Here is a 144,179-nt window from a genome sequence, read left to right as displayed (position 1 = left end):
AATGTGGTGTGTGTGTGTGTGTGTGTGTGTGGTTGGTTATGATGTGTGTGTGTACTAGGGTACTCTGTGGTATGGTGTGGTGTGGTGTGGTGTGGCTTCTCCTGTGGCCGCCTGCAGCATGTGGTGCTCACCCACCTGAACAGAACATCTGGAATACCTAACCTGATTGCTCTTCCTCCCATTCTCATTCTGAGTCTGAGTCTCTACTGATTCTGCAGTTTCTGGATCTCTGATGATTCTCCATTCTCCAGTCTCTGCTCCCTTACAGGACTGGAGTTATAGGCATTCATGGCCACATCCAGCTGCTTACATAGGATCTGGAGATTCAAGCTCTGGAAGTCATAGGCTTCCAGGCCCTTATGCTTGGGCAGTAAACACATTTAACTAGTGCTCCATCTCTTCCTCCATACACTATAACCTTTAAGGCAAGGTGTCTCACTTGAACCCATAGGTCACTGATTCCGCCAGACTACCTAGTTAGCAGGCCTCAGGTATCCTCTTCTCTCCACTTGGCCAGCTCTGGGATTACAGGTAGGTGCACCAACATGCTCAGGTTTTACCTGGGTGCTGGTGATCTGAATTTGGGTTATCAAGCACATGAAGCAAGCATTTTACCATCTGAGCATCTCCTCAGCTCTATAGTGCATTTTCTAAACTGGAAGTAAATCTTTTATGTTGGTAATGGACATTTCTGAGTCATTCTTATTGCTTTCTGAAGTGAAAGGATTTATTCATATATTTGATGCAAAAAATGCAGTGTATGTAGTAGAGTTACTACAAATATTTAAGAATGAATTGATTTATATTTACAAACTAATATAGAATGAGGAAATTTTAAGAAATATAAATAACACGACATGAAAATTAGGAATCAAAAATAGAAATATAAAGTTGTTGCTATATCCTAAAGTGAATAACTAAGAAACAGGACAGTGAACAGAAACAGACTGAACTGCTCACCATGTATCTGAGAATAAAAGACAATGTCCAGACGGGCTGTACACAGCAGAGACACCTCCTGCTGATGTTTAAATTAGACAAGCATTGCTTGCAATGCTTACTTATATAAGATATTCACCATCATCAGGGTTTACACTTTTGAATAATAACATTAACTAATTAATTAGATTACTAGTCATTTTTCTACACAAAAAGCAAGCTTGATTGGCAAGTTAAATTTTTGGAATAATTTGTTTTCCCTAAAGGCAAATTTCCTTCTGTGTTTCTAATAGTGCATTTGATCTCTGACTTACGCTGAGAATTGCAATCTTTTCATCATATTTCATTCAATAAGTGCTGCTTCATTCATTTATATGCTTCTTTGATATTTAACTTCTCCACTGTAATATGCTTCATATGTAAGACTCTAATATTTACCATGTTTGTTCGAAGAAATGAAAAAAGTCACTAATTAAAATACTTCCATATGATTTTTATCATGGCACTTTATACCAAATCAGAGGGAAGAAAGATTACAAGATTTTCAAGAAAAAAGTCAACATAAAAAAGATTTTACAGAAAACTCAAATATGTCCATCCAACATCCTGATGTTATAGAAGAAAATCCAGTTATGTATGAAAGTTTAAATAGTTTCAAATGTAGAATAGTAAAAACTAAATGCTACTAATAAATGAATTTTATCTTGCAACACCAGAAAAAAAGTAATTTCCCCCCCACAAAAAAATGTTAAAAACTCAAGGCCTTTATGCTTATTTTAACAATGCTCAAGTAAATCCAAATTTTTAAAGACTGTGACATGGTAACATTGATCATTTAAAGACATGAAGATTGATAACAACCCACAATATTTTAGCTATTATATTTTCAATAAAATTATAACAGAATAATTGATGTATTTATCAAAACTGTTAAGTATTTAAATGTATAAATTTTATGTTACCCAAATTCTTCTCTGTGTCTATGAGGTGTAAGCTATTCCTATACAGCATAAAAATAACACATGAGCTGGGTGTGGTGGCTCACGCCTTTAATCCCAGCACTCAGGAGGCAGAGGTAGGAGGATCACCGTGAGACTAGTAAATTCCAGGTCAGCCTGAGCTAGAATGAGACCCTACCTTGAAAAACCAAAGAAACAAAACAACAACAACAACAACAAAAAAAAAACTCATGATTCAAGTATTAGGAGGAAAAACACAAATTATGAAAACAACCAGCTGTAATATTCCTTTAAATATAATGTCACTTAAGCTATTGAATATTTTATCATAGTGCTCTCATGATTGAACAGATTTTTTTGTTATTTTATATATATACATATTAAGTATATACTTCATATGGACACATCATGTGTTGGTACAATCAGTTCCCTACTCCCTGGCTGCATTCAACTGAAGGCCCTACTCAGTGGGATTGCTGGTATTCACCATGAGGTTGTGGGGTTTGCATTGTGAGAGAAGCAGTCAGTCATTGGGGAGGTGGGCAATGCCCCTGGTTATACCCTCCCAACCTGCAGCTCTTAGCATCTTTCTGCCCCCTCTTCCACAAAATTCCCTCAGCTGTAGTGGGTGTACTTTAATTCTACTTCAGTGATGAGCTCTCAGGAGCATCGGGATCTCTGCTTTGGCATGTGATGAGTATGCCCAGCATCTGTCTCCTTCACCCTGGTGCTGCTTCCCAGGCTCACCATGGAAACAGCACTCTTGTTCATCTCACCAATTCCTCTGTGGTTTCACCTGGGTCTTGGCTGAAGTGTGAGGGGTGTTTTATCTCCTCACACAGAAGGTATGGACCAAAGTTAGGCAAACAGATGCTATTATAGGGACAATCTAAGTTACAAGAACCAAAAGAACTATAAGAATATTTGTACATATTATTAACTCATATAATGTTGAAGTTCACAATATTTAATCCAGCTTAAGATAACTGGTTATTTTAAGCTTCCATACTATCAATTGACAGAATTTATTTTTTTCTTAAAGGTCATATCTAAAGTATACAACAGTTAAGCATGTACTTTAATCAAGAAAAAGAAGATGGAACTCTCCGTGTTACGTGGACTATTACATTGTTACCTCATTCTTTCTGATTCTAATGGTGGAAGAGTGATTTTAGACTGTCTGAGAGGCTTAACTTGAAGTAGTTAGCTCTTGCACTAGAGAGTGAAGAAGACAACTGAAAAGAGGCCCCTGTCTTCACCTTGTTTTCTTCTGACCTTTGGAAGCCTGAGGAATGTGTGGTAAATCATCCATGTAGGAATATGGGAAGGAAAAAGAAGCGAATAACAAACTCAGGTACATAATTATACCGAAACCTGGAAATAGAAAGAAAGTACGATCTTTCTTCTCCATATCGTATAAACTACATCTGTATCCGTCCTCCCACCCATGGATCCAATAATTATCTTTGCTCTCAACAAGAAACCTAAGGAAATATGGCCGTGAAGTTCTGTAACATCAGGCTGAATTTCCTATTCATGGGAAGCCTCTTGGATTCATGGATAGAGGTGTTTTTATGATAAATTTGTATTACAAAGAATGTTAGTTTTTTAGGATACATCTAATTGCCTCTTTGGGGCTGAAGACATTGCTTAGTGGTTAAGGTACTCACCTGCAAAGCCTAATGACCTTGGTTCAGTTCCCCAGTAACCATATAAGGCCAAATGCAGAAAATAGCAGGTGCATCTTGAGTTCATTTGTGGTGGCTAGAGACCCTGGAGTTCTCTCTCTCTCTCTCTCTCTCTCTCTCTCTGCAAGTAAGTAAATTTTTAAAATATTTAGAAGAAATTACCTTGTCTTATACATAAATACAAAATATTTAGTGGCTCGAGAAGAGTGTTATTTTTTGTTGAATGCTATCATTTCGGGGCATTTTGTAGACAGTTAAAATATAGATAATAATCCCTTCCTATGAAGTAGTTGTTATTCTTAAAAGAGATTGCATGTGCAAAAATATCCAAGATTAGCAATCTGAAAGCCAGAAGAAGGTGGGTGTCTGATTGGAATGGACAAATGCCCTCAGTATGAATCAACATGTACTACTTATTAATTCTGTGGAAAACTTGCCGTATTCACTAAGCACCTCAAAACTTTCTCTCACAATATAATTGGAGTATCTGCCTATTTGATTCTTCAGTCAGCTGCGTAGGAGTCAGCAATGTTTATTAAACATCTGCTGTAGGTTAAGGTGTGGTAAAATAAAGATGAAAGGAAGCACATTGTTTCTGGACTTTTAAGTGACAGGCTTAGAGTTTATTTTAAGATATATACCTGGAGACATGGACAGACAGAAAAGAAAAACAGAGGACATGGGAAGTGAAAAGACAAGTTCTTTAGAACAGTATTGTATTTCATATGTGCGCAGGGAATTAATATTTGTAGATTGTTAAGAGAAATATAGGCAGTCATGGTGGTGCATGCCTTTAGTCCCAGCACTCCAGAAGAAGAGGTGGCAGGGTTGCTGTGAGTTCAAGGCCACCCTGAGACTACATAGTGAATTCCAGGTAAGGGTATGACCCTACCTAAAAGACAGAAAGAGAGAGAGAAATGTAAAATTTTACCAAATATATAGGGCATATTGATTTCTAAATATGCAAACTTGTTTGGGAGCACACTTTCTTCTCAGGTATATAGACGGGGTTATGTAAGTGTTTTTACAAGTCCCAAGAAGGAAAAATCTCTAACCATCTTAATTTTTAGCCTTTGCCTGAGCATTGAAAATGAACTGACAAATAAATTACCTAACTTTCACAAAATCCACCTAGTATTTTCAAATGTTCAGTTGTAATTATGTGGCAAAATATCCATCTTTTGATTTCAGAATTCTAATATATATACACAAAATGATTGCTTCTCTTTGCATGCATATACATATATAGGTACATACATTTACGTACAATTATGGTTATATAGATAAAATCATGAACTGGAAAAGGCATCCTCTAAAATTTCTGAGGAGAACTTACAGATTTCAATTATAAATCAAAAACCTGAAGGAAAGAGGGAGAGGGAGGGAGTTTCACTTGATCATGACTCTTGGTGGAATTATTTCCTAGGATATATGATCATATTAGTACAATTTATTTTACACATTATGTGACAGGAAGAAAGAGGATCAAGGATGAAGGATCAAGATGATGAAAATTCATGCTGTATGTGTGTAGTTAAGGAAATACTAGACATCAGTTGATGAGAATGCTAAAGCTGATGCGGCTGGGTAGGATGAAGTGAATGACAGGACCGTAGTCACTAATCAAGGACCCAGTCACTGTTCTTTGATTTACTTCTCTAATTTTAAAAGAGGAGGAAGATTCAAGAATTGGATCTAAATTGATTATAACTGAGCTTGAGAAATGGCATAGCAGCACTTACCTGCAAAGCTAAAGGACCCAGGTTTGATTCCCCAGATCCCACATAAGCCAGATGCACAAGGTGAAGCATGCATCTGGAGTTTGTTTATAGTGGCTGAAGGCCCTAGAACACCCATTCTCTCTCTCCATATATATATATATATGTATATACATACATATACATATATCTTTCTATCTCAGATAAATAAAGTAAACAACAATGAATAAAAAATAAATTGTTCATAACTATTTTTACTTCCAAACAGGAGGAATTTAGGGAAAAATCTTCACTAAACATTTGCCTTCTCATTTCTTACAAAGATTTGGAGGCTCATTAATTTAGATATGTCTTATAGTAATTTAAATAAATTTATTTCTCAAATGCCTCCTTCAACCTCTCTTTTATTTCATCATAGTAACGATATCAAATAATATGCAAAAATACCTTTCTGAGTTTGACATAGGTCTTAGTGTTCTAATTTGTATTGTTTTTCATATTGTACACTTCTACTTACCCTGAGAGTTGATGATATGTGATTCACACTTCTTTTCATTGTTTCATGGACAACACATCCATCTCTTTAAATAAATCATAAGCACCTGTTGTTCAGAGTTATATCTTAAACTCCTTTATCTACAATTGAATCTGGTAATGGTTTAAGATTCACCCAACATTTCTGTCTTGTACCATATCCTACAATTGTATAAGTATGGCTAAACTAAGTAGTGTTGTATTTCCCATAATAACTTCCTGTTGTTCAGCAAGTTACAAATGGCTCAATAATTAGTATTTGACATATTTTAATGAAATAAGCTTATATGTTTCGTCTGTTACTGTCTTATCAGATTTACACTTTGAAATTGTCTTACAGGATGCTGTTGAATTTTCTCATATATTTTTCATGCACAGATATTTTTCTTTGGTATTTTCTATGCCTATTTTTGTTTTTGTTAACTGTGCTTTGCAGGTCATATTTTAGAAACTGCCAAGATCAATGTCAAGAAGACTTCCTTCTATCTTTTCTCTTAAACAATTTTACTGTTTAAATTTTAGTATTTGTCTTTCCCTTTTTGAGTCAGTTCTTTTTTATGCATAATATGAGTATACGGGCCATTTTTTTTTTCTCACCTTTGCATATGACCAAGCAGTTTCCCCAATAGGATGTATTGGATTCCTCCATGGTGTGGTCTTGCTCTCTGTGTTAAATACAAGATAAAAATCTATGCATGGGTTTACTTGTGGGCTCTCAATTCTGTTCTACTGATCCAACACACATGCATTCACCCCCCACACATACACACACTACATACAAAATACACACACTACATACAAAATAATGTTTAACCAAGTTTTAATAGTACAAGATGAAAGTTATTCTCCAGAGATATAGCTTAGTTTGAAAAGTGTTTGCCTTGCATGTGTGAAGCCCTGGATTCAATTCTCAGTACTGAAAACAAACAAAAAAAAAAAAAAAAAAAAAAAAAAAAAAACAAACACAAGTAACCACATTGATTTATATATTGAAGATTATCCTGGTTAATTGGTCAATTATTTGGAAGGTAACAAAAGAAGACATCAAAGATTACTTCAGCCATTTTTTTTTGCATGTAACTTAATTTAATTTAAACATTATTGATTATCCATTCTATAGGCTTGGTAAAAAAGTAAGATCGAAAGTGATTTTGTTTGTCTCCTTTGGTGGAACATTAAACATAATGAAATAAAATGAACCCAGAACTCATAATTGTGTGCCTCTGCTTTGCTGGGAAGCAGTCAAGCTGTGTTATAGATAATACAGGGGATCTTCTTAATGACAAATGTACCTTTCTTTTTACTTTCTCCAGGTCAACACATGTCTCCAAAATGGTTAAATCCTATTTTCAAGATGATTTTCTGTGCCTTGCTTCTAACTTCCTCATCCTTGCCTCAGAGTGTTTCAAATGTTCCTAGTTTATTGATTTGATGAATATCTTTGCATGGCTAAAGTTTAATCAGTGATTGGTACTTAGTGAATGGAGCCCAGAGGTTAACTGGTCTTTTCAGGGGCAATCCATGTAAGTGGAGCTGATCTGAATGTCCTGTGAGAATCTGAACTTTGAAACAAAGTTTTCAGGGAGTATCATCCTTTAAAGAAAATAATTTACTGGCTTCACTTCTAGTCCCAGCATACACTTGCATGTTATATTGTGCTGGCCTGATGCAAAACTCTATCTCCTCTCTAGTCTTAACCAGAAGTAGTGACATCATTATTTCATGGCTTTTGACTTTGCACTGAAGCGCTGGGTTATCACATGAAGGACATAGTAACCCATAGACATTTTGTACTATTTAGGTGTGCTCAGAATTACATTACTCTTCTTTCAAGATCTATCTTGTGTTAAAAGTTGTTACAGCTAATACATATACTCAGTTCTGCTATCAAAGAGAAATTACATAGTATGCTGGGTAATAGGCTTTCAGGCAAATTATCCGGGGTGAACTCACAATGTGTCACTTACTTGCTGTGTAACTTTATACACAGATCACTTTCTTTCATGTTAGAGCCTTTAAAGCAACTACAATGGTTTTTGGAACTATTAAATAAGGTAATGCCATGTAGTGCTTATGATAGTGTGCTACTGAACAGTAAGCTCTATAAGTGCTTTTATTATTTTTATTAACAAAAAGACTTCTAAGTGTTTACAAGCTAGGGGTATAGATAGTGCTAGTTCACTTGCCTATCATATATGAGACCCTGCGTGCAACCCACAGCACCACAAAAATAAATATATGAAGTGTTTTAAGCCTACATATGTTCATAAGAGGAAAGCTTATTGAAGATGCTAAGAAAATAAATTTTATTGCAAACATTAAAAGCTAAACATACTTATTAAATAACCAGCTGACCCTTATTGGCTCATATATTAGGAAACATTTGTGAGTTGTATAGTTGTTGTAATTATGTTAGTGCTCTATGGTCTTCTAAACCTTCTGGTGTTTTTGTCTATTGTCCAAACTAGTTATACTTATCATGCTTCAGGTCATGTCTGTTCTTAAACAAAGAGTGTTTCATTTCTACATTGCAAACGTGATTTCAAAATTAAATGCATGTATATGAGCATATAAATAATATTAATTGATTGAAATTTAGAGGTATCATTAATGATATTAGCATGAAAGAAGAAACATATTTAAGTGAGACCATTTTCATAATAGATAAAATGTAAGAGTGGAGATTGAAGCAAAATATTTCTTGGATTACAACACAACTTCAATTTTATCATTTATTGTCTTGCTTACAGAATAGTGTTATAGTCATAGCTAATTGGTTGTTTCTCCTAGCTTATTTGCTAAGCCAAATCTCTAAAGTCAGGCATCATACTTCCTGGGACCCTGCTGCACATCATAATGTCTGTCTTTGATCATAGCAGCAATTTGGATTCTGCTGAGCACAGATTGCCCACCTTTCATCTTGGTAATAACTTTCTATTAAAAAATGAGGGCTGGGGCAGGAGGGTTGGCTTAGCAGTTATGACGTTTGTTTGCAAAGCCAAAGGACCCAGGTGTGATTCCCCAGGATCCATGTAAGCCAGATGTACAAGAGGGAAAACACGTCTGGAATTCATTTGCAGTGGCTGGAGCCCTGGCACACCCATTCTTTCTCTCTCTCCAGCCTCTGCAAATGAACTCCTTATTACATGTGCTAAGCTAACAGAAGGTGTTAGTTGTGTGTTCATGTGCACAGGAGAAGTTGCTAGTCATATGCCCAAGGTCACAAAAGCACAAAAGTTAAAAATCTGTGGCTTAAACTTGTAATAATTAGTTTCAGTTTTTTATTTGAAGATGAGATATTTTGGGGCTGGACAGACTACTGAGCAGTTAAGGGTGCTTATTTTGCAAGCCTGACAACCTGAAGTTGATACCCAGCACCCATTTAATAATCCTGAATTGGCATGCATGCCTATAACTCCAAAGCTAGGGGATTATAATGGTGGCTCCTTGGTGAGCCAGTCTAGCTGGAAAACTGTGAGCTCCAAGTTTGGTTAGAATTTCTGTCCTAAAGCGAATAAGGCAGAAAAGGAACTGTTTTCTTCTCCTAAGACTGTGCATATGCCCTTGAGGTGACAAATATGCAGAAATAAATGCATACCACACACACACACACACACACACACACACACACACACACACACACAATCATACACACATTTACTACACACATGGCAAAAACTATCACCAAAAAGATGTTTTTATTTATTTGTCCTTTGCTTATGGTTCTGAGAACAGATTATTTTATTCAGCGAATAATATCTTTATTGGATAGCATAGAGTATGAGTTGGTATCATTTTCGCATGTGTGCGTAATATAGACTGTGTATATGTGTGGCATGTATGCATGCATATGTGCAGATGTATTGCCTCAGGCGTGTGCCAGCAGATGCCAGTGGAGAACACTGGGTGTCCCCTTCATGGCTCAACCACCTGTCTTCCTTGAAATGGATGTTTCTCTCTAGTTCTGGAATCTGTCATTTTTCAGCAGCTCCAGTGATTCTCAAGTCTCTGCTCTCCACAATACTGCATTTACAAATTGCATATTTATGCCCAGCTGTTTATGTGGATGGGGCAAAAGCAAAAACACTCAGATGGCCTTGGTGCCTTGTCAGGCCCTCATGCTTATGCAATAAGTGCATTTAACTTCTGAACAATCAAGTTGCTTTTTTTTTATGGGGCATTTTGACATTTCTTTGATCCATCTTACAAAATGATGTTGATGATATCTTTGAATATATGAACCAATACAATTATATAACTATTCAAGAGAAGAAAGGGAATGTAAGAGTAGTAACATAAAAACTCACTGATAAAATTTTAAGTGGATGCATCTTTTCAGAAATATGTGTACAGCATTATTTTAGTTTTAAAAGAAAATCTGGGAAGGCCAGGCATGGTAGCACATGCCTTTAATCCCAACACTTGGGAGGCAGAAGTAGGAGATTGCTAAGAGTTTCCGGCCACTCTGAGACTACATAGTGGATTCCAGGACAGCCTGAGCTAGAGAGTGAGACTCTACCACAAAAAGGAGAGAAAGAAAAAAAAGAAAGAAAGAAAGAAGAAAAACTGAAAGAGAGAGAGAGGAAGGAAGGAAGGAAAGAAAGGAAGAGAGAGAGAAGCGGTTTCACATGAACACATGTGCTTTACTGTGTGTGCACACGTGTACTTAGAGCTGTGTGAATAAGAGTCAAATCGAACTTGTGGCAGTGAAAACCATCAAGTTGGAGTACCTGGGTAGAAGAAAGAGGAATTAGAAACTTTCCATTTTCAGTTTACATATTCCAGAGGTTTTGGAAATCCAGCAGTAATCAAGTATAATTCAATCATCAAGCAGACATAAAAACTCAAGGCCGTCAAGTGCCATACGCCTTGGGTAAAACACGGGGCTTGCAGTGTTGAACTGACTCTGGCTCACTTTTCACCCGGGAAAATCTGAGTAGTATAAGGTTATCAGAGGGATGAATACTGTGAATTACGGAAACAAATGCTGTATTTTACGTATAACAAAAACCTGTAAGTCATAGCATTTTGGAGATAATTCTGAATCTCAGCAGGCGCAGTCAACCAAAACCAGGTTCATTTCATTCTCAGAACTTCATCTACATTTGCCAGAGATCTTAAACTAAATAATGGACTGACTGTGTGTGAACACAACGCATGCATTTCTTTTATACTTTTGAAATTGCAATGCAGTCTGGAGACACCCTGTCGGGGGAGGCAGGGGAGTTGGTGGCAGCAAGGGAATGGAGGTTGTGTGAGATAGGGGCTTAATGAGATAAGGGAATATGTATTTTTGTGAGGGGAAAAACTTCATAACATTTTTCATATGAAACATACACAAGAATAATGGACTAGATTATATCTCATGAAATGTGGCCTACAGTAAGTTACTGTTGCATGTCTTCCTTCCATAGAAAATGAATGAATTGGAGTCATTCAGTTATAATGAAAATTGTCTGTACTTTCTCAATTGGGAGAGTTCATTGAGACTTCGTAGAATAGTTTTATTACATATTACATGAGAAAGAAGAAAACACGTTTCTTTTTGTTCAACTAACAACTTTTTATCAGGAATGACAATGCACCCTTTTCGGTAGGTGTAACAGAAAAGAGAGTGCTGTGGATTCATGTGGTCAATGTGGCATTTCTTAGCAAAACGTGGCTGTCAGCAAATGAAGAAGGGTCATAAATAGAGCGCTATTTCCTTTACTCATCTACCATAGATGGTTTTCTCAATGTTTTTGTTTCCATTTTTTCTTCATACAACTGTCCACAGAAAAGAAAAAAAAAAGTAGGGGGAATGTGAATATTACGCTATTAGTGGTCATGCTCTGGGGCTTTTGAAAAGGCAGCCATCAGCAGATGAATCGAGATATGACAAACACTGCATGGAAACCGGGTTTCTGTCCCACCAAGAAGTCTGGAAGCTCACATTTTAGTGCAACCTTTCATCTCACCCACATTTTGAGTGTGACTTCAAGCCTCCTCCTTAAAACATTCTCATTTTTTTTTTTTTTTTTTTTTTTTTTTTCTGCAGAGCTGCTGTAATCGGCTTTGTGTTGGGCTTGGGAATGGCCCTTCTCCTCCAGCAACACCAAACAAGCCTTTTGCAGTAAGGCACCACTTCAACGAGGCTAGTGAGGGTTCACTTGGCCAGAGGAGAAGGTCACTGCTACAGAACCTACAAATCCATCAGCCAAAAGAAACAAAAAGTTTTTTTTTTTTCCAGTAATATGTATTTAATGTCTTTTGTCTATCAAAGCAATGTGATAGTAAATTAATGTTTACTCTTCTTTTTACGTTCTACTTTTACACATTCACATCAATTTACATGACTTGAAATGTGTATATTTTCAAATGTTTTGTATTACAAAATCTATGTCCTAGTGTTGGAAGAAATTTGAGGCAAACACCGCTGAAATTCAATGTGTGTTGCATTAGTTCATTTTTTTTATTGTAATAAAATATTTCACTTTGGGGGTAGAGAGGTAGCTAAGTGACTATAGTGCTTGCTTGCAAAGTCTAATAACCTGGTTCCTCAGTATCCATGTAAAGCCAGACGTCTAGCGGTGCAAGCTTCTGGAGTTCTTTTGCAGCAAATGGAGGCCCTGGAATACTCATTCTTTCTGTCTTCCTCTCCCATCGCCCCCCCCCCTTCTGTGTTTCTATCTCTGTCTGCTTGCAAACAAATACATGAAAACTAAAAGGAAACATTTCACTTTATAAATATTATATTTTATTCATCTCCCTTGTATATAGTTATTCTTTTTTCATGATGTTTATCTCTATGAAATATTAAAATATTAGGGGCCGGAGAGATGGTTTAGCTGTTCAGTGCTTGCCTGTGAAGCCTAAGGACCCCAGTTCAAGGCTCGATTCCCCAGGACCCACCTTAGCCAGATGCACAAGGGGGCGCATGCATCTGAAGTTCATTTGCAGTGGCTGGAAACCCTGGCGCACCCATTTTCTCTGTCTACCTGCCTATTTCTGTATCTCTCTTTCTCTCTCTTTCTCTCTCTCTCAAATAAATAAATAAAATAAAATAAAATATTCAAAAATATTAACACCTTTTTATAATGTGTACAAGAGATATCCTTGGAATGTATGAATGTATGGAATTCTCAGGCTATAATATGAACTTTTAGAAAGTATTTTCAATTTTTTCCAAAGGAATCACACACATTTTATACATATTTACTGTATTTAATTCAGCATAAGTTACTATTAGAAATTTTTGTTCACTTTTTAGATTTTATTTATTTATTCGAGCAGAGAAAGAGAGAGAAGAGAGATGGGGCAAATAGACAATGGGCACACCAGGGCCTGTAGCCACCACAGATGAGCTCCAGATGCGTGTACCACCTTGTACATCTGGCTCATGTGGGTATGGAGAAATTGAACCTGGGTCCTTAGGCTACACAAGCAAGTGCCTTAACTGCTGAGCCATCTCTGCAGCACCTTTATGCTTCTTTTCTTGCTTCACATGTTACTACATTCTAATACATTGTGATCCTGATGTGCATTTCTTACATCACTGCTAATTCAAATACATTTTTCCAATTTTGTTGTCAATATGTGTTGTAATCTCCTGTAGATGCATATTTATTCCTCCTCACACTCATTACTGGGGTGTTTGTATGCTACTTAATGCACTTAAATGTGCTCATGTTGTCTTAATGTCATTCTCCTATCTGTTGCATTTACTGTAAGTATTTCTTCTGCAGTCCCTCCCTTTCTCCGTCCACTTTTTCTTCTCCCACTTCCTAAGACTCGTCTTTGTTTTCTTCTTTTGTGAGATAAAGTCTCTCTCATGAGGTAACCCAAGCAGGCATCAAGCTTAGCATATGACTGCCTTTCCCTTGTGGGAGCTGAAATTACAGGGTCTTCTGAATTTTAGCATGTATTTTAGTTTATTATTTAATGATAAACAGTTCTTAATTTATGACAAGAAAACTTATCAAACTATTGTGTTTTTTTTTTAATCTTTATAATAATGAGGAGTGAACTTGGGGCCTTTCACCCAGTAGGCAAAGCTTTGCCACTGAACAGCATCTCAACACTTTCCTTTCTATAACCCAATTTTTGTTTTGTGTGGCATGTCTCCAATTCAAGGTAAAAATATGCAACTATATTTTCTTCACAAAGATTTTCATGTTTAGAATATGCATTTAAACTTTTATAAGTCTGAAGGTGATTTTTAACATGCAATCCTGTGAGATACTGGGTTTCTTGTCAAACTTGAACTTTTAGAAACCCTCAATGTGACCCAGCCTAGATTTCTCCAGACTTCTCCCTATATGAAAAAAAAAAAAAAAATCACAAAGTTTGTCTCAGCTACAACTTGAGATCACAGAAGTTGTTCTTGTCTCATTTAATCATGTCATTCTTGATGGGATCTTCTGGCGCTAGAGAGAAAGAACCTGTTGTCTGGAGACAACTGAGCACTCAGTGCCAACTCCTGAACGTGTGACTGCAGCCTCAGTTCTCTCTTCTTTTGTGAGAACCCTCTACTGACTAGATTCTGCAGTGGAAGAAGCCTGGCACAAACAAATCATATTCATGTCTTAGTGTAATTTAAGTCTGCGCCTATTGTCTAAAAGAAAACAAAACAAATATGTACTTTTATAGAGTCAAGACAATTTCTGTAGTTCTCTTTTCTTAATTAGAAGACTGGTCGTTCACAATACATCTTGTACTTTTGCAAATATTTTTCTTTATCTCTAAAAGTTATCTCTTTTTTTCTAGTTTTAAAATCTCTGAAGAATATCAATGTTAAATTTCACTGCATTCTAGTTTCATGTGTCTCATGTGTCTTATGTAAGGGGCTATGGTGACTTCATCACCCCCTTTTTTATTAACTTGACCTGGTAAACATAGAATTTCTACTTTTTACTTTCCATTCAGTGTTTCCCTCTGCCTGTGTATAAAAAAAAACAAAAAAAAAAAAAAAAAAAAAAAGCATGTATCAGCACTAATTGGTTAGCCTTTTTCTGGTAAGCTAAATTAGAAAAATCAAGTCTTTAGTTCAGACACTTTTTTTTTTTACTAAAGAAATAATTATAATTTTTACTCCTATTTCACTTTATGTAACATAGAGACCTCTTCCTCTACTATTTCTCTCTTCTCAAAATCTATCTCTTGTTCTCTCTGTGCTTGTGTGTAGGAAAGATTCATTTTATGTCACTGAATTGACATTCTTGTGTGTGTGTGTTTTCATGTGTGTGAATGTGGATGTGCATAAGCCACACATATATGTGCAGGTCAGAGGACAAACTGGGTATTGACTTTCCACTTCATCTGGGGCCTGAGCTCCTAAGCATGTTCCAGGCTAGCTGTTTTGTCCACTTCCAGGGATTCACCTGTCTCTGTCTCCCACCTCATCACAGTCGTGTGTGGAAGATTACAGATGTGTGCCACCACACAGGCCCAGGCTTCATGTGCCTCCCGGGCACCCACACGCAGGCCCTCACACTTGTGCAGCATGTGCTTTGCCCTCTGATCCACATCCCCATTCCTGAACTTTTAAACTTATTTTGGCATCTATACATTGTACAGACATGTTTTGTTTAGCACATGGTCAAAGTATATGAATATGAATAGTCACAAGTTATGTATTTACTTACTTATGGTGCATTTCATGGATTTATTTCTCTTTGATCAAAGTTTCCATCTGACTTTCACTCTCCAGTTGGTTCTTCCAGCTGAGCTGGCTTCCCAAAGCTCTTAAGTTATCTCCCCTTGCCTCATCACTATTGTCACTTCCCTCATCGCCTGCATAAGTCTGGATGTTTATATTTCTCCGGAAGTGGAGCATCAAGTGGTAGAAAGTACAACAATTTTGATCTCTGCGGAGTAATGAGGAAACCAACAAAGCATCTTTTGTCTGGGTATAATACAGAGGTGAAGGCTTTCAGTTCCTAGTTTTCACTGGATGGGTTGCTTGACTTCCTCTTCTGAGTGAAAGAAGGATTGTTCAGTTCTCTGGTGTAGACCCATTACGGTTGTGCTGTGAGCACAGTCATCTTAATGCCACCCCGGGATAAGTGAAGAGACGAGATCCTCCCTTAAAGGGACTAGAGCCTACGGACACTTCTCAGTTCCTGGATAGAGAAGCCACTTGCTGGTATGTGTGAACTCTGGCAGTGGGCAGGTGAAAAGATTGTGTTGCTGCTAAGGTAATGGAAGCAATGAAAGTAGGCTCGCATGACCCACAGGAAGACAGAGCTTCCCTCTCATGTAAACATATTTCCAGTTCCATCTCTAAGGCATTCTACATTTGGCTTCCTACTGAAAACTCTCTATTTTAAGGCCAAGGACTTTTATCTCTGGCTGTTGTATACAAAGATTCATGGTAGAGATAGAGTCAACTAGTGGCTTTATAACATGGTCACTATCATTGTAAGGGTAGGTTAACAATTTAAATATGTAAGAAACAGAATATTCTATCATGCTGAGAAAAAGAAGTCTATCTATGCTATCTTAAATGTTACATTCTTTAAAAATGTATCAAGGATATATAGAATTTTTCAAGAACATACCTAAGTTTGTTAATTGGAAAGATCAATCAAATTCAGCATTTAAAATATTTTTTAAAGATGTTCCATTATTAGATTCCTTTAGAATGAATTCTCCCAGGACATATTTAAACATATTGCTTCTAGTTCAGCCTCCAGAGAATTCTCCACCTTTTTAATTTAATAGACTGAGGGACTTCCCACCAACAACACTACTGAGAGTCTATGATCATGTTTCAATTGACACTATTTTATAGAAATATTTGATGAAATTAAAATAAATCATGATTTAATCCTAGCGACCTTATAATTAGAAATTACAAACTGCAGCAATATTACACTACTAAGGAAAAAAAAAAAAAACATGTACCAACCACAACCATGAGATGCTACTAATGTTAAAATATCCCCTTCTTTCTGGGATTTTGAGCTGTGACAGTATATCCAGGAGATAAAATGTGAAGCATTTTCTTACTTGGAAGAGTAGGGCAGAAAATTTTTATTTTCTCTGTAGCCTATCAAGCTATCGATAAGCTTGATGTCTTCTTCTTTCCTAACTGCCACAGCATGAAACAGTTTCCTTTCCCACCTACTTGTAGCATCCTGGTAAATTGATTTAGAGAGCACTCTATCCTGAGATTCTAAGTCCTCACACAAATAGCATGTGGGACTGTAGTACTGTGTTTTTTCTTGAATTTCTCTACTTAGTTTGCTTTCTCATTTGATTTGCCAGTTTTGATCTGGACTTGAATATGGCATCTGGTTTAATCAGAGATCTGGAATGTTATGTGCCTGTGTTTATTTTAGCCCATGTTGAAGTTTGGAAGACTCTTATTGCCCACATACTGTCTATGCTGCTCTTAAGAGAACCATGCATTGCCTTGGTGCTCCTGAGGACCATTCTCCCCTCTTCCTCCTCAGACGTCAGTACTTTCTATGACCAAAGATGGGGTCCATCTGGTGCTTCAGTTCCTACGCTGATCACCTCCAAGATCAACTTTGCTCAAGACTATTACTGAAATCTTGCAGCACTTCCTAAAATGCCGTCGATATTCACTTCTTTTTTTTTTAATTTTTTTGAGTTTTTTGAGGTAGGGTCTCACTCTAGCCCAGGCTGACCTGGAACTCACTATGTAGTCTCTGGCTGGCCCCAAACTCATGGCGATCCTCCTACCTCTGCCTCCCGAGTTCTGGGATTAAAGACGAGTGCCACCATGCCCGGCAATATTCACTTCCTATCCTGTCACTGAATGTAATGGCTGATGGGAAAATTACTTGCACTGCTGGGCTCAGAGGCTTTCACTCCAGTAATACAGGAAATGCACGCACTGCCAGGTTCTCCTTCCGGGTCAGTAGAAGCTTGGAGCTGCGGCTTCTCTCACAACAGCAGGTCAAATGGAGGTGGAGTCAAGAACTGGAAGTAGGCCACACCTTCAAAGACCCATCATGAGACTACCACCAGCGAGACCCTACTTCCCTAAGACTCCTCAACTTCTCAAATGATTTACCAGATGGGGAATATCCAAATATCCAAACACTTGATCTTGTTGGGCATTGCAGAAATGGTAACATGAGACTACATTTTCTAGATTCTAAACCACTCAGTTTTTATTTATTTATTTAATTTTTTATTTATAATTTTTTTTAGGGAGAGAGAGAATTGGCATGCCAGGGCCTCAGCCACTGTAATCGAACTCTAGATGCTTGTGCCACCTAGTGTGCATAGGCAACCTTATGCTTGCTTCACTTTTGTGCATCTGGCTAATGTGGGATGTGGAGAGTCAAACATGGGTCCTTAGACTTTGCAGGCAAGCATGCATTAACCAGTAAACCATCTCTTCAGCCTGCCAGTTAGTTTTGAAGAACACCCATCACTATGATCTATGCAACCAGAATAATGCTTTTTCTACTTCTCGTGACATGGCCTATGACTAGAGCACAAACTTCAGTATAAATATGATAAAATTATAATTATATAATTATTATAAAATATAATTATTAATAATAAATATGATAATAATTATCCTTCCTATATGCATTCTGACATATGTGTAAGTTTCCTTTTGTTAATATTTTCATGTTTTATGTTTCATGTAGATTCAAAACCTGACTGCCACTATCACAGTAGTTGGGATTGGTTTGGCAACAAAGATCCTTGGGGAGCACTTCCCTGGCACTGTGGTGGCTCATCGCTCTTTCTCTGCTCTGACCTATGAGCTTTTGTCACATGGCCACTGCTTCTCCTTTAACCTCAGGGTGGAAAGGGAGAAAAAGAGGATGGAGGCAGAGCTACTATGGCAATTGTTACTTTCGTCCACAGACCAGCTTCCATAGAACAGGAAATAGTGTGAATTTTGTTTAAAGGATATCCATCACTCTATTTCAAGTTCATATAATATATAGGGAACAACTCATTAGTCATAAACACATCTACAGGTTTGAAGCTGACAACTGATAGCTATGCCACTTTAGACAAATATTCTCATCTTTCTTAGACCCCACTTACCCCCAATGAGAAATAGAATATGTGCTCTTTGCAAATGAATTTAGCACAAGAAGGGGTTAAAATTAAAAGTGCATAATAAATAGGAAAGAACTTTATAGAATCTGAGACTCCATACATGTGAAAATGGAAAAAGGATTCAACAACGTAATGAATACTGCACGGCCGCATGCTGTCCCATGCTGATCCTTTGTTCTTTCTATCCTAGTTATGACACCCTGAGAAACTCTCGGTCTTTGGGGTGTACAGACCTTGCCCATGGGTGAACATACATGGATGCATCCAAGATGCTTTGACAGGCAATTGTCTCTAAAGATCTGGCTTTGTGTTAGAAATATGCAAAGATGACTGAGTGCAGAATGCAGACTTTAAGCTTCTGTGTGCTGCATCAAGAGGAGATTGAAGGCTGTGTTGCCCATCCTGCTATCTCCCCACCACACCTCTGAAATGCACTTCAATCCCAAGACTCTCTGCCACATGAATAATGCAATCATGCTGTTTGGGTACGCAGTATTTTTTTTTTTTTATATCTAGCAAGCAGGTCCTTTGGACATTTTATTCACATTTTTCTCACAAGATCTTCTGAGTGTTGGAAATGCCAAATTTCAATACTGTCCCATGGTATGATCTTTAAGTATTGGTCAATCCTGCTTGTGCTACATGTACAGAAATCCTGAGTTTCCACACCAAACAAGAGAATCTGTTGTTGAGCTTAGAAATCTGTTTAAGTTTATACAGATTTTATATTTCCTTTTAAATGCCAGACTGAACTCTCCTTTTGCAAATCTTGAGAAATGAAGAAACCCTTATTTCTAACAAGCTTGTACACACAGTGCATCTGTCTGTCACCAAAGGCAAACAGAATCTTTCAGATGTAATGGGAGTATGAGTCATCAACTCCAAATCTGATCTGGTTCTAATTCAATTAAATCATTACATTCCTGTCTTTCACTGATTGTCTTGCCTACAGAATACCATGCAATGAATGTGTTAAATGTTCATGTTTAAATAGTGTGTTCATATAACAAGAAAGAAAGAAAAAAAAAAACACCATTTAATGCTAAAGAGGGAAATAAATTGCTGATCTTTTTTTTTTTTTAACAAATGGCTGGGAGGGTTATAATGTATTAGATTTTTTTTCCAGAGGTAATCTTAGATGTGGAGTGAATGAAGTGAAGTCTGTTATCAATCCATAACATCTGCCACAGTGTCAAGTGATGAAATGGGTGACTCCAGAGCCCAAGACAGCTGGGACGGCTTTCTTAATGCAGGAGGGTATTGTGCAAACAAACAGGCCCTGATACGGTCTATGGTTGTCACAATTATTCAGGCTGGTGATACATCTTCCCGTATTAGCTGCTTGAGCAGTCCTATTTCTTTTAAAAGTAAACTACTATATAACAACCACCATCCTGGCCTGCAAGTCAGTGAGCACAAATAGAAGAAGTATCCTGGGAACAGAAATAAATATAAATTAAAATTATCACCAGAGCAATAAACTGCAAAACAGATGCAAGATGAAACAAAACAAGACAAAACACCTAGAGCACTAGCCAGGCAGGGAGCAGGCAAACAGATCCAAAACCTCACTGAGAACAAAACAAACTCCAAATGAACCACAGTTCTCCTTCTGCTTCACACCTTAGGGATTCCGATCTGGTGTTCTTCCAGCTAAGGTGGTGCGAGTTCCCTTCAGCGCATCTGAGTTGAATCCCTGCTTCTGTTGTGATCAGCACCACCGACATTCTTATTAAAATAAATAAGTTTACAAACAAAGCACAAGCAATAATAATAAAATTATTATTTATGTGCGTAGGTATATAAAGAAGCTACTGACTTGAAAAATAAATGGAAAGTTTCATTTTTCAACCTACACCCATTTTCTGGTAGATGTAGAAATATTGTGATTCCTACTGGAGACCTAAACTCTGAGTTATAGTATGATACTGCCCATATGTAAATACATAGCCTAGTTTTGGAGTTGATACTCGACAGCCCAAAATGAACACATATCCTAGTTCACTGTGTGCTCTCCATTAAAATTCATTTTAATGAGACAGTTTTGAAACCGTCAACCTCATCAGGTCTCACTTAATAATTGTGAGTGTGTGAGCTAAATATATATATTTATGATAACAAGATAGGTAGTTTCTATTAAACAACAAGTAACATAACTTTGGCTAAGGCATACTGGTTCTTAAAAATAAGATAACAAATTCCAAATATTTATTTTTAAAGCTTTAAATTTTACTAGGTGTCTATTGGTATAGATTTGGTAATATTTACTATTTTCTTGGGTCTTTGTTCTTAAGTCAAGCCAATGTCCCATGAAGGCTTCAAAAATACACACCTTAATGCTTCTGTGAAAAAGGAATCATACCCTGTTCATCACTGCCTCCATCCCCAAACATCACACGATGCTTGACAAGCAGTAAACATTCATTAAATGCTCATTCAACATCCGGGAGTCAGGTCAGCATTAAAGAAGCCAGTGTAAGCTCAGTTAGGCTGGCAATCATGTGTAAATATAGTGCAACCCCTTTTCTACAATGGAAAGTCATGTCTTAGTCATTCATTCATTCATTTCACAAATATTGACTGAGCACATCCTTTGAATCTACTCGGTGACTAAATTAAGGTTAAAAGGGTGAATCGGGCAATAAGAAAGAAACAACTCCTGCCTTTACAAAGCTTACAGTTCCACAGAAGTCACTGATGGGGCACGTGCAAAGGCAAATTCTGATCCTGAACACAAAAGGGAGTTCCAGCTATGCTGGGTAACATACAAGAATGGATAGACAATGCTTCTAAGTGATCAGTCCTTATGTCACTCCAGCAGACAAAAGGGAGCCATGGACAGGAAGAGTTGAGGCACCTGCACCAAATGGCTGACAAAGAAAGGCATGGGTGCCTGTTAGGTGACGTCACCAACCCTGGAGGGCTGATCTACAGCCATTTGTCTAGAAAGAATCTAGGCTGAATCCCAGCACTCGGGAGGCAGAGGTGGGAGTGATCGCCCTGAGTTTGAGGCCACCCTGAGACTACATAGTGAATTACCGGTCAGCCTGAGCTAGAGTGAGACGCTACTTCAACAAAAATTAAAAATAAATTAATGCTGGGCTGGAGGGATGGTTTGACAGTTAAGGCATTTGCCTGCAAAGCCAAAGGACCCAGGTTTGATTCCCCAGGATCCACGTTAGCCAGATGAACAAGGGGATGCATGCATCTGGAGTTCGTTTGTAGTAGCAGGAGGTCCTGGCACGCCCATTCTCTCCCTCTCTCTCTCTGTCTCCCTCTTTTTCTGTCAAATAAATGAATGAATAAAAATAAAATATTAAAAATAGATAGATAGATAGATAGATAGATAGATAGATAGATAGATAGATAGATAGATGGATGGATTCCAACAAGGACGGAATCTTTGGTAGTCTGAACCACAAGAAAAATCTTTTGCCGGTGGTAATAGAAATTATAAATACATGTCCGGAAATGATAGCTTATGCTTGAAATTCCAGAACAGAAAGGCTGAGCAAGAGAGTTTCCATGAGCTCAAGGCCAGTTAGGCCTACAGAGCAACAAGGAAGTAATTGTTAAACAGCTTAGGTAACGCGCCTGTGTGTCTGCCGTTCATGAGCTAGTGACATTGGTTAGCAGGGCTTGCTACAGGAGTGGACCCCAGCTGAAGAAGGACGCCTGTTTTCTCTGAAGTCCTGCACTGGAAAGGACACAAAACTCTTGCCTGCTGATTCCACTGGCAAGAGCTCAATCACATCATGTAGTTAGAAAATCCAATGCAGGATACAAGCCTGGTTATTCAATGAAGGAAAAGCATAGGCTGGTGGGGAAATGTCCATGCCTCCTCCTTGCCTAGGGGCAAAGCTCTTCTGTTCTTCTATGAGGTGAGATTGATACCAAGGAATTTGTGAGGAAAAAAAAATCAAGGTCGAGCTGGAGAGATTGCTTAGTTGCTTAGTGGCTAAGGTGCCTGCTTGCAAAGCCTAAGGAACCAGGTTTGAGTCTTCAGTTCTCAAATAAGCCAGATACACAAGGTGGCATCTATGTCTGGAGTTTATTTGCAGTGGCTGGAGGCCCTGGTGCACCCATTCTCTCTCTATCTGCCTCTCTCTCTCTCTCTTTTTTTCTCTCTCTCTCTCAAACAAAATAAGATAAAATAAAATCAACTTATTTAAAAAAAATCAAAGTCTAACTTCACATTGCCAATACTGAAATAAAACAAAATGTATCATGTATCTATACTATTCCACTATAGAAAGGGCAAGATTATAAGAGTGTAGGATGCCAATATTTATCATATATGATATACTTTAAGAATAAGATGCGTTGAATGCATTTTTTTTACTAAAGTATCCAGCACAGGATAGCCTGTGCAATTTAATCAATTTAATTTTAACTGCTACATTTACTTTTCAGTAAGCTAATATCATTGTAATAATTAAATTTGTAAATGTGAAAATAGCATAAATACAATAAAAACTTAAAACCTAATTTCTTTTTTATTGCTTTGGTAACAAACCTTGGGTAAATTTTTCTTTCATCTGATGTACATTAGTATTTCAAATACACTTACTATTCTTATAGTTTACAAAGTTAAAGATTAAATCACTACATCTTAAAGGCTTTGAACAAGTATGTATCTTACCCACTGGGGTAGCAAAGGATTTTGCACTTGGATGAAAAAGGTCTTGCACTGAATTATATGTTTGTTATTTCCCAAATATTATTGTGATAGGCATGATTATTTGAGAAGTTTCTGAGGTTTTCATAACACCTCCACAATCACACAGCTCATACACGGCAGATACAAGATGTGAATCCAGGTAGGTCCAAATCCAAAATAAAGGAACATATAGTAAAAAGTCTTACAATTCATTGATTCGTTTATTCATAAACTGTATTTAGACACTTGTGCATAAATGTCAAAATGATGCAATAATAATTCCATGACCTTAAACACTTTTTTTCAATTTGCTTTATTAATTATGGACATACTTACAATGGAATCATCACATGTTGGTACCATCCTTTCCCTCATTCCTGCCCCTTTTCCAACTCCTCACTGGGGTCACAGGTTGTCCTCACGGGAAATAGAATTAAGCATTCAATGAAGTTTTATTGAATGAGTGAATAAGCAATTCTTGCTTATTGGTTAGATATCTATTGTATACAAAATACTGTCCTAGATCCTAATGTGTACAACCTTGTGAATGTTTTGTTTTTACTTCCTTGAGGCAAAAAGCCTTAGATATTGATAGGGAAAAAGCATTATATACACACAGTGCTCACTTCGGCAGCACATATACTAAAACTGGAAAGACACAGAGAAGATTATCATGACCCCTGTGCAAGGATGACACAGAAGTTCATGAAGCATTACAGACACTTATTGCCATGATAATTAACAAATAGTAGAAAAATCATAATGTTCATCAGTCCCCAAAGGGAAAGAGACACACTCCATCTGAGAAAATCACAACACTCTCCTCTGAGAACAGAAAGGTTAAATTTGAAGCTTAGAACTCGAGAGGAAATGTGTGGCTGAGAAACCCAAGAGATCCAAAAGGAGAAAGAAGAAATGGAGCAGATATATTCATGGACTAGAACACAGTCTTAAAGACCATGAATATTATCCAGCTTCATATCATCTTCCATGGCTTGAGTACCTTGTTTCATTTCTGTGTGGTGTAAAATAACATGGACGATCATTATGGTTTGAATATGAAGTGCTTCCCAAAGGGTCATATGTCAGAGCACTCAGTCCTCAACCATAGTGATGCTTTGGAGACTGTGAAACCTTTGGGACATGAGCCTTAATGGGTGGACATAAGTAACTAAATGATAAACCTTTGATGGGCACACTGCTCCTGGTTCTTGTCTCACTGCTCAACTACGTCGTTCACAACCCTGATATGATTAAGTGTTCGTGATGTACACTGCCATGGAGCTATGGGACCATGCCTTCCCTGCTATGGTGAACTGAGAGTGCCTGACACCACGAGACCAAATCAGCCTTCCATAAATTTGTTTCTGTCTGGTATTGTGAAGAAATAATTAACATAAAAATCGGACCTGAGGAGCCAGAAATATCTTCCAGGCAATCTTCACCCTTCATAGCCTTTATGGTAACATGATGAGGTTATAGGATTATAAAAATCAGAAGCATAATTAGTAGATGATTAAAAATATATATATAATGCTGAAGTGGGTTGTCTGTTGTTGCCCTGTAAGTATGGTTGAGTGGGATGTCAGGAACCATGATGCTTACTTGCTGTCTTTTCAAATAGTATATTTTCATTTTTCATTATATTTTTGAGTGAGGGTACATGTGTGGCAGTCAGAGGACAACCTCCAGTGTTAGTCCTTATGTTTCACTTTGTTTGGGATTGGGGATCTCTTTTTGGCCACCACTGTGCATGCCAGGCTGTCTCATAATGTTCTGGGGATTTTACTTTCTCTTTCTCCCACGTTGCCGAAGAAAAGCTGGGATTAGTGATGCTTGCTACTATGTCCAGCCTTAAGTGGACCTCTGAAGACACAAACTTGGGTCCTCATGCTTGTGCAGTAAGCACTTCTGCTGCCTGGTCCATGTTCCCAGCCCTTACGTGCTATGCAGCTAACCCCACCAAGTAATTGAATTGGTTGTTCAAGGTTTTAATTATGAATGTCCTCATTGATGATAAATAAATAAAATAGATATATTCATTTAATAAACTATTGATTAGTAGCCACTATATTAAAGGTTCAATGCTTAGTAATGATAATGCATAGGTAAATAAATGTAGTCCCTGGCCCAGAGAAGTCACAAATAGGGTGATCTTTCAAACACACTGATAATCCCATATAGAGGTGTCCATGCACACATCAATTTAGGAAAATCTTTCTTTCTAGAGTGACTTCATAAAAAGACTTTGAAATTATTAAGTTATGGACCAGTATGGTTACAAATAATTTTTATATAAGCTCTTAGAATAACTGATTTTGCAGAATTTGGAATTTCTTGTTTTTTTACACCAATTATTCTCTTTTTCTGAATTCAAATATAATTTTCCTCTTAAGAGAAGACGAATATTTTCTAAAACAGTATTTCAGGACCTAAATATTCAAAAAGTTCCTTTAGTATCCCAAATTCTTTTTTTTTTTTTTTCTTTTGGAGGTAGGCTCTCACTCTAGCTCAGGCCGACCTGGAATTCACTATGTATTCTCAGGGTAGCCTGGAACTCATGGTGATCCTCCTACCTATGCCTCCCAAGTGCTGGGATTAAAGGCATGTGCCATTACACTTGGCTAGCATCCCTAATTCTTCAATGGCACAATGACTTCCAAACCAATAATTTATTTACTTATATTACTTAGTTTAAAATACAGCACATTTAAAAATGCCCTGTTCAAGAAGGTGATGAAATCGTATTTGATATTTCTCCTTCTTTAAATGTTTTCCATGTCCCTAAATCCACCTTTCACTTTCCTAAATAAGAGATATACTCTTGCTTGCACTAGAAATACATTTAATTTTTCTTGACTCAAGAAAAGTAGAAAAGGCAAAACTGAACTGACATAACCGGGGATCTATTTTACTATAACTTGCTGCATCTTCAAAGGACCTTTGATGACATCTACATTGGTTGTCCTCCCAACCTGGTCATGGCCACACTTTTAAGTATCAATAACTGATGATTTATTGCATCCAAAATTCTCTTTACTTTCCCAAACTGTCTCAAACATGAAAGTCTTATATCTATAGGGAACAAAACCATTTATCACATTCATATTAATTTTCTGTCTTTTAAACTAGTTTTGGCTGCCAAGGAAAATTTGTATTAATCATATTCCTATTTGCTCTGAATCCATTTGTGGCATGAAATGAGTGATATCAATTTAAAAAGTTAATTCAAGGCAGTAAAGAGGCTTCTCCCTCTTTTTCTCAGTCTGACGAGTTGTCTTTGTGCTTCTTGGTGAGGCATAATTATTACATCATTTAGGTCTCCATACAATACCAACGTTGCTAAACTGTGATGGCAAACTGCTGATAAAGTCTTTTGATTAGTCACAGGCAGCTCATGTAGATGTCAGCTTGTACCCACTACTGGCATCTTTAAGTAATTCTGGTATTCAGCAACTTTGCATACTCCTTCAGTTAATTACAATTCATGTGACTCTGGGATAAGTTCCCCTGATGGACGTCAGTACCTTTCATGATAGTGAAGTAATGACTTCAGAATTCCTGATACGATGCTAGTAGACCAAATCCGCTGTCTAATTTATGTTTGAAGGTCAGCATAACTACATACCTCTTACATTGTTTGACGAGTGCCCGAATACCTGTACCAAAGTATTTGCTCATCACCAATTGAACTCATTCCCACTAGAAATTCTGTTAAAAATTTGGTACTGTAAGACAGGCTACATTTGTTTTTTCAGTTACCACCCAATATAAATGAAATAAAATCACTCAAGAAAAATATTAGGAACCTATAAAATATTAAGATGTTTGCTTTATGATTCAAAGTTGTAACTTTTGAGCAAGTAGAACATGCTTTTAGAGTAAGGATTTCTGCCCCAGTCTTTGATAGGTCAGTATTTAGCTTTGTCCCGGGTAGTCATCTTGGCCCTTTGCCACTCTGTGGGTAATATCCTATTTGTCATGTCCAACTTCCTCACAGGGACATTGTATAGACAAAAGAAATCACAACAGGTACAGAAAGTGTTACATGGTAACTGGAGCCAAAAAGCCTGAGTTTGAGTTCTATCACACGACTGGTGACTGTTCCACCAGCTTATTATCTTCTGTGTGTTCAGCCATGAGTCTAGTAAAGTGGAAAGAGTAATAGCATTTAAATGAGTGTAGGAGACTGGGAAGGATATTGGTGCATGCTTGGACATGGGAGATATTTCAGCAAAGCTGCTGATCATCGGTGTGGAGCTTTGGAAGATTAGTGTAAAAACTCACAGAGGCTTTAGGACAGCTTCACTTGCTTAGACCCGGCTCGAAGAAGAAACGACTCATTGATTTTTGTTTGTTTGTTTGTTTGTTTTTCTTTTCAAGGTAGAGTCTCTAGCTCAGGCTTACCTGGAATTCACTATGTAGTCTCAGGGTAGCCTCGAACTCACGGAGATCCTCCTACCTCTGCCTCTCAAGTACTGGGATTAACAGCATGCGCCACCACGCCCGGCTTGCATTGAAGTTTTAATAGAACAGATTTGAGGATAATGGTTTCAGGGACTGAGTTCAATTCCCATTGCTCACGTGAAAATGCCAGGTGTGGTGGCCTGCACTGGCATCACAAGCTCTGAGGCTCACTTACCAGCCAGTTTAGCTTAATTGATGAGTGCTAGCTTAATGAGAGACCATCTCAGAGGCTGTGGACAGCATTCCTGAGGAGACACGCATCTGCCCTCCACATGTGCATGCACGCACATGCAACATATATGCACACCAGCACACATCCAAGCATATACACATGCACACACATTTTTGCTCAAAATTAATAAATAGAAAAATGACCTGCAAGTCACAAAATAGTTTGGAAAAGAGAAAGCGGATTTGAAGCACAGTGGCCCTTCGAGCACATTGGCAGAGCCCGGGGAGGGTAGAGCTCACAGTGGTGCTCATGGCTGCCTCCAGTGCTAGGTCCTCCTTTCTCAAGTGAAGTTGATGGAGACCATATCAGGGCATACAAGAAATGATTTTAGAAATTAATAAAGATAAAAGTATACATTTTTCCATGTAAACATCTTTGATCAAAACTTAACTGAATAATAAATTTATAACAATATAATAGATAATCAGCAACTCATCCAGTTAATCCAATAGTGTTGGCTTTGTTCAAAATATACTTACAAATCTTTCAATCAAATTTGTTTCAGAATCCATTGGGAGCTACTCAAGGAAATCACTGATATGAAGCAATGAATATAAAATGATTTGTGGAAGAACTAAACTGTCTGTTTTTAAGCATTCATGGCAACATTATCCTCAATATCAAGGCCACGAAATTCATACAAATGTCCTACAATGAATGAATGGATAAAGAAGCTGTGGACTATATAAACACAATTGAATACTATTTGGACTTACATTGAAAGGAAAACCTAGTCATTTCTGGCAGCACAGAAAACCTCACGAACATCATGTTAAGTGAAATACACTGGTCCCAGAGAGGCAAATAGTGTGTGATCTCACATACATGTGGCATCTGATAATGTCTACTTCAAATGACCAAAGTATAGAGTGACGATTAGCAAGGACTATGAAGTGAGGATGCTGTGGGGATTTGGGCCAAAGGTGCAGTGTGGTGTCTCCATATGCAAAAAGAATGTACTGAAGCCCTAGTCCACATAATGGGTATTATAAGAACAATATGCTTTTAGTAGCTTACTGTTGAGTAGGCTTTTAGTATTGTTACCACAAAAAGTAAGGGAATATGTGTTTATGTTTCGACTTACCTTTTCAAAAATGTGTACATACACATGATCATCATAGTCTTTACTATAATTTGTGCCAGTTTAGTTGGCAATCATGTAGTATAAAATATACAATGTTAATTTATTTTTCATACTTATTTCACTTTTAGTTCATAAGTCAGTTTCCTTTTTAAATTTATTTACTCATTCATTTATGAGAGAAAGAGGCAGAGAGGGAGAGAGAGAGAGAGAGAGAGGGAGAGAGAAAGGGAATGAATGGGCACACCAGGACCTCTAGCCACTGGAAATGAACTCCAAGTACATGGGCCCATCATTTGTAACTGGCTTACATGGGTACAGGGGAATTGAGCCTGGGTCCTTAAGTTTTGCAGGCAAGTACCTTAACCACTAAGCCACCTGTCCAACCCTGAGTTTCTTTTTCTGATGGTTCTTGTATTAGGCTACCAAATCAGTACCTTTGACTTATGTGGAAACATGTTTACAGCCAGGTATAGTTGCCTATAACTGTAATCTCAGAACTTGGAACTCTGGAGCAGGAGGATCCTCAGTTTAAGGCCAGTAAGGAATATAAGTCTTATAGTAGAATCAGCTACATAGTGAGACCCTGACTCATAAACAAACATATCTGTCTTCTATTTTAAGCCATGGAAAAACTTCCCTGCACAAGTACAGATGAAAATATCTTTCAGGTTATACTGTTTTGTCAGAGTGATTAAATTCTGCTACTATATAATGAAAGCAGTGCAAGCCTGCAGATATGCTCAGAGCTAAGTTCATTCTAATAGAACTTTATTTATAAAAACACAGCATGGCACAGGTTTGGCCTATCAGCCAAGCTCTGATTTAGCCTCTCTAATATTGTGGAACGTAATCTATATACCTGTCATTCACAAGGAAGATTAAATGTGGCACCAGCACTCCTGAAATATGGTAAGCCCTGCAAGACACATGTTTCTTCCCTTCCCAATAAACATTGTGCAATGGAAAGTGCATGAGCTTGGACCTAGAAAACTGCTCAAGCTCAAAGAACTTCAGAAATGAAACCAACTGTCAAGATGAGCCCATAATTCTCACTTCACAGGTAGGGAAGTCAACACTCCCAGAGAGGAAGTGCCATGACCAAAGTTGCCCATCAGTTAGGGAAGCGTTCATGCTTGCACTATCCACATACACTCTCTGCACAGGATTTTCAAGTATGCATAGCATGTGAAGTCCCCTCATGGCTTTGGTTTTTGTGCTGAGGAAATCTTGAAGCATGTTCTGCCCTGTCCATCTGGTTGTAAAAGTTATAGCTAGCAAATGAAAACAAAACAACAACAACAATAACAAAAACACATGACTTCACCTGCTGGTATTACACTGAATTGTCTCTGGCCAACCACAGTAAAGGAAGCACAACCACGGAGGGTTTCCTGTTGCACCTGCAATATATCCAGTGAGGCTCTCAGAGGATAGCCTGGCTGACCTTCATCACCTAAGGTAGGGTTTCAGTGACATTACTGAATATGTGCACCTGCGTTCCATCGGCTCGTGCCCTGTAGGACTCAGGACACCCCCCACACTGCTCATCCCTGCTGAAATAACTTAGAAAATGTCACTGTGCGCAGCACAAGGCATATATGGCATTTTGCACACGCAGAACAATGGCTTGACATTTTGCTGTTGAAAGCAGAGCTACATGATGTCTACACTACACATATCTGAAATGACACCATTCACTCATGCTGCCCTCTCTTCTCCTTGGGGCTCTGCCTCTCAATTTTCCCTTTTACTCACCAAGTCCTTTACTTCATCTCCTACCAGGTTCAGCTTTACTTAAGCAGGAAATGTTCATAGTGTCATGGAATTTTTAGTGCACTTTCTTTTGCTTTGATTTATGTTATATTCAGTAATTTTTCACAGAAATAAATATCTAAGAATTTAAAAAAATCTTTAAAATAATTTCCTAGGCAATAAAACTATGTGGTTACTTAAAATTAGAGTAGCTATTATTTTGTTTGAACCAAAAAACATATAAGTGAATATTCATCAGTTATATATTATATTTTTGTTTTAAAAGTCTGCCCTACACTTTTGTCATTTATTGTACATGATAAAGACCATACTTAGAAGTAATATTTTAGAAGCATAGTTTTAAAAATGCCAAACCTGTTCATTTCTTTATTGAAAAGTTAAATTCATAGAATTTTTTTGCTCTACATTGATTGAAAAGTCTGATGCTCAAAGAAACTGTTTAAATGCAACTTTTGACATGTATATACTTTATATAACAATCTATCTTTCCTACTTCTTTATACTTGTTTACTCATTGGGATTAACATGCTCTGGAAATCATAATTCCAATAAAAATCAAATGCATAATCATTTATGTGTATAAGGAAAGCAATTAATTTACCTCATTTCCTCTTTTTCAAAGGGTCTGGTATGTTTTAAATGTTGATGACTGGTACATAGCTTAAGAGTCAGTAGAAACTTAAACTTTATATTGCCATATTTGTGTTTCTGTGTGTTTTTACAGATGCAAACTATCTTTCTGTTAATTCAGCGCTGGAAGGTACGTGGCTGGTGTTGGGTGACTCGCGGCATGGCCAAGCAGCCACTCCGTCACAAGCTCTCCTCCCAAGCCACGTTTTCCATTAGAATGTTTCCATCAGGATCAAGTTCCTCTTTAGGGATAAGAGCCAATCATCTTGTTTTTCATAAAGGCAGCTTGAGGAGGCCTGTAATCAGCACAGTTATCAGCAGCTGATTTTCTTCCCCTGAATTGTATTGGTGAAAGAAAGATCTGCAGGTCGTTTCAGTCTCTCACCTCGTACGATTCTGCCACAATAGCTTCTTCTGCCTCTCTCTATCCTCGCACATAATTTGTCTGAAATTGGGAAATGCACAACCTCATTAGAAGGTTTCATAGTTATATTCACACCACCTGGTTCTAAGCCGAGATGTTGACTCTGGGCAACAAAGTGAATGGATGGAGCTTATATTGGGATAAGACAATCGAATATATTTTAATTCAGCTTTAAATAATGAATAGGAACATCTCAGAGTTCAACTATGCCACATGTTTTCAATGAGTGTCTTTATTTGCAAACATGTTTTAAAAGAAAAGAAGGGTAAAATATAAGAATGATTACTTTTCAGAGGTCAACTCTTTATCATTTAGGGTATAAATTTTTTCCACACACCATCTTCATCCATATCTTAAACCTGTCTGTAAGCCAAACGGATATAACACCAGTGGTTCTTGTGTCAATATCCACATTTTAAAGTAGGTATAATAATTCAAGACACAAAATAGTCCTTCTAACAATTTTGGAAGTAATTTGTGTTCCATATTTCTACATCTTGAAACAATAAAGATTTTTATTTGGATGTTAATAATTTATTTTGTCAAAATATAATTTCAAATGAAAACCCATCCCATTGCCCCTTATCTAATGTTTAAAAAAGATAAGCTTACTATGCTAAATGTAATGGCATTTTTAAGGAGAAAGGACACATATTTGAAAACAAGACATTTTGCAAAATAAATTTTAGTAATTCACAAAAGCTCTCATCAGATACCATACATAAGAGAATAAAAGGCAAATGAAAATGATTACTATAAATCACAATTGTTCTCAGTCAGCATGTTGCAAAGAATCTTAACTTGTTTTCTGACTTATTAATAAAACAAAAGTTTCTAAACCTCATGTACTTAAAACGTGAATACTGTAAGAAACCAAAAGCAAAAGAATCATCTGAAAGCAAGTAGTTTTGTTTTAGAAAAAAAAAAAATCTAAAAACACCATAAAACACCTTTTCAAAGGTCTCATAATGTACAATATTTGAATACAAACAGTAACTAGTGTTACGACAGCTGCTCTCAGGTTTGCAACATATATCATAGTGCAGCATATTGGAATGAGGCCTGAGTTTCCATTTACTTATCTATCCAGACACATCAATTCTTTTTACTCCAGCCTGATAAAGTGGAACCGCCGCAGACAAATGAGCCAGCGGAGCTGACATAATGTGCTTGTCACAAAGCCGCTCTGGATAAGAACGCCTGACTTTGATCCTCAGCGAGGTTACTATTTTACAGTACCATGAATTTCATTCTAACGTGCTGCCTTAAGTCACCATTCTCTGCTTACTGGCCAAAGTTTATTCCATTTCACCCTGCATTCTTCATGCAAGTAAACTCCACCCCAAATAAAAATTGAAAAGAGGATGGAAATTTGCATGCAAAGGGCTGGATGATGACCTCTTTGTGGCATGGTAAAAACTCCCCTGAGTTGAGAACCAAAGGTAATTGAGGAGGTTGAGGATCACTTTTCACAAACCCAAGTAGAAGTCAGGTTATAATGGTGAAGGCTGCTTCAATTGTATTGAAACAACACAGGGCTGCTAGATAATTATTTATGTCTAATTATAAAATATACACTAAACAAATCAGATATGCCCCCCCCCCAAACTATGGTCTTTTCATAAGACACATATTTTTGAAAATAAAGGCTTTGGTTTTACTTCTCAATAACATAAAACATTTGTCTATTACATCACCGAGTTCTTTTATCCAAGTAAATGAATTCAATGGTCATTCTTTACCTCATGAGACAAATGAAAGTATCACAGGTGCAATGTGCCACTGGTAAACAGACATCAGGAAGACTAAAACAATGGGGGCTCCTGGATACAGATTCTTCAGGCCAATGCACAAACACTGCCTTGAACAATCACTCTAGGGAAGAAGAGCCTCTCTGACACCCAGTGATGTTCCTCAGAGGCTGCTTACCTTTATTTCTTCTTATTATCTGTGGACCATTATCCCAACAAATGAAGAAATGAATTGTAATGAATGGAAAAAGGTATTGTGAATCCAAATCAATAGATTAATTCTGGTCCTACCATAAAGCACATGTTAACATAATGGGATATATGTAAGGGGAGACATATTATCTCTGTCAATGATGGATATAAATTATAATATATCTCTTCAATCAGATGTCTGGCTAAAATAAATATACTGAAGAAGTTGTAATGCTGTCTTATTGAAAAGTTATGTCTATGTTCTGTACCGAGTTAATTGTTGCTCAGTAAAATAATTAAAATAGGATGGCAGCTGCTACTCTCTTAAATAACCTTTACTGTGTATAATTTGGATTCGGTATTAATGATGGAAAGCAACATTTGCAACATACATATCAACCCTGTTTCACAAGAGCTTGAATTGCCAACACACAGAGATGCATTCAGAAACCTCTATGGTTACTTTGTGAATAAAACTGTGCCCTCAGTTTCCTACTTACTGGAATTGCTTGGGTTGGTCGTAGTGGAGCCTGGATGCTGAAGTGAATGTGACCTTCCAGCAAGGGGAAATCGGAAGAGTCAGGTCAGCAATAATGCTGGAGAAGAAAGGTATGACATGCTGAGAAGCTTTGACCACCCAAGAATGTTTCATCCTAAGGACTGCCATGTCCCCACCTTTCCTTCATGTTCCGTCATTAAGATTAGGCTACTTAGTAATGTTTTTGAAGTTGAATTTGACCACCTCATCAATGAAGTAGAATAAAATTTATTTTGATCTAATTTCAGAAGCAAGTGTAGATAATCTAAAGAAATATATGATCTGAGAGATAGTGTTAATACTATCCTGTCCAATTTCCAGAGAACTTAGAAAGGTATAGAACTTGGTTTTCACTTCTTGAAGTATACAAAACAAGTGATGCCACTGTTTCCATCCGATACTACCTGTTTGCAGAGAGGCCCTGAAGACCATGATGAGCATAAACTCAGTCTGAGATAAGTCACTACATGGCCTTCAAGATGAGCATTGGCGATGGCATTTGTGCCTTCTGTTAGCCTGCTAACATGTTGTCTAAAGATTTTCTGATTGCTTGTAAGGTAGGGCACTGACATAGTGAAGCCAGTGTGTGCCAAGCAGTTCCACAGAAGACTCAGGGCCAACAGGGCAACAAGACATGCTCCAGAGCACTGTGCTGATGTCCAGCTTTCTTTCCAGTTGAGTGAGTTGTGCCTAGTGATAAATAGTGTCCAGCTTCTTGTACAGTTCTTTTACAGTCTCCTGTGGAGCAGCAATAAACATCCTCTTAGTAACAGCTAGTATTAGTTAGATTGAACATCTTTGGGCCAGATTTAGGAGTCTAGCTGATGAGAGAAAGAAATTTGCTGTTCTTAAAAATTTAATACAAATTTGCCAAGGTTTCCTCATGAGATACTTTATAGCTGGCTTTGCGACACTTCTATGAGCTATATCAATGCTGTTTTCATTTAATGCTATTGAGGATTGAGGCCAAGACTGAGGATACAACTTACATCATAGTCACTCAGCTGGTAAGCGTTTGAATAATTATTTGAACCGGAGCCCTTTGTTACTTACTTCTCCATTTCTGCAGATTTTCTAGCTTTCAGCCAAGACAAATTACTGGACATAGAATCGAAGAGCAGAGAGAACTTGAAAACAATGGGGAGATATAATTACTTACATAGTGATGTTCTGTGAACACAGCAGTAAGCAACTAACAAATTTACCAAGTAAAGGATATAGGGGTGGGGTCAACATGTTACTTTTATCCATTCTCTCCAAGGTAAAATTCCTAACATGAATAGGAAAGTCATCACAAAGAAATGAAGGAAGTATGTGGCATATCAAACAAGAAAACAACCTGTGTTCTTCTTTAACTTGTATATTCATTGAAAATATAATTAGACTCAGATGAAATTAATAGCCCTGTACACGAAGATGTAGAAATGATTTACCTATTACAAACTCCAAAACCAGGGAGGTGGGCGTTAATCAAAAATGACTGTTCTCACTTAACTGTTTAGCCTGTCATCTAGTGGCCTAATCAAATAGTACAGTTTTACTACAAAATGTAGATTTCTCATTTTATTATGTTGCAGTTGACAACTCTCCATGAATTATTAGAAAAAAAAATGCTTCCTAGAGTCTGATCAAAATAGGCAGAAACCATAGAGATTCATATGCAGTCTTTATTGGAGCAATCAGATGTTACTAATAATTATGGTTTGGGGGACGATCTTAATATATTCAGATACAAGTTGGAATCTGCTACTTATACATAAAATTTCATATAACAAATACATAATCACAAAGGGTTTCAATCTAGATATGTTTGATTCTGCTTACAGGAGTCTAAGGCCAGAGGGGAAATGTCAGCAAGCTGATCATAAAACAAATGGTTGAAGACAGTGACATCTGGTGGAGGCAGTGAGTTTTCATTTAACAGAACAATCCTACATGTGTGTTAAAGGGAATTATGCCAGACACATGTATTTGACGCACAGTGTTTGCATTTGTTTTATTACATTGTTTATGTGTGTTTGTTGGAGAGGATAGGAATTCATATCAGTGTGTCTGTGTGTGTGTGTGTGTGTATGTGTTTGCACACGTGCGCTTGTGAAGGTAAAAGAAAAACTTTAGGTGGTCATTTCTCTCAAAATTTTTCCACTTTTTTTATTTTAACAGGATCTCTCACTGGGCTGGAGCTTGCCATGTGGACTAGACTGGCTGGACAGGTAACTCCAGAGATCCACCTACCTCCACCCCCTCCCTAGTGCTGGGATTACAAATTCAGATTCCCACACCTGCCTTTATACTTAGGCTCTGAGGCAAACTCAGGCCCTCCTGTTTCTCAGGCAAGAAAATTCCAGAAAGGGCCACCTCTCCAGCCCACTGTTTACTTCTAAGTTGTTTTGGATTCAGAATATTGTTTGTACAAGAAAATTACTTTATATGTGGAGATTACTTTTCAAAAACTTATAAAGTTCTAACTTGCATGGAGGCTCTGAAGTATGGTTTACACTGAAGAGACACAATTACAATCTGACAGCTGGAGGGCATGCTATAGAATGACTCCAGCATAATCACTGTAGATGAGGAAACCAAAGTCCCAAGACTTTCAGTGAACTCACCACAGTCTACACGATGTTACTATAATGTGAGAATGAACAGCTTAGATTTACTTATTAGCATGTTAATGTGTGTTTAGTTGTAAATGCATGTAAGAACATGCATATGTGTGTGTAGACCAGAGGTCAACGTCAGATGTTTTCTTCAATTGCATTACACCTTATTTTTTGAGACAGGTTTTTTGTTAAATATAGAATGGATGGTTTTGGCTACAATAGCTAGCCAGCGAGGCCTAGGGCTCTCCACCCCACCCACGGCTCTGAGAGTACAAGCCTTACCACCAGACCCAGCACGGTGCTAACAGTCTGAACTCAGGTCCTCATGCTTGTCCAGCCGAAATGGCTCTTACTAAAATGAGACTCTTTTGGTCACATGCTAATATCTGAAAAATTGTACATTCTAGAATATTTGGCCTCCATATAGAGCTTATAGTCCAGAAAGTGTACTGCTTCTTGAAGAAAATTAAATCAAGCCTTCAAAATACAAAATATAAAGCTGAGAATGTCTTCTCAGTCTATTCTGGGAATAGAGCTAAAGTTGAGAATTCCAAGACCTTATACCACTTCTACGAAGGCTGATCTAAACTCTCATCTCTGGATCACAGGCATTGGACTCACACAAGAGCCCAAACTGACCCAGACTGGAGGGATTGAACAGACATAGTTGGAAATCTATGAGCTTGGCTTTGTTCTGCAGGTTTTTTAACTGCAACTCCAACTAGTGAAAGTACTCAGGTTGTTTTTGCTGCTCCATCCAGGCAGCAAAAGTGAAACACTCCCTGGAAGAATTGATCCATGGACAAATATTCACTCCATTAAGGCAGGTGTTACATGGTATATTTCTTCCTCTGTTCTGTGGAAAAATAGAAAATGCTGGTGGGTGTGGTGGCATACGCCTTTAATCCCAGCACTCAGGAGGCAGAGGGAGGAGGATCGTGGTGAGTTCGAGGCCACCTTGAGAATACATAGTGAATTCCAGGTCAGCCTAGGCTAGAGTAAGACCCTACCTTGAAAAACAAAACAAAAGAAAACAAAACAAAACAAAAGAAAGAGAAAAAGAAAAAGAAAATGCTTAACATTTAACAACTCCTTAACAACTCCTAGGTTGATAACAGGATCACCTTTGGTTCCTACACAATTCTTTTTTCTCCAAATTGCCATTGCATTGCTACCACATGCACCCCAGCTCTGGAGCCTGGGGATAGAGCGCAGTTACTTTTGTCTAAGCCTTTGATGTGTTCTGCTTATTCAATGTACTGATCCATCCTCTTGTAGTTAGTTCTGTGCTCCTCTTCAACAATGATGCCTTTTAATAAGTATCTCTAGGGCTAGAGAGATGGCTTGGTAGTTAAGGTACTTGCCTGCAAAACCTAAGGACCCAGGTTCGATTCCCCAGTACCCATATAGGCCAGATGCACATGGTGGTGCATGCGTCTGGAGTTCATGTGTAGTGGCTAGAGGCCCTAGTATGCCAATTCCCTCTGTATCTGCCTTTCTCTGTCTTTCTCTGTCTCTGTCTCTGTCTCTCTCTTTCTCTCTCTGTCTCTCCTCCCTCTAAAATAAATAAATAATAATAATAAAGGAGAGTGAGAAAGAAGTAACTCTGTGTTTTCTAAATTGGCATTCTCTTAGGGGTGTGGCTTTATTAAGCAGCTCACATACAGACTGGTTAGGAATGAATGTTGGAGGGTGAGGTAAAGTCCCACTTTTCCTGGCCATTTTCACCTGCTGCATGACAACACTAAAGTGTAGGCATCTTCACTTTCCAGCGATCTGCACTGTGTTAGCCACAGTGCTGTTGAATTTATCACTTCATTCAGTTTCTCCTTTGGCTGATCTGTTTCCTCACCCCCCCCTTGTGTGAAACATTTTGTAGAATATCCAGTCCATAATTAAGACAAAAAAATTTGGAAGAGTTTTTAAGGTGAAATTTTAATGTGGCCATGGTCTCTCTAAGTACTTATGCCTATACCCTTGGGACAACTGACTTACCTCCACCAATGTGGACTTTCCCATGTTCTAAATTCACCACTGTTACATTGGTGGGAAAGTAAGAAAATGTGGCTTTCAGGTGGCTCAGCTTCAGGCCATTGTGCGGGCAGCCAGGGATGCGCTGATCTCTTCACTCATCCAACCCTTGAGTGCTTGCTTTACTTTCTATATAAATCTTCAAGTCTTCACTGAGCACAGGTGGTATTTTAGCCCTACTGATTCATATACTAATAATACTGCATGGGTACACTGTAATACCCCTTGTATTGAAAGCTGCTGCCCTCTGTTTCTCATATTACTAATACCAGAGTTTCAGTTTGTATAGCTCCAGCATGAGATCTATACAAGGACAAACCTGGCAGCATGCATTTCTATAACAAACACTGGTTAATTCAATGTTATTCGTTTGGAACTTGGATTACCCATTGCCTTGATACAATGACTTCTTTGACCTAAGGATGCTCCCAGTGAGAGGCTGACTTCATACCCTCCAGTGCACCAAGACTAGCCTCCCTGTGCAACATTCACTATCAGACTACTTGGCCCCAGCCATCTGTGATGAGCTCTCCTTCCACGTTCTCCTCTCAAAGGGCTCACTTTTCTCTGGATGCACCTTCCTCCTCCAGCAGAGTCTGAAATCCTTTGGAAGATTTTTTTTTTCTTCACTTTTGCTTTCCTTTACTTTTATATCATTTACATAGAACATCAGAGACCCCTACTGGCCATTCAGGTTAATTTTCTAAAACAAGGAAGAAACAGTCTCTATTACTGGGTGGAGAAGAGATTGTAAACAGCATATAGCAAACACAAGCCTAGAATGAGATAAAATGTTAGTAAAAAGAGTCGAGGCTCTGAATGTCAAGGTGATGAAGAGAGTGTCCAGAACAAGTTCTGGAAATTAAAAGGGAGATGAAAGTTTAGAGATAGTTCATGCAGAACCAAGGAGCACTAGGATGGAGGGGGAGGGAGGGGAGGGCATCAAAGGGGTGGGAAACACTAATCCAGACCCAAACGGCAATGGTACCATAAAATTCTACTTCCTAAAAGGCAGACCAAATGGCTGAACCTTCACCAGGCCCTTACAGGAAATACCTGAACCACAAGACACTGGAGAGGGTAGGATCAAGTCTAACCTAAATCTTCTCATCTTCCCTCCCTCCCTCTCCACCACCCTCTCTCTCTCTTCCCTAACTCTTGTATATTAGTTATCTTTTTCCTCATTTTCTTAGTGGGCACTGACCTGTAACTCCCAGTACCAGCATGGGGCTATCATCCACAATGAGCTTTTGATCAGAGAAACCTACAAGGTTTCCTAAAAGAATGACAGATTCCTGTCAGAGTACTTGATGACCCACCAAAGGTCAGTGGTAAGACCCTATTGCTGAAGACTCCATACGCAGCTGACACGTAAAATGGAATGATATGGCTGGAAGCCAGGAGAGAGTCAGTCCCCAGACAGTCAGCGTGTCTAGTGCCAGAAGGTGCTACATGGGTGACTGGGGGAAATGACCAGTATCTGTCCAAGCAATTCATGGTTTAACCTACTTAGCAACAAATAACCTGCTGTGATGCCCACACAAGTGCTATAGTGGCACACAGCCATGGTGGTAAGCAACTACTCTTGATTGGGCTAACTGATCCCCTCAGTGGTGCAGGACCCATAGCTGGAGCTGGGAAACAAGTCAGAACCATATCCAAACATAAGCCCACTCTCCAATATCAAGTTACCATCAATCATGGGGCCTACACCTAGTAAACTCGCTAATAAAAAAGTAAGGGTTATCTCATTTGTCCTGGTGCTAACTTACTCTCCATTGGAGATTCTGCTTCTCTTTTTCAGATAGATGCAGGTCCTCAGGAGAGAGCCATCCCATCATACCTCTGAAACTAAGGAAAATTGGCAAAACAAGCAAAGGTGCTGTTTTCCTGATGAACCAGATACCAGCACAAGGGGGAAGGAGACCAACGCAGAGAAAAATCAACGCCTACCAAATCAGAGAGCCAGAGCCTCAGAGGCCCCCAACACCTCATCACTGATGCAGACCAAAAATGCACCCAACATAGCTCAGGGAAATTTTGCGGAAGAGGGGGCAGAAAGAATGTCAGAGCCACATGTTGGGTCATGATATGCAGAGACATTTATCATACCAATAACTGTGGACTAACTCCACAATGAACGACCCATATATATCAACAAGGAAGGACCATTGGGGAGGGGATAGGTCACGGATAGGCCTGATAATGGTACCAAAGTGCCTGTAGTTGCTGAATAGAAAACTAATTAAAAAATATTTTAAAATTCTCCTTTGCTTTGCTGTGAAAAAATCAAGCTACTTATGTAGTATAACATGATGTTATCACTTGTATTTAAGGTTTTTAAGTCACATGACAGCACATACAGGTTCTATAACCCACAGATGTCTACAAAGAAAAACAAATGGCTGAGGACTGATGGCACTCTGTATTTACCAATATCTGGGTAACTTTACTGAAGAGTGTACTTCTCTCAGAGTGTAACATGATTTCAAATTAGACTCAAAGAGAAATGACATGAAAAGTTACATTTTAAAGTATCAGTTCATTTATATTGCACATTAATAACAGTCCCTATTTCTATCTAACTATAGTATTTTAAAGTGCTTTCCTATGTGATAGAATATGCTATCTGTTGTAGACAGCTTCAATGTTGCTGGGATGAACATTCAAACCAGACACAGTGTATGGGTGGAAGGTGTGGTGGTTTGATTCAGGGGTCTCCCATAAGCTTAGGCTTCTGCATGCCATGTCCCCTGCGGATGCAGATTTGGGAATTAACACCTCCTGGAGGCAGTGTATTGTTAGGGCGGGCGTATGCCAGTGTTTGGCACACTCTTCTATTGCTGTTGTCCACTTGATGTTGATCAGAAGGTGATGTCCACCCTCTGCTCATGTCATCACTTTTTCCTGACATCATGGAAATTTCCTTCAAGTCTGTAAGCCAAAATAAACTCCCTCCACCCCCACAAGCTACTCTTGGTAAGATGATGTCTGGCAGCAGTGAGAGCCTGACTGATACAGAAGGGATTTAATTCAAGCTTACAGATAGGAGGGGCATGAGCTCCATCAGTGGTGAAGGAAGATAATTTTCATATATCCAAGCAGCAAGAAAACCTCCAGCAAGCAAAACCCCAGCAACAGCTCCAGCTCCAGCACCAAAAAGCATCACACACAAACTGGCAACAAGCAGGACTCCTGAGCTCAAGCCTTTCTGCCTAATTCTGGGCAGGAATTTGGATCCGCCCTTCTCCCCCCATACTTTAGGCTGGACCCCAGGATCTTCCCCCAGTGACATCTCCTCTAGCCAGGAGACTGAAGACCCAAGTTACAAGCTTTAATAACACACCTGAGTCTATGGGGGACGTCCATTCAAACTACTGCACTATCCATATAACAAGTCTGTGAATTAAGAAAGAAAATAATTACCCGCCTACCACATTAAAAGTCCTGGGACTAGGTCTTGGGTTTATTTCCTGTTTCAGTCTTTCCTTTGTATCATAGACACTCAGATTCTTACAAATATAGTGCTGTGGCCTCCTAAAGCAGTTTTCCCAGACAGCATTGGTTAAGGGCAGGGTCCTGTAGATAATACCATCTTGGTCTATTAACAAAAGCCTAATGACTCGTAGTTAAGCTGGCTTTTGTCACAGAGTGAAAACGCAGCATAGAAAGCTTTTTTTAAGTAGGAGGACACAGAACTGCAAACAGGAGGGAAAATAAAAAAAAAGAAGAAAGAAAGAAAAAGGAGTATACCAGTTTTCATGTTGACTGGAAATAGACTTGCTTTGACACTTTCCTGATCCTGTCAAGATGGGGATTTGCACTGGGCTCGGGATGGACTAGCCAAGGGATGATTTTCAGAGCCTCTATTTCCATCAGTAGATTATTTCTTAGTGTGCCAATATTTATTCTGCTGCTGGAGGAATTTCTTGTAACTGCTTGTCTCTGTTTGATGCTTATCAGGACGGATTTGGGCCAGCCTCGCATTTGTGAGGCTCAGGAGAGTAACTCTCATCTTTCTACTCACAGAGGAGCCATCACAGGGTGTTTCCGGGGCTGCGCATGGCATGGGTGTCTCTTATTATCCTGTCTCGTTTGTGGCAGTTCAGATACAACCTGCAAAGTAAACTCAAAGATTATTTGAAGACATCAGTGTTCTCTAATATTGAGGTGTTTATGGCTTAAGCTCACCATCCTGAGGAAAGAGATCGAAGTGTCCTGCCTTTGACATGTTTAACCCGTGTGAGGTTGGGTGAGAACATATTGAGAAAGTCTACATATTTCCCAATCAACCATGAACCTTGGATTATTAGAAGAAACTGTCATGAAGACCTCCAATGGGGGGAGGGGGTCCTCGGCTAATATAGAGTAAGGACGTAAACTGGTGAGAGGAAAAATGTTACTGCTCATGGGTTCCTAAATCCGCATTACTTGTTTATGTAGCAGTTGTTTAGGGTTGGCCTCACATTAGAGTTCAAGACTGTGCAAAATGAGCATGCTTTTGCTGTTTATTAAACAGCAGATTCCTGAAGCTTAGTTTAAAGTTCTACAACTGGGATGGAATGCTGTCATTATCCACCAAAGTAACTGTCCTCAGCAGTCCCACTTTGTGTTTAAGAAGAAAAGACTGAGCCACTGGGAGTATTTCAAGGCCCAGTTGTTGCTAAGAGGTTATGATGAGAGATACAAGTTCAGAAGCCGTCCTCACATACAAGTCAAAACGAGGGTATTAAGTAACATTATGTTTCAGAAAACATTTTCTTTCATTCAGTATATGTTGGTTATGCAGCTGTTCATGCAGATACTGAATGGATGCTAGATTCTATGAAAATGGATCACACTGAAGGATCCTTGGGCCTGAAAGCATAGCAGGGAAATGAGTAGCAGGCTGGAGAGAGAAATCTGTCAAACAGAGATTCCTCTGATGATTTCTATGCTGAAAGTAGTTTTATTTTATAATTTCATATATTTATTTGCAAGGAGAGAGAGAGAGAAAATGGGCATGTCAGGGCCTCTGGCCACTGTACAGCAACTCCAGATACATGAATGTTTTTTTTGACTCTGGCTTTATATAGGATCTGGGAAATCAAACCCAGGCTGTCAGGATTTGCCAGCCAGCACCTTAACCACTGAGCAATCTCTCCAGTCCTTGCAGTGTTCTTTGAAATCAACTGTGCATTTGAACCATGAGAGAAAGTTTCAAGTTTCCAAAGGTGTGGGCTATGCCTGCAAAGCAAGGATCAGAGCCATGTCCTATGGCTTTAGGTCACGCGAGACCATTTCAAAGTGCTTGTAAGGTTGAAAACCAACATTGTAGCTGAGTATCGTGTCTTCCACACAGGATGCACCTGGTAATAGAAATATTTCACAAAAGGTAGCTAGAACTAACTGTTCCCATCTATACGTATGCCATATGAGGTTAACGAATAAGCTGCTAATAAATGAGATGTACAGTGGAAAGTTATGAAAATCCTTAAATTACCATGTCCAGAGGTGGACAATTTTATCCTTATTTGCAAAGTACAATCTATGAGGTTTATTAAACTAATAATAATGCAGTCAGATTTTTTACAATCAATAAAGACGGATACAAATATCAAAAGATAAAAACGTAAAGTAAAATTTGTGAGGGCAGATTGTCATTGAAATAATATTGTTCCTTTTTCTAGTACACATGGGTAAATAAACGCAAGTCTAACAAAAGCACACGCACACATGCTGCACAACACAGAGAAAGGATGTACTTGTACATTGACAATGCAGCAGTGGTTAGGATGTTTTAAGATTAACAAAGAAGATGTCTTTTCTCTACTTAAGTTTCTAACCACTTATTTATTTATTTATTTTTGTTCATTTTTATTTATTTATTTGAGAGTGACAGAGAGAGAAAGAGAGAGAGAGAGAGAGAAAGAGAGAGAGAGAGAGAGAGAGAGAAAGAGAATGGGTGCACCAGGGCCTCCAGCCACTGCAAATGAACTCCAGACACATGTGCCCCCTTGTGCGTCTGGCTAACGTGGGTCCTGGGGAACTGAGCCTCGAACTGGGGTCCTTAGGCTTCACAGGCCAGAGCTTAACTGCTAAGCCATCTCTTCAGCCCATTTAACCACTTTTTAAGGACAAGAATTTTTGGCAAAATGACGGCAATAGATAATCCTTGTTACTGATTCGGTCACTGAAGAATATGGCTGACCTGGGTGAGAACGAGGGACTTCAGGCTCCTGTGCAGCAGTCATGGACGACAGGGACCCGGTGCTCGTGACCTGCCCACACTTCACTGCTTAGAACAAGAGACTTCAACTCTGATTCCTGAGAACAGGCTGAAAGTGGAGAGAAAAGAAAAAAAACAAATAAAAGGGAAATGAGTTAGATAATGCCAACTGCCTTGTCTACCCCTCTGATCAGATGACTGATTTCTTCCCAGAGAAAACTTATGAAGCCAGAGCTATTCGAGTGAATGTGACTCCCATACAGTATAAGCCTATGACAGAAAAAGGGAACAAAACCAATATATGAAAGAACAAAGGTGTAACTGAAAATGGGAAGGTGGCTTTTCTTCATTGCAGGAAGACAGAGGAATAGCACTAGATCATGGATTCACTATCGAAGCAGCTGCAAGAGCATTGTTGTTCATGTAGCTGAGTTTCTATTGCAGCCAAAAAATGTACTCTTGAATTACAAGCATCTAAATTAGAGAAGTTTATGCAACGCTTAATGTGACAAAATTCAAAACCAACAGATTGTGAAGATGGCTAAAAGTTAAAGGAAGAAACAATATATTTAGTAATTTATTTTTTAAGTTCTTTAGTAAAAACATGTCGTATTGACATACATTTTCTATGGATTTATTATTCAAAATTAATGAAATTGAAGTAATCATTCAATAATTGTGAAGACTATGGATAGATTTTAACTTGAAAGAGAATCTGAACAATTGACCTGTGACTACATGAGGCATGGTAATCTTAGCAGTTACATGAGTGCAAAGCAGATTTTCTGGCAACTGACACCAAGATTCTAACAAGATTTTTCTTTTCAAATATAAATGTTGCTAATTGTAATAAAATATACACTTACCATGAATGTGTGAATTGATCCATATAATATAGCACATGGAGGATTAGATAACAAATGAAAAAAAAAAAAAAAAATATATATATATATATATATATATATATATATATATATATATATATATGTAAACATACCAACTTGCTATTCCCTTTCAATTAACAAGACAACAATTTTACTTGAAACTTGAAAAACAATCTTGGCACAATTTTTCCCTTAATATACTTCCTATCATTTTTGACTGAGTCTACTGCATGCAACCAAGAGAATATTCTTGATTGAAAATGTGTCTAGCTTCCCTTTGTGACAAACTGTCAGAATTTGCATGTAAATCATTCAGTAGTACTAATGCAATCCTGCTGAAAGTCTTTTTATAACTATATCTTTCCTTACTTCTATGGAATAAAGAAAGTGATAAAATTCATATTCCAAGGAAACCGATGAGTTATTTTTCAAGCATCCATTCACTATTGAAAGGCTCTTTTGAGGGCAAACTTAATAATCATTCCTTTCTGTTCCTTTCCTTCCCTTCCATAGGAGTTTCTGCATTTGAATAGTTTGGCGTAGCAGAGGTTAAGCGAGATAGAAAGAAGCTGCTAGCGATAGCTCCGCTTCCTGCAACTGCACCTGGTCTCCTCTGTTAGAATCAAAACTATGTACAATCAGAAAAGCAGTTAGGGATTTGCAAGCTTTCATTTATACAAACTGGATACAATAATTCTTTACTGAGAATAAATAGTCCTTCCCATACTGGACCGTGGATGCATCTAAATGTTTAACCTATGTCACTTACTCTAAATTCAAGCTGTACATTTTATTGTATACAACATAGACCATATTAGTATTTATCCTTAAAAATATTATTGTTACACGGGGCTGAGCTGCGGTAGGGGTCGGGCAAGATGTTGCACCTGCAGATGAAGCTGCTGCGCAAGAAGATCGAGAAGCGGAACCTCAAGTTGCGGCAGCGGAACCTAAAGCTGCAGGGAGCATTGAATGTGAACCTGTCACAAACTCAAAATGGAGATGTGCCTAAAGATATAATACAAGTTAGAAAAGTTAAAAAGTCCCTAAATCACCCTGTGAAGGCAGACCCATCAGAAGCACAAAATGGAGATGTGCTGAAAGACATAGTGGAAGATGTAAACATGAAAAAATCACCCCAGAAATGTGCAGTATTAACCAATGGAGAAGCAGCCACAACACAGTCTCCTAATTCAGAACTGAAAAAGAAAAAGAAGAAGAAGAAGAAGAATAAAACGGTGAATGACTCTGGGCCTGATGCTAAAAAGACAAAAATCAAAAATGCCACCAGGGTTCCTAAAGAAACAGAAGAGAGTGTGGAGAAGCCAGACAATGAGGAAGATGACAGTGAGGTGCCCAGCCTGCCCCTAGGACTCACAGGGGCCTTTGAAGACACATCATTTGCTTCCCTGTCTAATCTTGTCAATGAAAACACTCTGAAGGCTATAAAAGAAATGGGCTTCAGAAACATGACTGAAATTCAACATAAAAGCATTAGACCACTTCTGGAAGGCAGGGATCCTCTGGCAGCAGCAAAAACAGGCAGTGGCAAAACGCTTGCTTTTCTCATCCCTGTGATTGAGCTCATCGTTAAGTTAAAGTTCATGCCCAGGAATGGAACAGGAGTGCTTATTCTCTCACCCACCAGAGAACTGGCCATGCAGACCTTTGGTGTGCTTAAAGAGCTGAGTTCACACTTACGGGCTGATCATGGGTGGCAGTAACAGGTCTGCTGAAGCTCAGAAGCTTGCTAACGGCATCAACATCATCGCTGCCACGCCAGGCCGGCTCCTGGACCACATGCAGAACACCCCAGGGTTTACGTATAAAAACTTACAGTGCTTGGATATTGATGAGGCTGACCGAATCTTGGATGTTGGTTTTGAAGAGGAGTTAAAGCAGATAATTAAACTTCTGCCAACTCGTAGGCAGACCGTGCTCTTTTCTGCCACACAAACTCGAAAAGTTGAAGACTTGGCAAGGATTTCTCTGAAAAAGGAGCCATTGTATGTGGGTGTTGATGATGATAAAGCTAATGCCACCGTGGATGGTCTTGAGCAGGGTTATGTTGTCTGTCCGTCTGAAAAGAGATTTCTTCTGCTCTTTACATTCCTTAAGAAGAACCGAAAGAAGAAACTGATGGTCTTCTTTTCCTCCTGTATGTCTGTGAAATACCACTACGAGTTGCTGAACTACATCGATTTGCCAGTTCTGGAAAGCAGAAGCAAAACAAGCGCACAACCACGTTCTTCCAGTTCTGCGATGCAGACTCTGGGACACTGTTACGCACAGACCTGGCGGCAAGAGGGCTGGACATGCCCGAAGTGGACTGGATTGTTCAATATGACCCTCCGGATGACCCCAGGGAATACATTCACCGAGTGGGCAGGACAGCCCGGGGCCTGGACGGAAGAGGGCATGCCTTGCTTATTTTGCCTCCTGAAGAGTTGGGATTCCTTCGGTACTTGAAGCAGTCCAAGGTCCCATTGAATGAATTTGACTTTTCCTGGTCCAGAATTTCTAACATTCAGTCTCAGCTTGAAAAACTAATTGAAAAGAACTACTTTCTTCACAAGTCAGCCCAGGAAGCATACAAGTCCTACATACGCGCATACGATTCCCATTCTCTGAAGAAGATCTTTGATGTAAACAACTTGAATTTGCCTCAGGTTGCTCTGTCCTTTGGGTTCAAGGTGCCACCTTTCGTTGATCTGAATGTGAGTACCAACGAAGGCAAGCAGAGGAAGAGAGGCGGCGGTGGTGGATTCGGCTACCAAAAAGCTAAGAAAGTGGAGAAGTCCAAAGTCTTCAAACATATAAGCAAGAAGTCATCAAAGAGGAGGCAGTTCATGCACTGAAGACTCCACGTCCTTGCACCTTGACTAACTGCTCTAATATTTTTTAGACTGTCCTTACAAAGTAATTTTCATGGCCCTTATAATCATTTTTCAATCTTTGCTTTGATAATACATTATTTTAATTTTAAATACTTTCCACAAAACAAGTCATGGCAATCTTGATGATTCTTTTTCTGCCATTCCTTTCCGGAATAGGTCAGATAAAACAGCAATCCTTGGCTGGGTTGCTATAAAATTGGCACGTATTGGAGAGGTGGAGAAAAAAAAATATTATTGTTGATGCCCGTAGTAAGAAAACAGAAGGTGAGACTAACTGGGAGAAGAAAGGGATGCGGTTTGAGGAGGCATGGGACACAAGCAAGGGATAAAGAGCAGAGTGTAATAACTGTATATACAATGAAAATGCCATGATGAAACCCATTACTTTATAGATCCATACAAATTAATAAAATATTATTCTTTAATAAGGTCCAATAAGTAGTAAATCTTTATTAAATAATACTCAACAAATCTAAGTAATATGCTTGTTTTAAAATACATACTTGGGCTGGAGAGATGGCTTAGTGGTTAAGCTCTTGCCTATGAAGCTTAAGGACCCTAGTTCGAGGCTCCATTTCCCAGGACCCAAGTTAGCCACATGCACAAGGGGGCGCATGTGTCTGGAGTTGCTTTGCAGTGGCTGGAGGCCCTGGTGTGCCCATTATCTCTCTTTCTCTTTCTCTCTCTTTCTGTCACTCTCAAATAAATAAACAAAAATAAAATAAACAAAAAATAAAATAAACAAAAAACAAACTTAAAATAAATACTTAATGTTTAGAGAATTGTATTATGAAAGTTGGTTAAAAATGTTGGTTAATTTATTAAGTAAATCAAACATTTCATATTCAATCTCCTTTAAAAAGCAGATATTCTTTGATTTCATGATATCCATATGTATTTTGCATTCTACACCTCAGTGTACTGTATATATATTTTTTTCTTCTATCAAAAGTAACATGGTGAGTACGTGACATTGTGTATTTCTCTGACAGTTAGAACAAATGAGCCCAGAACTGCATGTAGGACTTTCTTTGGCTCTTGTCTCCACTTTAACCTGCAATTTTTCAAATTAATAAATAGATGGGTCAGAAATATATTCAACTTGTAATATATTCTATCTGACAATGTACAGCGACTCAGAAAGTCTCATTGTCCTTTCCTTAGTGACAGAAATGTGAGCCACCATTTTCTGTCCTGACTTAATTCAAGGTGATATCTTGGGACACCACACCTTTGATCCTTAAGAACTGTGTGAACCGAAAGGCCACCTCCTGAAATGCACCTGTTATATCAAGTCTTCTCAGGTGTTCACTATACTCTAGTCACCACATGTAAATATCATCACGGAAAAGTGGGTAACAGAATTATATTCTTACAATATTGATCTGTTCAAGGTCTACAGTGCCATATGATGAACAGGTGTGATAATTAAAATAATTCAGAGAGAAGAACATTCATATTGCTTTGAGGTATACATTTTTATTTTCTTGCACAGATGAATATACCATTTATCCACCAGATCTATAGCATATGCTGTACTATAGCCTGTATTGATTAGCTTTCATAGTTACCAACAGTGACGGAGGACAGCTTCCTGGATCAGTGGACAGTAGCGCATTTTTACTTGCCATGTGCTCATTGTGTGCTTCTTTGCAGAGTACATAGGCATTGTAATGGAGGAAACCATGAGGCTTACCTCCACCCAGTATTATCTTTGGTGGCAATGCTGATGTCTTCTTCATACAATTAAGTCTTTGAGGATGTAGTATAAAATCTAAATGTAAACTGAGGTAGGTGCAGATAATTTTTGTTCTGAACTTTCACTTGACCCTGTTAAAATAATGGCTCATACCTTGTAAGTCAGAAAATCCCAGCAGTTCTTCCAGATGTGGAGTCTGCTGGTCTCAATTAGGCATCCCGATCAGGAGGTAGTAGTCAGAGGTGGGCTCGTGGTCCCCTTGGCCTGGTGGATGCACTGCAGTGTAAAATTTAGATCAGGTTTGGTTGTCATTTCTGTACTGATCCTTACTCTTGCCAAGACTCCCTGATGGTTATTCTTATGTCTGGTTTCATTCACTTCAAGCCCTATATTTGACACTCCTCAAACTGTCTGAACACATGGCAGACAACTGAGTGCGCAGCTCAGCACCGCAGCAGGAGGCGGTCACATAGTGAGCTACCCCTGAGCACCCAGGGTACAGAAGTAATATACTTCAAGGTGCTCCCCAACTGATATACCCCCAGGAGGCTCCACCACACAAGAGCTCCACAACATTCCCAAAATGCCACCATCTAAGGACTACCAATTCAAAGTACATGAGCCCGTGGGGGCCATGGTATTCAAATAACCAGTGAACTTTACTTAAAGTGTGAGAATATTATAACAAATTTACCACACTAATATTAATGACTAATTACAGTGATACTGGATTTCAAGTACAAAGGAATTTTTTTTTTACTACCTTCATACCTTTTCCAGAAATCTAAATATGTCTTACAGTAAATATTTATTTTAAAATTCTGTATTTTGTATGCTTTATGGATGAATAATCCAGTAATAAATTTAAGTTATCTATTCTGTTTAAAATAGCATCAGAAAGAATAAAATAAGTATGAGCTTAAGAAAACATATTTATTTTCATATTTAACACTACTAAATATTAGCTGGAGATAATAATGAATATTAAATTAAATGGGCAAATATTCATGTTTATGGATTTTAAGCCTCAACAATGTTACAATGTTGATTCTTCCCAAATTAATTAATAAATTTATCACAATCCATATCAAAATTCTAGAAAGTGTTTTTAATGGAAGTTGACAAAATGATCTAAAAGATGCAAAGATTATAGAGAACCAAACTGATTTTATAAAAGTAGAGGACATAAGATAATGTAATATCTTTTTATATGCAAAATTTGTTCACAGTTTCAATTTACTTTGTAAGTAATGCTATTAGACTCTGCTTGGAAATGAAGACGCTGATGGGTGGAGAGATGAGGGCATTTGGAAAAGGTTGCATCGCTAAAGTGTTATTCAAAGCTAGATGTGGAGGACTCAAAAGATTCCAACCAACCACTATGTTGTGATGATGAACTATGAGTAAAAGATATATAGCAATCAATAAAGAATAATGCAAATTAGACTTGTTTATTATGAATTACTACATACAATTAACTATGGATTTCATTTTTAAAATAATTCTGTAATAACAAAATGAGCATTCAAATAGCATTTTATAGACAAAGCTTAAAATTATTTATATATGTGCTTGTTTGTTTCTTTGTATGGAGCAATGTTCATCTTCCCTTTTTATTAAACTTTAAAGATTTATTTAAATTTTGCATAATTCCCTCAACCATCCTTCTTTGACCCCCTCCCTCCATCTTCTTTCACTAGATCTGAACTTCTTTCCTCCTCTTCCTTCCTCTATATTGATTTTGTTTGCTCTTCTCCATCATCTATGACAACTTGTTGGTTGGCCCAATTTATGCAGGCCTTGCCCAGGTAACAATAGCAGCTGTGAGGACATAAATGCAACTGCATATTGTATAGCAGACAGCACTCCCAAGCACTCCTTCCCAGCCTTTGACTCGTACATTGTTTCCTCCACCTCTTCCTCCATAGTTCATGAGGCACTGGAGGGTGTGGTAGAGAGATTCTCATTAAGTGCCTAACCCTCTGGCATGCTGACGAGATTTGTCTCCCCTATAGTCACTGCAATCTGAAGAGAGATTTCTTTCATCAAAAGTGAGAGCAACACTAACACATAGAGATAACCATAAGTATTTAGAGGAAAATTTGGTAGGCATAATACAGCCATGTAGCTCAATGGCAGAAATAACTCCCCCTAGTGTCTGTGACAGTCCCAGGCCCATTCTTTTATTCTGTAATTTCAAAATTTACAAAAGCCAAGATAATGTACAGCAGACACGTTGTATGTATGTAGAACAATGGACCCAAACAGACTTGAAAATTGGCTCTCATTCTTACTCTCTATTAGTTTTAAAAGAGTTGCCCAGATAATTCCAGCGGAGAAAATAGTGTTTCTGCTACCAGTGGAAAATCCATTGAGTATCCAGACCACTGAGTGCTGAGAATCCAAAAAACAAATACTCTGTAATTAATCTTAGGTCAGAATTTATGAATTAAAACCAAAACTTATAGTAAAAATTTTGGTGACCTACAAATGAATATTTCTCAATGTAATTTTCTTTTTCCCCTTCATTTTGTTTTTATTATAGCATGTTTGCTTAATTTATAGGAAGCAGTAAATAATCTGGGTTTTGTTTTGATCCAAACATTCATGTTTTAAGGTTGTACATAATATTTGTTTAAAAGAATATATAAGAACATTTTTAGAAGATTCTATAAGGAAGAAAATATAAAGTTCAACCCCACCACTTTCCTCTCTGCTAGAACAACATAGCACTGCTATAGGTTTTTCTTTTAAATTTTATTTATTTACTTATTTATTTGAGAGAGAAAAAGGAAGAGAAAGAGCAAAAGAGATAATGGATGTGCAAGGGCCTCCAGCCACTGCAAACGAATTCCAGATGCATATGTCGCCTTGTGCATCTGGCTTACATAAGTCCTGGGGAATTGAACCTGCCTTTGCAGGCAAGTGCCTTAACCATTAAGCCACCTCTCCAGCCCAACTGCTACAATTTTAAATACACATTTTTTGTTATTTAAACTATACATGCAGGAAAAACTAAACTAAAAAAATGTGCTTATAAATAATTTAATAGCAGAACATGAACATTAACTGCAAACAGTAAAGAAATGAAAGAATTACTATCAAGTATACAAAGATTTTAGAACCATTCCTTTTAAACAGCCCCCATAAACAGCATTTAAAAATCACCTTTTCTCTCTACAGGAAAGGCCTACAAATTAAAGCAAAAATTGGAAAAAGTAAGCCTCTAAAAGGCTTTTCTGTATTTCTCAACCACATCTGAAGGCAAACAGGCTGCGATTTTTTAAGGTGGTAGTTTTTTACTTTTAAATGATATCTGTTATCTCATGTCACTTTTTGACTGCCAAATGATCTTTCAGAGAAATAGTAAAAATGATAAATATTTAATGATATTACTTCCTTATTTTTAGTTCTTACTGATTATCAAAGACTAAGTGATATGGTTCTTGCTTTTCCAGTATTAAATGCCATAACAGCACAGAGTCACCTAGGCTGGGAGTGTCATCTTTCAACTTGCCTCACACTAATAAACTGAGGTATAAAGTGCAAGTTTCCTTCATGAAAAGATAGGCAAATTTTGATAAAAAATATACATGAAAAGTGCTAACAGGATCAACATTCAGGTTTTTACACTGAATTTTGTATTCGCACAAACAGAACCTAGTTTCGAGCAATGTTCTTCTAAAGCAGTAAGAAAAAAAAAAAAAATCCATCAACAACCAAACCTCAATCACAATGGCCAGCACTAGCCCTTAAATTTTAGAGTAACTACATAAGAACATCTTTTCCCCTCAAAATTCTGTCATTTTTATCTTCAAAATTTAAGAGGACTATTTCTCACGTTTTTGTATTACAAATCTTAGAAATGAGGCATTGGCTCCCTCCATGTTTCACTAAAAGCAAATATAAGAGAAGTAAAACTCAGTTTCTTTGATAATTCTACTTAACCCAGCTGGCATCATTTTCCAAGCTGGATTAGCAAAGGCATACTGCATGTGAAATACTCTATGAGATAGTCTATTACCATGGGCATAGACAGCTTGGTAAGACATAAATGTCCACCCTGCACCTAGAACTTCACTTTTGTATTGTTTATATCATTTTATCAATTTTATTTTTTGCTTTGACAAGGGGTTTGTTTTATAGCTTTAACTGTAAACTGTATGTTTTTAGAGCTTATGTTAAAACTGGGATGGCTCTCAGAAGTCATTCATCACAACTTTATAGCCATGTATCAGTCAGCCTTGTAACCACCAGTGGGAAGGCTCGCATGTGCCTGAGCTGCAACACCTCCAGGGAGAAGAAATGCATTTATTCAAAAGGCAGCTCATAATCTTAGCCACATACTTTGTAGTCTATCGAGCTGCATATATTTCCTCTCCCTTTCTTTGCTTATAAGCTAAATACTAAGTCTTATACTTTTATCTTGTAGCATTATTATTATGGATATGAATAAATATGGACATTAAAACTTATTTTTAATAAGAAAACAATGAAAATTAGTGTCAAGCAATATCTTTGTACTAAATACTTCATACATAAAAACTGAAAATATTGGGCTGAAGAAATAGCTTAGGCTAAGAACTGCTGGAATCCTGCAGAGCCCCTATATAGCCAGATGCAAGTGACGCAAGCATGTAATGCCACGTATGCCCACAAGAGGGCAAACGTTTTCAAGTTTGTTCACAAAGGCTGAAAGACCTTGGCACGCCCATTCTCTCTCTCTTCCTCTTAAAAGAGAGAGAGAGAAAAGGAGGGAGGGAAAAGGAGAGGGAGAGAATATACAGAGACAACAAAAATTGGTAGCTTCCCATAACATTAAGCAAACTGGACTCTTACGAGTGGTTTCTCAACAGCATATCATTTTAATTATAACCATTGATTGCCTGGTACAGGGAAAGCTAACAGGTGTTTGTTTTTGTTTATTTATTTATTTTTTTTTCTTTTCCATTCTTTTTTCTTTTATGCATCATTGTAGAATTGTATTCCTGATAATTTAAGTATACCTAAAATATGAATAAATTAATTTTACATGCCTATCAGTGGCCACTGGATTTAGGAGTAGTCCAAGAACTTGATCTAGATTATTTTCAAGTTTTTAAAAATGTATTTATTTATTTAATTTCAAGGAGAGGGAAGGAGGGAGGGAGAGAGAGGGAGACAAAGAGTGGGCTCCCAGAGCCTCCAGCCACTGCAAAGGAACTCCAGATGCATGCTCCACCTTGTGCATATGACTTTAAGTGGATACTGGGGAATGGAAAGTGGCAGTTAGGCTTTGTAGGCAAGCATTTTAACCATTGAGGAATCTCTCCAGCCCCTTTGATCTGTATTTTAAAGATAAATTTTTATTTCATTTTTAGACTCAGAAAGAGACAGAGGGAGAGAGAGAGAGAATTCCAAATGCTGGCATCACCTACTGGGCATTTGTGACTTTGCACCTACCTCACCTTTGTGTATTTGGCTTACTTTGGATCTGGGGAGTCAAACATACATCCTTAGGGTTCACAGGCAAGCATCCTAACCCCTGCGCCATCTCTCCAGCCTTTGACCTAGATGTAGACTGTGATCTTGACTGAGATTTGGATCTAGGTGCTTGTTTATTCCTTGATTCTTTTTCGTATCTTGAGCCTGACTTTAATGTGTTTTGGAATCTGTTTTAGAGGTGCCTCCAGATTTGGTGTGAGATGCACCTAGAACATGATACAGCCTTCATTCCTTTCTTGGCCTGGGTCTCGGACTGTGACCTTGAATTAGATTTAGATCTTGAAAAAGCATTGGTTTCAGTGATTGAATCTATCATTTTTGGAATGGCTTCTGCTACAACGTGGTCTGCCAGTGGCTGTACTGTTTCTAGGGCTACAAGGTCTCCTACAGGTGGGATCAAAAGACAGACACCTTGATCTCCTTTCCTGGCTTCAACTTTGAGGGCATCTACATCTGTCATAATCATCAGAGCCGAAGAGCTGTGCCCATTGCTTCCTTCCTTCCTTGGCTTTAATTTGATTTGGTTTCTTCCATTGCCCCTGTGTGAACTGTATGTCCATCTTCTGTCCATCAGCATCCTGAGCACCCTCAAGCTCAGCAAAAACAACTCCTCTGGGACTTCGGGCATAGACATGAAGTGGAATCTACACACCAACTACAGGACCATAAGGACCAAATTTCCAGCATTAATCTCTGGTTTTGGTGTGGTCCTCCACATTGCTGACCAACAGATATGTTGAGGGGACATAGGGAGCAGGACTTGACCACAGTGTAAGTCTTGGCCAGGAGCACTAACCGGCTTAGCAAACCATCCGCTGCTCCAGTGGAGGCTCAAAACTCAATGTCATTTTCTTCATCATCCCATGCGGAAAATTGTAAGGGATGCTTCCTTTTGCCCCACCACACAATCTTAAAATCTCATAGATACTTTAAGTTATATGTATATACGAAATTATTTCCTTACTGACAAGTAACTGATCTCTTCCCACCCTTGAAGCTCACATGCCTTGAAACTACATAGATTTTTTAATGGAATTTTAGGTGTGCCATCCCATGTGTGAGCTATACAAAAATTACTAAGTTGGCTTTTCTCAAGATGTATGAATGCTATACTTCAGAAAGCATCAGCCAGAAAATCAAAATATCACTCACATACTGGAAAATCACTTGCAATTTATAAATCCAGTGAAGCACTTAAATTTAGAGTATGTTATAAAACACTTGCAGCTTGATAAAAGACAACTATGCCATTTAAAATTTCCATAACGCTTTAATGGATAACTGATAAAAGAAGACACATGAATAAAAATATTCCAACTTTCTTTACTAATTATTAGGTAAATAAACATAAAATTGCAATAAGAATTATTATACACCTACTGGAATGTACACAATATGTATACAGAGAAGACTAACTGCCAAAAGTATGAAACAAACTGAATCTATCACATGATTAACCATTGTAAATGTTGTTGGATGATTCATTCCTTTAAAACTTAAATTTGTGGCCAGGTGTTTTGGTACACATTTATAATCTCAGCCAACACATGGACTACATGTGAGACCATCTCCCCACCCCAAATAGCCTTATACTTTCCATGCAATTCAACAAGTCCACTACTATGATCTGCCTAAGAGCAATGGAAAGATATCTGTTACAAATAGTTACGGTTTCACTATTTATGGGCCCCAAACTAGATGTAAAGCAAATATCCTTTCAGTTAGTTGATGCTGGTGGGAGAATGGTTCTCCCTCATCTTCCGGAGAAATGTTCCAAGACCTCCTGTGGACTCCTGAAATTAGAGATAGTCGTGAATAATAAATGCTATTACTTCTAATAGCTACAAATGTTCTATAAAGTGTAATTTTATAAATTACCCATAGAAACACACTAATAATAATAATAAAACAGAATAAAATATGACAAGGGAACTCTGCCATAAAATGGATGCAGAAGGTACACAAATGCATTGTGTTTCTCACAGAATATTGTTATGCTTCATTTCAGACTACAATGATGTAAGATGCCTTATGTGTGCATGCAGAGGAATGAGGTGACTAGTGTAGGTATCTCAATGTTATATCTTGTACTGCCTAAAGGTTACTTGACCATAAGCACTGTGATGCTGCTACTACAGTCAATATGGTACCCAACACAAGTACTAAGTAGCTAAAAATTTGATGGCACATCCAGCATGGAAATGATGAACAGATGGGTGATTCATATCCTAGGCAGGAATAAGTTGGAATGGAGTGAATTTCCACACTCAGAAGGTCATAAAAACTGACCATTGTTAATTTCTGGAATTTTCCATCTCATACTTTTGGAATGCAGGTAGTCAGGTGTTATTAAAGACAAGGAAAGTAAACCCCAGGCAGGTGGGGAAGTGGCTGATGTCTACAACGGACTGCTACTTAATAAAATGTATAGTAAGTTAAAGGAGCTAAAATTATTATTACACTGTGGGTGATTTGATTTGTGTGAAAAAATGGGAAATGCAAAATTTTAGAAACAGTGGTTTCCTGGGACTAGACATGGGCACTGACTACCAACAGACTCATAGGAATTTTTAGCTGGTGAAAATTTCCCAAAATTGGACTACAATGACATTGGCAGCTGGGGAAATTACTCGGTGGATGAAGGTGCTTGCTTGCAAAGCCTGAACATGTGAGTTCAATTCCATAGCACCAAGTAAAGTCAAAGACAAAGTAGCACACGCCTCTGGGATACCAACACACTTAGGACAATGGGAGGCAGAGCCAGAAGAATTTGAAGCTTATAGACTAGCTAGACTGTTGCTCTATTACAGTGGAAAGAGACAGATGAGGTTTAAAGGTCGAAGAGAAGATTCCTTAAAGTTACCCTCTGGCCTCCACATGTTCATTGTGGAATGTACACACACACACACACACACACACACACACACACACACACACACGCATTGTTTAAAGGCCTGAAGAGATGCCTAAGTGGTTAACAGGATCTTATCTGCAAAGCCTGATGTTCCTGGTTCTATTTCCTAGTATAGACATAAAGCAGATTCACTAAGGTGGCTCATGTATCTGGAGCTCATTTACAATGGCAGGAAGCCCTGATATACTGGCTCTCTTTTCTCTTTCCCTTTCCCTTTCTCTCTCTCTCTATCCCCCCCACACACACACTTTTCTCTGTCTGCCTTGCAATTCCTCTCTCTTACATAAATAAAAAGTATTTTTAAAAAAATAAAGTGGCATTGCCATTTTAATTAATTGCATAATTTAAGCAACTGGAGCTTTTCTATTATGAACATTTTATTCAATAAAACTTTAAAAGTCTTATCTAATATATTTAGTAGGATTGACTAAAAATTTTAAGAAATGTGAATATTACCATAAAACTGTAAGAAATTATGTCCACTAGACTGGTCTAAAGGAATTAAGATACAGTAAACACACTTTAATATGAGATTTAATGGAGACCCAGAAAAAAAAAAAAACTTACTATCATGAACACTGGAAAAATACAACTGACAAAACTTGCGTAAGCACACTGTATCTTTAAATGTCTAGATTTGAGAGTGCTGAAAATATGAAATGTGGTAGAAATTGAGCCATAAGTACCACACACTTAATTGAAGGCTGGTCTTCAAGAAACAAGAGTGAGCACAATGGTTCCATGAAACTGTATAAACCGAGGTTCCTGGACAGGCGTGGTGGTACACACCTTTAATGCCAGCACTCTGGAGGCAGAGGTAGGAGGATCATGTGAGTTTGAGGCTAGCCGGAGACTACATAATGGATTCCAGATCAGCCTGGGCTAGAGCCAAACCCCACCTCAAAAAACAAACAAACAAAAAACCAAACAAACAAAAAACAGGTTCCTGATCAGTTTGGTTTCATAGAGGAATTTTAGAATCAGATTACCAGATTGCAAATCAGGGGTATAGTTCTGATAGCATAATCTTGGAAATGGGGATGCATTATGGCAGCCCTGGCAAAGATTGACCCAGAAGCATTCTTGAGAGAAGATGTGTATGTCTTAGGGGGAAGGAATGGATTATATAATACAGAAGTATTTAATCCATTAGACAGATGAATTATTTTAAACCTACTGATGATCCAATTCTCTTCTTTCCTTTTTATGTTTATTTATTTATTTGAGAGAGAGAGAGAGAGAGAGAGAGAAAGAGAGAGGGAGAAGGAGAGGGAGAGGGAGAGGGAGAGGGAGAGGGAGAGGGAGAGGGAGAGGGAGAGGGAGAGAGAGAGAGAGAGAGAGAGAGAGAGAGAGAGAGAGAGAGAGAGAGAATGGGTGCACCAGCCTCTAGCCACTGCTACCAAACTCAAGAACTGAAGACACATGCACCACCTTGTACATCTAGCTTTAAGTGAGTACAGGGGAATGCGGCCTGGGTTCTTTTGCTTGCAGCATTTATTCTCCTTTGTTCGGCTTTTATTTGAGATATGGAGAGTCAAACATGGGTCCTCATACTTCACAGGCAAGCACCTTAACTGCTAAGCTATCTGTCTAGTCCCCTATTCTTCTTTTAAATGAAAGAACTTTTCACCAATTAAGAACATATATTAGAAATAAAGATATGTTATTCTTTCCATAATTATGCACTTATTTCATGCTATACATTTCTAGATAGCACTCATCTTAAACTTTCATCTAGAAAGGATATAATCTGTCTTTGGATATAATGAAGACGAATTGATAGTCCTTTAATATGCTAACACGTCTTATGATTTACTTCTTTACTTCTCAGAAAATAGTGAAACTAAAGTATCATTCTCTTTTCTTGCTTTTTCCTTCTGGCATCCTTTATTACAAAAACAAAATAAAACACATGTGTTCATTATTGATGATTCAGCCCATGAACCCAAGATATAAAAGCTAATCGTTACTTACACGACTTTGTGAGACAGGTACCTTTGTACCTCAGAGAATGTAGGCTGCTCTCAAACAAACCTGAATACACAGAAAAGTAATCTGGCCCCTCTAAGCAATGATTCACTGAGCATTCTATTTTCTGCTGTGAAGTAAACACCCTTGGGAGGAGAGGCTTGCACACAGTGGGGTCTTCACTAATAGGACTGCCAAGTTATGCTGGCTCATCCATTGCATCATCTTGGCCCATATCCATGCACACTCTTGTAAAGACCAGATGCACAGTACTACTTCGGGCACAGTGGAGAAAATAACTAATATTTAATGTGCACAGTCCTCAGAGGATATTAGTAATAGGCGTTTAGGTTTACCATGTTATCAGCATTTCCAGTATGATAAAATGAATATAATGACAATGTTAGAGTTACAATGATGGCATTAACCCATCTGTTAAGTGTTAAAAGCCTTTGCATGGGTCTCTCAAAAGGAAATCACCTCTTTACACAACAATGTGCTACTGTCATATATGAGTATGATAAATATTATTTCATTTTCTCTCTCCCCATTTTGCTCCCTTTTCTCTTCTTCCCTTCCTTTCCCTTCCCTTCCCTTCCCTCCTTCCCTTCCCTTCCCTTCCCTTCCCTTCCCTTCCCTTCCCTTCCCTTCCCTTCCCTTCCCTTCCCTTCCCTTCCCTTCCCTTCCCTTCCCTTCCCTTCCCTTCCCTTCCCTTCCCTTCCCTTCCCTTCCCTTCCCTTCCCCTCCCCTCCCCTCCCCTCCCCTCTCCTCCCTTCCCCTCCCCTCCCCTCCCCTCCCCTCCCCTCCCCTCCCTTCCCTTCCCTTCCCTTCCCCTCCCCTCCCCTCCCCTCCCTTTCCCTTCCTTTCCCTTCCCTTCCCTTCCCTTCCCTTCCCTTCCCTTCCCTTCCCTTCCCTTCCCTTCCCTTCCCTTCCCTTCCCTTCCCTTCCCTTCCCTTCCCTTCCTTGCTTGCTTCTTTCTTTCCTTCTTCCCTCCTCCCCCCTCTCTCCCTCTCTCTTTCCTTTTATTTTATTAACTACATTTTTGTGACAGGTTCATGCTATGTAACCTAGGCTGATTAAGGTTTTGAACTCATGACCCACCTGTCTCTACCTCCTGGGTTTTGGATTTCAGGTATATATAATCATGTCCAGTTTCTTTAAAATGTTTTCAAATTTTTCTTTATTAGTTTTTCTTTTTAAATACATACAGCCTAAGAGTGGCTAGCAAGAGAAATTTACAATACATTTAATCTTTGTACAATTTCTTCAATCTATGAGCTGTTTGATTCTTATAATTTACATAGAATGAAATTTCACAAATAATAACATTAATGCACTGGTAACCTCTGCTTTGCAATAGTCTACAGCATATGAAATAGTGGCTGTAATACTTTTGATGAATTATGTAAGTATAAATGTGCAATGCAAACAGAATCTAGTTTTCAGTTATAAGAAAAAGTGATGTCAAAATTAATTTTAAATCAAAGTAATTTTCAAAATCTGCTTTAATTATATTTTTGGTATCTTCCTCTCTGACAAGTAGGAAAAAAAGTCAACATAACTTGAAAATAATTGGCAATTATTATGTCTTTCTCCTTTATAGTGAGCAAGAAATGAACTTCAGATTCTATTTTATTTTCAAATTATTTTGTTATTGCAATACCCGACTACTTGTGTTGTTTTTAAAATTAATACATAGAATTCTTCTTCATGATTAGTTTTTACTTACTCTGAATGCTTAGGAATAAGTCAGTGAAATAAATGATTTTACATGCCTGTTGAGTATTTCAGTAGTGGAGGGAGGGAATGAAACTTGAAAAACCCTAACACATATTGAATTAAAGGAATCAGATTATTGTTTCTCTAAGGGAAGAAACAAATTGAGTTCAAAAGCTAAACCTTGAAGTTAATGAGAGATATATAATTTACAAGTTACTTGATAAGACTTTCATAGATTTTTGTATGAGTTTGTATTCATTTTGCTCAGAGAAAATTTAGCTTCACTACCATTTTAAATATTTCATATAAAAATATAAGTAAACCATGGAAAGAGAACAAAAGCATATTTTATAGTGCAGGATTGATCAAGAATCTAATTTAAAGCTTTAATTATGTTGATGATTAAGTGCTTGCAAGAATCGATGAAAGATGAAGTGGAGAAATGCTATGCAGTCAGTAGCCAAACTTTGCAGAACACTCTGCTTGACCAGTTCTATATTAATCCTTTGTGGAGGAAGAGGCTGAGGTTGGCCAGGGATGGCTTCAGGTGACTGAGGACAGACCCTAACACAGATTTCCCAAGAGTCCCTGCATGGGGTTGCCACACTATGCTGTTCTTTCCAAATGGATTTCAGCATCTCAAGTTTGAATTAGATTTCCACCTGAATGGTTGGGAAACCTGTTTGTTCTATACAGATTCTAGGACTCATTTTCTCCAACTCCTAATTCAGGTGATCTTGGAAGTAGACTATGACATTGGAGAAAGCCCTTCTTATATATCTGTTTTTATTTTTATTTTTATTTTTTTATTTTTATTTTTTTTATCTTGGCCCAGCATAGTCATGACCATAGATTGTTTGGAGCCATTATTTCCCAATGGTTTTGTAGCACTAAAATAAAAAGCAAAGTTTGTTTTTTTTTATTAACCTTTACTATTTTCTGCAACAATGAACATTGCTTTCCAAATTAGTTTTGCAAGAATTTACATTTATTTTATTGACTTTTGGAGGGTGTGTGTGATATGAATATGACGTGTGCACCTGAGTGTGCATGTGATGTACACACCCCATGCACAATCAGGGCAGCCACCAGAGGAAGACTTCAGATGTTCTCCGCTCTTGCTCTTTGTCCTATTTCTCTGAGTCAGAGTCTCTCAGTTGGATTTTGGTGAGACTGGCTGACCAGGGAGCAGTAGATAGTCTGCCGTCTCTGCCCTCCTTGGTGCTAGCAAACCAAGCGTGTGCAACCATGGCCAGCTTTTTACTTGGGTGCCAGAAACAGGATTCAGGTCCACTTGCTCATACTCTCACCCAGGGGCCACCTCCCCAGTCCACAGAGAATAGATGATTAGACCCATGAAATGGGAAAGAATGCCAATATTCACTTTTTTTATCCATACATTTTAAACATGTGTTACTCTTATTCTCATACATGTGTTTATATCATATATAATTTTGCATGTATATATCCACCCTATATATATGTATGTATGTATACATACATATATACACATATATACACATATATATATTTAATTTAAATATAAATATACTTATATATGTATATATAGTTAATTTAAATATATATAATACATATATATGTATGTATAGTTAATTTAAATATATATAATACATATATGTATGTATGTGTATATATATATATATATATATATATATATATATATATATTTAAATTGTAATGTGTGTGCATTAGTGTGGATGTGTAAGATGTATAAAAGTGTATTGGCACATGTATTCCATGGCACATGTGGAGGTCCTAGTACAATCTCAAGGTGATTCTCCTTTCCTTCCACTCTTTTCCAGACAGGGTCTGTTATTTTGCTCATTTATTACTTGTCATTGCTGTGTAGCAGTCGAGCTGGCCCATGAGCTTCCATATTCCCCCAGCTCAGCCTCCCATTGTCATAGGCACATTGGGGTGACAGACATGTTCCACTTTGTGCACACCTTTTTGTCAGTGCTAGGGAACAGAACTTGGGCTGGTAGACTTGCCAGCAAGTGCCTTTATTCACTGGGCCATCTCCTCAGCCACAAATACTTATTCTGAAGGTATTTAAACATCATTCTCCCTCACTCAGAATTCAGCTTTTCAGTTCTTCAAAGTGAAAACATCCTCTTTTACCAACTATGGAACCACTAGACTTAGAAAATCTAATAACAGGTAAATACTTAAAATGTTTGATGCTTAATACTACCAGAATTTAAAAGTGTCGTAGCTAGATGTGGTGGTCTGTAAACTAGGGCTTATGAACTCAACGCTGGCGGATAATAAGTTCAAGCCAGCCTGGAATACATAGCAAGAATGTAATTCACAAAATGAGTATGAGACATTTTGAAATAATCCAGGTTTGTACTTTACTACGGGTGCTGAAGTAATTTTAGCTTCTTTCAGTTGCTTTGGCTGCATACTGGGTTGACTTGGTGCTTCAGGGTAATAATATTTATGGTTTTGTGTAGTTTAATGCATGGCACCAGGGTTTCATGAAAGGTCCTGACAGAGTTGTCACTGCTGCCCTGCTCCTCCTCCCTTTGTCTGGCCTTTCTCCTCCTTCTCTTCCCTTTCTCCTCCTCTTCTCCTCACTTCTCCTTACCCGTCCTCTCCTTCTCTTGTCCTTTCTCCTCATCCTTCTTACTCTCCTCCTCCTGACACTCCTCCTATCTCACGATGATAGTTTGAACCAGGTGTCCATCATAAAGCAATTATGCATACTGAATGCTAGATCCCCAGCTGGTAGCAATTTGGGAACTGGATCTTCATGGAAGTGATGTAATATTGGGGTGGGCTTATGGGAGTTTAGCCAGTTTCCCTTGCCAGTGGTTGGCACAGTCTCCTGCTGCTATTGTCCACCTGATGTTGACCAGGATGTGATGCCATCATGGAGCTTCCTCAAGTCTGTAAGCCAATATAGACAGTTTCCTCCCAGCTGATAGTCTCAGAAGAGAAGCAGGATGAAAAGAACCAGGAGAAACAAAGGTTTATAAACAACTTTACCTGTTATTAGTTTTTCCCATCCATGCAGCAAATCGCACTTACCTCACTCATATCAGTTGCTGTTTGCCCACAAATCTCTCTTTGTCTTGCCAAAGCACCTTGGGGCACACTTTTTGATGGGAAGTGAGCTGAAAGAGTACTTTCAGTCTCTCCTCTGTAACATTTCTATGATGGTGTCCTCTCTCCAATGGTGACAGCCTTGCTATGTATGTTCTATTCCTGAAACTACAGTGCCCATGACAACAAAAACAAGTCCAGCCTCTGTTCATGCCATTGTTTCCCCTGTCATCATGGAGCTTCCCTTTGAGACTGTCAGCCAAAATAAACCCTCCGCCATCAGCTGCTCTGGGTTGGCCGTTTTTCTACCACCAATGTGACGCTGACTGCAGCATCCTCTTTTCATCTTGTGGTCCCAGCTATGTTATTCATTTTTATAATTTTACCTGTCTTAATCTTTTTAAAGACAATAATTGGAAAAGGGGGAAGCAAATCATGATGTGTCGCCAATCAAGTTAAGAAATGAATTTGAATAATCTTTTTGCATAGACCAAATCAACATTCAGAGAATAGGCACACCAGGGCCTCTAGCTGCTGCAAATGAACTCCAAATGCATGCACCACTTTGTGCATCAGGCTTTATGTTGGTATTGGGGAACAGAATCTGGGTCATTAGGCTTTCCAGGCAAGTGTCTTAACCAGTGTGCCATCTCTTCAGCCCCCTAAATAAAAACCTTTCAAGTGTTAACATTTAAGTGTTAATATGAAGTGATAATAAGAGACTAGCTTGGTGAGAAAAATCTCAAAACTTGTCATCAATAAAAGCTGCTTGCTGGGGCTGCCGATATGCTTGTTATATACAGCGCTTTCCTTGCATGCACAGCCCTTATCTTCCATGCACAAGGCTATGGGTTTCAATTTCAAGAACAACAGAACATCCTGGATATCTACCCACAAACCAAAAGTATTAATATGAAAAAGGCTATCTGTGTTCTGATAATGCCATGAAAATTTGAGCAAGGTTGAATTTAAAAGAAATGGACTGGTATTGTTAGTATAAATGTAGATCAAATAGACATGAAAGATATATAGTTTATCATAGGAAAAATTCAAACTAGTTTGAAGTTGCAGTCACAGAAACAGGTTTTAGTTTACTTACGCTGCATTTGTTGAGGAGATTTCCACCATTTAGGGTGGGCACACTGTAAGGCTTTGAGACAATGGAAATGCAACCTCAGTTGAACCATGGAAAGCTCATGATAGTATGAATGCAAATTATTTTGAAGGGACGGTGCTTGAAGGAAAACTGGTGGAGGAGTATACTGCTTACTAAGGTCAAGCTTTATCCCCCACCCCATGATTTTCAAATTTGGCTATGCTTCCCACCTGGTTTGGGTTTCTGGAAGCATGAGTAACACAAGGAAACAGGTAATGAAGTGCACAACGTTCTAGTTGCTGCTGAGATGAGACAAGATGAAGCAGTGTTGAAATCCCTGCATAGAGATCCAGTAAGGCCATTATGTGGAGCTGTGAAGATGAACCATAGTTTTAAGTGTAGTCCCGAGAGTGTTTGGTTATGCCAGGACTGCGGCATGGCTGCTCAGCCCAGATGGAGAGGCACAACTGGAAACCAGAGACTTCATCACCAGGTGTAGGCATTGCACTTAGAACTGAAGACATTGACGTTTACCTGCAGAGAATTGACTTTGCATTGATACCATCTCTCCTTGCTGTGTCTTCTTCTTGTAATGGAAATATGCCATTATATGTTGGAAGTATGTAACTTGTGTTTTGATTTTGCAGGGCACACAGTTAAAAGACAGTCTTGAATTTAAGATGAGACTATGGAATTTTGAACAGCGTTAAAGATGATAAAGACTACAGGGACCTTTGAAGTTGAACTGAGTGCAATTTGTATTGTGAGATGATAATGACTCTATAGGGCCAGAGATGGAATGTGGTGGTTTAAAAAGTGAATGTATTCTCACACAGCCTTAGGTATTTTTGACTAAGCATCTCACATCATCTTAGGCAGGCATAACTGTGCTGGAGAAGATGTGCCACTGGGGGCAGGGGGATTGAGTCCATCCTTCCAAGTGTGCCAGAGCAGCTTCACCCTGGCTGTTCCTGACTGCAGGTGATGGTTTTCCTCTCTCTGATTTGGGTGCATGACAGAACGAGACAGTGTCAGCTGCAATTCTGAGGCTTGCCCTGGAGCCTGAAAGCCTGAAATAAACCCTTTCTGCCCATGAACTGCTTCTGGCCGGTGTCTGTACAGTGACTAGAAGGCGGTTGCAGCACTTTCCCATTCTGGAAAGGAGATTAATTTTTAACCACAGTGCTTGGGGTTATCCAAGCAAATATTCATGTGATCAGTATGTCCTTTCAACTCAATCAGATTTGTGTGGGAAAATTCTCATTTGCTTACTCAGTTTTTACTCCCTGATTTATTTATTATCTTGGTGATGCTATGGTTTGAGCCTAGAGCCTTACACGTGTTAGGCAGGCACTCTGTGGAGGAACAGGATTCCCTAGCCTCTCCTCTAATCCAGCCTGTGCTCCAACCAGTTGTCAACTTCTCCTGGTTCTTTGCTAGAGTAATAGAGTACAGTTTGTGTCTTACTTGACACTCACTGTGGGTTGTTTTGACTTGAGTAGATAAGAAACCCCAGAACAGGATTCTGGATTCCCATTAGATGAGGTTATTAGAGGCAGGCTTTAATGTCAGTGCATGACTTCAATAATAGGAGCAGAATTGGTCAACACTTGTTTAAAACATACCAGGCATGATAAGTAGTCTTTCTGTGTTTTAGTGTGCAATCACCTTTTTAAAGGCATATTAATGTCAGTCTTGGAAAGCTAGGTTGAAATAAGGTGAATAATGTGAGCTTTGAAATCTCTAATAAACCATAAACTGCTACTATTAGTCTAAATGAATTATAAGAGTTATTTCTCTGTAACTTTGAATGTGATCAAACTAATACACAGATTTATATAGCTGGAAATTAGGAACCTCTTCATTCAAATCTAAGTCATTTACCTGTAAGCTATAAGCATAAAAGTATAAATATGCATAAACTCATGGAGTTGATGAAATGCAGGTTTTATTAACTTTCCATTTAGGTCCAGTTATGCTATGTGGTATATCATTATATAATGAGTACCTGTTTCCTCTCTTCAGAATAATTGCAAATATTTCCTTCATTAAAAACCTACATTAAGAGGCTGCAGAAGATGGCTTAGTGGCTAAGGCATTTACTGCAAAGCCACGGAACCCTGGTTCAATTCCCCAGGATCCACATAAGCCAGATGCACGAGTAGGTGCATTCATCTGGAGTTCATTTGCAGTGTCTGAAGACCTTGGCACTCCCATTCTTTCTCTCTCTCTCTTTCTCATACACACACACACACACTCTCTCTCTCTCCTTTTTCTCTCTCTCTCAAGTAAATAAAAAACCGTATTTTAAAACCCCACATTAATATCCTTATGGTCTATACATTTAAAAAATTCATTTATTTATCTATTCATTTGAGAGAAAAGAGAAGAAAAGGCAGAGGGAGAAAGAGAATGAGAGAGAGAGGGAGGACATGGGCACGCCACAGCCTCTACCTGCTGCGTCGAACTCCAGGCACATGTGCCCCCTGGGCATCTGGCTTTACATGGATACTGGGGAATCAAACCTAGGTTCTTTGGCTTTGCCAGCAAGTGCCATAATAGCTAACCCATCTCTTCAGACCTCTATCTATTTTAACTCATTTTCGTAGCATATGCATAATAATTTGTAGAAATAAATGATGACTAATATCATTTGTCAACTCTAAGTGATAGGCTTCTGGGCATTTCTGTGACAGAGTTTCTAGACTTGCTTACTTGAAGTAGGAGTGGCACACCCTAAATATGGGAGGCATCATTGCATGGAGCAGGGTCCCAGACCGGATGAAAGGAAAGATTGTTTAAGCATGGCATTTCTTTTTTTTTTTTTTTTTTTTTTTTTATTTATTTGAGAGCGACAGACACAGAGAGAAAGACAGATAGAGGGAGGGAGAGAGAATGGGCACGCCAGGGCTTCCAGCCTCTGCAAACGAACTCCAGACGCGTGCGCCCCCTTGTGCATCTGGCTAACGTGGGACCTGGGGAACCGAGCCTCGAACCGGGGTCCTTAGGCTTCACAGGCAAGCGCTTAACCGCTAAGCCATCTCTCCAGCCCTAAGCATGGCATTTCTATCTCCTGCTTTCTCACTGCACATGGCATGTGACAAGCTCTCTCATCCCCCTGCCACTGTGACTTCCCTGTCTTGCTGGATTATACCAGTATAATTTGGTCTCTACTGTGAAGCATACTATATTATTTTCTGTGAGTGAACATAAAGCTTTCTTTCTTTTAAAAGCTGCTTTTGTTGGGTCTTTTGTCAAAACACTGATAAAAGTAACTAATTCAGAATGTAAGTAAAATCTTAGCTGCCATAAATGAAAAATTTCAGAAAGCTTTCTCATGTTTAAAGTCTTTAATAAAGAAAATTAAATATGTTACATAGAAAAATAGTTGAATTGAAAAAAAATTGGGATACAATATATACAACATATTTCTTTTGCAATATTAAAGATTCATACTAAATATCAAAGTCTAATGGGAGGCAGGTGTGAGTAACAAATATTTAAAATGCAGCATGAAAACCCCAAGTTGTTTAGGAATATCTAAGTGAAAGTCAGAGTGTAGATTATGGGTACAGTGTGGAAGAGTCTTCCTGGAAATAAATGGTACCTGATCAGTTTTACTGAGTCATTAGGAAGGAGGATGGAGAGAGATTTAGTTACTCATACAGAAAGGAAACATCTCCAAAGAATCAAGCACAAAGAAGGTAGTGTGGCTGTTGAAAACTGTGTAGAAATTAGGTGCAGAGGTGAAGATGAAGGTGGACAGGTAGAGAAATGTAGGTGACACAGGCCTTTTTTATATGAATCTTGGGGAGAGTACATTGAAAAATTACATATAGGTTGACAGAATACTTGAATGTATTTTTAGGAAAAGCAGTGTTGTGAACTGAATGTGTCTCTCTCTAAAAATGCTGACATCTAATTTGGACTATGATGCTATTTGGACATGCACTTTGAGAAGGTAATTGGTTTGTGAAGGTGGGGGTCTTCATAAATGGTATGAGTGCATTTGAAAGGAGATTCCAAAGAACTGGTCTCTCTCTTTGTCTCCCCCCACTCCCTCCCTTCCTCTTCTTCCTCACTCTCTTAAACCCAATGAAGAGTTGCAGCCTACAGCTGAGATGTGGATTTCACAAAGACCCAAATATGCTATCATGCTAATTTCAGACTTCTAGCCTTCAGTACGATGAGAATTAAATTTGTTTAGATAAACAGTGCATTTTAAGTTTTTTTTTTTTTGTTTTTTTTTATTTGAGAGCGACAGACACAGAGAGAAAGACAGATAGAGGGAGAGAGAGAGAATGGGCACGCCAGGGCTTCCAGCCTCTGCAAACGAACTCCAGACGTGTGCACCCCCTTGTGCATCTGGCTAACGTGGGACCTGGGGAACCGAGCCTCGAACCGGGGTCCTTAGGCTTCACAGGCAAGCGCTTAACCGCTGAGCCATCTCTCCAGCCCTAAACAGTGCATTCTATAGCATCTTCTTTACAACAGTCACAGCTATTGTAGCTTTCATGGAATGTTGAAGAATAAATTAACATACCTATGATGACCAGTTGGTCAATTTAGACATTGTTGTGTTTTGTGTGTGAAAAGATGAAGGCTTGAACCAACTTATAGGCATGAAATACAAACTTTGTGGCCAGAGAAATGATATAAGTAGAATGGGTTAAGCTTAGTAAATGTGGGACATGAGAGAGAATGTGAATTCTGAGCCAACACCTCAAAGATTTGTCCCATGTATACAGACGTCATATCATCAACAGTACTTGGTTACCTGCCACAGCTAAACGGTAAGACCTTATTGCTGAAGACACCACAAACCTAGGACATGGAGACATCATGCTGGCACTTATAAAGAAGCCAGCTGTCTGCTGGACAGCCTTCCTGATGCTGTACAGTGCTTTGCAAGCTGTTGGGGGATAACAAGCAGATGATTCTATAAGCTACAAAATCAACCAGCCAAGCAAAATGTACAACCTGTGCAGTAGTGACACACAGCCTATGAGAGCAATTAATGTTTCTCTCTTTGGATATAAGACCCACTCAGTAGGTGAGAAATCATACTTTGTATCACCAAGTCAACAATCCTATGGATATGTAGGTAATAGTCTAGAGAGAAGCTCCTACTGGTCTTTGGCCAAGAAGACTGGCTGTCTCCATCAGAATGCCTCTTAAATAACTATGCATATCTTCTTGAATCCATACTGCTCTCATCTTTGGTTATGTTTTGGAGAATACTTTTTACGGGGGGACTTTTTTTTTTTAAAGCAGATAACAGCAAAAGAACCAAGATCCATCAACAGACAAGAAAAAATAGCTGACTGACTAAGGAGATGAGCCACCTCTATTACATTTGCCCACACCCAGGAGACACTGCAGAAGAATTGGAGATTTAAACGTAAGTGCTGCTCCTCTCACTGCTAGCCTGACCTACAGATCTAGGGAGATGGTGCTAAACAGTGCAAACACTCAGAACTCATCAATGCAGAAATCCAGAGGCTGCAGAAAGCTTAACACTGAAGTACACTTATAACATACCCACAAAGGCTCATAAAACATTCCATAAAATGGGAAAGAAAGATTGTAGGAGCCACAGTCTTCCTTCCCACAAGGGTTGGAACAAGTATCCTGAGGTATTTTCCCCCACCCCAACACACACACACACACACACAATCCCACCCGGCCACTCACCCCCACACCCACCCCTCACAGAAACTGATGCATTCATAACTTTGTTGTGAGTGGGAGCCAGCAAGAAGGGATATAAGATGATAACTAGATAGAAATATTACCAACACATGACTTTTTCATATAGCAAAGTTCTTTTATTTATACAGTAAAGTTCTAGTTAATAAAAAAAGAATAAGAAAAGACAGAAATATTGCAACAGACATGGAAAGTAGAGAACAGTGTTGGCTATTGGTAACGATTTACATGTGTACAGCCATTATAGACAAGGCAAGCAGCTTCCTCAAGATGAAAAATGGATGGACAGGGGACATATGTAAGGCAGGAAATTACTTGCTTTGAAAGCATAAGGCCCTGAGTTTGACTCCCCAGAACACATGTGAAAACACTGCTTCTGGTGATAGGCACTTATGATCCTAGCTGTGGGGAGGCAGAGGCAGAGGGATTCTGAAATCAGGTTGGCCAGTCAATCCAGGCTAATTGTCAAGCTTCTGATCAGGAAGAGGCTTTGTCTCACTTTTGTACTTCTCACTAATTATACCAGAATTTAGAAATAAATAAATAAAAATATTTTTAAAACAGTGAACACCAGAACTCGTCTTCTGACCTACACAAACACACACACACTGAACTATGCACATAATGTGTACTCACACAGAAAACTGCAAGACATACATACACAGCATATAAGAATATTACTAAATGATCCAGAAATCCTTCCTCTGGATATAGATAAGATACAAAGGCAATGAAAGCAGAATGTCAAATTAATACCTGAACACCTAAGTCCTCTGCACAGCCTAGATATGGAATCAATCCATTTAGCAATGGATAAAGAAGTATGATATGCATGTATGCATTTGATCATAATTAATAATTCTTAAAAAGAGACAAATTTCAGTCCATTCTTCAGTGGATAAAGAAGTATGTGTGCATATGTATTTGATTATTATTAATAATTATTAGTTAATTCCTAAAAAGAGATAAGTTCCTGCCAATTGCACCAGCACATTTATATGGACAAAAGTTCAGCTCGCAAAGGAGAGTAGCATGACTGTGTCCAGTGAGTAGGAGCCAGACAGCACTGAGCAGGTGTTGGTCAAATGATGCAAGAGCAGCCAGTTCTATTTTGTGGTGTGATATTTAACTTGTGAGTCTGTCTTAAGAGTTATTACTAAAATGAGGGGATGGATCTGTCACTTAGTTTAAATTTGGTCATCATTTCTCACTGTGTAACTACACAAAATATCACACTTTACCATATAAAGTTACAAAATGTTATCTATCAATTATCATTCTGTAAAGCCAAAAGAAAGAGAAATACATCTAGAATGAATTTTTCTGAACAAAAATTACAAATGATTTTCAATATTTCATTAACAATATCAAATGTAACATGTAATATAAAGTCCATTTTAAAATTTTGGTATATGAATGGGCATGATGGCATATATTTTGATGTGAAACTCATGCACCCAGGCCTGGTTGTGCAGACTCATTGTCCCAGCTACTTGGGAGGCTTAGACTGCCGTTCTCCAAGTTCTTGTACATCCTGAGTGCACATAAGTTCAAGTTCAGCCTTAGCAGCTTAATGACATCCTGTCTCAGAATAAAAAGTAAAAGGAGAGCTTGGGTTGGCATTTGTTTAGAATCCATGAGTACTTAGTAAAACACACACACACACTCTCTCTCCCTTTCACATACTCTTGCTTCAAGGTTATGAGTGCTTAAAATTCCTTAGGCTTCTTAACTGTTAAAAGGAATCAGCTGCTTTTAAATGTTTAAAGAAGCTGTTTATGCTACAACCTTTGTGATTTTCCTGTTTGATTATGTTTGGTATTTTGTGGACCATTAAAAAGATCTCAAATAATACTTTCAAAGTCCTTGAGTAGTATTCACACCATTCAGAACATTATTTATTATTTTATCATTCTATCCAATGCTCTTTGTAATAAGCTGAATTATTATGCTATTGCCAGCTGGTCTAGAAACACAGTATTTAGGATGATATATTTATTGTTTAATCTTATTCCACTTACTGCAAAGATGGCAGAATGAACTATAAGCCATTTTTCTAAGGAACCAGGAAACTTGATCATTTTTATTCATGATATTAAAACTAGTGATTATGAACAAAGCTGACAACTATGATATTTAACATGCCATTAGAAGAATGGTTTCAAAATTCCTTTAAAGCACAGCCAGTCTTCATTGTCACATGAAGAAAATGGTTTAGAGGTCCTGATTCCCATGTTCTTACCATTTACATTGAAAAACTGCTTTTGAAATTCTTGGATGAAATATTTCAAGTTACAATTCTATGTTGTATGTTTGCTTTAGCAGCGGTTCTTCAAACCATCATAAAGATAAGTTCTGTTTATTGTTACTTGCTTTGCTCTCTCTACCATCTTACAATAGGTAGCTCAGAGAGGCATAAAGTAAACTTTAATTTATTAAATAGAATTTTTTTGTGCTTTGTGAACATAGAGGTTCTACATGGAGATGGATCATCCACAGGTTCTTTCACTGTTCAGACCAGCCCACATTTTGCCATATTCTTATTTGATCTTATGTTAGTACTTCCCCTAAATAGCAGCATGAGCAATACTTAGGGGGCCAATAAAATGCACAAAACTTTTCTGTCTTTCTACTGTTGCTGTCTAAGGCAAAGGAAATAGGTGACTACTGAAAAATGATAAGTAGAGACCAATCCTGGAAATCTATTTCAAAAGTGTAAGGTAAATAACTTGGGAGTCGTACACCACTTCCATAGTCGAGATGCCAGGGAGTCATTCTTACTCAAGCCTTGAGGTGCATGCCGGGCAGAGAAGACAGCCTCATCATAGCAGGCAAAGCCTTTTGTGGAAAGCAGCAGTAACTGATCTAGAGAAATAATCAACCAGCTCCCTGACCATCCTCCTGTCTGCGCTGTCATGATCTGGGGTTGCCTGAATGCCACTCACCGCTGAGAAGACAGCCAGCGATGCCTGGCTGCTCAGGGTCAGATCATATACAGAACAGTGGGCATCAAATCGGGTAACACAGCAGTGTGGTCATGACGCAAAATCTATCACTGACAGAATGAGATCCAAGGGATTGAATATACCTGTCTGGATGTTGTGCTGGTCACTGAGGAAGACAACGATGATGAAATCAAGAGCCCGTCTTCACAAGCTTATTGTGTGTAGGGCACAGGAAAGAAATGACAGAAAGATGACACACAGAGGCATGACAGGAAGAAGGCTGGGCTTTCCTGTAAGCAGTGAGAGTGGCTGAGTTCACCTGCAGGCTAAACTCCCGGAAGGCATTGATACCGAGGTGTAAGGTGTAAGGGCGGGGGCGGGGGGAGGGCAGGGGAGGAGAGGAGAAGTGTATATAAGGAAGAAAGCAAAAAAGAGAAAACATTAGAAACAATTTTCTTTGCTAAGCTTGGTGCTCAGTTTCTTTTTATACGGTTTATATCTAATTTCTATTTTGTTCTTCATACAGAAAGAACTTCAGATTACCAGGCATGGAACACTCTAGGAACCCAATAACAGCACTTAGCCTCCCACTGAAACTTCCCTATTTCCCGTCACTGTATGTCTTCACGCAGATTTCGAGCAAAGCTCCCCTTCCTCATCACAGCTTTCGTCTAGGAGCTCATTATCTCCATTCAGGCCTACCTTATTACTGCTGGGCCAGAAGTTCCCTCTGGGCCTTTATTAACCATATTCCATAAACACGTCAGATTATTGTGTTAATTAAAAATTCAAGAAGTAAGTCAAAACACATACTATATTTTTGAGTTTTGAGTGAAAATATTCAACATTACAATGGTCAAAGTTCCTCCAAAATGAATCTGTAAGCTACATATAAGTCTGATGAAAATTTCTGCATGTATTTTTATTTATCATTTATTTATATTTGGGACGTGATGTTATTCTGTGACCCAGGTAAGCCTGGTACTTAGCATCTCCCAAGGGTTAAATCAAACATGGGTGCCACAGTGTCCTGTTCTCTATGAGGTATGTGCAATCAGGCTTTATAGGCTGATCCTGTAGTTTCATGTGGGATGATCCTATGTAAAATAAATAGGTAAATTAAATGCAGATTTAAAAATGTCAAGTATAAGACAATTACAAGAACCCAATGTGCCTCTGTCATATTGCATCATTCCATGCACTTTGGGTTCCAGGGAGGAATGTTCCACTGGTGTTAATAATCTCTGCTGTCCAGTCCTTCAGGTGGGGTTTTCTTCTTGCATTGAAGTCCTGTGACAGTTCCATTGGCCTGACGTATTATGCTTTGAGTGTGAAACAGCCCGGCCGCTCACGTGTTTGAACACTATGTCCACAGCTAGCTGCACTACTGGGACAGGCTGTGGGACCTTCGGGTGCTGGAGCCTTCCGTGGAAAGTGGGCGCCTGGAAGTGGGCCTCACAGCTGACAGACAAGCCCCTTGTCCTGTTTGCACGCCGCCTCCTCACCACACTGCCAGGTGACCAGCCTTTGCCAGATCCTGCTGCTTTCTGTGCCACAATGGAGTATATCCCCCTGGGACTACGGGCTGAATTACACCCTTTCCTTCCTTAACTTTCGTCTGCTATTTCTAACTATTTGTATAAACTTACTTGTATAAACAAAAAAAAAAAAAAAAATTGTAGCATTTGCCTCATTTCCCACTACAGAAACTTCATAACAACTGTGTACAAAATGGCCTGCGGGATGATCAACACTCCATTCTGCTTTCCCTCATTTTCTGCTCTGAGGGATGACTAATTCTACCCACACAATTTCCACCCTTACATCCAGACCCTTTTTTGGTTTCAATGACATCACTTCTTGTTGTTAGAATAGCATTCCAAGGCTGCTTAGTTCCTTAGTTACATGTCTTTTTATTGGAAGGGGCAATGAACTACTCGGCTCCTCCAAAAACATTGACCTTGAAAACATTACTCAACAGAATTCTTATATTTCTTGTGCTGTGCCTGCTTAGATTTTATAAGTGTTGAAAATTAAACATTTAATTCAAAATATAGCTTTCTACCCTACTCTTTATTTTCTTTTTAAATAATGTTTTTATTTATTTATTCACTTGAAAGACAGAAAGAGAGGTGTAGGTAGAGAGAATGAGCACTCTAGGGCCTTTAGCCACTGCAAACTCCAGATGCATGTGCCACCTTGCGAATTTGATTTTATGTGGGTACAAAGGACTAGAACCTGGGCCCTTTGATTTTTCCAACAAGCACCAGAACCACTAAGCCATCTTTCCAGCTCCTATCCTTTCTTATCTTACTCTAACTGTATAGCCTTACTTTTATTTCAATCTATTATTAGTAAACAGAAAAATAAAATGTGATTTAAAAAAAAAAACAAGGGAAGGAGGGAGGAAAAGAGAGGGAGGACAAATGGGAAAGAAGAGAAAGATGAATCAATTTTCCTCAGTTTTCGATGCATATTTTTATTACATACCACCACTTCTATTTGAAAATCCTTGTACTAAGTAGAAGTCAATGAATAATTGATTTGCCAATTTAATTGGTTTAATTGATGTGATTGTCTCTCATTGATAAAATTTGTTTTTGTTTCATCTTGCCCAGAAATCCTAGCAAACTGAAGTTCATTTCTCACCCTTTATCTTTTTTCTCTTCATTCTTAAGAATGGCTTCTAAGTTATTAAAGGATAACAAGCAATAAAGATGTAGCAATAAAGATGAAGAACCGTCTAATGGAATGAAGAACGGATATTGATTACAAGTGAGAATTGTCATACTTTCAAATCTAGGAAGGACACAAGCAAGTCTTCAAATGAGTGAGAGGGAACATAGCTTTCTACCTTATATCCTAATGCTCTTTCAAAACATCCTGAAGAAAATGGAATATTTCTTAAGTAAGTTAGCCTCTTGAGCAATTCAGAAATTAAAAAAAAAAAATAATCATCCTCATTTTTATATTTTTCTGAGTTGAAATAAGTGTATTGTTTACATAGTCCATCATCTAAAACTCTTTTTTGTTTCAATTCAAATTTGATTTATGGTACTGAAAGTGAATGTTTTACCCAACATTATCCCCATCCCCTACAGACACACACACACACACACACACACACACACACACACACACACACACACACACACACCTACAGAATTTAGCAGCCAGCAGAGGGCAGCAGAGAGCTTTCCTATGTGCTTGATGCTCAGCTGTCTTTGTTTCTGCTATTTTAACTTTGTGTATAGAACAATCATTGAGCTGTCAAGCTAAATTAACACAGAAATGCATGGAATCTATTCAATATAATCCCCCTCCTTTATCCAAAAGTTGCTTTGTCGTTTAATGCAGCACCCTGACTTATGGAAGAGATATTTGCATGTTCTAAATTTACTTGATGTAAAATATGAAAAGACAAAAAAAAAAAAAAGAAAGAAAAGAAAAAGAAAAAGAAACAGCAGCACAGCTTTTGAAATTACTTGAATTATTTACATAGGAAATCTTTCCCTATAGGAAGCTTCTGAGGTTTGATCAAGTGAGATTCGCCCTATGCTTCGTCCTCATCTTCTTTTCTTTTCTTCTTTCATGGCTTAGCATTTGCCATTGTGTGAGTGCTTTGCACTAAGCCGTTCTAATAAGAATGAAAAGGAATAACATTAATTGACTTCCTGTTATCATAGTTTGACATTAACTATATTTTGTGTTCTATGTAAGAAGAAAAGAGAAAAAAAGATGAAAAAGGGAGTCTTTGCATTTCTCAAGTCATTCAAAAGCATGTTCACTTTTTGAATACGTAATTTATTTTCATTTACATTCTCCTGTAAATGTGTCTAATGAGAAATTACTGAAGTAATTTAGAATATTTTGTGTATTGAATAAAAACACCATTGCATCATTTTCTATTGTAACTATTTAACCCCTATCACAGCTATGAAATTCAATTTATAATGCTGTATTTTTCCTCATTAGAGTGAAATTTGTCAATGGTTTATGATTACTAAGGACAGAGAGCAATAACTTAAACATTTGCAAACCAATATATCCATCGATATACTTGAGAAAAATTTTGTGCATTGTACATATTTATTTCCATCTAGTTAAAAATATATTTAAAATACCTTGAGATTTCTTTGATCCATGTGTTAGAAGTGTGCAACATAATGTTTAAGTATCTAGGGATTTTCCTGTTCTCTTTCTGTTGTTAATACCTGATTTAATTCTATTGCTATCTGAGAGAAGACATGGCATAATATTTTTCCTTTGAGTGTATGGTGGGTGTGTAAGTATGTTCATGTGTATTTGGGTGCATGTGTCGGAGAGTGTGCATGTACATATGTGTGTAGAAGCCAGAGGTCCACATGGAGAGTTTTTCTTCATAGCTCTCCATCGTATTCACTGAGTCAGGGATTGAGGAATCAGCCAGCCTAAGTAGCCAATTTGTCCTGGAAAACCTCCTGCCTTGGCCTCCTGAGCCACTGGACTTTAGATAAGATGCCATGCCTACCAGCATTTACACAAGTGCTGGGCGTCCAAATTTGTGTTCTCATACTTGCGAGGCAAATACATCACAACTGAGCCATTTTCTCACCACCCCTTTCCTTTTCTTATTATATATATTACATTATATTATACATTATAACATGTATATTAAATATATTATATATATATTTAAATTGGCATACAGAGACTTAGGCATCATTCAGTCTGACATTTTCAAATACAAGTTTGCTTTATTTCCCTTCCCCCTCTTTCCTGAGCTACTTCCCACAGCCCACTATCGCATGGATCCCTTTGTCTTCTCTCCCTGACCTCCCAGGTCGGTTCTTTATATACACTTTGGGTTCTGGTCCTGCTTTATGGGTTTAATTACCATTTGTTCCCTGTATATAAACTCTTTCAAATTTTACATGCTAAGTCCCACATATCAGAGAAAAGATGAGGTTTTGGTCTTTCCCAGTTTGAGTCACTTCACTTAGCACGATTCTTTCCAAATCCATACATTTTCCTGCATATTTCACTTTTCTATCCTTCTGTGATGGATTTTTCAGTCCAGGTTATGACGGGTTTGTGAATGTTCAATTGAGAGTGCTGTATGTTCTACTAATGCACCATACAATATTCTATAACTATCAATCATGTGTTCTTAACTAATAGAGTTCATGTCAACTGTGGGATGATTTCTCCTTGTTTGGTCTGTCATTTGTAGAGAGAGGGATTAAAATCTCCAATTGTAACAGGGCATTTGCCTATTTCTCCATTAAAAGTTCTGATGGGTTTTGCCTTGAATATTTTGTTATTTGTTCTCATCCTAGGTCCTTTGAAGTTCAAGACTATTAAATAATCTTAGAAAATTGATACTTTTATCAGAATATAATCCTCTTCATCATTCTTGTGTGGGAAATTGATTTACCTGAAAGTCAAGTAAATACCATAGCTTCCCTGTGCCTCAAGTTAACATCACAGACCCTGTTTAACATTTACTTTAACTTAACTAATTGCTCCATTTAGTAACTGGATTTCTGGAAGACATAAAGAGTAGAGTATCTGTATATATTTGATAGCATTTATAAATGATACATATCGATGATTCATATTTAAAGTGTTGATAGCTATATTTGGTTCAATGTCTACTATGCTTAGCATTGTTTTCTCCTTGTATTTACTGTTTCTGTTTTAATCTTCTATTTTGCATTTTCTGATTTTAATTCATCACTTAATATACCTGGGCTTTTAACATATTAATAATTATTTTTCTAACTAAATTAGTTTTATTACTCATTAGTAGTATTTTATTATTTTTTATTTTAATATTTATTTGAAGGAGAGAAAGAGAGAGAGAGAGGGAGGGAAGGAGGTAGAGAATGGGAGCACAAGGGCCTCTAGCCATTGAAAACAAACTCCAGACACATGCACCATCTTATGGATTTGGTTTTAAGTGAGTACTGGGGAAATGAACCTGGGTCCTTCTTAGGTTTTGTAGGTAAGTGCCTTAACTGCTGAGTCATCTATCCAGCTCTGCTTTACAGCTTTAAACATACATTTTCAAGTGATCTAATTCAAGAAACACTACACTAACTCAATAATATTATGGGTATCATATTACAGAGGTGACCATTCTTCCTTTTTCATGGCATGACTTTCACATATTTATCTGTAACTTGCAATCACTTAATGTATCAACAGTATCATTCCTGTGGGCAAACTTTTCAGATCAAATAAGACAGTGAAAATTTTATTTTGCCATGCATTTATTATTAAAATTATTATTTAATGTAAATCCCTGACATATTATTGGGCTTTTCTTGAAGGATATATTTAAACAGCTCTTCCAGGGCAGTTTCACTCATGACAAGTTTTCTCAATTTTTGAGTGTTTTTTCTTCACTTGTAAGGGACATTTTTACAGTATGTGGGAGTTTTTATTTATTTTTTTTCCAGTAACACTTGAAATGCATGTTCGGTATTCTTTTACTAGTAGAGTTTTAGAAAACAAGTCCAATGTAATTCTTACCCTTGCCCCTCTACTGCAGCACCCTATCCCGTGTTGCAGGATTACAACTTTCTCTTTACTTTCCCATAGCTTGAATAGGACATGGTCTAGAGGGCTCAGCTTTTGGTACTTTTGTGTTCTCTGAGCTGCGTCTGAGATCTGTGGTTTTATGTTGTTGTTGTTTTTTTTTTTAATTAGTTTTAGTAACTTGCTGGCCATTATAATTTTAAATTTTGTGATTTCTTTATCTTCTCTTCATTTTTTCCCATTATGCATGCATTTTTTTTGCTTTCTATTCACTTTAATTTTCATATATAAATCCCAATTGTTATTGCTGCAGCTGCAACTTAGGTTATCATCATGGGACATTTATGGGGATGTGGATTTTTATAAGATAGTCAAATGAATTTTGATAGAGAGATGGGATAAATGGGGTCCATTTCTAGGGATCAGGTGGAAGTCTTGGAACTGTCAGCAAAACTGACACAGGATTCAAGCATGGTGGCTCATTCCTTAAATGCCAGAATTCGGGAGGCTGAGGTGGCAAAGATCACTGGTCGTTTGAGACACGCCTTTCAGAGCAGCCTGAGTTCTAAGGAAGCTTGGACTAGAGCAAGACTCAGCCTCAAAAGTAATAAATAAATCAAAAGTGACCTGGGCAAGATGCCCACAGAGGCAGCACTGGGCCCCGCTGAAATGTACAGTCATCAATACGGACCTCAGAGCGTCTTCTTGTGCAAAGGAGCTCAGATGCTGTCAGCGCCTCTGGGCGTGGAGATGCTGTGCGTCAGAACGAATGGGCAGTGTCTTGACCCTGACGGGACAGTGGGAGGTTGTCAGTCTTGCTCCCTTGCTCGGCTCTGGAAAAAGGAGAGATTTGCCAAGATATGTCTCCTTGGATGGCATTGGCTATGTCTGTGAAGCATTTAGCACCCACAATGACATGACACGGTAGTCTTCGATGACAGCAAATGCCTCTGCTCTGCTCTGCTTGAGTCGGCTTCTGCCCAGGCATAATCTTGAAAACCCCGTGCTCAAGGGACCTCCAGAAAACCCTCTGTTATTCCACTCTCCTTGATGGGCATGGAGGAAAGATGTAGATCCTTCAGGGAATTGACTTTCATATCCTTGACCGGGCTTTCCAACTTGGGGCTGGAGATCCACTCTTTGTTTTGGCCAGATCACCAATGCCACCATGTGCTCAGTGGCCCTTGCTGAAACTTGGGGAGAAATGCTACTGTGGTCTTCAGGCCTGGGACCTGGATCACCAGAGTCTTGCATTTGTTCTCAGAAAAGTGTGTCTTTTGTAATCATGCCATATCTCTGGATTTTTGTTGTTTTTATTTTTTCTTCTTTTTATTTTAGTTTGGAAGCTTCTATTGGCACATTGCCAAGATCAATAAATTTTTCCTTTGGTTTTGTTCAGAGAACTGATGAGTCCATTCAAAGCATTCCTTCCTTTAATTCTATCACTTCCTTTTGTTTGTTTTTTCTTAAACTTTCCACATCTTTGCTACATTATATTTTTCTTGGAGTTCCGTACCTTTTCCATTTGAGTCTTTAGCACAGCAAGTGATGTTATTCATGTTTAATTATCCACTATATAATTCTAAATTTAAAGGTAGATTTAGAAAAACAAAGTTTTTAGACTGTCCTTTTTATTGCCATTTGGCATGTTACAATTTTATTTGAAAACAGAACCTGAGATTTTGAACAACAGTAGATATATTTGCTTGAGTTGGAGGTTTATATTAATCCAGTTAGGCATTCAGCCATGTTTAATGTCTGCTGTGGCTATAGGTACCCAAAGCTTAAGTTTTCTTTAGTGATTTTTAATCTCTATCCCAAGTTGTTTGTGTTTCCTTAAAAATATTTCTGTTCCATATCCATTTTGTTTTCTTTTGTTAATACTAAATATTCTCTATTGGAGAATCACCTTGAAATTCTGACCTTCAGAATGTAGTGATGGTCCTATAAAACCATAGTTAGTTTATGCTGGGGATGGAACCCAGAGCATTTCAGATGTTAGGCAATTATTCTATCACGTGGGTCACATTCTCAGCACATAAGAACATTTTCTTAAATTCAGTCTGTCTCAGTCGACTTCCAATTTTAATATACTTTCACTTCATTAAGGTGTTGTTTGTGTGGCAATAAGATATTGAAGGTGGTAATATATGTAAGTTTAGTAATAAAGATAAATATTTAGAAGACTTTGATCATATCTTATGACCTTGAGAAGGGATTGTTAGCCTGCTCCTCCTCTGTCTGCAGGAGACAAGAAAACTCTTGGCTTGTTGCTGAATAATTGAAACCTCATGTAGATAAACCATTAGAAGTGCTGTTTTTCTGAAGATATTTCAAAACAGCCATTTCCTGGGAAAAGCAAGGATTCTTTTCAGATATTTACTCTGATAAAGTGATAGAATTTCAGAGGTGAAACCATGGGAAGTCTTCCTCAGCCAGTGACCCACACGCAGACTGCAAAAACTTGTCTAAGTGACCACCAGAGCATTCGTGACAGGTCTAAAATGCTGATTCGCAGTTTATTTCACTTTTTTTTTTTTTAAGTCACGGGTGCGGGATGGCAACTTTGAAGCCCTGTACACGTGGAACCAAAGCCAGAATTCCTCTTCCTTTCGGACGTGTTATCCTCCATTTTGGGAGGGAAGTCTATTTCACTTTCACTGTCACTCACCACTCTATAGGAATTAACCACTTAGCACTTTTCAAAAACGCTGGTGATGCTATTTTTATCGTTGTGTTTCTTGGTACTTAAGAAATGAACACTCTTCCCATCCTAAAATGGGATAAATTTATTTCAGTCCCTACTCCATTTTAAGTTATTTCTATTTCCTCTTATTGAGAAATTTCCCAAATTTTGAATTATTTGTCTTCATTACAACTGCATTTGTTTTAGTCAGCAGCTCATTCCTCTTCCCTCTCTAATTTTTAGGATCATTTAGAGTATCTCATGATGCATTACTGAAACCTGAATATTTGGTAAATTAACTCTCTTTTATATATTTAATTTTATTTTACTTTTTCTCCCAGAACTCTTAAAACTCATTTCCAGGTATAATATTTACAAATTTCTTTACTTGCAAAAACTCATAAATTATTTGTGTTTGATCATTCTGCTTCAATATTTGAATTTGTAATTACCTCCCTCAAAGTCTTCTGGGACTTGACTCACCTTATAAATCTGTGATAAGAGATGAAATTTGGATATGAAAACTGACTTCCCAATGTTTGTTCTCTCAGCTGAGATCATTGAATGCTGTCAAGACATACAGGGGGAGAGATTCCACTTGTGAGGTAGCTTCATTGGAATTTGGGCAGGATGAGGGCTTTCTACGTCTCCTGTCTATCTTTATTCCCAGAAGTAGAAAGGACAATAATCAAAAATCAACATTCCATTTAACACACAAGCCCCAATGAGGCTATGAACGTATCTCGTATAAGTCTAACTCTCTGAATTAGATGTTGATTTGAGTACACTTTTATATTAGCAGGTGTCAATGTCCTTTTTCTGTTACTAATGCAGAATATCCGAAATTGTCTAATTTACAAAGAAAAGAGTCTTATTTTTGTTCATTCTTCTAAAGACTTGTGTATTCAAGATTGCCAAGCCATATCTGGTAAGGGGCTTGTGTGGTATCCAGTAATGGTAGAGGGCAGAAGAACAGTGTGACTCGGGTTGATTAGGAGGCAGGGGAGGCAAGTCTCAGGAGAACAAAAGGCACTAATCCATTCAGGATGGCTCACCACTGTGACTCAGGTCACCCTTGTATCATACCATCCAACACTCCTGCACTGAGGAACTAATGTTGTGGTCTGTTTGGGTACACACAGAATGGAGCTGTTTAATCTGTGAAACTGGAAATTGTAGATGCATTCACACAAATTTCATGCCCTGACCAAAAACCTATCATCTTTTCTTTTGTTTGAGCATCAGAATCCTTTCTTTTAATATAACCATCAATCCACTTAAAAGTCAAGAGCCCATAGTGCCACAGGCCCTCATAGCCATGGGCTGCTTTCACTAGCTGATTCTTATCACTATCTGGATGTTCAATTTAGTCAGCCCATAGAGATAGCAAATGTACAAACATTTCTGATTTCAGAGGCTGAATGCCAATGCCATAACTATAAACTTCAGAGAGCCATGTGTTGTGGTATACATCTGCAATCCTAGTCATTGGGAAGCTGAGGCAGAAAAGGTTTAAGTTTCAAGAGAGCTGGGGCTACATCTTGAGATTGAAGGCAGCCTGAACTACATGGTGGGGCCTTGCCTCAATCAGAGTGTTAAAATGTGATTTATAGACTTGCTTTAACTAGGGCTCTTAACTTCTTTGCATTATGTTGTAGTACAGATCTTAAATGTCCCCAAAGGCCCTTGTGTTCAAGCTTGAATTCCTACATTCTGCCCCAGTAATGGACCATTTAGGAACTGGAGCCTGATGACAAAAACATTAGATCATTGGACGTGCATCCCTGGGAGGAATATTGAAACTACTGCGTTCTCCTTCTGTGTCTGTCTGCGTCATGAAGTGAGCAGCTTTTCTCTAAATGCCTGCTGCTGTGACTCCTACTTAACCACAGGTTCCAAAGCAACAGGCACAACTAGTCACAGACTGAAACTGTGAGCCAAAATACTCCTTTCCTCTTGAAAGTCGATCATCTCAGGGACTTTGTAATAGAAAAGTAGTGAAAGTTTAATTAAAATAACACAGATAAGAGGATGTTCAGAAAAGTATCAATAACTATTGATAAAACATATTAAGATAAGTATTTTAAGAACAAGTTAAGATGGACAAGTTGCTCAATAGACATAGTTTCCAATAATTGTTCAAGAACTGTGGACTATCACAATCCCAATATGCATCTCTAGTCTCTGGAAACCACTTAGACAATTCAAAGGTTTAAGGTTTATTGTAACCCATTCTGTTCAGTCAGCTTTAGGACATAAACTTGGATGAGGCAAATATGAGTAAGCCATGAACCTTACTGTGAGAAGCTATCAGTCTTATCCAAAAGAAGAAGGGCTGAGGCAATGGGCAACTGTTTACTAGCCCCAGCTTCCAGGAGAAGCTTGGAGCTGATCTGGCTCCAAAAACCCAGACAGCTAGTAAGTCTACAGGGAAAGCACCCAGCTTGGTTATCAGGGAAGAAAGGCCTCCCATGGTCTTGCCCAGATTTTCTAGAAGGTTTCAGACACATACAAAGCAGATCCTGGTTAGGCTCAAGTGCACCCATCTAGATAATTTTCACTGACACACACACCTAGATCTATTTAGACCAGGCCATGCAACACAGACTATAAAAAGTTGCTATTGCTGCATCCTCGGTGAGACAACTGACTTTGAGATAGTCAGACTCTGATACAAAACAGACAGAACATGACACCCAGAAAAAGGCTCCCCACCAAGATTATTCAGCCCGACAATGGAAGCCTCCAGTGAAATATAAGAGGAAATCCAAGACATAGAAGCCTAAAAAGGGTTCCAATAAAGGGTTAATTACCACACATCTCTTTTGTAGTCAGAGAAGGTGGCATCTCAGTTTTGTCAATCTACTCTTTATCTCTAAATTCTACATCCATTTTCCAAGTTAAATTAAGAGATAACTACTGAAAAACAACATTTTAGCAATCTGTCAATTCATTCAACACAGATATCTGTCAGCATGAGAGACACAGTGCCAGCTGGTGAACTAAAATTGTATCTACTCAATTGTTACTCTGCTAGGACAAGAAAACTGATCTAAAACAATATAATTACCTGGCTTGTAAATTTCCATAATTTCAAAAATGTTTGATGACAACCACTAGAAAAAAAATGGGCTATGTCTCATCTTAATACCTTTATAGGCTAAGAATATAAACACTATTTTTGTAGGAAGATCCAATGTGTCATTAAATTTGTTTCTAAGCCACGTAAGCTGTGTATTCTGGATGACCAAGAGAGCAGTGTACCCAGTTGTTTGTGCTGGGACACCGCAGGAATATACACTCAACACCTTCTCTCTACACAGCGACTCCAGGGCTGTTTTTCATCCAGAGACCCTCCATCCTTGAGCAACAGGGTTGATAGCAGATGATCTTAGCTGATCTTCATTATTCAAATTTGGAAGTTCATTTTCAAGAAATGCCACATCTTACTCTATGGAAGTAAGCTGGATTTAAATCCTCAACTATTGACTCTTAGCCTTTAGTTGAAACACCCTGTTCTCTTCTGAGTTTGACAATTAAGGGATACATAGGTATTATTGTTTTCTCTATGAACATATCTCAGAGAAATTATCTTGAATTATTTTTTAATTAATTGGATGATGCTTTGAAAATACCAGGTAGAATCTCAGGCAGGTTCTGTGTATGTCTTTTACCTGCCAGAAATTTATGTTTTAGCTGTTTCTCTCATAATTTCCAAAAAGAAATTTTCAAGAGCTTTTTTCCCCCATCAAACATATTTTAGTTGAACATCATGGTTTAAAAAGTCATTACATTTGTTCTCGCTTTTAAAACTTTGGAGTGTTTGGGCTGGAGAGATGTCTTAGTGGTTAAGCGCTTGCCTGTGAAGCCTAAGGACTCTGGTTCGAGGCTCGGTTCCCCAGGTCCCATGTTAGCGAGATGCACAAGGGGGCACACGCGTCTGGAGTTCGTTTGCAGAGGCTGGAAGCCCTGGCGTGCTCATTCTCTCTCTCTCCCTCTTTCTGTCTTTCTCTCTGTGTCTGTCGCTCTCAAATAAATAAAAAAAAATTTTTTTTTTAATTTAAAACTTTGGAGTGTTATTTGGTAATTTCACATACTTCTTGTGAATCTTATTTATACATACTTATGGTTTCAAACATACTTTATAATTTGAATACTGTGAGAATATCTCTAAAGCTTCATTCTGAATGAGTATAATACTCACAGGAAGATGGTAATTTAAAAACACAACTTTTAAAAATATTTTGTTTATTTATCTATTTGACAGAAAAGGAGAGGGAGGAAGGGAGGGAGAGAGAGGGTGAGAGAGAGAAAGAGGAAGGGAGAGAATGGGCATGCCAGGGCCCCCAGTTACTGCAAACAAACTCCAGAAGAATGTGCCCCCTTGTGCATCTGGCTTACGTGGGTCCTGGAGAATTAAACCGGGATACTTTGGCTTTGCAGGAAAATGCCTTAGCTGCTAAACCATCTCTCCAGCCCCAAACACAGCTTTATTAAAATCAAATCTTTGAAAGCAAATACTAATTTCTTAAATTACTTATAAAATGTCCATTGATTTAAGATTCTAGTGATGAAGAAAATTCAAATTCTCATTTCTAAACCATTAAATATATGTGCCTATGTTTCTATTTTTCTCCTGCTCTCTAAACATTATTTGCCATTCCTTATGTCCTGGACACCAATAATGATTAAGAAATACTGACAGTTTTGAAGTCAATGTGTCTGAGTTTAAATCCCAGTCTGATAATTTTGTTGTTGTTGTTTGTTTGTTTGATCTAGTCCAGGCTGACCTGAAATTCATTATGTAGTCTCAGGGTGGCCAATCCTCCTACTTCTGCCTTCACGTACTGGAATTAAAGACATGCACCATGCCTGGCACAAGTCTGTTTTGATGGTAGACACATATTTATATTTGCATATATAGATAATTTATAGTTAAAGTTAAGGTACATACACATGTGTATATAAACACAACATATAACTTGTGTAGATTTTAAAATAATTTTTCTGTTATTTAATCAGATACAAGATGGGTATATTCACAAAACTTGTTATATAGCAAGAAGAGAATGTAAGAATAATGGACTAGGTTTATTATAGAACCAGCCATCTAATTACACAAAGAGCATGGTTGGGACACAAATACTTCTAAGTTAGGAGATGAATTTCTACCATACATCATTTTTCGTGTTAGTTATGGTCATACTCAGTATGTAAACAGCACGTGTTACCATCTTTACCCTCATCCCTGACCCCCTCCCCCAAAGGGAGCCTCCTTCTTGGGGATGCCAGTTATTTGCACGGGGATTGTGGGTCATGCATTGTGGGGGTAGTCATCAGTTATGGGGAAGAGGCAATGTCTCTGTGAGTAATGTCCCAACTTGTGGCCCTGACACTCTTTCTACCCCCTTTTCCTCCAAATTCCCTGATTCACGTTGTGTTTGTTTTAGGTATACTTCAGCGATGCACTCTTAGGAGCCTCTGGATGTCTGGTCTGGTAGAGGTGAGTGTCCTCAGTGTCCATCTCCTTCACCCTGTGCTGACATCAGGTTCACCGAGGAAGCAGCACTCTCTCATTTCCCCAGTTCCTCTGTGGTTTCAGCAGGGGCCTGGTGAAGTGTGATGGACTGTTCCTCTCCTCAGGTCCTGCTTCCATCTGAACAAGAGAAGCAGATTCTTCAATGGAGAGTGAGGTCAGCACCAGTTAAATGGGATAACCATTGTTAGTTTAGAGAGAATTTAGTGGGTGTAGGCCCTCTTATAGTCCAAGATTAGTGGGAGCCTGACATTGGAGAGTAAACTCATAACCTGGATATGATTCTGACTTGTTTCCCAGTTCCAGATATGGGTTCCTTTCCACTGAGTGGATCTGTTAGCCAAAGGTTGTTTGCTGCTGAGTAGCTTAGACCATGACTTGCTTGGACAGATGTTGATCATTTTCCCCCAGTCATTCATGTAGCAACTCTGGCATTAGACAAGCTAAATGTCTGGGGACTGACTTCCAGATTCTAGTCAGATCTTTCCATGTTCTGTACCAACAGTATATGGTGTCTTTGGTTGTAGGGTCTTACCATTAACCCTTTGTGGGTAATCAAGTGCTCAGACAGAAATCTGTTCCTCTTTTGGGAAACCTTTTAGTTCTCTCTGGTCAACAGGGCATTGTATTTAACTTCATCCTGGCACTGGGAGTTACAGGCCAGCACCAAGGGAAAAGAAAGAAGAAAAAGGAAATATAAAAAAGAGAGAAAAGAAAAAGAAAGAAAGAAAAAAAAAAAAGAAACAGGAGAAAATTAAGGTTAGGCTTCATCTCACATTCTCCAGGGCCCTTTGATTCAGGTGTGCCCTCTCAGGTCCTGATGAGGGTTCAGCCTTTCGGTTTTTCTTCCAGGATTTCAGATTTTATGGTAGCCGTTTCATCTGGGTTCAGTTCTGTGCTCCCCCAACCCTCCCTCTTCCCCTAAGCCCAGCCCTCCCTATTGTCTGGGTCTTGAGATGCCTTAATTGCTAAGCCATCTAGCCAGCCTATACATTTTATGTTTCTATTCGGGACATTTTATTTGTATGAATGTTTTAAATGTCTAACAATATAATCCAGGATGTTCCTTCCTGTGTCGTTTGCTCTTGCTTCTTCGTGATCCACAAGGACACTTAAGTTTGCCAGAGCCATAAAACCAAGCTGGCAAGAAGGGAGCAAGTCATCCCCTCACCTTTGCTCCTTTGAACCGCTCATCACATCTCAAGCTGAAAACTCCACACTTGCTCGACATGCCTGAGAAGTTGATAACCTGTGTGTAAGGTTCACAACACGTTTACCAGCGGTGTTATCATCAGTGATCCCGAATTTGCCAGTAAGGCCATGTCTGACCACAGAAACAAGACAAGGCTTTTGGAGCATGGCCTAATGAGGACCTGGTCTTTGCCTGTATTTGTTCTTAACATCACCAGCTAGGATACCTGTGTGCAACGTTGTGGTGGCATGGAAAGAGGGTGAAAAATGGAAGTTCTAAGCCAGGGTGGACTGTGACTATCAAACATTACTCACATAAAAGCAAAAGCTTCTTAAGAATGGTGAAAATAACAGAAAAAAGCATAAGGGATATATATGTAGATGATAGATAAATATATGACAGAATTCAGATAGATATGATAATTTGGATGGATGAATTAACAGTATATGGATGAAAGATATATAGATAGACAGACACACAAACAGACATAAGGCAGTATTGCAGCTACCTTTCTATTGCTGCCACAAAAGCAGTTTGTTGGAGATCCATTTTGGCTCACCGCCTTGGGGGGAAGCTCCATGATGGCAGGGCAAGATGATGCATGAGCAGAGGGTGGACATCACTTCCTGGCCAACATCAGGTGGACAACAGCAGCAGAAGAGTGTGCTCCACACTAGAGAGGGGAAACTGACTGCAACACACATAAGCCCTCCGCCCCAACACACCTCTTCCAGCAGGGCTCCAATACTCAAACTGCCATCAGCTGAGAACCAAGCATTCAACACATGAGTTTATGGGGGACCACTAATTCAAACCACGACAGGTAGCTAGATAATATAAATGCCAAAGTAAAAAGCTTCTTAATATGTATTTGTTGTACAGCAAATTCCTCCAGATTGAAACCCTCCCGCCTGAGGGGAGAAGGGAGGCACAGGAGACTCAGGAAGTCAGGTCTGGGAAGACTGAAACTTAAAAGGTCCCAGGACATCTCCCCAAGGTTACAGGAGCAATAAACAACTATTAACATTATGGCTCTGGCCAAATGTGTAAGAATTTTCTCTGTATTGAAACACCCTGGGGAAGGAGGGAAGCTGAGGAGACTCAGGGGTCAACAGAAAGGTTGCAAGACTGTAAGGTTATATGAAAGGGTGGAAACCTTTTAAGGAGAGACTGTTCTATCAGCTCTAAGCCATCTGTGAGTGGCACAGAGCACTCCAGAGATGCAGCTTCCATGAGTCCTTTCCTATGCTGGGTGGGCCTTTTGATGAAACAGCCGCCTTTGGGTCACCATGCTTCTATAAACAACCCATCATCCTGATCTGTACATAATCAAAATAAACTCATCGGCTCACTAAAATGGGTTGGGGTGCAGGGGTGTTATTGTCTATCATCTGTGCCCTAGCTGGAGTGAATAGATGTGTGTTTGCGTCTCCTCATGCCATACCATACCTCATACCATACTATACCTCATACAATAATTTTATTATATTGAGGATACACAGTAATTTTTAACTTTGATTGAATTTATAAAAGACAAAATCTTATCACCAGGTAAATATATGTAGATTATTTTTTCTGACTCTGAAATCTTTTGTCATAAAATTAAAATAATATAGTGAAATTGTTATTTTGTCAAAGAATGTCAATAAATTAAATTTGCTCATTAGTAGATACAAATATTTCATTCTTGCATTATTTGTTATACCTTGAAACATAAATTAATGATAATGAATACCCTTTAAGAGTTTATAAGAGTAAAATATGACTTACATTTTTCACAAAAAAATAAAATGTTCACTATAGATTTTTTTCTCCTGTTCACCCCTTGTGTATATTGGCTCTTAATGTTTTGCACTTTCAAGTATTTGCTTCATTGTGTCCAATTATTCTGAAAAGATACACTTCCAGGGTAATTTTATTTAATTTAGGCCTATGAGTTACAAAGACTGTCACAGGGGATATTGCCAAAGAAATAGGTATCTAAAAATTTAGGTAATTTTACTTAGTACATCATTACTATTGTTTTTGACATTAAAATTCTCTTTAAAGGATAGAGAAAAAAATCATTTCCAATAAATACCCATAATCTCACAGGATAACTTGCTGCATTTTGTGATATCCCAAGGGTTCAAAACTTGATGTAACAATATGTGCCTATATAATTGTATTATTTAAAGTAATATCATTCAAGACATAAGGCATCTCAAGAGATTAAAAATAATAGAACCAGGTTTCAGAACAAAAATAACAACATTCTGGAATGTATTTCTCTTAGTTGTTTTGAGTAGTTTTCTCTTTACTGGGAAGAAACAAATTACCAAAACTCAAAGTGAGAAGGAAGACTGTATGTTCACAGTTTTTATGTACAGTTAAGGGGTACTTTACATTGATCTTCATGTAAAATCTTGGGGAAAAAAGAAACTAAGCAATTATTCTGATCTCTCTAGAGGAATATGCTGGTTCCAGATAGAAGTTTGAGGCCTCAAGTCCATTCAATAGCCTTCCTCTTCCCATGTTATTCAGAATAAAATATTCATATCTACGTTCTGCTAATAAGCATTTGATCAATTAAATATCTTATCAAATTTCTCTTCTTCATAAAATTTTAGAATACTCCAAGCCATGTGAAGACCAAGCATACTCAAATTCAAGAAGCTTATCATAAAACTATCTTAAATATATAAATTTGGAAACATTTTGAATTGAAATAAAATATTTAAATGCCTCTGATCGGTATTTGCCTCAAGGAAAGCAGAAATCTGTGCCTTTTCCATTATGCTCAGTTCTTATGCTTGGCTCTCTAGCCTTCTTGCTATTTTGAAAAATGTCCTAGAAGCTACTCAGGTCCCTGTCATTCAAATTATTACTGTTTCTCAGCTTGAAATCTAGTAAACACTTCTGAAAGGAAATTTTTTGACATTTTTAAAATAGTGAATACCATAGATATTTTGATAATTCAGATTTCTGAGCATATTCTGAATTAGTTAGTAATCACTACCATAAATATGTGTTGTCATGTAAAGATCCTGATTTTATATTATGTAGCCTCCTGTTGAATGTCACAATCATCTTAACACCTACACTATCTCAGTATAAAATATATATTATAATTCAAGAGAGAAAAACTATAAATTCCCTAAAATAAAGAGAAAATGTAATTTTAGATTATTCACTAATACAGATATTAATTACCAAACAATGGTTTAAAAATTGAGAAAATGTAGTATTAAAATTATTTGAACTAATTTTTTTAAAAATAACATTTGAACTCCACCATAAATCCAAATATAAACTGGAATAAGATATGTAGTTTTGACCTTCTGTTAGATTAGTCTAGCTTAGATTAGATATGGTGTAATGTAATGTGTAAATATAGTGTAAATGTTTTCACTAGTACTACTAATTGTTACAGTATTTTGATTTTTAAGTTGATTTCTTTCTGGAATATTACAGATAATACATCATAAATTCTAACAGACCAAAAAACAGGACCTTGTCAATTTTGGGGTAGCCAATTAACATGAAAAGGACCAAACAGAATCAGAATGAAGAAAATTAAGCAATATGGAATTTTGTCTTTTGTTCCAATCATTTCTTAGTATTGAGTTACTGTCCACTTACTTTGGATTGACAAGGCATACAGTAAAGTGATGGCCTTCAGGGGAAAAAGAAAAAAAGATGAAATGAAAGGGAATATAAAGAGAAAATAAATCACCTCACACTTGTCTTAGAAATAAGCCACTTCAGGGGTTCCAAGTGAAACACTGAAGAGCTCATGAATGCGACCATCTAACGCTTGCAATGCTTTATGAGGGCTAGAGCTTGAACAAGAGATCAGCGGATGCGTGGATAGAACTTCTAACCTTTAGCAGGATGGCATGGCCTTCCAGCTGAGAACAGACCGGCAAACAGCGTAGATTCAGAATGGAAAGAGAGAAACCCACGTTGAGATATTTGGAGGTAGAATTTGGAGGTAGAATTAATTATACTTAAAGAATTACTTAGTGCTCATGGGTAATCTGAAATAATTATTCCAAAATGAATCAAATATTCAAGATCAAGAACTAGAAACAAGTTTGAATGAGTGATGTAGTTATAATCATTGAGTAAAATGAAAGTATAGGAGATGCTATACAGAAACATTTCAAAAGACAGAACCCTGGGGAGAGCAAACATTTATAAGTCAGGTGACTACAGAGTTCTCTAGCTAGAGATCAATATGGAATCAGTAGGTAGGTATAAAAAAAATCACAGTACATGACTATGTACTCAAAGCTTAATTAAAAATAACATACCAAGAAAAGTAAATACTTAACAGAAAATAAATAAGAAAATCAGTAATATCCATTATACTAAGTAAAAACCCAGTGAGAAAACTATTAACTATATGGAAAACAATTTCAGAGGAATTTGGCTAGAGACAATAAACATATAATTGTAATGATGGTAACATAAACACAATTATCATCTCTACTCATATACTTGGAAACAAACCTCAGTTAACAGATGCAAAGGATAAAAGATTTAGAGTCCTTGCCAAGTAATCAATTTCAGTGTGATGAAACTAAAGTTAATATTTGAATTTTTTAATGACACTGGATATTGCACCAAAGCATTGAACTCAAGTACTTGGCTCATGTACCAGTGAGCTCCATCTCCAGCCTGATATGTGAATTTTGATATAGGGAAATAGAGAAAACTAAGTTGTCTAGATACCTCAGAAATATTTTATAAAGCAACCATAGCCAAGTATAGTAGTGCACACCTTTAATGCCAGCACTTGGAAGGCAGAGGTAGGATGGTTATTGTGAGTTGGAGGCCAGCCTGAAACAACAGAGTGAGTTCCAGATCAGCCTGGGCTACAATGAGACCTTACCTTGAAAACAAAACAAAAATAAATAAATAAATAGCAATTGTAGTATAAGATTTTCCGAAATTCTTGTCATCTGTGGCATGACTTAAGATATTTCTAAATTTCCTTTAAATCTTCTTTTAAATGGATTTTTATTTGAAAACAAAAAGATCCTGTTACTATTATATTATTGTTCTCATGGGGTCTAGAACAGCATTCATTCTTTCTGAAACTCGCAAGGGAGATTATATGAAACACTTTTATTCTTTTCATATTTTCATGGTTTCTGACTCAATGAAGTATCATGTATGGGTTTTATCTTTATAAGAGGGTCACAGTAAACAGAGAAGCCTCAATTCTGTGACAAAGAATATGCTTATCACATCATGCTATACACTGATTTTTGAGTCTCAAAATTCATATGTTGAAATCCTCAACACCAAGTGATGTTATGAATAGGTGAGGACACGGGGAGATGATGGCAATAGTCATATTGTGGACATGTCACTTATGTTTGATGTTAGTGCCTTTATGAAAATTGTCTCAGGTATCCAGCATGCCTCTTACCGCATGAGGTAAAACCCACAGGAATGATGCTCGTAAAGCCACAGATCCTCACCAGACATCAAAGTCGCTCATACCTTGACCTCAGAGTTCCAGAGCACTGAGAAATGCATTCTTTTTGCTTATATAGTATGAATTCCATTGCATTTGTTGTAGCATCCCAAATCAACTAAGATGATATTTATTTTCTTTGCACCAAGCTTGTGTGGAAGTGATTTGTAGGCTTATTAATTTCTTTTGCCTCAAAGTCCTTTGCCACTACTTTCATTGTTCAAACAAGCTTATATCTCATGGCCATTATTTGTTAGCTGATTAAAAGCATAAGATGATAACTTAAGCTAATAAAAAGTGTTGAGCTTTTTGATGATCCACTTTCTCTTACATTTTAATAAAAGCTCTTTGTAGAGTATTTCTCATATGCTAATTAGCAGCTGATTAGCAGAACTGCATTATGAACCACTTGATTCACTTTAAATACGGTGGCTATTCAGTAATACCATAGCTAATTAGACATGTGATTTCTTCAGCTAATTAATATTAGCTACAGAACCAAAATGTAGATGCACAACATCCTAAAAGACAAATCATTTTGAAGTTAAAAGTGCTCATTTACAACTTCTGATATTTTCTTCTTTCAATTTGCCCCATCTTCACAAACATTTTTTTCCAGAATATTTGAAGTTTCCTCATTTAAGGAAGGGTACAATACCAAAATATCATTGGTAATATACAATACCAGTTTACAATAAGAAACATTATGAAGAAAGTAGCTATTCTTGGGAATTTAAGAGGAGATAAGGGACTAATAAGTTCTCTAGCAATGAAATAAGTTTAGAAACCATTATAATACAAAGGAGACAGTATGCTATTTTTTAATGCAGAAATATCCACACATATAATTTGAGTTAGATGGGAGCAATATATTGAAATGTCCACATGAGACACATCTCCACAAATGGGAATAAATAAAGGAAATATTTAAAATAAAAAAGAAAGCTATTTCCAGAGACTCTGCTAGGATGAGAGAATGAGGATTTACAAAGATATATTCATTCCTACCCTATGGAATTAACATGATTGCAGAACAAAGCAAAGCAAAGATAAAACCACTAATCACATCTACAGTGACATTACCTTATCATCTGTATCTGACTACACACAAACTCAGATACATCCTTACACTTTTCAGACACAAAACTAATGTATTTTTAACTTTCTTTAAGTTTGACTTTATATCTTTTCAGTTGAAGCTCATCAAAATCCTGAAAAAACCTATGCTTAATGCTGCTATCTGAATTTGATATTTTTATTGTTAATAGGCATACAATCATCATCACTTCTTTACTGATGAAATATTTATAGTGCATCTTATAATAGACCAGGCTATACTGAGTAAGGTAGACATGAGTGCTGCCTTCATGAAAGTGAATGTCTACTCAGGGAGGATAAAATGGTAAACGATGCTCAGTGCTCCAAGCAGTGCACTGAAACTAAGATATTTATGATATTTGCTAACAGTGTTCAAAAATACCTTTCTTAGTAACTTCTATTAAACTGCATGTGTACTTAATAGAAGGAAAAGATAAAATATAGGTAAAGGGATATTAGACATAAAGAACTATACATGGGCCAGGTGTGTGGGCACATGCCTTTAATCCCAACACTTAGGAGGCAGAGGTAGAAAGATTGCCTTGTGTTGGAGGCCAACCTGAGACTACATATTGAATTCCAGGTCAGCCTGGCCTCGATTGAGACACTACTTCCACACCCCCCCCCACCCCCAAGAAAGAAGAAATGTAAAGTAAAAAAAGAATATGTGGGCAATGTCCCCAGATGCAGTTTAATTTGGTTTGTTCAGGTGTTTGAAAGAAGACTGGTGTAGGAGAGGGCTGATGAATGTGCTAAGGAGCCATACAAGAGGAAAGTGGGAAGAGGCAACTCAGAGAGATGATGGGCCTTAGAAAGTGGACAGGAGTTCAGTGGAGACTAAAGAGAGGATCTCCATAACACAACACACTGTTTATCTTGAAAAGAGCTAGAAAAATAAGCTTCCATTGAAAATAGACAAAGGAATATAGAAATAGGGAAATATGAACATGAGATTGTGGAGGTGATGCATAAGCTACGTGCTTTTATTTATTTATTTATTCTTTTTTTAAAAAAATTAGTTAGTTTTGTACTAAGTGAATACAGTCAAGTTGGTACCATTGTTGGCCTCCTCCAAGTCCTACCTCTTCCCCCAGGTCCCTCCTTGTTGAGGTATATGGGTCATGCATTGTGGAGTTAGACCACAGTTATGGGTAGGAGGAAATGTATCTGCGTATCATGACCCAAGGTGTGGCTCTCACATTCTTTCCGCCCCCTCTTCGACAAAATTTCCCTGAGCCATGTTGGGTTCATTTTGGGTCTGCTTCAGTGATGAGGTTTTGGGAGCCTCTGTGTCTCTGGATATCTGATTTGGTAGGAGTTGATTGTTCTATGTGTCAATCTCCTTCACCCTTGTGCTGGTACCAGGTTCACCAAGAAAACAGCACACTTTCTTGTTTCACCAGTTATTCTTAGTTTCAGCTGGGGTCCTTTTGGGGTATGATGTCTCCTTAGGATCTGCATCTATCTTTCTTTCCTAGGGAGGTGCAGTGCAGTTAGGTGGTTGCCATCTTGACCGGATGTCCCAGCTAAGTACTTTTAAATTTCCCTGTAGAGTAGGGGATGCATTCAACGCCAGGGAGAATGGATGGAGCACATAGATTTTTTTCTTAAATGTATTGAGACACATCTTGGGAGTACTTGTTACAACCAACAAGGAAGCACACTGCTCAAGTTCTGTGTTATACGTTCAGGTTTCAAAGTGTTTACCAGTGAAGGCATCTTACTGCTGTGAGCAATGGTACTATAAATAAGTGATACTCCAAGCTCAGAGGACATTTATACCACTTTCTTAATGAGTACAGTCCCTGTTACGTTGGGAACAGTCATTTTTTGAGACTCATGTTTCCATAGCATGCATAGCAAATAAAGATAATATTTAAATAACTTCTAAAGTATTCATGATATGATACATTTCAAAAAATACACACTGCAGTTCTAGCATTGCCTTGACTTCAACAGTGCTTGGAAACTTGCTTATCTAGTTATTGTGGCGTGTGTATGTATGTGTGTGTGCGAGCACACGCATGCATGCACATGCGTGTTTCTTATAAATCATCTGTATCTCATTAAAACACTTCATTAGTTATTTTTTATATGCAACCCAGTACACACATCTTCATCTCTTACATGATTTTAATTACTTTTATAAGAAAGAACATTTTAGAAAATACTTAGTAGCAGAGGCCAGTAAGTTGAAAAGGAGACATAAAGGGAAGAGAAAGGAAGGGAGGAGGATACTTAATAGGTTGATATTGTATATATGTAATTACAATGATTGTGATGGGGAGGTAATATGATGGAGAATGGAATTTCAAATGGGAAAGTGTGGGGGTGAGGAGGGAGGGGATTACCATGGGATATATTTTGTAATCATGGAAAATGTTAATAAAAATTAAAAAAAAAAGATCTATACAAAGAAAAGAAAGAACATTTTAAATTCATTTCCATATTCTTTGCAATATCTGGATTATTCAGAAAGTTTTCTCTTATATGTCATGGCCATGCTTTTCTTTTTCTTACAATCTTTGGGGTTCTTTTCAGATGTATTTACATGAGTTTCTAGTCCTAACTTGGTTTGAGGCTAGATGAGGATACCTAGGTGATAAAGCTAGGTTGATGAATGGCAATAAAGATACAAGTCATTATTATCAACAGTGTCTTCCTCTCTTCTACTTTGAGACTAAGTCACCTCCTCCAAAGGATCCTTTAACCCATTATGGTCTTAGCTCTGTTATCCAGGAAATATTTGTTATATTGAAAGTACTGTATAAAGATGAGGCTGTCTTTACTAGGAGTCAGCAGCCATTAAAAGAATGAAATAAGATGCAGTGCAAGATAATATACTTCTCATCATAACAGTTCTTGGCACTAGAACTTGAATAGGAAGTTTCCAGAATCAAGTGGTAGACAGTCCCCCTGACCTGGCTAGATTCAAATAGAAAACAAAGACTAACTTTAAGGATTCTGGGCCACTTTTGCCTTCCCCATTTTTCTTGTATCTTCCCCCAATTTTCTTTTCTCCATTCCTGACCTTCATTTCTTTCTCTTTTGATTTCCTTGTTTTAGATCTTAATAATTTTTAAAATTATTACTGTTAGTTATGTACACAGTGTGTATGCAGCCATGTTCGTGTCATCATTAGCCTCCTCCCTGTGCCCCCACTTTGCAGGGACCCTCCTCTTTGGGGAATGTGAGTCATGCATTGTAGGGGTAGCCATTACTTATGTGTAAGAGACAATGTCTCTGTGCATAATGACCCAACTTGTGCCTCTAACAATCTTTCTGACCCTTCTTTCACAAATTTTCCTGAGCCAGGTTGGGTTCATTTTCAGTCTAGTTCAGTGATGAGGTCTTGGGAGCCTTTATGTCTCTGCATATCTGGGTTGGTAGAAGTTGGGTGTTCTCTGTGTCTATCTCCTTCACCCTTGTGCTGGTACCAGGTTCACCAAGAAAGTAGCATTCTTGCTCATTTACACAATTATTTTATGATTTCAGCTGGGACCCTAGTGAGGTATTATGGGCTGAATATGTCTTCAGGATCTGCATCCATCTGAAAAAGAGAAGCAAATTCTCTAAAGAAGAGTGGAGTCAGTATAAGATAAATGAGGGCTGGAGAGATGGCTTAGCGGTTAAGCACTTGCCTATGAAGCCTAAGGACCTGTGCTTGAGGCTCAATTCCCCAGGACCCATGTTAGCCAGATGCACAAGGGGGCCCACATGTCTGAAGTTCATTTGCAGTGGCTGGAGGCCCTGGAGTGCCCATCCCCCCACCTCTCTCTCTCTGTCTATTGCTCTCAAATAAATAAAAATAAACAAAAGATAAATGGGATAACCAACCTGACATGATACTTACACACGTGCAATAGTGGCACATAGCCATGGTGGGTAAACAACTGCTTTTGATTTGGCTAACAGATCTCCTCAGTGGGATGGAACCCATAGCTGGTTCTGTTAAATAAGTCAGAACCATATCCAAAATCTGATCCCACTCTCCATTATCAGGATCTCACCAACTGTGGGCTACAACAGGGATGGCACCTCTAAAATAATAATGATTTCCTTCTTTGACATATCTTTAAAAGGGGAAAAAAGGGGCTGGTGTCCCAAAAGTGAGCAAACTTGTGAAACTGTGTAAAACAGGGAATGTTGATTATGTGATGCAGGTAATGATGACAGAGTTTTTGGCAAGAATTAATCATTAATCACTCATATTTGTAATTTCCAAAATACCGAGAACCTAAAATTGCTCTTTGCATAGGAGGAAGTGTTTAATTTTGTTTCAGATAATTTAGAGATTTTTTTTTTTTTACTTAACAGGGTATATAAGAAATGGTGAGTATTTTAGTTTATAAGGTTGATTGTATTACATTGGTAATTTCCCATATTTATTTTGTTCACTTTTAAATTATATAATCCAGTATTGTGGAACATGTACTTTATATCAGCCTCTGTGTCCAGTATTGAGACATGAGTATGAGTAGGTAATGAGTAGGTGACTATGGTATAAGATAGGATTTGGACATAGTGGATCACAAAAAATTGATTTTTTTTTTGTTTACATCAAAAATTTATGTAAGTCCATATGGGAAGAGCTGCCAATTGAAGAACCTGCATGTTTAGTTAGCTTGGTCTATAACAAAAAGTCCTATAGTCTGTATGGGTTACACAATAGAAATGTATTTAGTTCGGTCTCTGAGGCTGGGAAGCTCTAGATCAAGGTACTGTAGTACACAGGTTGATTCTTGTTAAGAGAACTCCTCCTGGTTTACTTATGGATGCCTTATTGGTGGAAAGAGAGGAGATTCTGGCCTCTTTGTATCTCTATTGGATCACAGGGTACCTACCTCATTGCATTAAATAAAGTCACCTCCCTGTCTGCAAATACTGTCCCTGAGAGGATTAGGACTTTAGTGTATTTTTTTTTGTTTCCATTTTAGGTATAATTTATTATTATAATTTATTATTTTTACTTAGTATACAACTTTAGGCATCATTTTCACATACAAGTTGTTTTAGTTACATTTCCAAGTTTATTTTAATTGGATATCCTCCCCAGTCACTTCCCCACCCCCTTCCCCTCACTTATGACACCCTTTTTTTCTGTTTGCATGTTGTGATGGTTAAGATTTGTTGTCAACTTATCTGTTTAGGAATCCACAGACATTCATCTTGAGTGGGTTTCTGAGGTTGTTTCCAGGAAGGGTTAACTGAGTGGAGTGGAGGTTACTCTCAGAAGGAGGGCTTTATCTAAAGAAGCTCTGGGAGGAAAGAATCCCTTCCTCCCTCCTGGCTGCCTGTGCTTCTGGCTGCCTTTCAGTTTGGCCTGAAGACCAGTAGCTCTCCAGGAAGACTGCAGCCTTCAGTGATGTATTAGGACTTTGGAGGCATCCAGTCTCATGAGCTGAGAAGCTACCAAGTTCCTTGTATCTCAGGCTTGCAAACTGGTATTATTGGACTTCCAATAAATTCCCTTTTAAGACACATCATTCTATCAGTTCTGTTCCACTAGAGGACCCTGACGAATGCAGATTGTGGCACCAGAAGTGTTTCTGGAGAAATAGAATTGTAATAATTGTGAACTTAAAGTTCCTAGAAAAGGACTGAATCTGTTACACCTACTTCCAGCAAGTCTTCATGGACTGATAAACCTCCTGTAACCACAGAGATGGAATGTTGCAAGACCAAAACCTACTTAACTTGGGCTACTTTTTGTCCTTTAATAGCCATTTATTGCACACCTCTGTGTCTGGCCTAAAATTCTGGTGAATATCAGTTAATCAGATATTGTTTTTGAAATACAAGAGTAGACCCCCAGCTTCCACCAACCTTAGAGCTGAGAATGTCATTGGGTAGAATCTTAGGCCTGTCACGGAAATTTTCCTGCTTAGCTATAAGCCACCTCCTTGATGGTCAGCCATTGTATTTTAAAAGTACCTTGATTTATGAATTTCTTTTGTAACTATTAAACCTTCATGAAATTGCAAACATGTTAGAACATGGGATTTGGGATAATGTGAATCTGTGTTTTGGGGCTATGGTCACTCATATTTGGCTCCAGAATAAACTGTCTTGTATCTTCTTTGAGGTGAGCGCTGTGTGTTTTGAGTTGACAAAATGGATTTTTCTACTAGGCTTGGCACTAACTGGAGTTAGCTCTCCAACTTCAATGCTACTAAAATCTTTGCTGGTAAAAAGGAGAGTGCTGATAATCCATGGTGTGAACTATTTAAAGAACTTTATTAGAGAGATGTATTTGGGGATTCTGAGTCATGTCTTATGACTCTGTATCTAACAGTTTTGAATATTTATGGAAAAATAAGACAAGTGATGATGGTGTGTTGCTTCTAACATCTCTGGATAAACTATTACAGGAAAAGCAGAAGTTCAGAAAGGAAATTTCCAAGCTTAAGACCAACATACATGATCTGAAGGTTTCTAAGGGAGCCCTGGAGGAGTCTCCCCTCTAGCCCCAACAGGGCTCAAATCACAGAAAAATGAACCCAAGCTCTCATTGTAAGATTAGCTAACTTGCAATCCAAGCTCAAATCCCAGCCTTGAAGGCTATCAGAAGTGAACGTGAGGGCACTGATTGGAAAAGAGTGGGACCCTATGACTTGGGATGGGGATGTGTGCGAAGACCCTGAAGAATCTGGGGACACTGAATGCAAAGTCCTGAAGGAGTTGATTTGCATAAATATGTGACCTCCTCTCCCTTAGCAGCAGTTGCATTCCCACCCCCACACCCAGAAGTATCTCCCTCTACATTCTTGCCTGAGGAAATAATACTTCTTTGCCTGAGGAGCCAGCAATGACTCTCCCTGTAGGAGGAGTGCCCACCCATCTTCACCCATAGACCTAGAACCAGACATAAAGGTAGGCAGGCCCCTAAAGGTGAGATAGAAAGTGTCACACAAGAGGAGGTGAGGTACACCCCTAAAGAACTTCAGGAACTTTCTACTTGTGTAGGCAGAAGCATGGGGACTATGTGTGGGAATGGCTTTTAAGCATTTGGGATGATGAAGGAAGGAATATAAGATTAGATCTGAGTAAATTTATTGCAATGGACCCACTGAGCAAAGATTTTAGATTTAACACTGCAGCGTGTGTAGTTGGAAGTGGTGCCAAGAGTTTATTTGATTGGTTGGCTGAAGTATGGATCCAAAGATGGCCTACTGTGAATGAGCTCGAGCTGCCTGATATCACTTGCCTTAAGGTTGAAGAAGGGATTATAATGCTCAAAAACTTGGAATGCTGGAGTAGCTCTGCCATGTAAACTCATCTTTGCCCCACAGTGGGAACATCCAGATAATGTGCCATTCACTAAGCTTTAAGAAACAGATTTGTGAGAGGAGCTCTAGCATGCTTAAAATGCCCAATCATTGTTCTTTATGAAAAGAAAACCTTACATTCAAGCTGCAGTTGTTGCATTGGGTGACTTAGATATAATGCGTCTAACTGGGTCTTGAAATAACAAGGGCCAAGTGGCAGTGCGGAATCACAAAAGGTGAGGTGAATGTGTTTACCACAATGGACAGCACAGGTAAAACAATGCTCATAATGGTATGACTCATGCAGACCTTTGGTACTGGTTGATTAATCATGGTGTCCCCAGAAGTAAAATAGGTCAGAAGCCTACTCAGTTCCTGCTTGATTTGTATAAGCATGAAAATTCCAGAGCAAAGGAACAAAAGGTCACTTTTGATACAGGATTTGGGGGTTCATGAGGGGTCCCCTGATGTTTGAACCCCAAGTTTTAGGGTCTGTCCTACCTTTTCAAAGAATTGATAAAGGCAGACTCAAGAAGGATAAATTATGAATTATTAAGTTTATTGAGGAGAAAAATCACAAATTGTGGGGCTTATTTAAGGGAGAAACCACAAGTTGTGGCATTTAGCAAACATACTGTCATGGGGGGGGAGACTATAATAAAGCCACAAGCACATACCCTTAAGAGAATCTGAGAACTTTAAAGAGGACTTAGGGTAAAGCTGCTGGCATGTGGAAAATAGAATCTAGAAGCTCATGTTGGGAAACTTGGGAAGAAGCCACACATGGCAGATTCAGAAACAAGGGGAAAATCATGCATGCAATCAAAGAGAGAAGTTAACCCAAACTGTAAAGCAAAGATAAGCAGAAAAGCCATCTAAGCCAATGAACAATTTTATCCTCTTCCCCCTCACCCAGGGTGAAAGGAATCTGGATTCATGTGTATCCTTGTGTTCTGAACCAGAACTAGTTAGGCCAAGGAGAGAAGCAGAGCAGAGCTGATCTGAGCAGGTGGGGCGGGGCTCATGACAGGAAGAAGATGAAGCATCTAGAGGCAAGGGGAAGACCGAATTGGTTGGTACATTGGAGGTGGATCCCTGGGCCTGCATACTCAGGGCTGTCTGTCTAGGAAGCATGCTAAATGGAGCAGCAGGGGTGCTGCAGACCATCATCTACTCTATATTTCAGGGAGAGATGGCATGTTGGGGTGATATGTCCTGGTTCTCTCATTTAGCTTCTATGTCTAACTAAAACTGCCTGAAAAATGCTAGGTTTCTCTTATCCTCATTCATTTTGAATTATAGTAACATAGATTCAAGGCTTCTTAACCACTTTCCAGACTTGGGCCAGTTTACAGATTCTGAGCCTCTTGATTGAAAGGGTGGTTGGATCCCCTTAAGAAAGGGCCCTTGTACAACCCTTAAATGTTTAATACTAAGCTCAGCCCTTTCCTTCCTCAGAGGGACCTACAACCTTTCGCTAGGGTAACTGTACGCTGGAGAAAAGGAAATAATCAGACATTTTGGAGACTGCTGGACACTCTCTCTGAATTGACATTGGTTTCAGGAGACCCTAGGCAGCAGAGTCACCTTCCAGTTAAAGTAGGTGTTTATGGAGGTCAGCTGATCAATGGAGTTTGGGCAAATATTAGACTGACAGTGTGTCCCTGAACTCATCCTGTAGTTACTTACCCATTCCCAGGAAGCATAATTGGGAGATATGCTTAGAAGTTGGCAGAAGTCCCACATTAGTTCCCTGACTTGTGGAGTGACAGCTAATATGGCTGGAAGACCAAATGGAAGCCATTGGAGCTTCCTCCACCAGGGAAAATAGTGAACCAAAAACAGTATAACACCCCATGGGGGAATGCAGAAATTAATGCCACTACAAAGAACCTGAAGGATGCAGGGGTGGTAGCTCCCACCACGTCTCCCTTTAACTCTTCTATTTGGTCTGTTCAGAAGACAGATGGATCATGGCGAATGAAAGTGGATTACTGGAAACTTAAACACGTGGTGACTCCAATTGCAGCTGCTGTAGCAGGTATGGTTTCTTTACTTGAGCAGATTATCACATGTCCTGTACCTGGCATGTAGCTATTATTCTTGTAAATGCTTTCTTCTCCATACTGGTCCACAAGGACCACTGAAAGCAATTTGCCTTTATCTGTCAAGGTCAGAAGTACAGGTTTACTGTTTTACTTCAAGGTTATATTAACTCTCCAGCCGTGTGTCATAGCTTAATTTGCAGGGATCTTGATCCCTTGTCCATTCCACAAGTATTGCACTCAGGTTCGCATTGCTGGCAGAAATCACCCAACCAAGAGCAGCTTTTGGGAAATTGGGGGTTTATTTTGGCTTACAGAGTCAAGGGGGAAACTCCATAATGGCAGGGGAAAACAATGGCATGAGCAGAGGATGAACATCAACCCTGACCAACATAAGGTGGACAATAACAACAGGAAGGTGTGCCAAACACTGACAAGGGGACACTGCTATAATTCAAAGTGAGGGAGGATAGGAGAAACCTAGCATTTTTCAGGCAGTTTTAGAGATTGAAGCTCAAAGACAGAATGAGGACATATTGCCCCAACATGCCATCTCACCCTGATATATGGATTAGAGAATGATCTACAACACCCCCTGCCCCCCCATTTAGCATGCTGCCTAGACAGAGAGCCCTGGGGGTGTGGGCCCAGGGATCCATCCTCAATCTATGATAATACCCGTAAGCCCACCCCCAATAATACACTGCCTCCAGGAGGCAATACCCAAATCTCCATCAACTGAGAACCTAGCATTCAGAAACCCTAAGTTTAGGGGAACACCTGAATCAAAACACCACAATAAGGTGTCATATTAGTCCATTATATAGATGGTATTATGCTGATTGGATGAAATGAACAGGAGGTTGCAACCACTCTGGAGTTGTTGGCACAGCATATGTGTATCAGAGGATGGGCAATAAATCCATCCAAAATTCAAGGATTTTGATATAGCACCCTGATACAGCTGACTTAATAGAATGGTGGAATGACCTTTAAAAAAATAACTATAGCACCAACTAGGTGGCAATTGCTTGGTGGGCTGAAGGAGTGTCCTCCATCTTCCACCTCAGTGAAATTTCTAGTTCAGTGGTGTCAGGAATGCAGGGATATTCCCTCTAAGGTGAAGAATAAGTTGTTGCATTTGGCCCTTCTACCACTAAGAAAGAAGCAAAATGTCTAGTGGGCTTATTTGGATTTGGGAGACAGCACATTCCTCACTTGGGTGGGTTACTTTGTCCCATATACCAAGTGACTTGTAAAGCTGCTTGTTTGCAGTGGGGCCCAGAAAAAGAGAAGGCTCTTCAACAGGTCCAGGCTGCTATGCAGGCTGCTCTGCACCTTGGGCCATATGATCCAGCAGATCTGATGGTACCCAATGTGTTGGTGGCAGATAGAGATGCTGTCTGGGGCTTTTGGCAGGTCCCCATAGGTGAATCACAGAGTAGGCCTTTGGAGCAAGGCTCTGCCATCATCTGCTGACAGTTATTCTCCCTTTGATAGATAGTTCTTGGTCTGCTATTGGGCCTTAGTGGAAACTGAATGTTTGACAATGGGCCATCAAGTTACTATACGGCCTGAGCTGCCCATTATAAGCTGGGTGTTATATGACCCATCAGGCCATAAAGTTGGACATGCATAGTAGCAGTCCATCATCAAGTGGAAGTGTTATATACTTGATTGGGCTCAAGCAGCCCTGAAGGTACAAGTAAGTTAGATGAGGAAGTTGCCCAATCACCTATGGTTGAAACTCCTGTTACAATGCTTCCTGTCCCCAAGTCTGCACCTATGGCATCATGGGATGTGCCCTATTATCAGTTGACTGAGGAGGATAGGACTAGGGCATGATTTACAGGTGGTTCAGCATGTTATGTGGGCACCTCCCATAAGTGGACAGCTGCAGCATTACAGCCCCTTTCTGGGACAACTCTGAAGGACTGTGGTAAAGGGAAGTCTTCATAATGGGCAGAACTTTGAACAGTGCACATGGTTTTGCATTTTGCTTGGAAGGAAATATGGCCAGATGTGTGGTTATACAGTGACTCATGGGCTGTGGCCAATGGTTTAGCCAGGTGGTCCAGGACTTGGAAGGAGCACAGTTGCAATATTGGTGAGAAGGATATTTGGGGAAGGTGTTTGTGAGTACAACTTTCTGAATGGGTGTGGATGTAAAGAGTCTTGTGTCCCATATTAATGATCTTTAGAAAGTGACCTCATCAGAGGATGACTTTAATAATCAAGTAGATAAGCTGACCTATTCTGTGGATAGTGGTCAACCTCATTCCTCAGTCATCCCTGTCATTGCCCAATAGCCCATGAACAAAGTGGCTATGGTGGCAGGGATGTAGGTTACACATGAGCCCAACAATATGGACTTCCACTAACTAAGGCTGACCTGGCTATGGCTGCTGTTGACTGCTAAATCTTTCAGCAGCAGAGTCCACCTCTGAGTCCCCGATATGGTAGAATTCCTCTGGATGACAAGCCAGCAACTTTGTGGCAGGTTGAGTATATTGGACCACTTCCATTGTGTAAAGGGTAGCCTTTTGTCCTTACTGGAACAAACACTTATTCTAGGCAGGGATTTTCTTTTTCTGCACATAGTGCTTCTGCCAAAACTACCATCTGTGGGCTTACATAATGCCTTATCCATCATCATGGTATTCCACACAGCATTGCTTCTGACAAAGGAACTCACTTCACAGCCAAGGAAGTACGACAGTGGGCTCACAATCATGGAATTCACTGGTCTTCCCATGTACCCCACCACTCTGATACAACTGACTTGATAGAATGGTGAAATAATCTTTTAAAAAAATAACTACAGCACCAACTAGGTGGCAATTGCTTGGAAGGCTGGAGGAGTGTCCTCCAGAAGGCTATATATGCTCTGAATCACCATCCTATATATAGTACAGTTTCTCCTATAGCCTGGATTCACAGGTCCACGAATTAAGGGGTGGGAATGTGAATGGTACTGCTTATCATCATCCCAAGCGACTCGTTAATCAATTTTTTGCTTCCTCTTCCCACAAGCTTATGCTCTACTGGCCTAGAGATCTTGGTTCCAGAGGGGCTTTTGCCAAGAGGCACAAAGAACATTCCATTGAACTAGAATCTAAGCCTTCCTCCTGGCTATTTTAGGATCCTGATGCACTTGAGTGAACAGGCTGAGAAAGAAGTTACAGTGTTATCAGGGGTGATTGCTCCAGACTACCAGGGGGAAATCTGACCGCTCCTCCACAATGGAGGAAAGGAAGAGTATGTCTGGAGTGCAGGAGATCCTTTAGGGCATCTCTTGGTGTTAAACATGCCCTATTATCAAAGTCATCTGCAACAACCCAATCAAAGCAGTGCAATAAGTGGCCCAGATCCTTCAGGAATGAAGATATGGGTCACCGCTCCAGGTAAAGAAACAAGACCTGCTGAGGTGACATGATGGGCTAAGTTTTTTTTTTGTTTGTTTGTTTTTCTGTCTACATGATATATTTAGAAATCCAGTCATTCCTCTTGAATGGGTCTCTGATGTTGCTTCCAGAATGATTAGCTGAAGGAGGACGTCCTTCCCCCAAGATTGGGAAGCCCCTTTCAGAGGGAGACTTTATCTAAGGAGGCTCTGGGAAAAAATAACCTCTTCCTTCTACCTGGCTGCCAGTGATGCTTGCTGCCTTCCAGAATGGACTGAAGACCAGCACAGCCTGCACTGCCAGATAGGGATGGTTGAGGCACCCAGCTTCATGGACTGAGCAGCTACTGGGTTCTTTGACTCTCGGGCCTAAAAATTGCTGTTTCTGGACTGCCATAAGCCAATCCACTAAATTCCCTGTTAATACAATTCATTCTACTGCTTCTGTTCCTCGAGAGAACCTTGACTAATAGATATGTCACATGGGTCCTTTTACCCTTAATCTACTTCATTTTTGTCTCTAATTAGCCAATCTTGGTTGTCTTTCTAGTGATTAGGTTGTGCCCCTGTTTGTTGCCTTTATACACATACATGCAAATAGTAAATGCCAGAAGTTGTATATGAGGAAGAATGTGCAGTTTAGGGCTTCATGACTTTAGTCACTTTCTTTAATGTAATATTTCCAGATTCATTTCTGACAACTTTTATAATTTCATTTTTTGCATACTGATGAGTAAAATGTCATTGTTTGGTATATGTCATCCTGTTTATAGCAATTTGAAATTTTCAGAAATTAAAAGAAACCTGTGTCATTGGGAGAAATCTCAAATTGTTCTATTCATCTTTGCAATAAAATTATTTTATGCAGTAAAAACAAATGTATGCTTATATACAATAGTGAACTATGCAAACAGATGATAGTGGTGTATTCCTCAGTCGCATATAGATATGCCTTTATTTACAATGTGGTCACTTTCCAACAAATTTATCATTAGTTCAAAGTAGAAAAATTCAAATGTATTTAGAATATATAACTGAAACCACAAGCTAGCTACACAGCGCAATGTACTTAGAAGATAATCCTAAAGTAGCCAAAATTGGTCAATGCCATTTGAGGTCAACATAATGAAAAATACTGGGGCAGGCAGGTAGTAAGTACATGGTAAACTATGGCAGCTGTGAGCCTGCTGGTTGTACTTTATATTTGTAATCTGTTGTTTTCAAATATTCATAAAGACATATTTATATTATTTTATACTTTATTTTTTGCCTCTTATAGTTAACAAAATAATGATAGAGGCATAGCCAAGGCCTGAAACGCCAGTTTTTGAGCACTTACCTTGCTCTAGATGCCATTATAGACATTGCCAGTGACACAAAAAATATAAATGACATAGTTACCACCTTCAGATAAATCACAGTTTAATCATGGAATGAGACACTTCAATAAGAAAAATTATGATTTATGACAAAAATGGTAGCAAGTGCTGCAGAGTTTCAAAGGAGAGAAATATGACTTCAGCTTTAGAAGAACCTCATAGGCTCTAATGAAGCAATAGTAGTTTAAATGGGATTCAGAATGATGTGTAGTGTTCACAATTGATTCAGCTTTGTATTTAAAGCCATTCTCTATCATTCTCTATCATGGGTATTTTAATCAGTGCTTCATATTTCTCTATAATGACAGTTCTATGGATTTTTATTGTAGTCCAGGCATGGCTACATTTGGTGGTCATCATTTACCACATTAGCTTTTTTCAATTTATGCTACTGGTAGTTTAAGAGAGACTATTACCCTTAGAATTTTAAGAGAATCTACCTAGTATACTTGATGTAACATCAGAAATAATATAAAAGAAATGAAGGAATGAAAACAAATTTTATTTTACTAATATAGGCAATGAAATGAAGCATATTTTTCAATCTGTGTACAAGGGCACAAAAATTAATTTCCCATAATATTTCATCAGATATAATCAGTTTATTGTTAAATATCTCTCATCTAAGATTCTATAATGATAGAAAATGATAGAAATAAAATGCTACAATCACCAACTCTCAACTGCAGAGGTGCCCCAAATACGAATGGAAACATTCAAATTAGGAAATTCACATGAATAACTTTGTAAAACTTACATCTCAATGTCATTTTAAATTACCAAACAAACTGGACGTGCGTGTCATGTCCTCCTAGTCAGGCCCAGAGTTTGTTCACACGCTTGTCAGTCCTCTGGCTGTACCCGCTGCTATGCCGTTTTGCATTCTTGTAAGAAAAGCATAAGAATTCCACCTGCTTAGCATTCTTGCCACTTATTGACATTATTAGTATTTTTTAAATTTTAGCCATGATATTTAGTTTGCATTAGTACCTGCTATTTTTTTTTACTAGTTATGTTTTCCTAATGACTAAATGATAGAAAATATCTTTTCATGTGGGCAGTTCTTCAATGTCATAGCTACTGAAATATTTTACCAACAGATTTGTTTATGATTTTATTGTTTTTATTATTGCTTTATTTTTTTATTTTTCTTCCTTTTTTATTTAGGTAGGGTTTTACTCTAGCCCAGGCCAACCTGCAATTCACTATGTAGTCTCAGGGTGGCCTCAAACTCACAGTGATCCTCCTACCTCTGCCTCCCTAGTGCTGGGATTAAAGGCATGCACCACCAGATCCAGCCAAAGTTTTTATTGTTTTTATTGATGTTGACAATGATTTTCCCATTTCAAGATTATGTTAAAATTAGTAATATAAGTAAAATGTCTATAGAACCAGAAAAGTCCTCAAATGGTCAAGACAGCTCTAGTGGGAAAGACAAAACTAGTCACCAAACTATCTGCCTTCTCAAAATGTTTCAAAGCCATTATAAGCAAAACAGCATGTCTATGAGACAAAAATAAACACCATGAGCAGTAGAACAGGCCAGAAGCCCAGAGCTAAATCCTAACACTTAACATCAGATAACTTTTGATGAAAGTATAAAAACACATATTAAGGAAATGATAAACTCTTCAAAATCGACAGATAACTGGGCTCTTACCAATTTCTTCCAAAAACCTTATTCTGTTGCTCTCTTGTATGTGTGCATGTAGGTCTGTGTGTAGACAAAATCTACATAGGCCAGTTTTCTTTTCCAATTTAATAATTCTAAGCAAGTCAATCATTCTTACATATGTTTTTGATTAATTTCCAGATATTTCATTTTATATTATAATTGGTCCATAAAGTTGAGAATTAAAATGAACTGTCACAACTAATCTTGAATTTATCCAAGGATAAGTACCAATCAGTAATGATGTAGACATATTGCTTGATATGATTTGTTGGTATTTTCTTGGAGATTTCTCTGCACCTCAGGTTACGCAGGACCCTGTCCCCAGTCGCTGACTGCTTCTGCTCCCTGTGCAGCAAGAAGCTCATGAATGGTTAGCTTCTCTTCACTGCCATTTTCTGGAAGAGGGTTAATTTCCATTGGTGTTGTCTCTCTCAAATGTTTTCTATTATTCACTAGTGAAACCATTTAGTCCTGGAGCTTCCTTAAAAGGGATAAACATAGACATTGAGAAGACACATTGATAATCATGACATCATTTTTTAGCCAGAGTGTAATAGGGGCTTCCTCCTAGGGTCTATGACCTTTCAAGTTATAGGCTTCTTGCTTGGTTCTCAGTGCAAAGAGGGAATTTTGTCCCACTAAGTGAGTTTCATATGCAGAGAACAGTTGAATATCTGCATGGCCTGTGTGTCACTATTGCAGCAGTGTGTATATCAAGTCTAGATGACTGATTTTGAGGCTTGCAAGATCCACTGCTTGTTGTGTGTTGTTTGTGTTGTTGACCATTATCTCCTAGAAGCCCACATAGAACTTTCTAGCAGTATGAAGGCCAGCCAGTAGGGAGCTAGCATCCATCTCAGTTCCAGCTTTATCTCTCAGTATCCTGACACCACAGGCTGTCGTGTCTTTAGTGATAGGGTTTTACCAGTTAAATATGGTGGTAACAAAGTGCTTTGGCAATGGCCTGCATTGTTTTGGGAGCCATATGGACCTCCCTTACCAACACCTCACCATAGGGCGTAAGCCAATTCTGTCACTAAGATTTATCAGCAACAGCATGGGTTTTAGGGTAAAGCTTTTCATATCCACTACAGGGTGCTTTTGGCCAAAGTATTCTTTCTCTCTTATTAAGAGAGATATTTTTTTTTTTAGTTAAAAGAAAAGATACTAACCAAGGATTGGAGAATATGTTCTAGTGGTTAAGGTGTTTGCCTACAATGCACAATGAACTAGGTGACCTGGGTTTGATTCCCCAGTGTCTGTTTTAAGCCAGATGCACAAAGTGGCACATCCATCTAGAGTTTGCAGAGGCTAGAGGCCCTGGCATATCCATTGTTCTCTCTCTTTTTACTTCCAAATTAATCAATCAATAAATATGTTTTAAATGCTAACCAAGAGGAAGGATTCTATGTTACTAATTCATACCATCACTTAGTTTGTGTCTTCCCCTTTTCCATAAAGGAAGGACACTGTTCTTGTTTAATAGTTTTGTTTCAATTAGTATGATAAGTGAAATTGGGAAGTCTCAAAAGAACACATATTATATGATTATATTATATGATTCCATTTACATGAAATTTCCCAGACAAAGACTGCACAGAGGCAAAAAAACAGATTGATAATTGTTTAGTGCTCAGATCAGGAAAATGAGATAGTGGAAGAGATTACAGTGGGCTGTGCTGTGCTCACAGCATAAATGTGCTAAAAGCACCATATAAAATATGTTCTTAGTAAAAATAGAAAGGTTTTCAAGATGCAAAAGTAAATCCCAATAAAATGGAAATAAACCCACTGAGATTTGCTTATAGGTTGCACACTTCTAAAAGTCAGAAGTAGAAAGGGGAAAACACAATCTCTCCAAGAAACTGAGCTAGTCTGTGCCAATCCTGCCTCTCAGACTTCAGAAGCATCTCACTATAGACAGGGCCATCTCAAGTTAACTACTTAGATTTGAATATTTCAAACCTCCTGTTGTTTAAGGATTCTCAAACATTCCGGCTGCAAAACAGATCAAAGTTCTGTAGAGCACCTGACCATGACAGAGTTTTTAGGTAAAAGTATGAATCAGAAAGGATACCACAGAGAAAACTGATGTCTGAGGTGGCCACTACAACAGAGGCTTCAAGAGATCCTTCATAGAGCTAAGAAAGTAGGTCAATGAGTTGTTCGTTGCCAGCCAAGCAAGAGGAGCAGATTGTCACAGCTGTGCAGAAATGTATCCAGATTAAAACAAAACAAAATAAGACAAAACACACATAAATCCTGTTTAAGACTGCTAGCCTTCATAGAGATGAGCATTCTAATAACAATAAATAACTACAAAATTATCAATCTATGCATTAGCTTCCCATTCCATAGTGTGTGTGCATATGAATAACCATGTGTCAACCCATAAATATCTGCATTTTTTGTCAATTACAGTAACTTAACAGACCACTTCACTTTTTTCTTTTTTTCTTTTTTTTGCATGAAGTGATTCAGAAAGTTGAAACATGGAGTCTAATGTTAGTCATCAACTATAAAGTCAGGCAAACATTTTCAGTGGCTTTGTCTGTTAATAAAGTGACAGACGTGAACAACACTGCTCAGGTGTCACTGTTTAAGGAGTAAGTGCTGAGTTTGCAGTGACTGAAGACTTAGCCTGCAGGAAGAGACTGTGTGGAGCTACACACAAGTATACTTTTCTGAGAAAATTAAAAGTGCTCTAATACAACCTGACAAGAAATCATCTGATTTGTGTCGTAATTGATGGTGGTGAAATACACCCAAGAAAAAATGACTTAGCTTAGTAGACGCTCAGAGCTTTGGAAAGTGAAGAGCGTCGTCACTCATGGCAGCATTTATCCATAGTTACCTTACAGCAGAGTGTTAACCACACTTGCATTATTAAGTACTTCCAACAGGGCCAGTCTGTTACCCGTAAGCAGCCATTGTTGTTCCTGTGATTTTTTTTTTTCTTTGTCAGAAAAAGTTGAAAATATTACCTTGTCTTACAATCTATAGGCACAGATTTGATAGTCTAACAGTGGTATCCTTGGCGACTTTTTTTTTAACTCAAGACTAAGATCAGCGCAAAGCGCTCTGCACCCTTGAGTAACTGTTTTGGAAGTTAGCTTGTGTTCACGGTTGAGCTTCTGTGCACTGGACGGTGAGATGTACAGTCAGGCTGCTCCATCACTGCTTCAGGTGTCAAACGCTCAATAAGGAAGCAAGACCTGCATTCCCACATATATTTGCATGGAATGCATATTCTGAACTCAAATGTCAATTCTTAGTCATTTTTTGACCTTAATGTAAGCATAAAATAATCTCTGCACTTCACAACCCACTTAATGAGCCATTGAAGACCATCCACCAAACCTTCATTTGAGAACAGATTAATATGCAATTTAAGGCATGCAAAAATACCAGTATCAAATGCAGATCTGAAATAGGATTCTATAAATGGCGAATCTGCTCAGTTAGTATTTTGTGCTCCTTAAATAGCATCCGAATTTGGCAATAAATATCTGCATAAAAGACATTTCCAAAGATAAAATATGTAAAATTTTATTACAAGTCAGCATCAACATGTCCTTCCAACAGATTTTGATTATAGACACTACTGATTCTGAACTCTAATTAAAGCATCTTCTTCCAGAAAACTTCCATTTTCACATTAGTTGGCCCCATATTACCAAAAAGTTATACTCCATTTCAAATATTACTTAAATTCTCAATAAGTTTTGAGAGGATCACATTGAATAAGCATTCTGAGAGCTAATTATAAAAAAAAAAAAATGCCCCATACCTTTAATACTGGTAGCCTTCAAAAATCAGATGTTTTGGGCTTGACAGATGGTTTATCTGTTAAGGTGCCTGCCTGCAAAGCCAAAAGACTCATGTTCAAACCCCTAGAACCCTTGTGAGCCCAATGCACAAAATGGCACATATATCTGGAGTTCATTTGCAGTGTCTAGAGGCCCGGATGCTCCCATTTTCTCTTTCTATGCCTCTTTTTCTTTCACTAAAATAAATAATTTATATATATATGTATATGTATACACAATATATATATATATATATATATATATATGTACATATTTTTTAAAAAAATCAGATGTTCAGATGTTCTCTGGTTATATTGCTAGAAGATAGTTTTAATACATTCCCATAGATAATCTTGTTAGCATGTTTCAAATTTATTTATTTTTTCTATTTTTCTATCTGGATTTTCAATTGATTAATTTACACATTGGTGTATGCACATGCATCAAACTGTACTAAACAATACATTCATGAATAAACTCACCCAATTAAAAGTGCCTGTGCCCTCTTCTTCTTGGAGTGTGATCATGTTGCCATAAGCAATCTCTGGAAATGATTTAGATTTCTAGAATTGAATAGCTCCCACATTTGAGAAGGGGACAAACAGACTTCTTGACAAATTGAATCCTATGTTTGTGGTGACACCACAATCATTGAAATCACTACTCTTTCAAGGGATAAAACATTATGCAAGGGTGAGATGTCCAGGGATCAAATGACCCTGGCATTACTTTGTATAGTTAATTTCAATAATGATTTTATTCTAAACTTAAATCATAGCAATTCTAAAGTGTTATTTATTGAGAGTGATGTGGGTGAAGTGACTGCAGTTAGTAATTGTTCACACTAAAAATATTTTTTTCTGAGCTGGAGGGATGGCTTAGCAGTTAAGGCATTTGCCTGCAATGCCAAAGGACACAGGTTTGATTGCCTAGGACCCACATTAGCCAGATGCACAAGGGAACACACACGTCTGGAGTTCATTTGCAGTGGCTAGAGGCCCTGACATGCCAATCCTCCCAATCTCTCTCTCTGTCTCTCTCTCTATCTCTCTCTCTCTACCCTTTTTCTCTGTCAAACAAATGAATAAAAGTAAAAATATATTTTCTTCATCAACTTACATATTTGTTATTTACTTTTATGAATTTTACAAAATGATGTGTTTCCTTTTGACTTTTTCATAGATGGATAGCATGTCTATGATTTTGGTTCCCTCTCTAAGATTACTTAGAGTTTTTTTTTTTTTTTTTTAAATCTTATTTATTTATTTGAGAGTGACAGAGACAGAGAGAAAGACAGATAGAGGGAGAGAGAGAGAATGGGCGCGCCAGGGCTTCCAGCCTCTGCAAACGAACTCCAGACGCATGCGCCCCCTTGTGCATCTGGCTAACGTGGGACCTGGGGAACCGAGCCTCGAACCGGGGTCCTTAGGCTTCACAGGCGAGCGCTTAACCGCTAAGCCATCTCTCCAGCCCTACTTAGAGTTTTTTATAATAATATTTCTGACTCTAACTTTTGTTATCAACTTAAATCCTGACCAGTGTATGTGAGTGATGAGGTTGTGAGGTTTTATAAGACTGAAATGGGCTCCATATTCTTTTAAAGAAAGAGGTTTGAGGGCTAATTAGGACAGAAACTCGGGTCTTTGACTATGATTTCACAGTAATACGGGAATGGGACCCACACCTAAACAATAGAGTTCAAAAATACTCTGTGAGATTGAGGGGAGGACTTAATGGATGCAGTGCTTACAATGCACACATGAGAACCTGGGTTCTGATCCCTACTGTCCATGTAAAATGGCAGGCCTAATAAATAGCACGCACTTGTAACTCCAAAGCTGGGGAAGTAAAGGTGGGGAAGTCCTAGAGATTGTTGGTTTACTGTGGTGAGCTGTAGGTCAAGTCGGAGAGCTAGTATCTAAATATATAGGTAAGAGCAATTGAGGAAGATAACTCAACATTGATGTCTGGTCTCCATGTCTGCACACCAGCAATTGCACTTACACATGTATGTACGAGCACACTTATATGAATATGCAAAAGGATGCAAACCTCTGTTCCATGAATTAGGATCAGAATGGTTCTGCTCCCTGATTCTGTGAAGTATTAATCAGGACTCTGTATGCCAAAGGTTGTAAATGGGGAAATATTCTCCTCTAGGAAGGACCAAAATGCTTGCTAAGCACAATGTAACATTCACATCAACCTAGCTGATTAGCAGGGGTACCCCCATGTGATGGTTAAGGTGTTGTCAACTTGATCTGTTTAGGAATCTACAGAAATCCCTTTGTCGTGGGTCCCCAAGATTGGTTCCAGGAAGGATTAACTGAAGGAGGAAGTCCTTACCCCAGGGTGTGCCCTTCTCTCAGAGCAGGCGGCCCCTCTCAGAGGGTGACTTTATATAAGGAAGTCTGGGTGAAAAGAGCCCTGTCCTTCCTTCCTTCCACTTGGCTGCTGGAGCTGCATGCTGTGTCCAGCATGGATTGAAGACCAGCGTCAACTGAAGATCCAAGTGGATCAAAACCCAATGGCTCCTCAGGAAGCTTCCAGGCCTTCAGTGCCAGATTGGGACTGCTGAGGCATCTGGCCACGTGGACTGAGTAGCTATGGGGATCCTTGATTCTTAGGCTTACAAATGCTAGTTGACTACTATAATATAATCTAATAAATTCCCTTTCTAATATAATTCATTCTAGTGATTCTGTTCCTTTAGAGAACTCTAATACACCCTACTTAAGAAAATGATGTAGACATTGATTCTAGGGACCCCCCATTCTGAACACTATCAAAAGGGCAATTGTCCATTTGTGACTGTCTTCATTACAAGGTAGGTGCTCCCCCTCACCGTGGAAAAGAAAACACATCAAAAATACAGTCAGGAATAATCATTCTTCAAACTGCAGGAGTGGATGGATGATATTTTATAAAGTAGAATCAACAGACTCCAAAGTGCAGAGTGAGACTCCAAGCAAACAAGAAAAAGCAAAGTGCAAGAGTCTGTCTACTGGATTAATTAGCATTTTTGTCTAGAAGTGATCTGGAAGTTTCTGTGGAGGTGAGTCAGTCACTTTCTATTGCTGATCTTCCTTCTGCTCTTTTTTTTTTTTTTTTTGGTGTGTGTTTGTGTAATGTGTGCATGTATGTACAAATATATCGCCCTTTATTTTATTTTATTTTTTTTTCACTTAGGCTGTCAATAAGATCCAGCAGTCCTTCTGTCTCTGTCCATTCATCACTATTACAGTTACATCCCAGCCATGCTCAGCTTTTACCTTGGTGCAAGGCTTAGGACTCGGGTCTGTTTGAACAGTTCATACTCTTATGCGCTGAGCCATTTCCCCAGTTCTTCAAGTTCATTCTTCTGTAGGTGTGTCAAAGTAAAATTTCTACTTTTGCCCTTCAGAACCTATTCTGCTTCTGAAGGGCATCTTGTGTGTGCAGGATGAAGTTACTTCTGTCACACCCTATTAAAACAATGAGGACTATGGCCACAGGTAAAGATCACCCAGCACACTTGCTCCAGGAATGGTTTCATGAGACCAGTCCAAGTAAAGAGGTTGATATGATTTTTATAATAGCTTCAGTAACTGAAAATATCTTTCCTTTTTCTGATAATGTTGGCCTTCTAAAGAATAAATTTTATGACTGAATTCCTATATTTGCTATATATTTAAAGAAAAATTAGATCTCACTTTTGCAAAGCTACTTTCATTTAGCTACATATGTGATGATTACATTGGATTATCTTGTGTACTTAGAGAACAGAAAACAATATAAAGATAAAGAAAATAACTTGCAGTTGTAAAATTACACTCACACAAAACTATTTTCATATGCAGGTATTTGTGTTATAAGGGGTCTTAATTCTATCCTCTTTGTCCTCAAACGCCATTTTGTTTTTACTAAAATTTGCCAAATTTCAGTCTTGTTTTAGAGTATTGTACAAATGAAGAACAAGCATGAAAATAAGACACAATGACCAAACTACAGGGTTGTTGGAGGACATTCTTTGATTGAGGCAAATGGATTTTGAATGAAACCTACTCCTTTCGACAATATGAGCACTTGCTGTTTTTCAGGCTGAAAGTGCTATTCCTGACTTAGAAAATGAAAAGATGCTTTAGGGTTTACACACATAAAATCAAACTTGGATGGAAAATAAGACAAACTTGAAGAACTGTCTACACCCACTTATTCCTCAGGAGAGAGTGTTATTAGCTCAAGGAAAGAGGTCTTTCAAATATATGCATTTTTTTATAATATTTAATTTTTATTTATTTATTTGAGAGCAACAGGCAGAGAGAGAACGAGAGATAATGTGCACGCCAGGGCTTCCAACCACTGCAAACAAACTCCAGACGCGTACTCCCCCTTGTGCATCTGGATAATGTGGGTCCTGGGGAATCCAGCCTTGAACCGAGGTCCTTAGGCTTCACAGGCAAGTGCTTAACCGCTAAGCCATCTCTCCAGCTCAAATATATGCATTTTTAAATATTTTATTTTATTTATTTATTTGAGAGATAGAGAGAGAGAGAGAGAGAGAGGCAGATGGAGAGAAAAAGAATAGGTGTACCAGGGAGTGTAGCCACTGCAAACAAACTCCACATGCATGTGCCACCTTGTGTATCTGACTTATATAGGGAATCGAAACTGGGTCCTTTGGCTTTGCAGACAAGTGCCTTAACCAATAAGAAATTGCTCTAGGCCTCTATGCCTGCCTACTTGTCTTGCTGCTGCTCGTCTTCCTCCTCTTTCTCCTCCTCTTCCTTCTTCTTCTTCAGAAATTTCAAGCTTCTTTGTCCAGAACAATACTCATCCTCTATAAGTGTAAAATAAATCATATAAGTTATGTCCACCATAATCCGATAGCCTGGAATTGTACATATAACTTGAGGAAGTAAAACTGACCACGATTCTGTATATCATGTCATTTACCATGTTATTAATGCAGCATTTTTAAACATTAAATATGATTTGCTGAATGGAAGACAAAACACCATAGAAATAAAATGTTGAAAAATCAGGAAGAACAGAGAAGAAAGAAAAGAACAAAATAAGGAACTTCATAGTTACATGTATATAATATAGAATGTCTTGGTGATCCCTGAGACACCAGGAATAAAATAATCTGACTTTATAGGAATAATCGCCTTTCTTACTTCTGTGTATGTGGGAGGGCAGTAGGAATATGTTCATGTGTATGAGTACATATGTGCATGCACCCATATGGAGGCCAAAAGGCAAACCCCAGGCCTGTGTTATTTATTTATCCATGTATTTATTTACAACAGGGCCTTTCACTGATATGGAACTTCAAGTAGGCTAGTAGTCTAGACTGCTTCTCTGGTGAGCTCTGAGGATCTGTCTGTCTCTTTTGCAATGCTGGAATGACAAGCAGTTAAACTATGTATTGCTTTTTTTATTACCATGGGATCTGGGAATTGAACTCAGGTCCTTATGACTGCAAGGGAAGCGCTTTATTGACTAAATTGTCTTCTCCGCCTGCCTTTCTTTCCGCCTATTGGATTGTAGGAAATAATGACAACCATGTAATATATATATATATATATATATATATATATATATATATATATATGTATGTATTGTTAACAAAGAGTATTCACATTAAGTGAACATTAAACTGAAAATATTTACCTTGCCTTTGTGTTATTTGGCAAAAAAAAAAGTCTGCAACATACAGTAGTCTTGATTTGTAACAAAAAGGGGTTCAGATGTAGCAAGCAATGATCTTTCTTTAATACATTTGTATAAATGCAAAGGAAATAGAGGGAGAGGAGAGAAATAGAACAAGAAAGGATTAAAAGACACTCCATGATTTTAAGAAGTTAGAAAGAAAAGCAGTTCTGCCTTTACTTTGAAAATGTGGCTATTGAAAATGGGACTATGTCCCTTATTTCTTTCTCTGTATCTTTGTCATTTGCATATAGAGATGCTACCGATTTTTGTGCATTGATTTTGACTCCTGCTACTTTGCTATAGGAGTTAATCACCTTCAGGAGTTTTGGGATGGAGACTCTTGGGTCTCACATATACAATCATGTCATCAGCAAATAGAGCTAACTTAACTTCTTCCTTTCTAAATTCTATCCCTTTTATTTCCTTCTCCTGTCTTATTGCTTGAGCTAGGACTTCCAATACTATATTGAAAAGCAGAAATGAGAGAGGACATCCTTGTCTTGTTCCTGATCTTAACGGGAATTCCTCCAGTCTCTCTCCATTAAGTATTATTTGGGCCTTTAGAGCTTTGTATATCACCTTTATTATGTTAAGATAGGAATCAACCATGCCAGTCCTCTCCAATGTTTTGATCATGAAGTGATGTTGTATCTTGTCAAAGGCCTTCTCGTCATCTATCGAAATGATCATGTGGTTTTTATGTTTGAGCTTGTTTATGTGGTGTATTAGATTTCCTTATGTTGAACCATCCTTGTGTTCCTGGGATGAATTCCACTTGGTCAAGGTGGATAATGCTTTTGATGTCCACAAAGAGCTTTTGATCAGAGAAACCTACAAGGTTTCCTAAAAGAATGAAAGATTTCTGTCAGAGTACTTGATGACCCACCAAAGGTCAGTGGTAAGACCCTATTGCTGAAGACTCCATATGCAGCTGACACATAAAATGGAATGGCATGGCTGGAATCCAGGAGAGAGTCAGTCCCCAGACACTCAGCATGTATAGTGCCAGAAGGTGCTACGTGGGTAACTGGGGGAAATGACCAAGATCTATCCAAGCAACACATGGTCTAACCTACTTAGCAACAAATAACATGTTGTGATGCCCACACAAGTGCAATAGTGGCACACAGCCATGGTGGGGAACCAACTGGTCTTGATTGGGCTAACTGATTCCCTCAGTGGTACAGGACCCATAGCTGGAGCTGGGAAACAAGTCAGAACCATATCCAAACATAAGCCCACTCTCCAATATCAAGCTACCATCAACCATGGGCTACAAGAGGGCCTACACATATTAAACTCTCTATAAAAAAAAGTAATTGTTATCTCATTTGTCCTGGTGCTAACTTACTCTCCGTTGGAAAATCTGCTTCTCTTTTTCAGATAGATGCAGGTCTTCAGGAGAGAGCCATCCCATCATACCTCAAAAGGGCCCCAACTGAAATTAAGGAAAATTGGCAAAACAAGCAAGGGTGCTGTTTTCCTGATGAACCGGGTACCAGCACAAAGGGGAAGGAGACCAACACAGAGAAAAATCAACTCCCACCAAATCAGAGAGCCAGAGCCTCAGAGGCCCCCAACACCTCATCACTGAAGCAGACCAAAAATGAACCCAACAAGGCTCAGGGAAATTTTGCAGAAGAGGGGGTGGAAAGAATGTCAGAGCCACATGTTGGGTCATAATATGCAGAGACATTTATCATACCAATAACTGTGGGCTCACTCCACAATGCACGACCCATATACCTCAACAAGAAGGGGCCATTGGGGAGGGAGTAGGTCAAGGATGAGCCTAATAATGGTACCAAACTGCCTGTATTTACTGAATAGAAAACTAATAAAATAATAAAAACACTAAAAAAAAAAATATGGTGCGCTTAGAAAACAAGGCAATGCGGGTAGGTAAAGGAGTTGGGTGGAAACTGCACTCTTGGTGGTTTCAGTTGCCCTGCCCCCAGCTTCCCTGTGGCACACACTTCATACAGATGTTGAATGGAACTCTGCTTCATGGTGGCTAGCAATATGCAGTCACAGTGGCTGAACCCCTATGGGTCCCACTTATCCACTTTCCTTCTTTCCTCGTGGACTCTTCAGCAGAGTTTCAGACCTTCCGTGCATGAAGGTTTGACAGTTGCCTCACTGAATGCAGGCCTAAAGAGTGACTTCTGGAAGCAGGTTTTTAAAGTGAAGATAGCATGCATACACCTAGTCTTCTGCGTGCCTCCTCTCAGGATGCATTGCCTCAGTTTTCTGCATCAGATTTATATGAAATCTACATTAGATATTTTTATACTTGATATTACTAAGGAGAGTCATGAATCACCAATAAGCTATGACAGCTAGCTGTTCCCCTAATATTTCTTCAAATCTTCCTCTGCGCAGAATTTTCCTATGGTTATGCAGCTTTGTCACTTACGTGACAATCATAAAGCCGCAGAGAGGCATATCAACTCTCATCTTTTGAAGACCAGAACGAGTTTTGGAGACATTTAGTGGGTCTTAGAAATCATAGTGTCTCAAGGACTCAAATGGAGTTAATTTATCAGAAATATAGACACATTCAAGCTTTGTCTAGATCATATTTCTTTACTGCATTATATCTATATTCTTAGGGATTATTTTTTAAGATGACAATGAAAGTCTAAAAGCTAGATGATTTGTAGGGGCCTTGATTTTTTAATGTTATGTTATGTTATTTATTTACTTTCATTCCTTCACAGTGCATTGACATTATTTTTTCTTGTATCATATATGTGTATATATATGTATGTATGTATAGATATATATATATGTATGTATATATGTTTATATGTGTGTGTGTGTGTGTGTGATTTCACAATGATGGATGTTTAATTTGATTCCTCTTCAAAGAGAAATCGAGTTACTGAGTTTTCTATCTCTTCTTTTATGATATATATAGCAGTCAGCTTCCGGTCACTGGGATCAACTTCCAAACCAGGCACAGTCATGGGAGGAAGGGAATTTATTTGAAGCTCTCAGATATGAAGCGAGTCCCATAATGGTGGAAAAAGCTGGCCCACTTCCACAAGCCCATGGGGAGAGAAAAGCCACACCCAAAGCCATGCAAGCACACTCCAGGAACGTCAGGCAAAGCTCCCACAATCTGAACATCTTTAGGGTGGACTGCCAAATCTACCCCCATAGATTACTCTACCCTGGTGGCTGGAGATCTAAATTACAAATGTTAATAAATTCCTGAGTCACTTTGGGGACGTCCATTCAAACAATGACAATAGATAAAAATGGAATTAAAGAAACTGAAAAGATGACTTAGCTAGTTAGAAGTGGGTAAATTGGCTCCAAAGTTTGTAGGGTTGTTGTAGAATCACTCATTTATGTATTCTTTCCAGAATTATTTGTCACTCCCTCATTTCTGGGGTAAAATGCTCAACCAGAAGGAGCTTACTGAAGAAACAGGTTTTACTTCACTCAGAGTTCAGGGGAGGATTTCATCATTGTGGGGAAAGCATGGCAGGAGTGAAGTGATGAACCAGAGCATCACTTAGAGTGAGCTGTAACACACTTCCCAGCAAGGCTTCTCTCCTACAGGCTCCACAACCTCCTGGAATAACACAACCACCAGGGGATCAAGTGTTCAAACATATGCACTTATGGAGGATATTTTACACTTAACAAGAACACTTGCTTTTTTCCAGGTAACTCTGATGCAAGGTTTTCCATGTTTATGGTCTTTCAGCAAAGCCTATTAGCTCTCCATAGCCCAAGACAAAAGCAACTGGTGCATATTAGTGAGAATTTCTATCCTTTTGAGAAGTCCTTCCATCCTCTTCTATGTGCATTGATCCTAAATTTTTTTCAAATAAAGTACTGGCTTAGGCACTGGGACAAAGCTTCTTACTAGTGGCACACACTAGTGACACTTGGGAGGCAGAGGTAGGAAGATTTCCATGAGTTTGAGGTCACCCTGAGACTCCATAGTGAATTCCAGGTCAGCCTGGGCTACAGTGAGACCCTACCTCGAAAAACCAAAAATAAAGAAAGAAAGAAAGAAAGAAAGAAAGAAAGAAAGAAAGAAAGAAAGAAAGACGAGTCACATTAAGGGTCAGGAATTCTTCAATCTTTGTATTATGAGGGCTTGGGTTTCTAAGATTCAACTATGATTGAAGAATTTTGGAAAATTCTTGAAGTTAGAAAGACTAAAGTGTACATGGTCCTGTTTCCTTTTGTGCATGAGACTTGTCCTGACTTAAAATTTTTACCTAATTGGTAAAATTTGAGTCACTGGTTTTCATGGGCTCTAAGCAGACAAAGGACTTGATGTACAGAGAAAAATCTCAGGTTTCATGAGGTAGAAGGTGGGACATATTAGATAAAGATGGAGAAGTCTAGGTGAAATCAAACTAGACAAGTAGGAGAAAGGAGGTAGACAGCAACAGAACAGAAAATAAATAAATAAATAAATAAACCATGGGGCTGGAGAGATGGCTGGAGAGAGATCACTGATCAAATTCATGTAGTAACAGCCTTCAGCTAGGACCTGTTTTTTCTTGCTACCAACATTGGAGGCCATACAAGTATATTTTATGTCCTCATCTAATTCTAATTCCTGTTTTTTTTTTCCTCCTTCTTATTTCCCATTTCTTTCTTTCTTTCTTTCTTTCTTTCTTTCTTTCTTTCTTTCTTTCTTTCTTTCTTTCTCCCTCCCTCCCTCCCTCCCTCCCTCCCTCCCTTCCTTCCTTCCTTCCTTCCTTTCTTTCTTTCTTTTTTAACCATTTTCTTTTAACCATTTGCCTGCAAAGCCAAAGGATCCCAGTTTGATACCCTATGACCCACCTAAGCCAGATTCACATGGTGGCACATGCATCTAGAATTCATTTGCAGTGACTGGAGGCCCTGGCACACCCATTCTCTCCCACTCTCTTTCTCTCTCTCTGCCTCTAACTCTCTCTCAAATAAATAAATAAAATATATTTTAAAAAATGAACTAAGGAAGTATTTTCACTACATCATTAGAATATCTACTTTTGGTCACATTTTGTAGTCTCATTTAGGATACATATTTCTGTCATAGCATTTCATAGGGCTGTACAGTGTGTGTGTATGTATGTGTGTGAGTGTGTGTGTGTGTGTGAAGGGCGGTAGGGTTTAGATTGGCTCATTCTTGGAGGTGATAAAGTACATCATTGTGGGGAAGGCATGATTATAGCTATGCACGTTGTTTGGTCACACTGCATCTACAGTCAGGAAGAAGAGATAGGTGCTGGTGCTTGCCGGCCTCTTATTTATTCCCTTCTTATTCATTTCTGATGGGAGGAAAGGTTTCATTTTTCTTACAGTCATGATGGCTGGGGAAATCATGGCGTGACAGAGGCTTGACATCAGCTCTGATGCAACAGGTGAAAAACAGCATCAGGAGAGTGAGTTGAAAGCTAACAATAAGAAGCTGGCCATAACACCCCTAAATCTCCCTCCAGCAACACAGCTTCTCAAGAAAGGATCCACCTACCAATATTTCCATCAGCTGAGGATCGAGCACCCAAACACATGAGTTTATGGAGAATTTCAGATTCAAACCACTGGGCTGGTGCCACCCATAATGAGGACATGTTTTATTGCTCTATTAATCCCTTTTGAAAATGCACTTGACAGAGAGATACATAGGTTTACATTCCATTAATTCCCTGGGTGTTTATTAACTCATTCTGTGCAACAATCAAATTTAGTTATTACACACATATAGATACATGATTGTATTATTAGGGCAAGTATAAATGTTAGTGTTGAACAGTTATCAAGAGTTTAATAAGAAGTCAATGCGTGCTTTTTATAGAAAATATCAGACACATTAGCTGAGTCATTCACAGAAATACATATTCTTTTGTAGCTTCTTTATTATTTATGAAATTTTTTGTCTGCCAGAGAAGCAGAAGTGAATAGGAATTCAGAGAACCAAAACTATAATGTTTCCCCTCAGGGCATTCAAGTCTGAGAAAGAATTGAAACTTTAGAAAAATATTTTTTCTAAGATGGAATGTGGTATTCCTTAGAAAATCAAAGGAGAAGTATATTTAGATGAGAGGGAAGTGGGGAACAAATAAATACCAGAGAAAATGCAGAAAAACATAAGCAATTGTGAAGGACATACTAAGCAAAAGTAAAAAGGAGGCACAGATAACCTCCGGGATCTGCTAGATCTGTCATTTAGCTTGGTACTTCCTGTCTCTCCACCTACCTATTTTATCTTATATATATGCCTGCCTTATTTCCTTTTGCAAATTTGTAGAGTTGTTTATGCCATTCCACTAAAACTCCAAACTTACCACTTAACCCTCTTGTTACAAAGTTAGATTTACCTCCCTACCACACAGATAGAATGAGCCAGCTCTTCTTATGGGTATCAAGCTCGGAGTAGAGACTGTAATGTGTACGTTTTATAACACCTTTTACCCTTTCTTTTCTTTCACATCAGCTAAGCTGTTTGAGAGTAGGCAATTTGAATATTTGATTAACATCTTTTAGACGCTTCATCTGTGGCCAGTTGTCTTGAGCATGGCTGTTGGGGCCACTCTTTGAAGATCAGATTGACTGGTATTATGGACACTTGGAGATGTTCATGGGTTCCTGGAGGAAGTAACATTCCAGCTGCAAAGAATAACAATCTCCAATTTTGACCATGATTTTTGCTTCAAGAGCCCTCCTTGGCACAATCACTGAGGTCCACACCTACAAGTACATGAAAACATTTCAGCCATGGTAATACTTGCTGAGTTTCAGATGATCTCACCTGCAGCTCTTCTGCAGGGCAATATCCCTGACTGATCAAATTCATGTAGTAACAGCCTTCAGCTAGGACCTGTTTTTTCTTGCTACCAACATTGGAGGCCATACAAGTATATTTTATGTCCTCATCTAATTCTAATTCCTGTTTTTTTTTCCTCCTTCTTATTTCCCATTTCTTTCTTTCTTTCTTTCTTTCTTTCTTTCTTTCTTTCTTTCTTTCTTTCTTTCTTTCTTTCTTTCTTTCTTTCTCCTTCCTCCCTCCCTCCCTCCCTCCCTCCCTCCCTCCCTCCCTCCCTCCCTCCCTTCCTTTCTTTCTTTCTTTCTTTTTTATAAGACTGGTCCTCTCACTTTTTCCCATTTCTTCCTCCACTGTGTATGAGAGGAATGAGCTTTCTGGACAGTCAACCACAAGAATTAGTGTCATTTTTCTATTTAAATTGATTTGAGCTATTCAAAACTTACATTGGAAATATGAGAACGATTCTTCCTGCATGCTAAAATAGAGAGGTAATGACCTGATATTTTCAATATGCCTTGCACTGCAATCAGCTTGTTTCAACCTGAGATTGATCTAGACATACAGTGGTCAAATTGTATATGGCATCACAATTCTGTCTCAGGAAAGAAACTCTGGATACCAAAACATGACCTCTGTTACACATCCCTCAACAGTTAAAGCTTGCTCCATGGTTATTCCTTTTGCATTCTTGGCCCTCCTTTCAACTTAAAATAAGCTTGAAAAAAACAGGTATGCTCCCAAATCATCACACAAAATTACCTGCTCCTCAGCAGCCTGCAGCCAGCTTCTTTTTATAAACAACCTTTAATCAGAGCAGATGGGGAAGATCCGAAGCCTTACCTGTTTCTTTCTCACACCTTGCTTGTCTTTGTGTGTTAGCTAAACAAAAGTGATGATGGCTGGCTTATTGCTATAGCAAAGTCATAATAAATAGTGTTGTTTTGGTTGCTCTAAAAAAAAAGAAAACACCTTTTTACTGACAATTTTAATACTTGTACATAATGTATTTTATCATAATCTCCCTCATTATCTTATTTTATCTCCTTTTGTCTCTCCCTTTCATCAAAAACCTTCTGTTTTTCCAACTAGTCCCTCTTCTATTTTGATATTCCCCCCCCCACCCGCCGCCCCACCATCTATCACGGAGTGTTGAAAAAGCCCAATACTGTTCAGGTATTGTGAAAGTAATAACAGCCACCCTGTGGTGTGGTTGTGAATGCAACAGTCACGTTATGGCTAGAAAGTCGTGTTTCAAAGCACTCTTCCCCATATTCCTCTTCAGGGATGTTCTCTGAGCCTTGGCAGTGGTAATAAAAATATCTCATTTAGCAGTGAACACTCAACTGTCATTTATTCACATCACTTTGAAAGGGCTGGAGTCCTCCTAGTAGTCATTGCCAGCTCAAAAAAGAAAAAAATACTAATCTATGACTATAACAGAAGGCAGAATTTGATGGCCACAACATATGTATTTACTGATACAAGAATAGTAGTTCCTCCCACCAACAAAACAGCACTTTTGTCCTTGTTAGGATCATTAGAAGTTTCAGTTCTGTAGAACAGGTTTAGTTTTAAATTTTGTTTCTTTCCAAATTGCTTGATTTTTTTAAGTGTAGTCTCACCTATTTTTTTGCAATCTTACACATTCATAATTTTTGCACTTTCAGTATGTGGGTGTGTGCAAATGACACTCATGTGCTTCTGGTACTTTTCACACTATTTCTGCTGTGCTCCTGTGGGGCTGCTAAGATCAGCTTGGAAAAACAAATGTCACCACTTCTACCTGGGTATTAGGAAGATCATAATATTTTTGTTTTATTACTATAAAATGATCATATTTTAGGAAACTAATATTTTTGTATCATCATCTTTTACTTTGAACCACTGGTTAATATGCATATTCTCCAGTATCAAGAATGTATTCAAATGATGCCACAAGCAGCAGGTGACAGGATGTGTAAGGATATGGGAAAAGTGCACATGCTGAGACAAACAGATTTTTTAGTAGCATTCTTATTTACTCTAAGACTTGAGCCAGGTGAGGTTGTACATTCTTTTAACTCCAGCATTTGGGAGGCAGATGTAGAAGAATGGCTTTGAGTTTGAGGCCACCCTGAAACTACATAATGAATTCCAGGTCAGCCTGGGCTAGAGTAAGACCCTACTTTGGGAGGAAAAAAAAAAAAAAAATACTTGGTTATATTTTTTGTTCCTTCTCATGTTTAGCACTTTTATTACTTATATGAATTCATTTAAGCAGTTCCTGGATCTGTTCCCCATGACATATGAGATGACATATGCAAAAGCGTGAGATGTTTTGTTTCCATGTCAAGCTCATTTGGAAGTAGTCCAAGCCAAAGTGAGGGAAATGCCTGAAATGATTCTGATCTTGTAAACTGCCAATTACATTTCTCTAGAAAGATGACAGCATGTGCTGAATATTGCAGTATCATTTTTTTCCCCCAGGAAACCAAATAAAAAGTAAGAAGACTTTTAGGGGAATGAAAATATAATTTTAGAAAATCTAAGCATGAGAAAATTTACAAATTCCAAAGTTTCTATGACTTTTGTCAAAAATTTCTTGAGATAAGAAATTCCAAAGCGGGAAGCATTGAAAATTTTGTCAGGATTGGTTGAAGGTGATGTTTTCTTAGAGGTTTCATATTCATTTGATTTGTGGCACAGATGTTTAAATAGTGCTTATTATGTCACACTATTTTCTTGAGTGATTACTAGTAAACCTCACAATACCACTACATCTGTATAAACAAAAATCAGTTGTATAGAAATAATGGTAATCAAAAAAATTATGATTAATACTAAAGGATATTCCCCTAAGTAGAAGGGAACATGGGCAAAACAAAGAGAATGAAACCAGAAAGACCCTGGAAAGTGCCAAGAGAAACTTTCTAAATATTCCAGAGAAATGCATGTTCATAAAACTGTGACACCTAAGGGAAGATTAACAATGCTTAACTAGCTTTTGAAGTTCTTCTGAGTCAGATTCATTTTTAGATTCATAGACATGAAAATTTGGGTATCATAAGGAGGGAAGAATCCTTGGCCACAAGAAACTTTTCTGTCCTTCACCAACTAGGGTCTAGAAAGCTTTCTGAAAAATCTCCCTGACTGGGGATTTTACAACAAGAGAAGGATAAGCTTAGAACAATAAAAGTATCTGGCAAGTGGAAAGTCAAATTTAACTAATAATTTCCTATATAAAAGCATATTATCATAAAAGTAGGTGCCAGTCAAATAAAATTAATGACATAAAATTTAAAAATAAATACAGTATAAGCTCTGGTGAAATTTTGTAAGTATGGCAAATAAACTCAGTGGAAATAGAATGGCTCAAGTAGAGGTCAGAATACCAGGGCTTGAAGACTAGTTAGGTAGATTAGATGACCCAGACAGTGACAAAGGCACTAAGTGTGGTGGTTTGGATGTGGAATGACCCTCTACGCAGCCTCTTCTGTTTCAAGTGCTTCACCCTCAGCTGGTGGCATTAGAAAGGGAGCCTTACTGAATGAGGTGCATCCCTGAGCATGGGTTTTGGGGGTTATGCCTCAGCTTCCCCTTCCTAGAGTTCAGCTCATGCTGTTGCTGCTTTCTTCCAGCTTCTGTGGCAGGGAGTGGTGGCCAGTCTGTGATCGGCCATGCCCGCCTGCCATGATGAACTGCAGTCTGTAAACTGAAACTTTTCTCCTGTCAGCTGCTCTTGGTTGTGTGATTTGTCCCAGAGATGTGAAAGTAACTATAACAGTAAATCACTACCAGAGGAGTGGATTGCTGCTAGAAACCTGACCAGGTGACTTTTGATCTTTTGAAACTTATTTGTGGGAGGAATTTGAAGGGACTTTTAATTTTGGACACAAAAAATTTGCATTGCTGGGAAGAGATATTGGTGGATGATCCTGGTGAAAGATGAAAGAACATAAAGGTTAGAAATGAATTACAAACTAAAGAGATATAATATATATTTAGTAAAAACTTGACAGAAAATACACCAAAGCTAGTGATATGGACATCAAGGTACAGAAGATATTTAGAATGAAAAACCAATAAGAGAAGAGAATAACAAATAACCCCTTTGTTGCAGTCAGTTTGACACTTCTGGGATGAACCTTCAGACCAGTCTCAGTTTGTGGGAGGAAGAAGGGATGGTTGAACCTTACATATCCAGGGTAAATTCTACAATGATGGAAGAAGCCAGTATACCACCAACACAAGCAAGCACACTCCAGGAACCCAAGGCAGAGCTCTGATACTCTGCATATCTTTGGCTGGATTTCAGATCAGCCCTCTCAACTGAGGGTTGGACACGATCCACCCACCAAGACACCAAGTTACAAGTTTTAATAAAACTCCTGAATCTAGTGGGGAACCTCAATTCAAACTACCAGTTTCCTCATATCATAACTAAAAATGCAGTATAAAGACCAAAGAAAAATATTATAATCTGCAAGAAAGAATCACCAAGTCACAAGTAATCACAAACCCATCAATACAATAATTGATTTTTAACAGCTACTCCTAAAAATCAGAATGGTATGGGATAATGTATTTCAAACTCCAGAGAAAAACAATAAATATGAACCCACACTGCTATATCTATCACATTATCCTAAACAATTGAAGAAAAAAAATTACTTACTATGATAAGTTTAAAGTAAAGAAATACATGACCAGAAAACCAGTACTACAGAAGAAATGTAAAGGAATTCTGTATTACATTGAAGAGAAAATAAACACATAGAGGTGGTCACAAGATAGACAAGGTATTCTAACCAAATGGGACTAACAAGTAGGTTTAATTATATTGCCACCTAACAAATTTGATCTCAAAGCAAAATTAAATCCAAAATAAAGATATTCCTTTGCAGTAAATAAAATAACAATTTAACATAAGGGCATATAATTTCAAGACATATATGCACCAATCCACATATCAGATTTCATTACATAGTTTTGAATGCAAAGGCACATATTGACTTCCATATAACAGCAGTTGTTGACTTAAACAAGCACTCTCAGCAGCAAACAGGTCTTCCACAGAAGAAATCAAGAAACTGAGCCAAATGACAATACAGATCAAGTAGATCTAATGGACATCTACAGAATATTTCACCCAACCAATAAAGAATATACATTCTTCTTAGTGACCCATAGAACCTTTCTCTAAACTTGATCATATTTCAGGACACAAAGCAAGTTTTTTTAAAAGTATTTTATTTTGATTTAGTTGAGAGAGAGAGAGAGAGAGAGAGAGAGAGAGAGGGAATGGGCCTCCGTCAGGGCCTCCACCCACTGCACATAAACTCCAAATATGTGTGCCCCTTTGTGCATCTGGCTAAGGTGGGTCCTGGGGAGTTGAACATGGGTCCTTTGGCTTTGCAGGCAAACACTTTAACTACTAAACCATACCTCCAGCCCACAGGGCAAGTTTTATCAAGAAAGTAGAAATAATTTTTCATTTGAGAGTTTATGGAGGAAACTTAAAAATATTCAAAATTCAGTGAAAAAACATAAAAGAGCCAATGGGAAACAATGAAAGCCTTTTTAAAAGTCTACAGCTAGAAATGGCTATATTAAAAGTCAGAGAGAACCAGGTATGGTGGCACATATCTTTAACCCCAGCATTCCAGAGACAGAGGTAGGAGGATTGCCAACAGTTCGAGGCCACACTGAAACTGCAAGGTGAATTCTAGGTCAGCCTGGGCTAGAGTAGAGACCCTACTTTGAAAAAGCAAACAAACAAACAAAAGTCAGTGAGATCTCAAGGAAATTACTTAATAAAGAACCTTTACTTCTTATCAAACAAAAGTAAGCCCACCTCAAAATCATTACATGTAAAGAAGTATAAAAGATCAGGGTAGGTATAAATGAAACTAAAGTAACAATATAGAGAATGAAACAAAGTGTATGTTCTTTGAAAGTTATACAAGAGTGAGAAATGGATAGCTAAACTAACTAAATGAACAAGAGAAGACCCAAAGTCCCAAAGTCAGAGATGAGAAAACAGCTTTTACAATAGATACTTTGAAATTTAGAGGATCATTAGGGGATGATTTCAAACCCTGCTTCCATTAAAGCAGAAAAAAATTAAAACAATGGATAATAATGGATAATCATACTCACTTTCTTTCAAATAAATAAATAAATATAGTTTTTAAATGTTAAAAAAAATTGATAAATTTCTAAACCCATATCACCATCTTGTTTGATCTAAACAAAGAGGATGTCAACAACTGTAACATATTATAATAAACAAAGCCATTGAAGAAGTAATAAAATTGTCCAAAAAAAAAAATAAATAAAAGATCAGGTTAGGGAGATGGCTCAGTAGATAACGTTTGCGCAAGTGTGAAGACCAAGTCCTGCTTTTCAGAACCTAAACTAAAGCCAGAGGCTACAGTGAGGGTGTCTGTAATCACCGTGGCCTCTGTGGCAAGACAATAAGTAAAGGTGGGGGAATCACAGACCATCTAGCCTGATGCATACTGACCCAACAAAGAGACCCTGTCTCAATCAAAGTGAAGGTGAAGACCACCCCTGCTTGTTTCTATACTTACATTTTTCTTTGTATGATTATGCATGGACAGTAGTTTGAAATACTTAACAAATTTGAGGAAGACTATGGGAAATTGAAATACACACTATGCTGATGGATAAGAAGAATTTATGTCATGAAAATGACTATGTTACCCAAAGCAATTTATGCATGCAGTATAAAATCATCATCAAAATTCTATTGACATTCGGCACAGAAATAGAAAAAAAGGAAGCCAAAAATTCATAAGGTAGTAGAAAAGATTCCAGAAATCTAAGACAATTGTCAGCCAAAAGAACAATGATGATGGCATCATTGTACCTAATTTTCAGTTATACTACATTGTCTTAGCTAAAACAAACAAACAAAAAAAAAAGGAAAGGAAAGAAATAAACAAGAAGAAAATTCAATGTGGTTTATGTTTTTTTCTGAATTTTGTAACATTTTAATGTAATTCTTATTATTTTAGAAATTTAAACTGCAATATTTAAAACTTTCACATTATTTGAAACTTTTTAAACAGTTTTTATTGACAACTTCCATACTTACAGACAATAAACCATAATTCCCTTCCCTCCCTCACTTCCCCTTTCACAAATTCACTCTCCATCATATCCCCTCCCTCTCTCCATTAGTATCTCTTTTATTTTGATGTCATCATTTTTTCCTTCCATTCTGAGGGTCTTCTGAAGGTGGTGCTAGGCACTGCAAGGTCATGGATATCAAGTTCAGTTTCTGTCTGAGTGACTACTTTGCAAGGAGTCCTACCCTTCCTTTGTCTCTTACATTCTCTTGAAACTTCTTCTGCAATGGACTCTAAACCTTGGAGGGTATGATAGAGATGTTTCAGTACTAAACACTCCTCCTTCACTTCTCAGCATTATGCTGCCTTTTGAGTCACTTCTGAGGCTCCTGACCTCCCCCAGCATTAGCTTTTGATTAGGTTTTCAGTACCAGGCATGCATCCCCTCTCATAGAGCAGGTTTCCAGTCCAACTAGAAAACAGTTGGTTTCCCCCTGTGACAGTCATGCCACTATTGCAATCGTTCAGTCATTTGGCCTGGCTGGCCAAACTTGAGGCTTGCAGTGTCCATTGTTTTCATCACTGATGACTTTTTTCTCCTATAGGACCGCATGCAGTGCAGCTTTTTCCAGCTTTCTGTCTGCTGGTCTACACTGAGGAGGTTTCAGCTCATTCCCAGTTTGAATTCTCAGTGATCTTCCAGCTCATTCATGTGGTGTCTTTAGCAATGGAGTCTTGCCATCTGTTTCTGGGGGAAAACCAAGAGCTTTGGCATTGTCCTGTAATATTTTGGGAGCATCAGGGACATCTCTGGCCAACAACTTACTGGAAGGTATCCCATCCCTGACACTGAAATTTTTCTAGGAATAGTCTATGGTTTCTAGCTGTGCCATTATCCAAAAAGTAGGTTTTCATATGGCTTATTCATAATAACTTGAATTTTGATTAGCCCTCCCCCAGACTTCCTTTACTCAATCTCTTCATGACCTCACTCAGGTCATTCCACCCTCAGTAATCTGTTTGTCTCCTTATACATATAAAATACCATCCCCCTAGGTCCTCCTCTCTCCTCCCTCCCTTATAGCCCTTTTCTAGCTTAGTAGTCTGGGCTACTAAATTTTTTATTCCAACTCACACACAAGTCTAAATATTTGTAGCTAGGATCCACATATGTGAGAGAACATGCGACATTTGGCTTTCTGGACCTGGATAACTTCATTTAGTATAATCCTTTCCAGATCCATCCATTTCCCTGAAAATTTCATATTTCATTTTTCTTTACCAATGAGTATAACTCCATTGTATAAATGTGACACATCTTCATTATCCACTCATCAGTTGAGGGACATCTAGGCTGGTTCCATTTGCCAGCTACTGTGAATAGAGTGGCAATAAACATGGTTGAGCAAGTATCTCTAAGGTAGTGAGAAGAGTCCTTAGGATGTCTGCCTAGGAGTGGGATGGCTGGGTCATATGGTAAATCTAGTTTTAGCTGTCTCAGGAACCTCTGCCATGATTTCCACAATGCCTGGACCAGATTACATTCCCACAACAGTGTAGAAGGGTTCCTCTCTTACTGCATCCTTGACAACATATATTGTCATTTGTTTTCTTAATGATAGTTATGCTGAAGGAGTGAGATTGAATCTCAGCATAGTTTTAATTTGTATTTCCTTGATGGCTAAGGATGTAGAATATTTTTAGATGTTTATATGCCATCTGTATTTCTTCTTTTGAGAATTCTATATTTAGATCCATCACCCATCTTATTAATTGAGTTGTTTGATTTCCTATTCAGTTTTCTGAGTTCTTTGTATATCTTAGATATTAATTCTCTGTCAGCTGTATAGCTGGCAAAGATTTTCTCCCATTCTGTAGGTTGCCTCTTTATTTACAATGCACTTTGATGCATAAAAGTTTTGTGATTTCATGAGGTACCAGTGTTTGATTAGCAGTTTTATTTCCTGAGGGACTGGGGCTATAATTGGAATGTTATTATATATACCAATATGTTGAAGGGTTTATCCTACATTTTCCTCTAGCAGTTTCAGAGTTTGAGGTCTGATATTAAGATTTTGATCAATTTGAACTTAATTATTGTATGTGTAGAGAGATGATCATGTGATTTCTGTCCTTCAGTCCATTATATAATGTATTATATTTATAAATTTCCATATGTTGAACAAACCCTGGGATAAAAATAGTTGGTGGAGTTGAATGATATGTTTTATATATTCTTGCATTCTATTTGCCAGTATTTTGTTGAGACTTTTTTTTATCTATGTTCAGGAGGAAAATTGGTCTGCAATTTTATGTTTTGTGGGCGGGGGTCGTCTATCTCTGTCTGGTTTTGGTATCAGGGTGATACTATCTTTGTAGAAGGAACTTGGTAGGATTCTTTCCTTTTCTATTTTATGAAAACATTTGAGAGGCATTGGCATTATTTTTCCCATGAAGGTCTGGTAAAATTTACCAGTGAACCCATCTGGGCCTGGATTTTTTTAGTTAGACAATTTTTACAATTGCTTGGATCTCCATACTTGTTATAGGTCTATTTCAGTGGTTTATCTCATCTTAATTTAATTTTGGTAGGTCATATACATCTAGGAAATCATCCATTTTTTCAGATTTTCAAGCTTAGAAGAATGTATGTTCTTATGATTTTTTTCTGACTTTCTTTGGTATCTGTTGTAATGGTACATTTTCATCTCTAATTTTATTGATTTTTGTCTCTTCTTTTTCTTCTGGTCAGGTTTGCTAAGAGTTTAATCTTGTTGATCCATTCAAAAAACCAACTCTTTGTTTTGTTGATTCTTTGTTTTATTTTTTGTTTCTATTTTATTAATTTCATCCCTAGTCTTTATTATTGCTTCCCTTCTACTGATTTTGGTTTGATTTTTTTCTTCTTTTTCCAAGGCCTTAAGGTAAAGCATTACAATGTTTACCTGTGACCTTTCTAGTTTCTTAATACAGGCACTTAAAGGTATAAATTTCCCTGTTTTGGACTGCTTTCATTGTGTTCCTCAGATTTTGTTATGTTGTGTTCTCCTTGTCATTTGATTATAAGAACTTTTACTATCCAGTAGTGTACTGTTTTGTCTCCCTGATTTTGTGTATTCTCTGTGGTTTTTCGTGTTGCTTATTTGTAATTTAATCCTATTTTGATAAGATAGAGTGCAATGGATTATTTCAATTTTCCTGTTTTAAGATTTACTTGTGTCCTAATATATGTCTATTTCAGAGAATATTCTATATACTGCTGAGAAAAATGTTCATTCTGCAGCATTTGGATAGAGTGTTCTGGATATATCTGTTACTTGTAATTGCTCTATGATCTCATTTAATCCAGATGTCCCCATATTTATTATTTGCAAGGATGAAATGCCTGAGAGTGGGGTGTTGATGTCACCCACTACAATTTTCCTTGGTGTTATTTGTGACCTTAATTCTAATAGTGTTTGATAAAATTTGGAGTACCCATGTTAGGTGCATATATATTTAGAATTGTAATATCTTCCTGTTGAATTTTTCCTTTAATCAGTATAAAGTGACCTTCTTTATCCTTCCTCACTAATGTTATTTCGAAGTCTATCTTTTCATATATTAGGATAGAAACACCTGCTTGTCCTATGCCATTTACTTGAAATACCATTTTCCATCCTATAACCCCAAGATAGTTTTTATCTTTTGTGGAGAGGTGAGTTTCTTGGAGGCAACAAACAGTAAGATCCTGCCTTTTAATCCAATCTTCAAGCTTGTACCTTTTGCTCAGGGCTTTGAGGCCATTGATATTAAGATTTATTATTCAAAGTTATGTATTTATTCTCAGCATTTTTCTTATTTGTGTAGTGTTTCTTATCTTACCTTTATTCTCTCGTATTGCCGATTATTGGAGTATGGTTTATTTTTCCTGTTTCCTTATGTGTGTGCTTTGCTTTCCCCTCAGAGTGAAGTATCTCTTTAAGTATGTTTTGTAGAGCTGGCTTTGTGGTCATATATTCCTTTAGCCTTAATGATCAAAATGTTGGAGAGAATAAGCATGGAGGGTTTATACACAATAAAGATCATATATAAAGAAGATAAAGACCAAATAATACTTAATGGGGAAAGACTCAAGAGTTCCCATTGAGACTGGGAATAAGACAGGAGTGCCCACTCACTCCAGTGATCTTCAGCATAGTTCTAGAAGGCTAGTACAAGCAATAAGACAGGAGAATGAAAGAAAGGGGATACAAATTGGAAAGAATAAGTCAAGTAAGCCCTATTTGCAGATGACATTATCCTATAAGTAACTGAAAAGTCTTCATCTCAAAATTTCTAAAGGTGATTAATTCCTTTAGTAAATTGGAAGGATACAAAACTAATCCACAAAAGTAAGTAGCCTTTCTATATGCAAAAAATAAATAAAAAAATCAGTAAGGCTGTCCCATTTTCAATAACAACAACAAAGTACTAAATACTTTGGAGTAACACTAACCAGGGATGTGAAAGAGCTATATAATGAAAACATAAAAAAAAAATCAAGAAAGAATTTGAGGAGGACTTGAGAAGATGAAAAGTCCTTCCATGCTCCTGGATAGTTAGAATTAATATTGAGAAAATGGCAATTTTACCCAAAGCAATAAACAGATTTAATCCAACATGAATAAAAGTTACAGCATCATTTTTTCACAGAGATAGAAAAATTATATAAAAATGCATATGGAATGGCAGCAAGCCTAAGATATCCAAAAGTATCCTTAGGCAAAGAAACATCTCTGGAGGTACCACCATACCAGATCTAAAGCTAAATTACAAAGCCATAGTAATAAATACATCATGGTACTGGCATAACAACAGAAATATAGGCCAATGGAATTTGAAAATTTGGACCTTAGGTTGAGTAACTACAGCTACTTGATCTTTGACAAAGTTGTCAATAATGTAGATTGGAGAAAATACAGCATCTTCAGCAAATGGTGATGGACAAATTCAATAACCATATGTAGAAAAATGAAACTGGATTTATTCATCTGACCATACATAAAACCATGTCCAAATGGATTAAATACCTGAATTTAAGACCTGAAACTCTTTTTCTACTGGAATTAAAAAAAAAAAAAAAAGAAAATAGAGGGAGCTGTCCATGATATAGGAATAGGGAAATACTTCCTCAACAAAACCCCAGCAGCCCAGAAAATGAAACAATGACTCAATCAATAAGATCTCATGAAGCTAAGAGAGATTTTGCACAAACACACCATAATCAGAGTCTATTGATTACCCAAAGAATTAGAGAAATGTTTTACCAGCAATGTGACTGACAGAGTCCTGTTACCTAGAATCTACACAGAACTCAAAAACTGAACACTAAAAAATCAAACAACCCATTCCAAAATGGGACAGAGGGGATGGAGAGATGGATTAGTGGCTAAGTGCTTGCCTTTGAAGCCTAAGGACCCCAGTTTGAGGCTCAATTCCCCAAAACCCTCATAAGCCAGGTGAACAAAGGTGGCACATGCACCTGGAGTTTGCAGTGGTTAGAGGCCCTGGCATGCCCTTTTTCTCTTTCTTTCTGACTGCCTCTTTCTCTCTCTGTCTGTTGCTCTTAAATAAATAAATAAATAAATACATAAATATAAAAAAAAATGGGGCAGAGAACTGACAAGGGTGTTCTCAGAGGAAGAAATTCAAATGGCTAATACACACTTACAAAAATGTTCAACATCCTGAACCATTAAGGAAATGCTAATTAAAACACCTATGAGAATCCATCTCATACCAGAAAGGATGTCAATCATTAAAAAATCAAGTGACAACAAATATTGTGGAAGCTAACAACATACCCAGTTATTTCCTTACTGGTCATTTGTCCTAAATTCTCCATGCTTCACTACAGAGATAGTTGCTCAACCATGTTTATATATGCTCAATTCATAGTAGCTAAGAACTGGAATGAGCATAGGTGCTCATCATTGGGTGAATGGATAACTAATTGTACATTTACACAGTGGAATTCTCCTCAGAAGTAAGAAATTATAACACAATAAAATTTGGTAGGAAACGGACAGTCTTGGAACAGATCATACTCAGCAAACTCACACAATCACAGGAAAACAAGTGCCACATGGTATTACTCATTTGTGGTCCCTAACACAGACCAGCTTGAGTGGCTGACAGACCTGATCTGACAGGCAACTCAAGTTCCACATTATAGAGATGGAAGGTTTTGGGGAGTGAGGAATGGGTGGGTTGGGGAAAATAGACACAAAATTAAATCCCAAATGAACTGGTACCATAGAAACCTTTATTCTTAAATATAGACAAAAAATATAAGCTTCAATAGTAGTAAGTAGGGGCAGCTGAAAAGAAGGACTCTGGAGAGGGTGGGATGAAACATAAAATTAAAAATAAAGTGTTTTGTCATTGTTCTGTAACTCCCTGTACCAGAAATCAGTTTCTACCAACAAGGAGCTACCTACAATGCCCTCAAAGCAAGACAGTCTTCTGTCAAAGCCCTTGATTACCTACCTGAGGCAAACGTTTAAGATGCTATTGCTGAAGACACCATATGTTGCCAACACAGAGCACGGAGAGACCTCGCTGGAATCCAGAAGAGTGCCAGTCCCCAGACAGCCTGTCTTGTGCTGGAAAGTGTTACGTCAGCTACTGAGGGAAAGTGGCCATCCATGGTCTGAGCAACCAGAAGTCTAGTCTGC

At 38.2% G+C, this 144,179-nt stretch overlaps 1 protein-coding gene, 1 non-coding gene and 1 pseudogene across 2 annotated transcripts; 2 read left to right on the top strand and 1 right to left on the bottom strand.

Annotated features, from left to right (window-relative positions):
• Positions 1 to 24,151: 24,151 nt before the first annotated feature.
• LOC123455159 lies at positions 24,152 to 24,258 on the top strand. Its single transcript, XR_006633717.1, has one exon. It is a non-coding gene; the product is annotated as a U6 spliceosomal RNA (small nuclear RNA).
• A 22,970-nt stretch (positions 24,259 to 47,228) lies between these two features.
• On the top strand, positions 47,229 to 49,208 carry LOC101615642 (ATP-dependent RNA helicase DDX18-like). The gene is given in 3 exon segments (XM_045135164.1): positions 47,229 to 48,037; positions 48,039 to 48,559; positions 48,562 to 49,208. Coding segments are annotated over 3 exon segments (1,977 nt in total).
• Positions 49,209 to 55,985: 6,777 nt separating this feature from the next.
• LOC101615362 lies at positions 55,986 to 122,789 on the bottom strand (annotated as a pseudogene).
• Positions 122,790 to 144,179: the final 21,390 nt, after the last annotated feature.

The sequence above is a fragment of the Jaculus jaculus genome, chromosome 15 (assembly GCF_020740685.1).
Source record: "Jaculus jaculus isolate mJacJac1 chromosome 15, mJacJac1.mat.Y.cur, whole genome shotgun sequence".
Taxonomy (NCBI): Eukaryota; Metazoa; Chordata; class Mammalia; order Rodentia; family Dipodidae; genus Jaculus; species Jaculus jaculus.
The sequence above is the reverse complement of the archived record's forward strand: the minus strand, read 5'-3'. Positions and strand labels throughout refer to the sequence as shown.